The 134794-nt window shown below is 48.8% G+C and overlaps 2 protein-coding genes and 1 pseudogene across 3 annotated transcripts in view; 2 read left to right on the top strand and 1 right to left on the bottom strand.

The window, feature by feature from the left end:
- The window catches only part of Atg101 (autophagy-related protein 101), a gene marked incomplete in the record, with an annotated part of 19709 nt that extends 17823 nt beyond the window's left edge, over positions 1 to 1886 (bottom strand). The window contains 2 exon segments of the mRNA XM_077693283.1: positions 774 to 851; positions 1687 to 1886. Coding sequence (XP_077549409.1) covers positions 774 to 851; positions 1687 to 1716 — 108 coding nt within the window.
- Positions 1887 to 21430: 19544 nt separating this feature from the next.
- Positions 21431 to 23179, top strand: LOC144162655 (uncharacterized; annotated as a pseudogene). The gene is made up of 2 exons (XR_013320735.1): positions 21431 to 21682; positions 22120 to 23179. The product of XR_013320735.1 is annotated as an uncharacterized LOC144162655 (transcript).
- A 995-nt stretch (positions 23180 to 24174) lies between these two features.
- LOC144161613 (sperm-specific sodium:proton exchanger-like) lies at positions 24175 to 111352 on the top strand. Its single transcript, XM_077692250.1, has 21 exons — positions 24175 to 24307; positions 26437 to 26547; positions 31428 to 31689; positions 36210 to 36353; positions 37499 to 37664; positions 38668 to 38749; positions 40411 to 40709; positions 45507 to 45601; positions 48760 to 48820; positions 50563 to 50694; positions 57508 to 57693; positions 58477 to 58680; positions 62830 to 63015; positions 66656 to 66820; positions 69366 to 69491; positions 87464 to 87556; positions 92610 to 92798; positions 93459 to 93596; positions 99138 to 99335; positions 104679 to 104827; positions 111236 to 111352. Exons 1-21 carry the CDS (start codon positions 24175 to 24177, stop codon positions 111237 to 111239), a joined length of 3123 nt encoding a protein of 1040 aa, XP_077548376.1. The 3' UTR covers positions 111240 to 111352.
- The last annotated feature ends 23442 nt before the right edge of the window (positions 111353 to 134794 follow it).

The raw sequence follows: 134794 nt of genomic DNA, 5'->3' as shown, positions 1-134794 counted from the left end.
ACATGTGCCCTGATTATGCAAGCACACATCTTTTGAGTGGACACGCAACATGAGGCAAGCTTTGCACCCGTTCAGTTGAACACCAGAAACACAGACACTATGGTTCTGTCCCTCCTCTGATCCACGTTTGGTACGCCTTTCCACAAGCCACGCGTCCATAAGCCAGGAGCCCCACTCACGTAGGTGAAGTCGACAAAGTCGCACGAGATGTCCTCGAAGCCGACGGTGCCCACGGAGTAGCTTCCCTCGCGCTTGTAGTGGAACTGTGAGTGAGAGATGCAGAGCGACTTTGGGTGAAACGGAAACACAAAGCCCAGCACAACACTTCTCCCCACCGGAATGTTCAAAGCCTGCACCAACTGACTTGTGGTGTGTACACAGGGACCCCCACAGAAAAAAAGAGGAGGGCACAATGGACCCCACATAAATGTGGTCAAGCTTAATGTCAGCAAACGTACATTACTAATCCGATTCTGCTAAGCTCCCTCTGAATAGACATGTCTGAGCTTTCTTTGCATGGTTCATTCACTAGTTACTACAGCCAGACAACTTTACAGAGACTCACAAATAACTTGCTTTGCCTGCACTTGTCTTCTCCACACATTATGCTAGAAGAAACGTTATTAGCAGATTTGTGAGCTCAGGAGACTGATGGCTTCAAAATGAATTTCATTACTGCGCCCTGTTCACTACTTGATGCAGACTCGTTTAACCAACTCGGTGAAAAATGTGCACCGCGAGATGGCATCTTTCAAGGAGCGCATTGACCCTACCTTGCCCAAAGTGCGATGGAACAGCAGTGTGTGGAAGAGGCTCAGAACTGCCTCTTGAACCTGGCGGCCTTCCAGGAACTGCACGCAACAAGCAAGCAACGTTAGCACATGCGATGGCACACTTCGAAGTTCGAACTCGGATTTTGAGCCCCGAACCTACACTGCGCTGTGAAACGCGCGGCACAGGAGTATTGCGGCCCAATTTAGACCACCTAGAAAACTGCAACGCGCGACACAGTCGCGCAATCTGACACACGAACGCGTTTTAGTTTGACGTTTTTATCGCGCCCTTCAAGATGGAACGCTTCTCGCGTGACGCTAAGCTTTTGCGTTTTAAACCGCCCGTATTACATCATGGACCCACCGTTCCCACTTTTACTTTTCCCCTACACAAAACAGCGTCTCGTTGTTTTCTACAGCAACAGATCACAGCAAGCCAAACGCGTTTTTCGAAAACAGGCACACGCTTCGCGCATTGACTTTTAACGAAACGCCGTATCTATTATTTCATTGGATAGTTAAACAGCGCACAAGATACGAGAGACAGGCAGACCCAAGTCCCTTGTGCGTTTTTCGGTGTTGCTACTACTACGTAACAAGGCCAACAAACGACCGAACCTGCGCGAAAAGCGATCGCGATCTTTTATCTCGCACTTGGCGGTTAGAACTGGGACAAGTTGGACGAGCGGCATCCTTCAGTAAAAGCAACTTTGCGAGTCGAACAAGCACATCGGGCAGCGCGCCTCCGAGGTCAGTACACAGTACAACGCACAGGACCAGCGATCGCAGAAAAAAAAAGCCCACGCGCGGTGGGGGACGACGCGACGATACGCCGCGGCCAGAGCCCGAACGAAAAACAAAGAGCCCACTGAGAACAGCTGATCGCTCCGCTCGAACGCGGGCTGTTGCTTACCAGCTCGAACACTTCGGATCTGGCATTCATGCCTCAGACATAACACGACATTTGCCGAAAAGCTTGCAGCGTCGCACTCGGCCCAGATTTGGCGATTCTGTCCACAATCACCACAAAGAGTGTCGCTCGCACATCACCACAATGCAATAGCACACCGTGCTGCTGTTGCTGTGTTGTTGCCTTTTAAAGCCACGATGATGATAGCATCATCTTCCCACCAGCTCCACCAGGCCGTGATGCTTTCGAAACAAATAGAGGTCGCTTGTGATCCTTCTCTGATAGAGTTCCTCTGATAGAGTTCCTAATAGAGGAACTCTGTTCTCTGAGCCCCTGTTCTAACCGAGTAATCTAAAAGCAGGCAATAAGGCCATATTCCGAACAATTCTTTCTCTTTTCTAAGTCGTAGCTCTCCTTGAACCGGTCGAAATCTAGTTTCGTTTTGCGCCAGTGCGCCTCTGCCGTGACGTCGACGCGCAGCTTGCGTTGCGTTTGAACCTGCACGCGTTAATTTGCTTTAGCGGTCGCTGCGAAACGAGCGTAAAGGTTTAACTCGATATTTCCCCAGGGTGATTTTCGTGAATAGGCAGTACCTTTTACAACGCAGAAACTCATCAAATTGCCAATTTAGAAGTATGTGCTGGCGCAGGAAAGTCATCTACGGGGGTGTCATCTGCGCTAGATAAGACGAATGTAACACGCAGGCTGCGACGCAGATATGTCCCAGGCCTACGCACCGTTTTAAGGACAGCAGTCTTTACCCAAGAGAAAATGGTAGCTGGTCCAAGCTGGTTTATGGTTAAATTCCCAGCTGGCCATGGTCCCAGCTGGTCCCAGCTTCTCAGCTGGGAGCAGCTGCCATTTTCTCCTGGTTAACCGAAACGCCAAAATTTTCATCCGTCAGTGTAATGAGGTTTAAAGTGGAGTAAATACTGGTCAGCCTAAATTTAACTGAGGACACAGACAAAGACGATGAAAGACAAAGCACAAGCCTGTGCTTGAGTTTGTGTATAGTGCCTAGAATACACTGTGCTTGTCTGTCCTCAGTTAAATTTAGCCTGACCAGTATTCAATTAATCAACTATGATCCAACTAGCTGAGATTCTTCCTATTCTTAAAGTGGAGCTTTCTATATGCCTTACTGATGGCGTTTAATGTCGCGCCAAAACGCACTGTAGGACAGTCAACAAAACCACGGTGATGACAATTAGCAATGACGCCTCGAGAAAAAAACACTTCGAGTGGTCGGAATCGAACCTCGAGATCGTTATGAAGATGGCTCGCTTCAGTCATCTCCCCTTTCGCGCCCAGTTCGCTTCGAGTAGCCGCGGTTTCTTCAAATGTCACTTTACACTCATTGCCATTGGGCCCTAGGTTCCTCGCAAGCATTTGCACTCTCCTTTTCGTAGTACACATTTGAAGGACATATTAGTAGAAATTAAGAAGAAGAAAAGGACGTGGGCAGGGCATGTGATGCGAAGGCGAGATAACCGTTGGTCATTAACGGCAACAGAGGATCAGTAGAGAAGGCAAGCGTGGCAGGGGGCGGCAGAAAGTTAGATGGGCAGATGAGATCAAGATCTTAGTTTGCGGGGATGAATTGGTCGCAGTTAGCACAGGACCGGGGTAATTGCAGATTAATGGGAGAGGCCTTTGTCCTGCAGTAGGCTAGGTAGGCTGGTGATATGATGATGTATGCATGTATGTTCGTACGTACGTACGTACGTACGAGTAAAGTTTGGTTCGTTGTCGAAGGTTGTTGGTGTCGTCGTGGAGGGTGGTGAAGGACCCGATGACGAGACGAGGCCAGTAGGTGATGAAGAAAAGTCTATTTACACGTATTTACAAGAGACGACGAAACATAGTACAAGACAAGAAAAACTGGATTAAAATTAAAAGGCGCCGCAGCGCGCAAGGGGGTATCGCGGCACGATCCCTGGTAGGGGCCCGGAGGCAAAAAGTGTGCCGAACCGCCGCACGGTTGGCGAGAATTTCGTGGGGATCTGGCGCCCAGAAAACCGCCACGGGAGCAAGTCTTGGTGCGACCACTCTGGGCCGCAGCTCGGAACAAACTCGTCGAAGCGTGTGCGCGCAGGGCGCGAGCAATGCCGCCCCCCCACAGCAGCGCACATGCCAAAAAGGGTTTTGACCTCCGTTCCCCCCCGGCCGTCCCCGAAGGTCAAGATGAAAGGAAAGCCTCCCCCGACGCCGCACAAAAGCCGCCGGCGAGGCCCCACCAAGGGTGCGACTCGCTGGCGTCGGCGGAGGCCGCCCAACATTCCGACACCGGATGGGGAGACCAAGCAAGGCCACGAGAAGGGAGGGGGGTCATCGTCAAGACGGGGGTCCATCGGCGCTGCAATCATTACAGCTCCCCTATCAAAAGCCTGTGTCAGGACTGCTTGGACTTCTACAGGCTCCAAAACAAAGTGATTACAGCGCGGATAACCCAACAAACAACAAACAAACAAACAAAAAAAAAACTCCGCGAGGAATATCCCTTGAGGACCGTATGCATTTGCGGTCAAGGAAAATTTGCGCATACGAGCAAAGCACAAAGTGAACTGCTACACAAAGGGAAGGAACAAATAATGCATAACACTCCCGGGGAACATCATGCAAACCAGCAGAATACCGCGTGCTGAATATAACCCCAACGGCAAAGGCACAACAAAAGTGTACTCGCTCACGAGCACCAAGGGGAGCAAAGAAGGAAAACGGCAGGGACAAGAACAATGCAACTATGAAACAAAACGCAAGGTGAACGCTATCGCCCCCGCATGCTTATGGGGAAAAAAAAAGAGAACCACAGCAGCGAAAGAAAAAAAACCGTTCATGAGAGTTCAGTCAGTGCGCCACAGTTTTTCCTTCCGCCAGTAGCACTCGAATTAATCGGGTGCAGCATCGAGGTGAGAGTTCACCTGGATGTTGCACAAATCGCGATGTTCGGCTTTCGCCGCGGCGTCAGGTGATCCGCCTCTGCAGCCCGTGCGGGAAGTCCACAATGCCAGAGCCACACGCATGACCAGGAGCCGAAGTAAGACGCTTCCCAACTCATGCACGTGTTTGACACCGTCCCCTCCAGCGCATGCCAAGTTGTTTTCCGCTGCCCTTTTGTCGACCTTCGTTCTCATATAAAACCCACTGCATACCGCCGCCGCAGTGCCTGCCGTCTTTTTGCAACCGCGAATGTCCGAGGCAGCTACTGCCACCGGAAGCCTGTTTGAGCAGGCTCGGGCATGATTCGGCAAGGATATCCGAGCAGTGCGGCGGTCAACCATGTTCGACGCTGCTGAGCTTCGTCTACGCCTGGGGGGACCAAAGAAGTCTCCCGGTGCACGACGCAAGCCTCTCTTTCTCCTGTGCAATGGCTTGACAAAGCAAGGGAGCACCGGCGGGTATGCCGGGGCTCGCGCACAAGTTTGAGCAGACGGAAGCTGAATGGCGTGCAAGTCCGGGTCTCTCGACATGGCACCACCGTCCTGTCCCCGTACTCTGCCGTCAGCCGCAGTGCCTGCAGGAGTTTTGCCACCGCAGCCGTCCGCGGCAGCGTCTGTCCCAAGCAAACCCTTTGGGCAGGGCCGGTCGCGATACGGCAGAGGTTTTGAAGCACCCAAGTCGGCGTTGGCTGTCTGACCGACCGCCTCTATTCCTACCGCCGTGGATCTCAGAGGAGACGCCTCGGTATTGCCTGGCTCCTTTGCCTTGCCCGCACAATCGCTGACCAAGCCCGCCACCACTTTCCCGGCGCATGCCTTCGCAGCGAGCATGTCTGCCTGACCCGTGGCCTGAGCTGTCGACTCCGCTACTCTTGGCTGGGCAGCCGAAGTGCCGCCGACAATAGCCCTCGACGGGGGAAGAACCGCGGGGCTCGCGATCGCGCCTTCACGGGAAGCCAGTGAGACAGATTTCGCCGGCCCGGTCAGCTGATCAGGGGTGAAGATCCTTTTCAACACCGCAATTTCATTGACTCTGTCGAGCTTTAGCTTGAACGGCTTAGTGGGGACCCTCAGCCCCACCAGCCGGCTGCTCACCTTGCATGGCCGTCTTTTAGAGATCCCGGACGCCGCCGCAGTGACCAGACGCGGCCTTTCCCCTGCCTCGGAATCAGCTACCTCAACCCACCGTTCCCTCTGAGGGGGTGGGCTGGCTTCGCGATCGAGATAGCGGTAACGGCGGCAGTCAGCGGACGAGTGTGTTGTCTGACCGCAACTGCAGCACGGCCGCACAACGTTCTCGTTTCCCGGACGCGCTAGGAATTCCGCTTCAGCCAACCTTACCAGCCGCTCAAGCTCTCGCGTTTTTGCGCGTTCGGCTTCAAGTTCGTAATCTCTAGCCATGGCGGGCCCCGGCAATGAGGATGTCCCTTCAAAAAAACTAAAGGTGCAGAGACGGACCACTCACCGTAGATGACACGGCCGCTCCGCTGCACCACACACGTCAGTCCCACTCGTCTCACGCGGGGATCGGAAGGTCCTGAAGTGAAGTTTCCCCGGCAGGAAAACTAATCCATTCGTTGTCTCGTAGGCGGCTCGCAGCCGCCCTGTTTCGTCTTTGTCCCTTCGGGGTGTCGACTTCTCTCCTCTTCTACTCTCGAAGTCGCCTCTGGGTCACACTTCGTTCACGAGTTCGTCACTTGAAGCGACGAAGATGTCCACGATCCTGTCGGCTGCGCCAGTAAAGTTTGGTTCGTTGTCGAAGGTTGTTGGTGTCGTCGTGGAGGGTGGTGAAGGACCCGATGACGAGACGAGGCCAGTAGGTGATGAAGAAAAGTCTATTTACACGTATTTACAAGAGACGACGAAACATAGTACAAGACAAGAAAAACTGGATTAAAATTAAAAGGCGCCGCAGCGCGCAAGGGGGTATCGCGGCACGATCCCTGGTAGGGGCCCGGAGGCAAAAAGTGTGCCGAACCGCCGCACGGTTGGCGAGAATTTCGTGGGGATCTGGCGCCCAGAAAACCGCCACGGGAGCAAGCTTTGGTGCGACCGCTCTGGGCCGCAGCTCGGAACAAACTCGTCGAAGCGTGTGCGCGCAGGGCGCGAGCAATGCCGCCCCCCCACAGCAGCGCACATGCCAAAAAGGGTTTTGACCTCCGTTCCCCCCCGGCCGTCCCCGAAGGTCAAGATGAAAGGAAAGCCTCCCCCGACGCCGCACAAAAGCCGCCGGCGAGGCCCCACCAAGGGTGCGACTCGCTGGCGTCGGCGGAGGCCGCCCAACATTCCGACACCGGATGGGGAGACCCAGCAAGGCCACGAGAAGGGAGGGGGGTCATCGTCAAGACGGGGGTCCATCGGCGCTGCAATCATTACAGTACGTATGTATGGATATATGTATGTATGTATCTATGCACGTACGTACGTATGTACATACGTGTACGTAAGTATGTACGTATGTATGTATGTATGTATGTATGTATGTATGTATGTATGTATGTATGTATGTATGTATGTACGTATGTATGTATGCACGTACGTGTCGGGAACGGGACAGCGAGACGAGCTGAGACACGTCTGAACGCTATGCCGTGCACCTAAAACTGGGACCCGTTTAATTCCACACTCGTGGCGTTAGTGGCTGCTTGCGCACCGGGTGCGCGTGGCCCGCACTCATTCTATTTATTTTTTATTTGTTTATTTATTTATTTATTTATTTATATTGTAGCGGCCTCTTCGTCGTCAAAGCATGCGCCCACTATCATCATCATGTGCCGCTGTGCCAGCGTCAGCAGGCGGCGCATGTCCACGAGGCACGACGAGCCACGAGAACGAGAACACCCAGGCTTCTGCGCTTTTCGGCCGCATTCCACGGGCGCTCCCCGACTCGCGGACTCCTGGCACACGTCTACTTGTTTGCGATGTAGCTGACATTTGATGAGGGCGTTTCCCAAGGTTCCCAAGAATCCCAACTATGTCAGGTTGGGATTCTTGGGAACCTTGCCTCCGCTGAAGGCTACGATGAGTGTTGTCGACGTTCCGATGCGTTTAGCGCCCAGAACTAGCAGGTTCCGTTCGTTGACGATTCTTGCGTCTATGTTTCTCGACGTTTCGCTGAGCGGGATGCCTCTAATCACTCCTTAAACTCTGTCGTGCGGGGTCGCGCGATATGCACTCACCTCGAGTGGGTTTCCCCTGAGGACGATGCCTTGAACACTTTCATAGCGTCTTCCGTTCTCTTCTTTCGGCGTGCTGATGACGACGATGCTTTGTTGCGCGTTTATGCGCATCGTGTCTTCCTTTCCGGCCTCCTCGGTGATCCCGGCTGCCACGCGGCCATTACGTCAACTAGTCTCTTTATCGCCGAGTGTATTCCACCTTGTGGTCGGGCTACAATCTTGGTTTCCTCCCTTGGCATCGCCGGTATCCTCGCTGCTTTGATTGCCTGCTTTTCCGTTTTGCGTTTGTCGTCTCCTTCGTTGGTGGTTCCCGTCTTCTTCTGCCGACGCCTGGCGTATCGCTCGCCTCCGGTTCTCCATCCTGCTTCTTCGTTGAAATCTTCGGTGGGATTTCCTCTCCCTCCACTTGCACATATTTTCCATAACCCTGGTCTTGAGTGCAAGTTTCCATCTCTTGCTGTAATGACGGTCGCTCGGGCGTGCCCAGACTCGCTGCCAGCATGGCAGCCCGTCTGGTCGTTGCTCGTTAGGCTTAGCGCTGCGTCGTCCAGCACTGACACAAAAAATCTAATAAGTCCGCAAATTTTCACTTGCCTGTTGTGATTTTGGTATCCACTGATGCCGCTTAACTTTCCGAACACGCTGATATAGGTGGACGACCTTTGTGGCTAATTAGCACTGCATAATGAAACATCAATTGCTGAGCCGATGTGAGACACGTCCACTCACTTCGGCGATCGCAGCGCCCTCCCGGGCCCCAAAGTTTCCTAATTCGGCACTGGCAGTGTCTACCTCGCTAGTGCCCACGTGTAGCCCAGCAGCGACACTCCAGGCCCATGACCGCTGGTAAATTGTAATTTCAAATTTAATGCACACCCCTCTACGTACTGCCTGCACTACCCGGCTTATATACCCTCCTACTCGTCTCCTACCTTTGGAGTCTCTCCCGGCGCTGCCGCTGAGTAGTCGAACACTTGTTTAATATTGGGGGTGCTGCTGTTTGCCGTAACTAGCTGGCCGGGGTATCTGCGCACTTCCCCACAGCTTCCAATTGTTTTTTGTTTGTGTTTTTTCGGGATATTGCAAGATGCCTGGTCGTAGCAGACCAAGCAAGCCGCGTAAGCTTATTGTGTAGATTCGGACAGAAATAAAATTTCATGGGGTGGTCGTGAGGGCCGGGCGTGAAGGTTGGGGCGTTGGCTTAGCATGGCGAGTCGAACGCTACTTCATGAAAAGAAACCGTTTATTCGAATATCGTGCAACACGGCAATCCACGCCGGAGGCGGGGACAAGACAGGCACGAACGAGCCAGCGTGTCCCAGACCTCGCTTGGGCCTGGAGCGGCGTCGGCGTAATGGCACCGAAGGGGGGACTAGTGATATTAGCTAGGGATTGCGGCACATGCGGGCGCTCGCAGCTTACAACTCTTTTAGAATGTGAAGGCGAAAGCCCACGTTCTTCTGACCCGCCGTTGAACATTCTGTTGAACTTTGTGGCCGCGCCCACCACCGGGCCTGGACAGCAGCCTCCGAATCTCGTTCTGCGCGTTCGCCACCGCCAGAAGCCTCGTGTTCGCCCCCGTCGCTAGCTTCACGGTTCGTATCGGATGTGCGGAAGCGGCCTATTCTCCTGCGGCGCTGCTGTTTCCGTTTCATCACGCTCACTCCGACCGCACCTGCAATTCTTTTCTGCCCCCGATTTTCTTTACCTCACAACGCCCGTGTTTGAAGCATAGAGATGCCCAATCCCAGTCTAAAATCACCACAGGAATGACGCAAAAACCTAACAGGAATTCCTGTCGTACGACAGAAAAGTTTGTTGTGACAACAGAAGTCCTGTTGTTACGACAAACCCATCTGTTGTTACGACACACCTTTCTGCCGTAACGGCAAAAGTAAATTTTCTCAACGACAAACATTCCTGTAGTTACAGCATTTACGCTACTCTTCACAGTGTGCAATAACAATCAAAACATGTGCAACTACCGATGGAACATCAGCATCACGACAAGACACGAATTCGGCACGACGGACGATCAAAATCATGACAGGAAAATGAATCACGAGAGAACACCAGAGTCCCGACACGGAAGACTACGACAAGACGACAGTACAACACGCGAAAATACGACAAAACTACAGATTTTTTTTCCTGTCGTCTTTTTGGACTGGGAATTATAGATAGTCGTTACTTGGCAAGAGGCAGAGTCAGTGGCTTCGTCAGTTTGGGCACCGGCCCCCTTTGGCTTTGCCCTCACCCTCACCCTGAGTGTGAGCGGTGCTGTCTGTAGTGAAAGCGAAGGAGCGACCCCAACTGAATGAGGATGGCGATCATCATCATCCCTACATGCAAACTGCATCGTCCCAAGAACACTATCATCATCATCAACACCGGCATTCGGCACGAGGGCTACGTCCAGGTGCAAGCTCGTTCGAACGTCGGTGCGGCAACAGCCTCAGGCCCTTCATCCTGCGGTCGCCCTGTCGCACATCTCGTCAAAGTAAGTGTGGGCATACGTGCGCACGTGGTGAAGAGACGCGGCAGGGTATTGAAGTCCTTAAGCGTGCCTGTTATCACGTTGTTTCCCCGTTAAGGCCGACCTCCATGCAGCGAAGTTTCTCGGCGAACTTGACGCGGCGGACGCCGCGGTTTGACGCGCCGCTCAGTTTTCGTCCACCCCAACCTCCATGCAACCTGATGCGGCGAACGCCGTCGATGGAAGACAGGACAGGAAGTACAAGGAAGTGCAAGGCTGTGATTGGCTGCGGCCTCAAAATGCAGTTTGCCGCTTCCGGTCGCGTTCGCCGCCGCGCGTTCGACATCTAGCTCGCGTAGATCGCCGGCGAACAGCCGTATTTTCGACGCCGGCGGCAGAGCGGCCGCCGCCGGGCGACGTTCGCCGCCTTTTCGCCTACATTTCGCTGCATGGAGGTCGGCCTTTATGAGCACTCAAAGCGCCAATGCTTCTTGTTGCGCCGTCCCCGTGTTTCTTGGCCCCGTCTGCGTTCGTTTCCACTCAACAGTCTTGTTGTACGGGCTGGCTGCAGAGGAGGCGCTTCCACATGCAGTCAAGAAGCGGAGTGACCGTTAAGTTTGACGACAGTCGTAGGACACGCCCACGTTACGTGACGATTTCTGATCAAAGATGCGTTTAACCAGCACTGATTCATCAGTTTTCTCCACCTTGTTGCTACGACTGTTTCGCGAGGCCCTGATTACTACTGGCGGTGCCAACACCGCCCGTGAGTGGAGGCGTACGTTGAGGCCCGACTGTCAACTGGCGTCCGTCTCCATAGACAAAGTCCCCAAAGCATCCGTTTTCCCTTTCTTCCAGGCATCGAGGTCGGAACTGTGCAGCGGGTGCAGGCCAGAGAGCGGCCGGAGTGTTTACAGCATGGAGGCGAAGCGGGTGTCCAGCAACCCTACCTACGAGAACTACTCCGAGTCTGGCATCCTGCTCCTGCTCCTCGTCATCATCGCTTCCTGTGAGTACTCTTACAGCAGAAAAAAAGGCTCGTGCGATTTTGCAACCGTATGCGTGATACCATTTTACCCGTGCAATGCTGGAAGCACTGCGCGGACGCGAGCACTTTTCTTTCCTTAAGTAAGCCGGTGTTATTAAAATTGGCTTACATCCCGAATCCCGAATCACTCATGCATTCTATTCTTGCAGAAAAGCGCGCTATACAGGAACCCTGCACAACCTTTATATACGTAGTATAATATATTATACTACCGCGAACCATGCATTGGGTTTGTTTATGTTTTGGTTTTGCCGACCGACTGCGCCGGGCTGTGTTATCTGTGTCATCCGTGTGCCAAGTGAAGCCCGTGTTCCATTCTTTATTTTTATGCCGCACGCGTGTTCTCTCTTTTGAGAACGTTTCGAACTAACGTCAACAGCCTAGAATAACCTTCTTTGATCTACAATGTTCTGGATGAAATCGATGGTTCGAGAAACACTCGCGCCCAAAGATAAACATGGATAAATTCCCGCAGAACAGACGCCGCGGCATTGAACTCGCCGACGCCCGCCTGGGCTCGTCACTTTGTTGACTGCTGCGTCGCCGCCTCTGTATTCTTTGAGTGGTTATGGGAGCACAAGCTCGCTCCAATACTCTTGCTTTCCTTGAAGACAACTGCGTCGTCTTTGGCATCGTGACAATACGTAGTAGTGAAGCTGTTGCCACTCCAGGTCGGGATTTTAAAGACGATATTTTTTCTTGGGCTACTTAAACCTAGAAATGACTGCCTGCCTGTGCGTCTGTCTCTCGATTCATCCTCCCGGCCAAAGGTAAACGAATACTGTAACGCGAGGCTTATAAAGTCGAACCCCGCTACAACGAACGCCGCTTCAACGAAATTTCCGCTTCAACGAAATATTTCCAATTCCCCGTCAGCTAGCCATAGAAGTCAATGCAACGAAGTCCTCGCCACAACAAACCATTTGTCAGGCTTGCTTTCGCTTCAACGAAATTTTCGATGATTTGGGCTGGGTTTGAACAATTATTTTACAATAAAATAAGCATAGCGCCAGCTATCTGTAACTTTTTATACATTCAGGACGCTTAGTTTCACCGAAAATGCGCGTTGCGACCACACCGCCACCCAAAACAAAACAAAAAATAACTCATAGGCGCACGCCATTGCTTGATGGTGATAACGATGTGGCTGGCCGTCTTTACACGAGGCGCAGGCCCGCTTCGCCAAGGCGGAGCCCCAGATGCCAGAGCTACAGCCAATCCGTATCCAGTTGAAATTGCATGAATGTGCTCCGCTGCTGGCGCGGTGCCGTCATGTATGCGTTGTGAGCAGCTGTCCTTGCCGTTTTCCTTCTACCAATCTTCATAGCCAAGAGCGAAAATCATGTTTGCGCGTTTGGTCTTGAAGCCTAGTCATCCTATCTTAGTCGCGAGCGCACGGTCCTGTTAAATGCAAGCGCGCGCGTCTTGCCTGCCAAGGTCAGTAGCTGCCGTGCCCTGTCAGAGGATAAGATAACGGCACTGCTCCTGCCACAAGCGAGAGGGGGGCTTCCCACGGCCTAGCAGCTATCTGCAAGTAATCAGCTCGGTGGACACGCCTTGTTGTACAGCGATACGTTTTGCACCTGCATATCTTCACCCCCCTCCGTAATGCGTTCTTTGGGTGGTGAAAAAACAGATAACCATTGGTATGTTTGTTATCCGAATAAACATGAGTTATTGCGCGTCACTCCTTTTTCTAAACATTGTATTATGCTGCCAATGTTGCGGAAACGCACGGGGCTATTTTTCTGGCCTTTCCGTGGTGTGTCGGGGCAGATTTCGCCTCAACGAATTTTCGCTTCAACGAAATTTTTCGCACGTCCCGTCAATTTCGTTGTAGCGGGATTCGACTGGCAAAACTTTTCCAAACCACTAATTCTGGAAACCTATACTTCGCGCCCGTCAACATTGTTGATCAAAAAGAACACATTAGGCATATTTTATACAAAACATCAATGCGCAATTGCTCCTAGCAGTGTTATTTTAGTTACAAATAAATGTGTGCTTTATATTTGCGATAGAAAACAAAGAATGCGCGTTGAAAAAGGTATTTTGATTTAAAAATACAAAAAGACTTCGCGCTATCCTGAACAGTGTTCCCAAGTTCAACAGTACGAAAAGGTTGCAGTAGATGGCGCGAGCAGCGGAACGCGGGAAAATTGTGTTCACTTCAGCAGACCTCGTCCGTGTTAACCAAGGGGGCGCTTAAGCGGGATTCACACGAAGGAGAAACCCTGTCTTTTTGGCCCGCGGGACCCGCTCACGTGACCGGTTTTAGGCTCCGCCCCTCGGTGGGGATAGCCCGCGTTGGCTCCGCGAAAGAAAATGCCTCCGCATGTTTTCGCTCGACGGTGGTGGCCCTCGGCGGGGAATGGAACCTGTTCCTCGGCACTGTCGTCTGCTAGTCACTCCGCGTAGCTCCGCACGTGTGGATGCGCCGCCAGGCCGGATTATCTGGTCACGTGCTGTTGACGTCACATATCCGTCCGCCTCCGCGCGTCTGTTCCTCCGTCGTGTGAATCCCGCTTTACGCGGCGGTAGGGGCGGCGGAAGAGTGTCGCTTTTCCAAGACGCGTGCAGCGAAGTGAGGGAGGGCCGTAGGCGGCCATATTTTTTGGGACGTCTATGCATAAAGGAGGCGGAAGCGAGTCATAAGCCGCAGGTCACAAAAAAACAAACAAACAAAAACACGCCAATAATGATTAACGTGGTACGGCCCCTCAGACTAAACGAAGACGCCTCCCCGTTCGGAGATTTGAGACGAATCGGCCGGGGCTGCATTAAATAAAGACTACCTTACTTAGCGGTTCCAAGTCGGCGAAGAAACAGGTGGACCCTGTGCGCCCACCCCTTTTGGGAAATATGATAGCTTGTACGCTGGCACCAGATTTAGGGGAAATCCCCAAGGTGGAATGAGCTTTGAAGAAAAATTCCTAGAGCAGGACTAAATTTTATCAACTTCGAAGTTTCCAAGAAAGCTGCTTAGCTTTCCTTTGTAGCTGTACAGCCGCATTTCAGGTTGACGTCAAATTTTCCTTCGCCAAAACTTCACCTTGGGGATTTTTCCTAAATCGGGTTGACTGACACCTGTCCCGACTTGGAAGTTGTAGATCGATCCGCTATCGCGCTACGAACGGCTAGCCTCCTGGTTAGCTGTTGGTAAAGCGACTGCCCTAGACGGAAGGCGGTTCCGGGTTCCTATCCCGAACCAGGAGGAATTTTAGATGCAAAGCACCTCTTGCTCTCGGCTCCGTCGTCGGTCGTCCGTCCATCCGCCGACCCAGGAAGACACCGGCAACACTGCCGCTCCAGGAGCCCTTTAAGGGGGCGCGTGCTCGTCTCGTGCCGGCCCAGGAAGACACCGGCAACACTGTCGCTCCAGCATCTCATGGTCGGGGCTATGTCCCTCCCTTGTTGTGGCGCCATCCATACCCCCACTGCGCATGCTCGGCTCATCTCGGGCCGGCCCAGGAAGACACCGGTAACACTGTCGGTCCAGGAGCCATTAAAGGGTAAGACACCACTGGGCGTTAAGCAAGCCGAGCATGGGCAGTGGGGTGTGGACGGCGCAACAACGTCAAGGGAGGGACATAGCCCCGTCGCATCTAATAAAATTCCACCATCTTCCCGTAGGGGAACCCTGAGTAGTATGCGAAACAGCCATGGGCTCAACGCAATTTCCCATTTCGTAGTTCCGGTAAGTGAAAAGTGTGGTAGTTACCATGGAAACCAAACTGTACCTCAACCTAACGGAAACGACGAACTGAAAACTAATGGGCACTTGAATCGATCCCATGGCTGCTTTGAATGCTACTCAGGGTTCCCATACTACGGGAAGATGGTGTAATTTTTCTCCTGCAGTGCGAAGTTTCCAAGAAAGCCGTATAGCTTTTTCTTCGTAGCCTTACGGCTGCATTTCAGGTGCACGTCCAATTTTCCTTCGCATGGTCGCTTGCGTGGCGTCTGTCAAGCCCCGCTAGTGTTTGTGCTGTTGTGTTAAGTTGGCGGAAGTATACACAGCAAAGGCCTTCGGGAATGACGAGGCGACGAATGCACGAGTATAAAAGTGATCGAATGCTGGCGTTCCACCTGCCAGGTTGTTTGCGAACTCTTCGATCATTTCATTTATTTAAACAAACCATGTCTCGAAAGGAGAGTCAAAAAGCAGATTAACTCTGCCTGACGGCGGCCATCAACCCCGGACATGTAACATTGAAACATTGCACAGCAACGGTAGAAACAAAACATGACAACTAGCTATACAAAGGTGATGAAAAAACAAGATGATACATTTTTTAAAATAATATAGTAGAAATTACAATAGGCGCACAGCACAAGTAATTACAAACTACACAGCGTAACGCTACAGAATTCCACACTTAATTCCAATAAAAATACAGGAAAAGCCAAAATTGCACAGTGATCAAAAGTAATATAGCAGCAAGCACAACAGGCGCACAACAAAAAAATAGCACCAATCCACTATGTGAATATGGTTGGAAAGCAAAGCTGTAAACGGCACCCACAACGATTACCCATGCGACGTGAGGGTGGACGACAAAGAGCTGATATTTTTACGTGAGCACTGGAAGCCACTGGCCCATTGGCGTACTAGAAGTGAGATGCTGTGGGTTGGTGTGAGATTCTTTAATAGCTGGCGCGTGGCACTTAGCGAAAATGCAGTTGTTAAACACGTAGATGTGCTTGGTGAGTGCACCGCTTGTTTCCCCCGTCTCCGCGTGGGCTCGTAGCTAAATCGGTAAGACAACGGGCTCTGGCTTTCTTACTGTGTTAGTTCCAGGTTCGATTCCTGGCAGTGCCGTAAATTAATTTCGCGGGAGTTTTCTGATGAGACCAACGGTCGCGAAAGAACCCGTGGGGGGTAGAGGTATAAAGCTTTGCTTTAAAATTAACTCTTAGCGGAGCGACGTCTCTCCCTCTCTCTTTTCTCTTTCCCGGCCCGTGGCCGGCGGCAGCCGTGATGCGCATGATGAAGAGGCTGGTGAACATGCCGGTGGTGGCCATCACGGTGCTGTGGGGCTTCGTGTCGGGCTGGCTGGTGAGCCGGTACGGCAACAAGGAGGCCTTCCTGCCCGTCACCGAGGGCCACGTGAGCGAGCTGCTGCGCCTGTACATGCCCGTGCTCGTCTTCACCGTGGCCTTCAACGTGCGCTACCACCTCTTCTGGCGCTGCTTCTGGCAGTGCGTGCTGCTCGGCGGACTCGGGCTCGGTGCGTGCAGCCGACGCAGCGAGGGCGATTTTTAAAAAATGCACAATGCCAGCACGCGACGCAAATTTCAACTGGGAAGCGTTCTGGCACTTCCGGACGAATGTTCCTCATCTATCCGCGTGTCATTCCAGAGTGCCATGTTCATCGCAGACTCTCAACAGCATTATATTCATCGCGCATACAAATTCGAGCCGTGATGTTATAAAGGAGGAAATCATACTTCGGTTACTTAGAAGGCGGTAATAATTGCGACACACTTACTGCTCTGATCAACGCCCCACGGTAGTGATAAAAGTTTGGGAGGGTGCACGTTCGTATACTGATTTCCGGTTGATAATGTTTGTCGTATACAATTATAATAAAAATTTGTATGTTTGCAACGTTTACGCGACCTGTAGTGTATTCCACACCATTTGCACAAAATAAATTTGTTTTGAAAGGACCATAGTCAGAAAAAAACTTTTGGCAGGACCATAGTTAGAAACAACTTTGGAAACAGTTTTGTAAGAGGCAGTGCACACTAAAGGCTGGGCACGGAGAAAATCGCTTTTCCTCCAGGTCGTTCCGCTATGGGAGTATCATTAACTCCGCCAGAGCTAGGGAAGTATTTTTTTTTATGATGCGCTGAGGTGGGGAGGTTCTCCTGGCATTTAGAAGAGTATTTACGCTTACCATCATTACCCCGCTGCGGGGAAGATTTTTTCTGGGAGAATTTTACGCTCTCCTTAACTCTGCTTAGAAGGAAAGTTCCTGCGGTCGTTTAGCGGATCATTTTATGCTCTCTGTAATTTCCCCGAGAAAATAAATTTCTTCCCGCATTTAGCGGACTATTTTATGCAGTCGGTAACTCATCTAAGGGAGACAGATTAAGCGAATTATTTTCCGCTGTCGACGACTCCGCGGGAAAGGGACTTAATTCTTCCGGCCATTTACCGGAGTATATTATGTTATGCAGTACCAGCTGAGTAAATAGTTTTTTAACGCATCGCATGGCGCATTTTACGCCAGCAAGAATTACGCCGGGAAGGGCAGTTCTTTCGGGATTCAGACGAGTATTTCTTGTCATTCAAAACATCGCTAAAACTGAGGGGGAGTTTTTATAATCCCGTGTATATTTTCTTTTAGCCAAAACTTCTCAACAGAGGTAAGGGTTTTCAAGCGTCTAGCTGAGTGTTTTGTGTTTTTTAGAACTTCGCTGAGCACGGCAGTATCGAGTATTCACAAGCAGTTGCTAAAACTTGCACGGTACAAAATAATCGTAAATTAGACTGTCCCAGTTGTGGAATGAGAACCTGAAAAGTAAAAAAAAATCACATAAAACGTGGTGCAACAGATCGCACAGCATGTATAAAAACTAGATATTGTCAAAAATATCTCCACTCGAAAAATAAATCCCAACAAACTCGAACACATCCGCGAAGACTTAGGTAAATCTGATACAAATACCGTCTCATCAATAATTAAATCACATAAAACTCAATCATACTCACTGGAAGACAAGTGAAATAAGGTAGAAAACGCACGCAGTTGCTCGCGTTGTGACTGCCGGGCCCAAACATTCGGGTTCCATATTGGCTGTGACGGTCGCCTTTACGGAAAGCCAAAATTGTAGTCAGTATTTTGACAAAATGGAGAAAAAGTATTCATGGATGACGCGCACGGACGGCAATTCCCGCAAATCACCTAGAGATGAAGAATGTGCTTGATAGACGAGGCAGTTGGAAGTCACGGAGGCGATATTCAGTTCAGAGATACGTAGTGCAATCCCGGCGCCTCCGGTGCCGTGCAGAATGTTAATTAGGCGTAGCCATATGCCGCGCACCACCTGCAGGCCGCTTTAAAGATATCTAACCGCCGTTATTTAGAAAAATAATGCGCAGAACTGAACACTTTACAGGAAGAAGCTGACGGGTCTTGCAAAGGTTTCCGCACTGCTGGGGTTTCCGCACCCAGGTCGTAAGCGCCAAAACCCGTCGTAATAGCACCCTAAGGCTAGTGAGGCCGAAAAGCGGGGCTCTTGTAGCAGTTGCTCGGAACATGAGAACCATCCTTTCTGCCTCCTGTAACGCTGTTCTTTTACGCACCTTTTCACAGCAGGTCCCCCCGATAGTTTTTTTAACTACGAGACCTCGTTCTGTATTAGTATTCGTACGCACTTCTAAACATGTGAAATAAACTTAAAAGCGAGCCAGTAGACGGCGCTGGGTGCGCACAGGAAGTGGCGGGCCCGTACCCACGGGGAAGCGTAAATTCGCCTCGCGGAAACAGGTCGTGCAGCGCACAAACTTCAGACTTCCTATGTATAACTACCGTATTTACCCGATTCTAACGCGCACCTTTTTTCCGCAAAAATAGGCCGAAAAATCGCATGCGCGTTAGAATCGGATACGAAACCGGAACCGAAACAGCTGAAATTTCGTTCCACCCATCGCCATTGCCATTTCAAGATGGCGCCAAGCAGCTTTTAGTGCGTTTAGCAACAATATTTCGGAACTAGGCGCCTAGGCTTTTCTTTCGGCGTTCACACAAATTGTCAAATTATTCCACTTGCGTGCTTGATAACAGCAAAGACAGCAGCGGCAACGAAGGTGCGGCGCTTCCGCGGCTTACGAGCGGCACCCACGCGTTCACAACGAGCGGTTGGCTGAAGCGTATGCCTCTGGAGAAGCTCGCGGGATGGGCATGCGAGGCGTGGGCCACGATCCCATGGAACATGTTTGAACGTTCGTTCAGAAAGGTGGCATCGCGAACGCGCTTGACGGCACCAATGACGAGATGTTGTGGTCGGCGGTAGGCGACAAGGAGGTCTCGGAGAGCGACGATGAATGAGATTACTTCGGGGAATAAATCGCCCGTTTCTCTCGCATTCGTTTTTCTTGCTCACAAAGTTCCTTGCGTTGCGCGTTACAAACGGAGGTGCAAGTTTTTGTGGTTTTTTGCCTGGAAAATCGGGTGCGCGTTAGAATTGGGGGCGCGTTAGAATCGGGTAATTACGGTAATCAAGTGCATAATTAATACTCTTAAAGAAAGAAGGCTGTATCTGTCTTACCCTGCCTTCTTCGTCCACGTCCAGTTTGCACCACGTTTTATTCTTTCTTTAAGTATCTAACAACTAGCTCAGCAACAAGTTTTGTTAATACTCTGCTGTTAATAAAGACAAAAAAGTCTTCTCAACGCCTACAGGAAATGCAAAAAACTGAGATGCTATCGTGCAGCTTGGAGGAGGAGGACTTTATTGAAGCAATGAGATCACTCCGGGTGTTGATGTTTAGCTGGACCCTCCGTCGGGATCCCATTAGTTCTGTAGGCCTCATCGAAGGCCCTGATGGCCGTCTCCCAGGGGTCGGGATGGTCTCGCAGTCGCGCGGCGTCTTGAGGTGCCGGATGGTAGGTGTGCTACGGGCCTGTTGGCAGTTGGGACATGCGGGCGAGGAGTAGAGCGGGGGGTAGAGCAGGTTCATTCTGGCTTCATGCAGGAAGCTTGGAAACCTTGTAAGTGTTCGCCCTAGGGGAAATATTTCTTTTATCGGCGAACAAAGCATAAATAAAATCCGAAGCAAGTGTGCGAAATCTCGGGGCAGGGAACCTACGGGAATAACCGCGTGCCATCTGGGCGTCGCAGTGCTGAGCTGCTGCATGTTCGTGCTGTACATGACGTTCATGGTGCCCAGCGGTGGCAGCGGAGCGGGAGCCCGCGAGGCGACCGGAGGCCGCGCGGAGAGCACGGGCGAGAACGCGCTCACCTACATCTTCATGGGCTTCCTGGTCTGCGTGCCCGAGCCCATGTTCTTCACCGACATCGCCTTCCTCACCACTGGCAAGCGCTGGCCATACTCTGCCTCCTGGCATTTTACGCCGCCATTGGCACATTTGCGTTTGACACACGTGCGTCCGAGCAATCCGGTTTGCAACGCGCCGAGGCAACACATCGAGCAGGGTGGACGCGCGCGGGAGCGGCCAGTGCGGCATCCGGCAGCCAAACCAGCTCTGGGGGCGGATACGCTTGCGGGAACGCGCCCTTTTCCGCTCCTGTATTCGACCACGGCCTCCGCGATCGGCTGCCGGCGGCGCGCCGTCGGCAGCCGATCGCGGAGGCCGTGATTCGACCTTATACGCCTCGAGCGCTGCCTGTGGGGGCGCCACTGAAATCCCCCTAGCGGCCCCTTTTGAAAGCAGCCGCGGGAGACTCCAGCACGCTCCCCACTGTCACCGCTGCCTTTGCGGCACGTTCACGACGGAGAATTACCGTTTGTATGCGTTGGAAATACATATTTATGTGAAGCAGTCGCTCCGTTCGCGAATGGGGTGTATATTTACGAGAGTGTAAATGTTTCTGACGCGATCTTAGTGCGGTACATTCCGTCCGTAGATTCGCCAGGCGTGTGTCACGGGCTGACGTCGCGAAACCGGCACATGCGTGGAGCTGACTGTAATTGCACTGCCCTGAAATTTACTAACAATATCTCCGTAGCAGTGTTTTACAGATGGTCATGCTGCGGCTATACACTACGATGTAAACCGGTATTGCGTGCTTACATAATCTAGCTGAGCACTCATACCTGACAGCATGCCAGTTATGCCTGCCAATATCATGCCTCAGATATTGATCACTACCCTGGACAAGTCAATGTGGCATAAATTTTAAAAACATTCTACGAAATAAGTACGACGGATAACGCAGAATTCTACGGGGGAATCAGCACAAGAAAAAAAATTAATGCTGTGCCGCCTTGTCGCGATGTCAGCGCTCGCGATCGATCGTCACCCCCGGAAGTCTTTTCAGGCCTGCGCCCAGCAATCTGACGTCAGTTCCGCCCGGCCGACTCTCGGGGAAGCCGCAGCGGCAGCGAGCGCAGCGCGGGCGGCGCGGGTCAGTTCGGTGGCGTGGTGTTGACGGTGTTTCACGTTTGTTGCTTTCCGTTTGTGTTTCGCGGCAATTTCGTTTCCGTGCGTGATGCTGGAGTGATGCGACAATGCCGAATAAGTGTTGTGTACCGGGATGCACCGGCAACTACAAAACAGGAAAGAAGATACAAGTGTTTTCCTTCCCGAAAGACGCCGAGGCTCTCAAACAATGGCTACGCGCCATTCCTAGGAAGGACTTCGTGCCGACTTCGTGCACTAAGGTAAGGATTTGTGATGCTCCTCTTCTCAGCTTGTCGTTGCTTGTTCGGGTAGAAATCACCTATGATGGGAAATACTTGAGCGTGTGGCCGCCGGGCCTCGCGAAGCGCTGACGCCAGCAGTCGATGAAAATCGCCCAGAAAGCCACGTTCGCAGCAACGATGGTCAGCTTCGCTTTGTTCACAAACAGTGCCGCGGTGTCGTTCATTCTTGCAAGCTCTCTGTGGCAGCGCTTCGTGGAGCGCGGTGACGCCACGCTCCCGTGTTTCCTTTCATGTTGTTTGTACCGTTTAGCGCAGCGCTTTTATTTAGATGCTTCCGAAACGTAGGTAAACTTTGTTTTAGCTACACGGACTGTAAAAACGGTCATGCAAACGGGAGCGCATTTTTTTTTCTTTTGAGAAGTGGTGTCTCAGACGTTCATGAAACGTTTGTGCAGGTGTGCGCGGATCATTTCGACGCTTCATGCATCGAGAAGACGACATCGTACACGGATCCAAGGACAGGGAGAGTTATTGAAGTTGCACTCCCAGTACCACGGTTGCGTCCTGGATCTGTCCCAACGTTGTTTCCCGGCTGTCCATCCTACCTATCAGTACGAGACCAGAGCACGAGAGAAACCCCTGACGCTAAGAGGAGCCGACAAGAAGCCTCCCAACTCGCCCGTGCCGTGGAAGAGTCGCTGGCGTCATATGAAGCGGAGCAAGAACGAGACCGGTTTTCGTCCCTCGAAGAACTAAGGGCTCGCCTGCAAGGGTTTTCAGTGTCTCCGAAGTGGACTGTGATTCATAAAGAAGAGTGCTCGATGTTTTTGAACATTATCGACTATCGTGAACCTATGTTGAATGCGTCAGTGACAGTGTTTGCAAACCTTAAAGTCTTTGCCTGCTATCAAGGCTCACCAATCAAGAACCTTGGTAGTGCTGTTGTTCCGGACTCAGTTCAAAAAGTAAGTTCCTTGTTGGAAATTTTGAACAACCTGTGCATGCTGTCTGAGGAGCGCTGCACTTCTCGCCACCTGGCGCAAGCAATACATTCCCTTCTGGACAAATTGGAAGGCAGCATTGATGAAGGCAAGAAAGAGACGGTGAACTTTATGAAGGAGCAGCTACTACTGCTTTCTGCAGAGCGCATTCAGTATAGCGCACAGGTGATGGTGTTTGCATGCATCTTGCGTACAATATCACCGCATGCCTACAAGTTCCTGAGAAGCACAGGTACACTAACTTTGCCCCATCCAAGCACTATTAGAAATGTGTGCTCGTCTATTCAAATGTGCCCACAAGTTGATTCTTCTGACGCCACTTTCCTTCAGTATGTGTCTCAGAGATTCAAACATCTGCAGCCACATGAACACACTGTGACGCTGATGCTTGACGAGATTCATATCAAGCCTTGCTTAGATTACAAAGGTGGGAACATATGTGGTGCAGCAGTTAACTCCAACGAAGCGGCCACATCGGTGCACGTATTTATGATACAAAGTTTGCTGAGCGCATTCAAAGAGGTGGCGCACATTCTTCCGGTAAAAACCTTACAGGGTGAAGATCTTCATGCCATGCTGAAGAAGGTGATCTTGGGCTTAGAAGAAATTGGATACAGGGTCATAGCCGTTGTCTGTGACAATAACTCGCTGAACAGGAAGGCAATGAAGATGTTTCTGCCAGAACCGAAGCTTAGCCCTGTTTACCCGCACCCGGCAGACCCAGATCGGCCGTTATTTTACGTGGTGGATGCTGTACATCTATTTAAATGCATAAGAAATAACTGGCTGAACCAAAAAAATGCTGGAACTTGCTTTTTCTACCCACGCTTCGAGCTTTCGAACAATGACGTTCATCCCGAATGCAAGATGACTGCCTCATTTAAGCATTTGAGAGATTTGCATAAAGAGGAGTCACCCCTGCTTCTAAAGTCTGGGTATGGCTTGACATCAAAAGCTCTAAATCCAAGCAGCTTTGAACGACAGGACGTCAAACTCGTACTGCAGGTTTTTAATCCGCACGTAGCCGAAGCCCTGGCCGCTCGCAAGGGTGATGCCGATTTTCAACATGCGACAGCAACCGCTGAGTTCATCAAAATAATTCTTCGTTGGTGGAGCATTGTCAATGTAAAGACACCTAGTAAGGGCTTCCATCACCGTAACGTTTACGAAGAGCCCATGTCAAACCACACAGATGACCCAAAGGCAAGCTTTCTAAGTGCTTTTATCACATGGCTCGATGTGTGGGAATTTTACAGGCACGACACCGGAGTACTTACCCAGGAGACATTGAGTGCCCTGAGGCTCTCTGCTCAATCCCTTTTGGCATTGGTAAAGTACTGCGTTAGTGAGCTTCACTTTAAGTACATCCTGCTAGGGAAAGTCCAGACGGATCCCCTCGAGAGTCGTTTTGGACAGTACAGGCAGATGGCTGGTGGGCAGTATCACATATCTGTTCGACAGCTTTGCGAAACCGAGGGAAGGATTCGCCTTCAAAATGCCCTTCCAAGGATGAGCAATGATGATCTCAGAGGCATCGAAGAGATGGACAGTGTCAGGGATGCGGGCACCTCTTTTAGTGTTCATGTTAGCGATGCTGACCTTGATGAGCTCAGAGCACAAATGCCGGTAATTGGCTATGTTGGTGGGTATTGTGCACATGCTGCAATGAAAGTTCTCAAGTGTGAAAGCTGCCAGCGGCAGTTGGTCGTTACCGCAAATACGGCCGAAACAGGAGAGGACACCCATTCTTTAATCGCACAACTGGATCGTGGTGGCCTCAAATTTCCCTCTGCTCTTGTAATTGCAGTAGTTATGTACACGGAGGTTGTAGTTAGAAAGCTCATGACGAAAAGTACCTCCACCCAGTTTCTCCATGGGCCGAACCAAAGGAATGTCGTTCGGCAACTTACACTGGACTCTCTGCCAAGGCTTGAGGACATAGATACGTGTGAAAACGGGCACACCTACGAGCTCCTCATCACATTGGTTGCAAACTGTGCAGCAAATATAATGCTCAACAACTTGTGCAAGCAAAGGAACGATCTTTTACGCATTGAAAAAGATCACAAGGCTAAAAATAGGAAAGCCCGAATTTTTCTTGGAAAGTAATTTTCCAAGCGTCTTTCTCTCCACATTTATTCTTCTGAAATTGCGCTGAGGGTATTTGATTGCACAGTCACGACTTGATTTCCTTGGCATACTTCTGCCTAATGTAAAATGAGCCTTGTTTCCGGTTTTGTATGTTTGAATAGCAATACATAGTTTTTTTAATCTCTTTTTACAAGTTGTTGGCTTTTAAAAGTGCTGTACTTTTTTTTTTTTACTCGAACTGCCTCGGTGCCTACTGTAGCAGTTGGACGGCCGGTTTTGGTACCTGAACTGTGTACACTTTCCTTGTGCACTCCTTGTACAGACGTCTTGTTGTGCACTGTGATTTATGTTTTCTTGGATTTTTGTTTGTGATTTTTTTCCCTAGGACATATCTACCTGTAGCAGTGCAACAATTATTTTCTTTCTGTCATTTATCATGTCGTGGTCCACAATTTAGTCACCAGTGTTCTTATGTATTGTATTTTTTGGCAAGTGTTTGAACCTGCAGTGTGATATCTTCTGTTGCTACTGCTACTATGATAAACGAATGGTATGTTTTCCTCTAACCTACAATTGAAATGAAAGTGTGCTTTTTATGTTCCAAAGCCCGGGAATGTTTTTAGCGTTACAATGTGTTTTGTTTTGTTTTCTGAGCTTTATGTCGCAAGATATTGTGTTCTGTACTTTTGGCATATTTTCAGCATTAAGTGCAACATCTTGTGTTGGCTGTCGTCTATCTGGACCGAGAACAATGCGCACTGTGATATTTATACAGACGGCGTCTGGCTGCGATAAATAAATATGCATTATTCCATTCACGATATTCATTATTTCTTGATACCTTGATAAATCCCCGCCGCTGTGGCTCAGTGGCTAAGGCGTTGCGCTGCTGAGCACGAGGTCGCGGTTTCGATACCCGGCTGCGGCGGCCGCTTTTCTGATGGAGGCGAAAAGCAAAAACGCCCGTGTGTACGAGGTTTCGGCGCACGATGAAGATCCCCAGGTAGTCAAAATTAATCCTGAGCCCTCCCCTACGGCGCGCCTCATCGGCTGCGTTGCGTCGGCGCGTTAAACCCTACAATCAATCGATACCATGATAAATCGTGCGGACATAATGTCGAGGAACCTCGCCTGAGTCGGTAGGCGTGAAGGGCGCGCGCGGCAAGCGCTCGCGGCTGGCGCAGCCACCCAGCGAAGGGCGGCCGGCGCGATGTGACGTCGTCGACGTCACGTCACGTGACGCGCAGGCCTGAAAAGATTCCGGGGGTGACGGATCGATCATCTGCTGATATGCTCCGTCCCCGGAAAGACGTGTTTCGGGCATCCTAAGTGCGCCTAAACCAGTGATGCCTAATTTCCTAAACAGCTTCATGCGGCTCTACTGTGTACTACTCTCGCACCGTTACTCCTTTGTTACTCCTTTGTTACTCCTTTGTGTTCATCCGCACTTATTTCCTGGCAAGCGTTCATGAAGCAGTTCTGTCAACAGCTATTTCGACCACTCTGGTCGTGCTGATGTCGTGATTATCAGTGATATCACCTCCCAGCTCGACCCCTGAAAGGTGTTTGTAGCGCAGCGTACGAGCCGTCATTGCTTCTCCCTCGGTTCGATGTGACGTACTCGTTACTTCTATTTGCAACGTGCCCATTTTAACTAACCCAGCTTCTCCCGCCCCACAGCAAAGTCGCACATCCTGGAGACGCTGGTCATGGGAGAGGCCATGATTGGCATTGCCTTCTTCTGGTTCGTCTACAACACCATCACCATTGCCAAGCAGTTCAACTTCTATGGTAATAACAACTGCGTACAACTATATTCCGCCGTTGAGTGCTTATACTGCCAGGTTTCCCTACTGGTGCACCTAAAATTGAAAAAAAAAAAAAAAACAAGAGTAGTGTAAAACTGTATGCAGAAAACGTAGACAGGAAGTTGCGTAATGTAAGGAGATGACACAACGATACAAACGAAGCTGCAATGACAGAAAAAGGCGCGGAAAAAAATTGACAGACACAGGAGTGCGCCGCGAGGGGGAAAAAAAATTCGAGTAACGTTTCTGCGCGTATTACATGCACACGGAGCTATCCCGGGACTGCGAACGCAGTGTCACGGGTATGCCCCATTCCCACGGTTTCAAGTGCAACGAACAAACACGGATGGAAAGAGAACGCAAAGTCAGTATAAAGCCGGTGCTGTCTATTTTGTCTTCGCCGTTCGTGTTTTTTTTTTTTTCGTAGCGCTTCAAACTATACGGGAACTGCTCACAAGTCGCCCATGATGATGTTCTACTACGCTAATCTCCTAGATTTATGTAAGCACTCCACAATGACACTTTTCGTGCAGTGACCTTATCTCCGAAGTCAAGCTAACTGCACAAAACCGGTTTAACCAGAAACGTTATCGACGACAGCGGCAGCCCAGCGCGTTCTTTTGATTAGCTGCCGCGCACCTTCAGGTGGTTCTTCCCATGCCTAGGCGTTTCCTAGGAAAACATGCACGCCCTTTTTGAAGTCTTGAAGTCTTTCTTGGGCTACTTAAACACAGAAATTTTGATCTGTCTGTATGTCTGTCCGTCTGTCTGCCTTTGACTCCGTTCAGTCACCCGGCCAATGTGAAAAGGAAGCCTGCGCAATAATCTAAATGTCTAAGTCCGGTTCATACTTGTCAACATTGTTGAACAAGAACAAGACATTAGGTAAATATAAGACAGAAAGTTAATGCACAAGGGATATTTACAGTGTGCCTTTATAGAAGAATCATAGATGCTTCATTTTTTCGAAATGAAATATTGCATCTACTGGTGAAAAAAATTAACTCCGCCGTCGACTGTTGTCGCCCGCGCCACTATAGCTCCTGGCGGCATTTTAAGAAGTCAAACGGCAAAGGTAACGAAAGGCTCCACTAGATAGGTTCCACGTTCTGCTTGGAACACACGTGGACTAGGGCAACGCGGTTTTTAAAACTTTGAAGTAGGGCGCCTCGACTCACGCGCGTCTCCGCCGTACGGCAGCGCTGGCATCGAGGCACCAGGCCTGGACCAGTGGAACGCGGTAAATTTAAACTGACTTGAGCAAAGCTTTAGCTTGCTTACCTTGGGAGGAGCGCGACGGAAGAGGAACAGCATGAGAGGTGAGCGGGAAAGAGAAGGGAGACATTCACTTGGCAAATGTCCACAAAGGTTATTGTATTTTGTCGACATTTGCAACGAAAGAAGAAGATATGCGGCCAATTTTTTTCTGTCTGCTTTTTAGACGAAGCGCCTGTTTGATGGTGCGTTTCTATGACCATTTCACCTTTAAAAAATTCAGCCCGAGCACACGGCGTAGTGAGAGGAAATAAATTTAGCCGCTCATCCTTCTGGGGAAAAGACTGCGAGATGGAAAGGGGGGGGGGGGGGGGGGCTTTGGAAAGACGTCTGTAAATTCGGAATAGAAAACCCAGATCCAATGCAGTCGAAATATTGGACAAAAATGCCAGCAACAATGTTGGGGCAGGAATCGGCTGCATTTTCTGGTGGTTGTTGCGACCGGGCGGGGGCACCCGATCCGATCTCCGTGGCCTCCGACATACGAGTGGTAGCGTGTATGATGCGAGCGGCCAGCCGCTGTTGCAGCCGTGAAGAAGTCCAGAAGCCGTAGGCTAACGTAACTGTTTACTTCATAGCGAGAGGTGAGCCGAAGCCAAAGAACAATGCCCCGACGGGCGAGGTTACAATACAGGACTCGAGCAGAGCGACAACATCGATTCGCTGCTCTAACAGGAATGAGTTACAACGCTTGGGCAGCTCTATTTATACCCAAAAGCGGTAACGGTCAAACGCAACAAGTGGGAACACGCACAACACTCTTTCCAGAGTTCGTAAGCCGTTCATAGCCTCGGGCACGTTGAGTCCGAGAGAGGGGAGAGAGGAGGACTCCGTTGCGATCGACGGGGCCTCTGTGTCCTTGAAGAGCGTGGAGACGAGCCACGCAGGCAGCCGCCGAAGTTGTGAAATGCGCGAGAGCAAAGCGTCTGACGCGGCTTTGTCGCAACTTGCCACCGACATGATGGCGCCTGTTTTCGAAGGCGCACGAGTGGCTTCGCCGCACAGCCTAGGAGTGATGCGGGGAAGTACTGCGGCGCTGGCCCATTCGTAACATGGTCCACTGTGGCAAATTTTCGAAAAAGAAGAGGACGTGCAAGAAATGGTGGCATCAATTTAAATGTAGGGCCTGGTCAATCTTGTCTCCATCTATAAAACATGAATACATCTGTGCTTCAGAAGAATGTGGAGATCGCCGCGTGCCCTTGAGTGATGTGTGAATAGAAATTCCAGTTTTCGCCGGACATTCCCAGTAACACCGCAGTTAAACCCACACACACAGCGGTATATGCCAAGTGTCAAAACTGGCTCTATGGTATGGAAAGTATATAACCGTTTATAGAGAAACGGACTTCAGGCGTTGTTGTACATACGCGTGGTCTGAAACAGCTTTGTAGACGCGTGAGGATGAGGTACAGGAAAGTTAGCACCATCCTTATTAGAGTAAGGAGAGCCGGGATGACCATCCACATGAGGAATGGTTATATTCAAGTTCCCCTCAACCTCAAACGGACTTCAACGTCACAATACAACATGAGGTTGAGGGGAATTCAGGGAGCGTGTGTCGCTGACGCAGGGATCCAGAGAGTTATGTGACAAGTAATTAGTAAAGGTAAGGTTAGAACTGAGCTGAAATTGGGGTACAAGATTCAAAGCAGTTAGTATTCGTGGATATTTTTCGGTGCGGAAATATCTATTACATAAAACGTTTAGCGGTACAGGGTAAATACAAAGAGAGTATGCAGACAACCGCACTTACAAGCTTTCCATTTCGCGATGTGCACTATGCCCGGGAAAACTAACCTGCATCTTAAAAAGATGCCTCTTCTAATATAAGTGCAAATTGTTTGCAAAAGCAGCGCACAAAATTTTAAATTATCCATTTCTAACTGGTATGTTTGGTCCCCGAGCGCCATACATTTATATTTTTTTGTCCACCACTGCAGTACTCCTCATTTCGCAAGTCATTTTTGCGATTGAAAAATTCCGTTAAAACTTTAAACGTTGACGATGACGAGTAAAGGGTTTCTGAAATTGTTTTGGCGATACATTCACAGATCCCTCGAATTTTTACTGCTAAATTTTATAGCACGTAACGTTAACTAGGCAGGAGGTCATTCCACATGCATTAAGTGTACACGATGTCATCGGACCAGATTTAGAATGGCAAATTATTTATATGCCGGTGCTATCCGACAAGCATCCGTGAAAAAACCAGGTTTATGAGGAGTAAACAATCAGGGGAGAGAGTTTGGCTGGGTTTATCTATCTATGGCGGCAGAGCGCGCGCAGACTTCTTGAAGAACACATCGAGCGATAACGGCGGGCCGCGGCCGCGGTGGGGCTGCGGGCGTTGAAGCGTCAACGTGGCAATGGCAAACACCGGCTGCATGCTACTGGGAAATGCCACGCGTCATACGTGCTTCCAAAGCGCAGACAGCTTAGGTAAGAGACGCCGCGCGCAGGAACGGGAGTTAAAAAAAAAAAAAAAAACACCACAAACGCGCAAAGTACAACGAGAAAGATTTTAATGACGAGTAGCGCGCGGTAAACATTTGCCGACGCACGTTACTACTTAACCGTCTGCACGGAGCGCATGGGCATGCATCTCGTCCTTAGACCTCACAAGCTTGAAGCTCGGCCCGACGCGCATGCCTTGCTTGGGTTTGCTGTTTTGCCGCCCTTCCCCGGTTACTCACTTCGTTCCAGAGCGCGCAGAGGCGGTGGCGGTGGCGGGAGTCACGGGACCTGTAGAGAGGGCGCACAGGCAGGTGTCGCGCCGCGCTTTGACTTGACGTTACCCTGGCAACGTAGACACCGTTGCGAAGGCAGCTCTCTGTCCATGTACTGTCTTCAGTCTCTCACTCTGTGCTCTTTATCGCTCGCACTGCTGGTAGATCAACGCGGCTTGGTGGAGAGACGCGAAAAATTGGCCACATGCGCCATCTATTGCTCACGGAGTAAAACAGGCACGTTCGTGCTAGCATTTACGGTGACAATTGGCGGAGTTATAGAAACAGTATTTTCACCTACGCGCGCGCGGCAAAAATACAAAAGCAGCGAAGGTGCTTTTACGAAAGCCCTCTCGGTGCCGCCCTGCGGTTGCTAGAGAGATTCCCCCGTTGACCTTGGCAGTGAACACATCCCACAGTGAGTGAACACAGTGAACACATCCCTCAGAATTTTAGAACAACCTGCAATGTGCACGCTGAAGGGCGCCGTGAAATCTGCCAGCCTCTCTCTTCCGAACACGAGGTTACGTGGGAATGAGTCTCAAAAGGCGGGGATGAAAAAGAAAACCGCGTAAAGTCCACGAGCAATCATGGCGCAGGCTGCTCGGTCAACCAGTATAGTCTGGTTGTACAGGCGTGGGCTGGGAAACACGCACTCGTTTTTTGTTTTCCAACGCTTCGCGCTATAGAACGCCTCTCGGTTCAAAGACACGTGGAGGCTCGGGTGTTTTCCTTGACGGGCAATAAGAATACACGAAACCAACAGCCATGTAAGCTTCGCTTAAAAAGAAATTAGTGCGGCGAATCCTTACGTGCCACAGGTGCCCTGCTAAGTATGCCCGTACCCTTGTGCGTGCAGGCTTCGCGCTGTCGGTGCTGACGACGGTGGTGCTGGGCCCGCTGTTCGGCAAGCTGATGGGCCACCTGCTGGCGTACCTGCTGATCGCGCTGTCGCAGGACGTGTCCATCTCCTACCTGGTCTCCATCTGCGCCGTCTTCCTCACCTTCCTGCTCGCGGAGCACGCGTTCGTCGGCAGCGGCATCACCTCCATCATCGCGCTGGCGCTCACCGCCAGCGCCCACAGCGCCTCGACCATCATGGACCCGCTGGTGCTGAGGAAGTGAGCGAGCACATCCCGCGAGGAAGACGAGCTTTGCGCTGCGTCGAGTTCATCACGACTGCTAATTGAAACTAGAGCGCTAATGACACTTCGGTGTACGCAATTAAGGCCAGGACTCCTTTGGATACTTTGAAGCTCCAGGGAGGAAACGGACGAGGCCACCAACTCCGATTGCAACTAAAGAACCAACTCCGATAGAAGTTAAAAAAAAGAACACCTGTATTCATATTTCTGTCACGGATGACGCACTACGCTTAGGCAACTTTAGCTTTTGGTTTATCGTCGCCGTTAAAGCTTGATTAATTGTAGGGGATTCAACGCGCCGACGCAACGCAGGTGATGAGGCGCGCCGTAGTGGAGGGCTCCAGATTAATTTTGACCACCTGGGGATCTTTAACGTGCACCGAATTCTCGAACACACGGGCGTTTTTGCTTTTCACCTACAATCAATCAAACTTTCACGGCGACGATAAACCAAAAATATAAACAACCCGAAGGTCCAGTTAAGTTCGATCACACCGTGTAGGAATTTTTTTTATTTTCACTTGGGTCTTTTTATAGTTCATCTTTTTAATTGATTTAACAGTGAAGCTTTTAAACCAATACTTAAATTTCGCCTCTCCATCTTCTTGGCGAACTGATGGAGACGAAATAGTGATGTTCTTTTGATGCGCGAGCCGAGAGGACGATCTCGACTCGCTCCGATGACCGACGACCGATGCTTGGAGCGGGTGAGGGATGAGGACTGCCTTCCTTGCTGGATATTAGGTTTATTTACACTATTTACATTACTCCAAGTTTACATCAGGTCAGAGTGCCGGTTACATTGTCACTCTGACAGCAGCAGCCTGTTCGGCCGAGATCTATACTGAACTAGATCCCCTCTCGACCGACCCTCGAGAAAACCCAACACTCCGGTTTTGATAACAAAAAGAAAGATAAAAACCCTTTAAACAATTAATAGAAACCCATTGATTGGCCACAGGAACCAACCAATCACACATGTGTCCCCACCTGCGGTCACGTGACCCAACCCTCTCTCTTATGCACTCATAGTGCGTTTCCCACGCACGCTGTTGCACCCGACCAGCAAATACAGGACATCTGCGGCCTAAAGTGGACCCATCATTACGTTCAGCTCAAAAGCCAAGCCGACGGCTTGGAGTGGTCTTCGCGCGGCTAACCTCTTCCCGCGTCCTCGTCCGCGCGCGCGCCGGGACAAAGAGGGAGTCGTTGCTAATCCCCTCCCAGGGCGCCGCCGCCCACCTGAACAGCCCACGGGAAGAGACGCTGCCAGCCCAGGCGACCATCGTCGAGGCGAACGACCCGTCGACGAAGAGCGCGCGGCGCCGGATTCGCAAATTCTCAAAAACTTACACCGCGCGCCCATTCGACACTAAGATACGCACCATCATTCAGCTTCCCGTCAGCTTGCCATGCCGAATGACCCAGCCACCTTCAACGCGACAGAGGTACTCAGGCTAATCACCCCCGTCTTTTGACACACAAAAGGACGGGCACAAAACACGCTCTCCGCGGCTCCGAACTTGGCGTCCGTGCGGATACATGAAAGGGACACAGGATCGTAGCTACCAGCGGAGGCGACGCCAATGCATGGGCCACCGGCGGCCTTCATTAATTACATGCGGAGCCCGAACTTAACACCAATCGTTATTTTTCGTTTCCGCAGTTAAAAATATCAAGAGAATGCTGAGCGCCCATTAGCGCTCGCACGTGAGCGCGTTCCTCATGGCGACCGCCCGGCAGTAAAAAAAATAAAATAAAATAGCGAGCGCTCGTGTGTGCGCGCTTCGCGGCGACCACCCAGCGTCCCCGCCGCACGTTTGTCAAGCCAAGCGTACCCACTAAGGAAGATTGGTCAAGATTGGCAAAAAGAAAAAAAAACTAGCGTTTGCCATGACAACGCGATCGGAACGAGGAAGATTCCAGCGTTCACTGTAATCATACTTAACACTTGCTCGGAACGAGACACACCCGTCATAGCCTACACCCCTCCAAGGTGATGTGCAATGATTATAACTTCAAAAAAAAAAAAATGAAGCTCACACTTGTAACAACAATTATAGAGCAAAGGTCGTTGCGGCAGAGAAGAAGAAGCAAATCAGCTGCAATCTTACGTACAGCTTCGCTACACGTACAGCTTCGCTACAGAGACGATTTTAATCCAATCCAATTCAATCCCGTCCACTCCTGTACAATCCAGTCCAGTCCGGTAAAGTCCAGTCCAGTTACTGCTCCTCGCGCATGCGCAGCACGGCTCTCCAGGAGCAACGCGAAACGGCTATCAAGTGGCTACGGCGCATCGTCAGACTGGGCTGCTGCGCAACGGAGGCGCACAGCTGGGCACGTGCCGGCGCCAGTGCATCTGCCGCGGCTATAACGTCCCTCCTGTGGAATGCGCAGACCGGAGAATCATCGTCATCATCATCACCAACCTATCTACGCCCACTGCAGGGCAAAGGCCTCTCCCATTAATCTTCAATTACCCCGGTCCTCAGTTAACTGCGATTAATTTATCCCTGCAAACTTCTTGATCTCATCTGCCCATCTAACTTCATGCCGCCCCCTTCAACGCTTGCCTTTTCCAGGGATTTCTTCTCCAGGGCTTGCCTTCTCCAGGACCTCCCGATTGTTTTGATCATTTTTGCTTTTCTTCAGGGCATTGCAGATTCCCTGATCGTCGCTGGGATAGAAGACATCAGTTACATATTGTGGGTTGAGGAACACAACGTTTATTTTAAACAGGCCACATTCCTGACCGGCAAACACCAACTGACTACATGCGTATGAAAACAACTCTAAAACACTTCATAGCCGCCAGGTGGAGCGGCCACACGTCACATGTTTGTAGCTGTCTTTCCTGTGCCGCCAAACATAGCGGCCACGTTTTCACATGTCCTATATATTGTTAACATACAGCTGAGGAGGCAGCCAGTACTCTGGTGTATGGGCTCCTGCCTTTCGGCTGCCTCCGGCTCTCAGCTGTATGGAAGTTATGCCAATAAACTCCTATTGATCCTATTGATCCTATTCACAATACACAACACCACGCACGCTCATTGCTTAGCTTGCGAGCAAAAATGAATTATAAAGTATGTATATCAGTATACTCTGTATTTGGTGATAGGCAGAGTTGGTGGCCCTGGCCCTTTCCACTCACAAACCTCCCGATCGTAAAATTATTTTTGGGAAGGGGGAGGGGGAGATTCATTTTGTAAAACCGGGTTAAGCGGGTTTTATTGTACGTGTAAAGGGAATGCAAACTCTTTTCGAAACAGCTGCTCCACTCTAAAGATCCTGTTTTGTGTATGTCGTCCTACGGATGTCGACGTGATTGGGTCGCATCTACTTGCGGTTGCCATTTCCTTCTACTCATGCCGTATGCTTACTAAAACGTTCTGGATTCGGTTTTCAACGACTTATTATTGTTCGGTATCAAAAGTTGGAAAATGATCACGGAAAATGTGCTATAAAAATGGCGCAGCTATCGACGATTTTGACGACGTTGAAACTGGCTGCCAACCGTCACTGAGCACCGAAGCTTGTTTTGTTGTTCCGACGCTACGCCAGATGCTGCACATAAAAACAGCGGCGGCAGTTATTAAGGTTCTCGCTTAGCTGGTTCATGAGTTCCCTGTATCGACGAAGACAAGCAGAAGAAGTCTGTTTTCGATACTGACAGCCCTCGCGCCGAGAAGGATGACGGGGGTAGTTGGGGGTTAAATTAGCTTCCTGGCTAATCTCTGGCGACGGCATGCATTGACACCTGTTCTGTGTGCACTAGCCGACCCACTAAACTAATCTATGTGAACGCATCTAATACGTTCACCATGGTCATAGTGGTCTTATTAGCGTCGCATCATGGCGACCGTCCTGCATGGGCGCAGTCCTGTTGATTTTAGCCAATTGATTGATTGATTGTGGGGTTTAACGCGCCGACGCAACGCAGGCGATGAGGCGCGCCGTAGTGGAGGGCTCCGGATTAATTTTGACCACCTGGGGATCTTTAACGTGCGCCGAAATCTCGCACACACGGGCGTTTTTGCTTTTCGCCTCCATCAGAAAAGCGGCCGCCGCGGCCGGGAAACGAACCCGCGACTTCGTGCTCAGCAGCGCAACGCCTTAGCCACTGAGCCACTGATTTTAGCCAACCGGTCAAACCGCCTCCGCTGACTGACTAGCCAGAGTCACTATTGTTAACAGTGACTCGGTCTAGTCAGGACGGCCGCCACGATGCGACGTTATTAAGACCGTTACCGGTGTATACTCTAGTGCAAGCACAGCAGACATCATATTGTTGCAAGAAGGATTTATTTACAGCCTATCGGCGTCCGCGGGTGATGGTGCCAAGCGTCCTTCTCTTCGACCGTCCAGCCTGTTCAGACGCCTGTCCGCTAAGATGACACAGACGCATTGGTGGAATACATGGCGCCTAATGTTTGCACCATATTGTGATAAAAACAGAGGTAACACGGTGGCACATCGCTTACTACGGGCAGGTTCTGGACGCTGATCCGATACACGTACAACACGGTGATCGTGTTCCTGGCCGCCTTCAAAGTTGGTCGCGACGCCGTCGAGTACCTCGCCCCGGACGACCTCATCCTCTTAGGCCACACGTACGCGGCCAAGATCATCGTCAGGTCAGTCTCCCTGCTCTTGGCGTCCGCTACGTCCGTGTATACCCAAGGCGTTTTAGATGAGTGTTAAGTAAGAGAGAAGTTTTTATAAGAGGAAAACATCTGAATTACATGTTTCATATCTCACTGTACGGCCGTTTTTAACATCCGCGAATAATAGTGGCCTATGGTGGATCGCTAATTCGTCTGTAATGGTGAACTGTACAAAAGGAGTGTGATTTGGGCGAGTTGAACTAGTTGTGAGTGCAGCGCTGTATTGTCTACTTCTCGTCCTTTTGTTGTGATGTTTTTTTCCGCGCTGATTTTCAATCATCAACTGTAGGTGCTCTCGCTTTGTACAATTTACTGCTTGCTAGCAAAACTTCCTTTACATACCCGGCGACCAATTTTAAAGCACGTCATATCAGTGTACCATGTATACTATAACATCTCACTTACCGTATCTGCGACAAAAAAAAAGAGAATGGCTGGTTCATTTTTCGTTTCGATTTATTTGCTAAAACGATATTTCAACTCGCTAAAAATTTAGTTCGTTAGTAGTTTCGTAATACAGCTAGCAGTTGTTGCAAGTCCAGGAGCTCTGTAAACAGTAAAAAAAACAGTGAAAAAAAAAACCCAGAAAAAGGCACGTACACACCACTGGAAGTTTCTTCATAATACGAAGAACTGAACACTTGCAGAAATTTTCTTGTTTAATATTTTTTGCGCGTGTAACGTACAGCGGCAAAAATTGTGGGAAACGCTATAGCTCATGCGAATGGCTGGGCACTGGCAAATAATGGTAAAACATCCAACTATGTCGACAGGTGAGCGCAAAGCATTTCCCATGGCAACTTTTCATCCACACCGGCATTTGATCCCACCCATTAAAAGTTACTGTTGGTTAGTGCTGATGGTTAGCTGCATTGTGAACAAGAGCTTATTTTGACTAAGCTTCATTTTGGAATCATTAGATTTCTTTCGATCGAGGCTCGCATGTAGGAGCTGTTTTGCTTCTTTGGTCGATACCTTCGCATTTCTTAAAAAAAAAGCCTCCTATCTCAAGACGTTTACTGATACTAAATGCCACAGCAGCGTGTCCTCTTGCGTACGGCAATGCGACAAGCGTCAAGGCTCGTGCGCCTTTTTCCTCCCCTCCTTTATTCCAGGGGCCTGATGGTGGTGGTGCTTTATCCGATACTGTGCTCGACGGGCTACGAGCTCAACTGGCGCCAGTGTGCGGTTATCATTTGGGTCAACTTCAAGAGCGCCGTCATCATGGGCTTCTCTCTCTCCTCGTGGATCTCCAGCATCAACGTCAGCGTAGCGCTCAGGGTATACACTGCACAGCATGCTGAAAGCCAAGCCAAGCCAAAATTCCAATGCTGTTCAGACTCGCCCTCCGATGTGGGGAGTGGGGGGGGGGGGGGGGGGGGGCTATGAGGTAAAGCTCACTGAAGTGCCACAGAATGATCTAGGCAAGCCGACGCTTTTTAACAGGAGGCGAAACCACATGAAGACGGGTTTTCCTTTTGTTCCTCGACTCTAGCAGAGAAAACAGCACCCACTGCAGATATGTGAACTCGCGACTTTGCACTCAGCAGTACGATTTTGCCACAAAGTCGTTAGGGTGGCTGCATGCATGGAGTTATAGCCTCAAAAGAAATTCGCGAACTGGACACTGATGGCGCTAACACACAACACTTCGGCTCGGGAAGTAACAAAATAGCGCGCTTGTCTCGGTCATGCTGATATACTCAGGGACGCATCCTCAGGTTCTGCGAATAACCCAAATGCATTTCGGCTTTGAATGTACAAGCTCTAATTTGAAACGATTTTTTTTTACCATTCGTATTACTTTGCGAGGCTTGTTCAGATACAATATCACTGCAGAAATTTTTAACAGGCGGCAGTGACTATAATAGCCGGCAAGACAATTACCAAAAAAGGGCTTCAGCAATTTCACGTTTTCCGGAAGTTCTTTCATTTCACCAGCCCTCACTTCGCCTAGTGTGCTGCTAACAAAAAGCTGAATTACTTACTTTTCGGCAAGTGTTCAATGGGTCTCACAGTATTAAAAGAGCAAGACGGCACGTGATCTATTATGCTGGCATCCAACACACTGAGATCCTTGTGTTGAAAAGTCAAACCTGCTGACCTGAGGACACATGAAAGAAAATAGACAACACCCTTGCATATGTGGATATTTGCTGCGCTTTTCAATGCTGCAATCGTGTGAATGACTGTCTCAGATGGCCAATGATGCACTGACGCCCTCCCTCCAGATAAAACAAGGACGCGTCTCGATGGCGTTAATCGTTTCCATTAACCCTTGCAGGAAGACGCCATTCGGCTGGGCCTGGTGTTCTTGTTGCAGTCCATTAATACGCTTTCGCTGCCGAGGGTTATGAGGGCACTCGGTAAGTGGGATCCTGCCACGCTGCACGTGAAAAAAGTGACGGATTTTATTTAATAAAATCGATCAGGTCCTCATTGAAGTTATAAATTAGCCAATATGCCTGTTTTCTATTTAAAAAAGTGGCACTTTACAAAACATTTACCTTGCTGCCAGCATTGCCAACAATTGTTTGCCCTAATAAAGAGTAAACTTCGGCTTGTAAGCTTTGCGCAAGTAGCGTTCCAGTCCAGCTAGCATGCACTTGAATTGTGCTCGTTTTGTGCAAGGGTCACACGCGTTAGGCCTTTTTGCACAGCTTCGGCATCGTGCGAGATCGAAGTGAATAGCAGACACCATCAGCAAAGTATTCCAGGTGCTGAATTTTCGCGCACTAACGAGCCCTCCCACAGTTAAAGAAGAAATGAAGACAAAATACAGGTTCGGTTCATTAAAAAGGGCAATTTATTCTGCTGATGGTGATGATGATTCCTATTGGTTTACCCTTTGAAGCGGGGTGATGACATGTCATCTTACCAAAAAGGACTAATATAATTATGTTTTACACTCTTCGTTTAATACTAGCGCTGCTTAGGGCAGGCACTAAAGCTTATTAGGCCCGAAATACTTTCTTTTGCCTGTTACAGGTGGTAACTGTCCTAGGCAATATTCCCCTCTCAGCTTTTCGTCCACCAGCATTCTAAACTTCTTTTCGTCCCCTCGACAGCCTTGAAGTTAACTTCCTCTCTGATACCCTTAAATCCTAGGGCTTCTGAAAGCCCAATATTCCCTTCATGCAGATTTGGATGGATACCCTCACATTCCAACACTATGTGCCGCATAGTTTCTGTTTCTTTTCCGCAGACCACACATACCCCATCATTTTGTGAATACTTCCTCACAAAACTCTTAGTTCGCAGGCAACCTGCTCTAGCCTCAAAAAGCAAAGCACTGCCCTGGAAATTATTGTAGAAATTTTCCTTTCTGATGTTCACCTTCTCAGCCCTGTACATCTCTAACGACGTTTTAGCTTCCATTTTTTCCTCCATTTATTCATTTCAATCTGCCTTGCCTCTTTTTTGGTTACCTTGGCTGTTTTGGATTCCCCACTGTTCTTTCCGTATTTCATCGTTAGCCTTCTAGTCTTTCTTAACCACTGCGTGTCCACGCTTTTCAAGTATAGGTACCTAAAAACCTTAGCTGCCCACCTTCGTTGATCCATTGCCCTCAACCTCATCTCAAAGCATATTTTACTCTGAGCTTCTCTAACTTCAAACGAAGCCCAGCCCATATCTCCCTGAACTGCTTCGTTAGTTGTTTTTCCATGCGCGCCTAAGGCCAAACGTCCTACCGTTCTGATAATAACGATATCAATTTTATCGCAAACGTCGAAAATTTAATCGATATGTTTAAACACGTGAAGCATTGGCCACTCCGCAGCCACCTCGTGGCCATTCCTCTCTGACGTCACAGAGTCGATTGGCGGCGGCCGACCTGCAGAGCCAGCGCCAAGAAACATCGCTGGGCGGTTGCAATCGATCGTGTCACGAGAATGCTAACCCGCAGTTAACACAAATTTGAAAGTTTTTCAATACTTCCTGCGTTTTTTCGGTTGCGACGATGGCTGTAATATGGGGATCAGTGATCTACCACAGGCGGCCACTTCCTGAACCCTGTCGATCGCAGGCCTGGTGCAGATGTCCGAGGCGGAGAAGGCCAACATGAACATGGTGGTCACGGCGCTGCGCAAGACGGCCAAGGAGTCGACCAGCACGCAGCGGCGCGAGAAGAACTTCAGCGGCGCCGACTGGAAGTGGGTGCAGGTGCACACGTACATCGAGAACCCGTACGCCGAGATCGCCGCCTCGGAAGCCGCCGCCGACCGCACCACGGCGCTCATGCCGCGATTCTCGCTGCAGCGCCGGGACGACACCGCGGCCGACGCCAAGCACAACGCCAACAAGAACATATTGCGCCTGCAGAAGGTGCGTGTGCGGGCAGCTGCAGCATTGTCGACACGTTGTGCTACTAGTGCGCTATCTGGCACAAATCGACTGAAGTTCCCCCGATGGAGGAAACATCGACGCCCGAAGGGAGGGGGGCGAGGGGGAACAGGAGTAGATATGCAAGTTTACTTCCAGCGACAATGAATAACGACGCAAAAGAGGTGGACGTAAAAAGAATTTACACATGGCGCCCGCCCAATTTTTAGATGCGAACGCATCTCATTCACTCGCCTTGTCCCTGCATCCATCCAGTGTTGTCGGCATTGTCGGCGTCCGCCCCTTCCCCATTCTCCTCGCCGCGCCAGCTGCGCTCTCCGCCGCTCACCCCCTCTCCTCTGCGATAGCGAACACTCTCTCGCGAGGGGCATTTGATTGGATTCGATTGGCTTGGCATGGCTTGGCTTGGCTTGGATTGGATTAAAGTGGATTATATTGGATTGTGTTGCATCATAGCCGCGGCAGACGCGCTGGCGCCGGCGCGTCCCTTCACCGTTATGCGCGCTATAAAACGCGGTGCCTGCGCCGCTCCGCTCCATCGTTCCAGCGCGGTTCCTCAGCTGTCCAACGCTGCAACGTGAACCCCCTATGCGTCGCATCTACACAGGGGTTCCCGCGAGGGTAGGTGGGAGTTTTCTTCTTTTTGTGTCCGCCTCTTTTGCGCCGTTATTCATTGCCGTAATGTGCCAACTAGCACCAGATTTTATTCTGCGTAAGTTCGCACTTCACATCTGTGTGAGCGCAAGGTGAATTACCGTATTGTTCAGAAATTCCATGATATTATTCCATCATTGTCAGTTTCTTATTTTTCTTTTTTCGAATACAACAGTTTCGCATCAGGTTTGCAACTCATCCCCTGTTCAACCCAACACTCCCGAAAACGACATCGTGGTAACCCACGCTAACGGGCCTAATGGACACCTCAAGAGATCAGTTCACCTGCAACAAGTCATGTAGGGGCTTGTTGCAAGAAGGCATGCAGGCTTGTAGAGCCTTTCGGAGCTACGGAAGGTCCACGGGTGGATATATATTTACTTCCACACGCATGTGGAGCAAGTATTTTGTGCGTGGTGCAGCAATGGGTGGGAACTAGATAGTAGTGCATCTATAAAGTCCACGCAGTTTGTGAACAACTTCTAGGGAACTTGTAGGTGCCTCGATCTCAAGGGAGTTGGAGAAGTACCAGTGCACCCTGGCTGTCCACGGCTAAAGTAACTTATGGCGTATTCGGTTGGGCGTTTACGAGCGCTTTAGAGTGCTCTGAAACGCGGCCGCGCCTTCGGTTGGTAGAATTAGAGCGCTCGAACTACCTTCGGTTGGTTCTTTCGGAGCGTCAGCCTCCGACTCGGAGTGCTCCTGACCGCTCTGACTTCGGAGTGAAAGCGTGGCGCGATCTGGCAGGGTGGACGGGTCACGTGACACGAAACGCCGTGGTTTACCCGCGGCTTCCCGCGCTATCTGCACGGTGGCGCTACAGGCGCGCTGCTCCCTTAGCTGCTCCGAGGTCGCCGATGCATTCGGTTGGTACGCTGCCTCTCGCGATATGATAGCGAGCAGCCTTGGAGTCTGGAAACTCAGAGCCAGAGGACCGGAGCGGCCAACCGAATACGCCATTAGAAACCCGGGCCAGCTGGTACAATTGTTCATCTCCACCGCGCAAAAATAACGGGACAAAGACGGCGAAAAAAAGAAGGAAGTTCACACTTACCCGTAAGACTTGAAGGTAGCGAAGCTGTACGCAACCTTCACGATCATCGCGAAGGTTTAAGTTTACGATTGCAGCCGATTTGCTCCTCCTCCGCTGCCGCAACGACCTTTACTCCATCATTTTACTCCGACCTTTACTCCAAATGGGAGCTGCTTCCATTTTTTTTGGAAGTGATAGTCATTGGATAATCATTGGATACACCTTGGAAGTACGTACGCTATGATGTATATTTCTCGTTCCGAGCAAGTGTTGCCGCGATTACGGCGAACGCTGGAGTGTTTTGGCCAATCTTGTCGAATCTCCCTAAGTGGATATGCTTGGCTTGTCAACCGTGGGCAGGGAACGCTGGGCGGTCGTCGCGAGGCCCGCGCTGACATGCGCGCGCTCGGAAATTTCTTGGTATTTTTAACTGCGGATACGAAAAATTACAATTTGCCAAACAGTTTCGCTGATAAAACACAAAACAAGCGCTTGTTTAGCGCTTGTCCTGTGTTTTTATCCTGTCTTTGTTCCGTTATTTTTCGTGGTGGGAATCTAACCCGGGCCTCTCCCGTTATGAAACCGGCTTTTGTGCGATCGCCTCCGGGGCGTGATCTCTCGCACGCTGTTCTTTTCGCCAGTTCACGTGCATTCGCGCCTTTAGTGGGGAGCGCAGACGCCGAGTTCGCGCTATAGAGGCTGAGATCGCGAAGAAGAAAACGGAACACATTTATTTCTGAGCACAGTCAGTTGACGATGGTGGCCGCCGTCTTGGCAGCGACCGCGGCCGCGCGGGCGACCATTAAAGCTTGAGCCTCTTGTTCTGGGAAGCGCAACGCCTCCTCCGACTGCTCACTCGTGGTTATTTCTGGATAGGGGTCTCTCGGGCATCCCCACATAAGGTGCTGACGGGTGCCGAGGCAGGGAGTACAGTGAGGTGAAAGGTATACGGCTGGCTGAATTAGGTGTAATTTAGCGGGATTGGGAAATGCGTTTGTTTGCAAAAGACCCCATGTGTGTTCTTGATGGATGGTGAGTTTTGTGTGTGCCGGGGGGTAGACACGGCGAGAGAGGCGGTAATGGGTGGTAATTTCATTGTATCATCCGGTCTCTAGCGGATCTGGCGCCATGGTAGGGGAACCAGCTGGGCCCGGCTTGGATGGTGAGTTCTCGAGCCATACTGTGGGCAACTTCATTCCCCTCCAGGCCAGCCTGCGCCAGAGCCTAGATCTACAGGGGACGTTGGGGGTGCTTGTTGGAGAATTTTAAGTGCCTGAGGCGAAATAAAGCCGCAGGCGAAATTTTGAACCGCCGTTTTAGAATCGGGGATGGTTGTGGAGGGGGTCAGCTTTTGCGTTAGCGCTAATGCTACCGCCGCCTCTTCCGCTGTGGCTGGGTTGGTGGTGCGGATGGTCGGGAAGTTGCGCTGTACCTGATTGGAAGGGCAATTGGAGACGATTGAGAAGGCACCATGCCGCCGATATTCGGCTGCGTCGACATAATGGACGTCATGTTTGTCGCGGTAATTTTTATGTGATGCTTAACCGGTTGCCGCGGCTTCTATAGCTAGCACGTGCCACCACGGTCCACTTTGGGGAGATGTGAAAGGCTGCGGACAAAGCGACTCGGGCATGCCAGTCATGGAGAACTTTCAGTGGCAAGTTCAGAAATACATGTGCGGTGCAACAGCGGGGTCTCCGACGATGGGAGAGAGTCCACAAGCTCTGCTGTTTCTCCAACCTTGCACCACTAGTGTTAGCTGCATGCGCCATTTTTTACTGCGTCTTAGTCGCACCGTTCCTGTCTAATAGGGCTTTTTTATTATTTTATCAATCTCTTCGTCTCCCTCTCACAAGCAATGAACGTTAAGTTCGAGGAGTCTGTTTAGTACATGCAATAGGGCCTTATAGAGGCGGCGTACGACCAGCAAGGGGTGTACAGTGCACTCAATAGCGTTCATCACATGCGGGAATTTTGTATATTCCACTTCTAGTGCTTGGAGGGGTGAAGGCGGCGGGGTATGCAGGATACCACCCATGTGATGCTACCGACGAGGTAGTTTCGACGTATAATTGGGGCGCGTTTTACAACTGTTGTGCAGTACATCTCAGACCTCAGCTCACCTTTGAGACACCCGCTTTTTTGAAAGAAAATTGCAAGTACTAGGGTCAAAACACCAATCGTACCACACAAAACTAATAACGGCTCACACGATTTTTTTTTCTTTAATTACGAACAGCATAAACTGATTGGCAACGCCATCACTTAGTGATGTCTACCTTGTAGCCCACCCATCCGTTGACTGTCAAATTGCGGAGTAGTGAAAGGGTACACTCCTCCCTGCACCTTACTCACAGCTCCTCAATTAACAGACATGAAAGAAAAGCAGGTTTTGCTAAACTGCAAGCCTGGCTGCCCCCATGAACTTGTATGGCGCTGAACGGACAGTCGCACACCCACAGAAGTGAGAACCATACAGCGTATGACGCCCTAAAACAGGCTTTTTAACTTGCTATAGCCTCGATATCTGTGTCATAAAAATGTCTTAGCAGGATGTTAAATTTCTACCGTGTTTTTACGTGTTGCACAAGTGGCGCTCCTACGTAAAGTGGCGGCACGCAATGATTCTGCCGCTCTCATCGACCTACCGTACCTCTGCCCGCACTGCAAGGATACCACAGAAAAGCAGGATATTTGAAACCTCCTGTGGGACTGTGGGGGCCTCCGTCAACTACGAGCCCCGACACGCTCAACATGTGGCGTCATATGAAGAGTTGGCGACGCCGATGCATCCCATCATGCCAAAGAGGCGGTATACTCTCCCCGTGAAAGTTCGCAAAAGAATGAGGCGTAGCCCGAAGAATTCAGGGCTTAGAGGAGCGAGCTCTGCACCCTTTCCCAAACAACCCCCGCTTTTCTTGGGGCACTGGTCACCCCTTTTACCCAACAGAGACTTACACATACACTCCAGCACCACTTTCGAATCATGTGCAAGTCCGTAAAAATGCCCGCGAACGGGCAACTTCCCGTAAGCCTCATTTTGCAACGCGATGTGGGGCAAAAAGTGAGCGTCCAATCTGGTGTTTTGACAGGTGTGCTACAACAAGCAGTACGAAGATGGCATGATCCACAAACGGACCAAGACCACCATATTGGCCGCTCTTCAGTACCCACTTGAGAGAGAACTGTAAGTCGCTTATTGAGCTCACCCGTGTCTCATCAAACCTGTGATTTGACCCTTTACTGAACAGCATCGCAGGAGGCTTTTAAGTCTTCCTCAGGTGGCATCAGATTGGTCCCACATTCGTCCTGTCAAGAGGAAAATCTTAAATTACAAATTACATTTTCAGGAGCAGAGGTGATACCTTCTTTGTCACCGTTTCCTTGGGAGTAGCCACAGTTACGTTTAACCGTGGTTACTAAAATTTAACCGCGGTTATCGCAAACTGCGGTTTTGGCTGTGACACGCGAAATTCCGAATGTGGTGACACCAGTCACGTTGTTGTGAGTGCAACAAAATTAAATTAACAAATTTTTAACCTCACGATAAAAAACCAAAGAGAAGCAGCATAAACAAAAGGAAACAAATATTTCTACCTCTTCTCCAGACTCCCGGGAGACTTCACGCTGCCCCTTGTTTAAAATTTAGCAGTGGCTTAGCTCGGGTATGCCAGGATATACGTAGCTGGTTATTCTTGGTTTTCCTGGTTGACCAGGCTTAGCTTATCATGCTTACTGCTGCTTCAATGACACACTCACGGCATACGCATTATGTGACACATGTATATTTATTAAGCGGCTCCGGCGCAGCGCCACCAACCGCCCCAGGACTAAGCTAGTTACACACGCGCACGCCGGTGTTGCTGCGACGCACGAGCCATCGGTTCCACACCCGGCCACTCCTCGCATGATCAACAATTGGACCGGGACGCCACGTGCGAAACGGAGGTTGGCGAAGACGCTGGGCGCTTGGGGTGTGTGAGAGACGCCGTGCAGCGAGCAGCGTTCTGTGCGCCGTGTGACGTCAGTGCTCCTCGCGCGTGCGCAGCACGGCTCTGCCGGAGCCACGCGAAATTGCTCAACCTCGGTCAGTGTAGCTCATGCTACAAAAAAAAAAAAATGGCTCCAATCGACGCTGTGAAGACGGTTGGAAAGCAGCTGGAAACGACACCCACAACAATTGCCAATTCTACGTCACTTGAATTCATACACGTGACCCTACAAAGAGTGAAACCAGAGATTCTGAGTGCCGTTACGTAGAATTCGCAGGGGTGGCGTCCCGAAAGTAGAAGCGTCGGCCACGGCCGGGCCAGAGCGGCGGCCGCCGCCGCTGTAGCCCGGACGTGCGTCGGCAGAAAGAAAACGTCAAGGAGCGTCATTCGAAGGGTGAGACAGCGGAACCAGGCCATCCTGATGTGCTAGCTAGGGGCTATACCACCACGCGACACAAGCGCGGACACCGAAACAATTCGGCATGTGAGCTGAGTAATTCCCATTTATACCGATTTAAAGTAGTTTTTTAGTAAGTTTGAGAATTGCGCGAAAGCTGAGGGAACTCTTATAATCACTATTCGTCAGAACCAATTGGTCCTTTCGCCTTTTGTAATACCTGTTAAAACACAACCGAATTGCAATTCCCCAATTTAGAAAACGGAGTCCCATAGGTGGCAAGCAGTGCGCAAAAGGTAGTGTTTGTCTAGCGGCCAGATGCCTGTATTTGGTCTCTACATTTTGTCCCCCCGCCCTCCCCCTGCAAACCAGTCTTTAACGTACTTTTGCAGTATGACGACCTAATTCCGTCGTGTCCGGGTTCGCTTGTGTCCGGGTTACCCAGGAAAGGCTTTCGAGCAAGTTAATCAAGCCGTGCGAAGGAAGCCATTCACGCCATTCACGCGAAGCTGCGCCAAAACAAGCCCAAAACAACCGTCGCTAAAAAGACAACAAAGCCGGGTCGTGCCGATGCGTCCGCCGGCGTGAGCGCCCGGGGAACGCTGGGTTAGGGACCTTACGCTGGGTAAATTCGCCGCGCCGTCTACACTGTGCTCCGTGAGTGAAAACCGCCCTTCCCTCCGCAGCCGCGTTGGGCCTCCTTTAAAAGGTCAAACGGTAATAGCAACGAAAGTTTTCACTAGATGGGATTCGCGTTCCGCTTGGAACGCTCGTGGAGTAGGGCATCGTGATTCTATAAATGTTGTAGTAGGGTGCCTCCATTCACGCGCGTCTCGGCGGTACGACAGCGCTGAAATCGAGGCACCCGGGCCGGAGCAGTGGAACGCGGTAAATTAAAATTGACTTGAGCAATCCTCTAGCCTGTTAACTTGGGAGGAACGAGACGGGAAAGAACAGCATGAGAGGTGAGCGGGGAAGAGAAGAGAGCAGAAGCGCCAGTCGACTATCGTCTTTCGGCGACATTTGCAACGTAAGGAGCAGATACGCGGCCTTTTTTTTTTTTTTTCGCCTCGCTGGTGCGCCGCCACTTGCGTCCGAACCGACTCGTGCAATTTTAAACACTGCATCTGCGGCGACTGCGGTTAGCGTGACCGAACTGAGGTGGCCAAGCTCGGTTTGCGTTAACCACGGTTAGCGGGATAACTGCAGTTTCGTCTGTCGTGTAACGCAGCAAACTGCGGTTTTATCTAACCGCGGTTTGCTTAACCATGGTGAAGTGTGCCCGTGTAACTAGGGTATTACTCGCAGATGTAATCTGGCAGACCTTTCGAATTTACTTGTCAGCCAGTAGCGAGCAAAAAATTAGCTTCAACCTATTAAAGCACACTGTATGCTTACTTCGAGTCGGTGTGCTGGTTGGAATGCAGTGTAATTTTCAGTTCGTTTGCGGCTGATGGGGGACTGGATAGCACGCATTACGTCCTGCTCTCGATCACAACTTGGTATTTTTAATAAGACAAACGTGTATAGTTTAGCACTGTTTCAAACAGAATACAGGGTTTTGAACATAAATATGCCCCTGAAGTGCACTGGCATTTCCCTTTAAGGTAGCCCTTAAGTCCTCCTTTACTGCGTTTGCTGTCTCAGGAAAGTCCAAACGCAATGCTTCGCAAGCATGGGATGTTAGAAGCGTTAACCCTCAGTGGGGAAATAATTTGTGATTGTTCCAGCCTTGGTAAGGCACCGTGAAGTAATTTTCACTATATACACATTTTCTGGATCCGCGTATACCAGCCATTTGACGTGTTGTGGACTAAAGATGCCACGCACAGCCTCAAGCGGATTATATTGAAGTCTTGCGCTATCCCTGATGGCATTAACACTGCACCACACTCTTGCGAGGCATTTTCCAATCGGTGATCCTCATCTAGCCCGCTCTGCTTGACTTTCTTTCAGGTACCTGAACATCGACATGATGACGCCGTACATAACCGTTCCTGCTTGGATCTACTCGGTGGTAAGCATGACCGGTGGTCATTTTTGTTTGCAATCTGCTTAAAAGCAAATGCAGGGCTTGCATCTGTTTCTCACCGGTCTCAGCGGGACTGACTAGGTTTTTTTTTAACTAAAAACTTTGACTATCCGCTGGGCGTTGCAGTGGTGCCACTATTCCACACCACTCTCAGTGGCCTACCATTTGCTCATATAATATTTAGTACGTAACCACGACTTTTAAACTACCACCTGTGATGTAGCTGATGTAATTATAGTGAACTCCCGTTAAGACGACCTCGAATGGACCATGATAATTTGTTCGTCTTACAGAAGTTGGTCTTATCAGAGGCCCTCCCAAAAAAGGATCGGCAACAGTCCCATGTGCTTGCAAACATATCTTGCTTTAAGATGGTGAATAAAGCAGACTTACAATGGACAAAAAGACAAAAAGATCATTTATCTCAGTGCGCCACTTGATAGAAGAATGTCTTCAAGTGGTCTTGTCTGGGTTTATCCTGTCCAAGCGGCGACAGAGAGCGTACACCCGCTACCACCTCAAGCAACAGCGCAGCAGAGACAGACAACGCAGAAGAGAAACTCCTCGCTTTCTCGGCGGTGGCGCGGTGCGGCTCGTGACGCGAACCGATGCGAACACTCAATAGAGAGTTTTCCGTCCGTTCTGTCGCGTATGTAGCTAGCGTGTTGACCGGGACCCGTCTGGGCACTTGGGCATTCGTCACGGTAGGGGGATTAGTTCCGCGGGCCTGCCTTCGCCATGTCCGCGCCTCCTCGCCCTTCCGCGCGCTCAGGCGCACACCGGTCCCGGTAAACCCGGTAACAACGTACGCGACGGAACGGACGGACTGCTAAAACTCTATTATCCCGCTGAGAAACGGCATTGGTCAGGAGGGCTGCTACGTTCGCGAACAGGAAGTCTCCGTCATCACTTCTTTTTTTACATTTTTCATCCTCCTAGTTCTGCGCCTCTGTCCTCCAGAGCAGAGCAGCCACAAAATTCGCCCTAGCTCTTTATTTTTCTTTCCTTTGCCGCTGGCTGCGCGGGTTGAAGGGCGGAGGAAGTGGTAGCTTTATCCGCGTGTCTCCTTTTTTATCGCTACCTTCCCTCCACCGCGGCGCGAATTCGCTTCGCACAGCGGTTTCCTTTAACTTTTCTTTCCCTCTGGTCGCGTGAATGCCTCGCCGCACCCCGCCGAGACTGCCATGTTCGCTACCCAGAATCGCCAGCAGCGGTATTCACCCCGAAAGTTGTTCGCCTTAACCGAAGAGTACGTGCAAGGCTGCTCGTATTAAGCGGATTTCTTTTGCATTGTGTTAAGGGAAATTTACCAAACAACCTTTCCTGCGTTGTTCGGCATAGGCGAGAATTCCTCTTAACCGAGTTCGTCTTAACGGGAGTTCACTCTACTGTAAGTGCCGAATACTTTGACGGCCACGAATGCGATCAATGTTGGCAATGAGCAGCAATACTGTGAAAAATAAAAGTGAGGCGGCTTGACCAGGGATTTCAAACGTTTCGCCAACTTACTTTGTCAGTTACATTCAAAGCCGTTACGACAATCACCAGAACGATCGGCAACTGATCGCTAAGTTCAAAACAACGGGCCGCGTAATCACTGACGTTTGTCACATTCCACATTACTCTAACGGCCACTAGTGTCTGCTGTGTTCTATCAAGACAAGTGTGCTTCCGCACCAAAAGAACTTCAATTTTTATGCGTTATTTTCTTGTTTTTTTTTCTTCAGAAAAATATCCTGCAGAAGTTTGCGGGCAGCGAGGTGATAGAGCGTCGCAGCTCTGGCCGCGTTAGCACCCGCCTGGACGAGACCGAAACTTCTATGGTAGAGCTGGACCTGCTCTCGAACTCCATCTCGCAGGCAAGCCTGACTCACGGTGTTCTTAAAATTTGTACAAATGTGTCGCTGATTTCGCAGGCACACATCTAGATATTTCCCTTCAAAATAAACTGGGTGACATGATTCATCGTATCCATGTTATCATTCGATGATAGGGAAAAAAATCCCCGGCCATCTCCACTAACGTGAAACCTTGGGACGGGCGAAGCATGCAGTGTAAAAGTGTATTCTCGGCGCACTGGCGTTTTTGCCCAGGGAGATGAAACCGTTGGGGAGTATAGACGTATGCAGCTTTGCTTGAAGCACGAAGCGTTCTTGCACGAGGCGTTGGAAAACGAGTGTGACGATGTGTTCTTTTAGTACGCGTTACGTTCTAGCGAGAGGCGTCAACGAGTGTCCCGGTATTTTAGTCCGTGACTACATGAGACGACGATATGAGACGACGACATGCGGCGCCGACATCCCAAGCACCTGTGGGGCTTGGCCCCTAAAACGTGCACGCAGTATGCCAATCCGTAACAAGAAATGTTGATGCAACCAAAAGTAATTATCAGTGTCACCGAAATTTCCCAGGTAACAAATGGGCTAGTACCGCTGTGTCAAAGCCCTATTGAAAAGGCACGACCCCTAAGAGGGCAGCTCTGATAACTTTACGTGGTTAATTTCAACAATAAAATAGTGCACGCCCCTCTTCCTGCACTTTTCGTTTATGTCCAAGGGCAAAATGGGGATAAATTGTTTCCTCTGCAAATTAATGTTAATTTGCGGCAATGCCCAATCCGTATTGTTTGTCCGAAAAGGCGATCAGGTGCACGTAATGAACAGTTTACACGCACAAGTGTCGGAGTCATTTTGTGTATTGCGATCACCGCCAAGCCAAATGATTTCTTTTTTCATTTGTGCAAAAAATACAGTTTTAGCAAGGGTCAATATATTTGTATTTTGAAAAAAAAAATGCAGGGTCTTGGGTGCCGAAGCTGCCGCTGTGATATAAAGTGCACGTAGTAGATGGCCTAAGATCATAAATGTGTGCCCAACTTTCGAAACATTGGCAGATTTGTTTATTCCCTCCAGAAAGAAACTGTTGGTTGGTTCGTTGGTTGGACCCTTGAATGACGAAGAAACAGTTGTCAAGGCCAAGATCAAAACCGCCATCGTCGTTCTGAGCAGCTCTACATCTCAGGGACCGCAACTGTGTTTGTAATTAACTACTTCTTTTGTGAGCGAAGTTGTTTGGTTAACTTTTCGATGCGTCGCAAGGCACAGTTTTGCCATTCGAAGAACAGATGATGAGGTGTCTATCTTGCAGGATAAGTGTGATTTGTTCTCAGTGTCATCATCGTCACCGTCATCATCATCATCATCATAATCATAATCATCATCATACTCCTATTAAGGTTCACTGCAGGACGAAGGCCTCCCCTACTGGCCTCCATCCTGCTCCTGCCATTTGCTGGTCGAGTCCATTCCTTGCCTCCGAATTCCCTTATTTCGTCCCTCCATCTATTTGTAATGGCCTTCCCGTTCATCTCGCCCCGTCTCTCGGCATCCACCCTGTAACCTGTTGTTCCACCGGCCTAACAATGTTGCCAGCCCAAGTCCATTTCTTCTGCTTATTTTGAACTCTAATATCATCTACTCGAGTTTCCTCCTTGATCCAGGAGGCTCGTTTCCGGTCTCTGAGCGTTACACCTATCATCCTTCGCCTCCTGGGCCGACTTAAGTTCGCTTTCCAGTTTATTAGTAAGGTGCCCAGTTTTTCCGTTTCACACGTCATTATCGGCAGCACGCATTGGTTGTTTACTATTATTTTCAGTGACAGAGGTAGTTTAATTTTCATTACCTGGCAGTGCTTGCCGATTGCCCCTCAACCCAAACCTTTTCTGCGCCGGTACGCTTCAACTAGTTTCGGCGTTGCGTTGCCTAAGCTGAAGAGGGCGCTTTCAGCATGCTTATTAACAACAGAGCTGTCCGCCGTATAGCGTTACAAAAAAAAATACCAAGAAAAAAGAGCGCACGTGAGCATGCGCGCAGCGTCGAGCAGGCTTGCGCGTGGGTTTGCGCCATTGGAAGCTCGCAAAAAAATCTACCGAGCGTACGTGAGCGTGCACCTCGGGAGGAGCGCCCGGCGTCGGCCAGTGCAGTCACGGCAAGTCACGGCAAAGATGCTACGTTTTCTGCAAAACGCCCGACGGCGAGGACCATCAGGAAGCGGTCCCCTCATAGCAACTGAGATAATGAAAGCTGAACGATATACTGGACGCGGCACGTCCAGCTGGAGTTATTCAGCACTGGAGTACGCGCACTGTCAGTCGGTCATACCGTTCCTTCGACATCAGCGGTGCTTTGACTTTCACCCTTCATGGATGACGAAGTTCTGCTCCGCGTAGGAGGCCGATTACACAAATTGAATCCGAGCATAGACGTCAAGCACCCGATTCTGCTACCTGCGCGGCACAAGTTTACCTAACTGATCGTTTTGGCAGCCCATCACCGCACTCTTCATGGTGGAGTCGAAGCCACGCTGACGGAAACGCGAGAACAGTTCTGGATTGTGAAGGGACGGCAAACCGTCAAAAGGGTGCTGGCCCAATGTCTGACGTGCAGACGCCGGAGGCTGACTGCCCAAACCGCACCGTTTGCTCCATTGCCAAGCGACAGAATCATGGCAGCACACCCGTTCTCTCTGGTCGGCCTGGATTTCTGTGGACCACTCTACGTTGAGGAAAAGCTCCTCCGGCAAAAGCCTACATTTTATTATTTTCATGTGGTGTCACTCGTGCCATACATTTGGAGCTGACTTTGGATATGACACCGACTACCACGCTACTGGCGTTCCGTCGGTTTGTGTCAAGACGCGGCATACCGAACACTGTTACTCTGACAACGCTCAGTCGTTTCATAGTTGCGCTCGAGCATTTAAGGCCGCTGCGTCAGCCCTCCAAGAATATGCGACTGGGCTCAATGTGCAGTGGAAATTCATTGCTGAGCGAGCCCCTTGGTGGGGTGGCTGGTGGGAGAGTCTCATTCGCTCCACCAAGGACGTTCTCAAGCGTTCAGGGCGCAGTAGCCTTACTACCGAAGCTCTGTCCACCAGCCTTTGCGAAGTGGCAGCTGTTAATAGCCGACCTCTAACATACGTAGAAGACCACCCCAATGAAGGAGCGCCACTTACGCCTTCCCACTTCCTGACAAGTAGGCGTGCGCTTTGCATGCCGCAAGAGTTAGCGGTGACCAAGACGTCGTCAACCCCAGCTGACCTACGGCGACGAGCACGCTACCATCAAAGGCTGACGGCTGAGTTGTGGCGCAGATGGAGGAACGCATACTTGCTGTTACTGCGTTCGGCTCACAGCTGTCCCCAGGCTACTTCACCTCAGCTGAAGGTGGGCGACGTCGTAATAGTGCATGACGACAACGCTCCGCCAATGCAGTGGAACTTGGGACGAGTGACAATGCTGCTCCACGGCGTCGACGGCGTCGCTAGAGCGTGCTCGGTGCGGATAGCAACGGGTCACGTGATAAACCGTCCAGTGCAAAAACTTTACCTGTTAGAATCAGCCGTTTAAACATCTTGGGCCCGCGGGAGGATGTAGAAAAGAAGTCCCGTGCGTGAGCACGCGCCACGATCGTCATCGGTGTTTGTTCGAGGACAGCGAATAAAGAATCACGTATCGCTCCGTCTAGGGCTCTGGGCCTTGTGTCGCGATAGCTTCCACGACAGCCAGCTCGACCTTCGAGAACACTCTGCCCAGCGTTCGTGGCGCAATCTCTCGCGTGTTCTTCTACTCGCCAGTTCACGTGCGTTCGTGCCTGAAGTGGGGAGCAGATGCCGAGTTCGCGCAGCCGGTTGCCGCGGGTTCTAGCGCGTGCTAACGCGGCCCACTTTGGGAAAGGTGTGAAAGCCTGCGGACAAAACGGTGCGGGCCTTTCAGTCATAGAGAACTTTCAGAGGCGAAAGTTCGGAAATCCATGTGAGGGGAAACAGCCGGGTCTCTGACGAAGGAAGAGGGGCACCAGCTCTGTTGTGCCTCCAGCCTTGCACCACTAGGACCAACTGCGCAAATTTTTTACCATTACTTTAGATTTACTCATATTTATTTGTAGCACCACGGCCAAGCTTTTTGGCGGTAGTTCATCGAGCATTTTTTTGCAGATGCTCTGCCGACTCACTAAGCAAGTCTATGTCGTCTGCAAACCTCAAATGGCTAAATTATTCCCGTTAATCCGCAGCCCTGCGTTGCTTCAGTCGAGCTTCCTAAATACCTCCTCCAGACACGCTGTGTACAGTTTTGGCGAGATGGCATTTCCCTGCCGTACTCCCTTTCCGATCGGGAGCTTCTCGCTTTACTTTTGAATGGTCATCCTGCCATACATCTTTCACAGTATATATGTCGTCTAGAAATCCTATGTGGGTGTTATCTAGTCCCTAGTCTTTCGATGCTTCTAGCACTGCTTCCTTGCTTAGTGAATCAAAAGTAGTGTTTTTGTAGATTATAAATGCAATGTAAAGGGAATTATTATACTCCGCGGATCTTTCGTTGATGACATGGATGTGATCTGTTGTAGAGTATCCGCTTCCAAACTCAGCCCGTTTCCGGGGTTGTCAGAAATCTAGGCTGTCGCATATGCGGTTAACTAGTTCTTGGAGTCTGCTATTACCTTAAACAGGTCGTACACAACTGGGCCCGTAATTCTTGAGATCTTTGGTATCTCTATTCTTGTAAATCACAATTATGGCCGCATTTTCCTAGGCTTTGTGCACCTTTAAAACTTTTAAGCATTTGAAAAAATAGGTCGCCAAGTTTTTTTTAAGATCCACGGTTATGATGTCGTCACCTGCAGCCTTTCCTCTCCTCGTGCTCTTGAGAGCCCTTTCTACAAGCTTCCTCTTAGCTTACTAGTGGGAACGCTAGCTAATCTTGTAGGGTCAGTATATAGTTTCCTCTAGTCTACCGTCGCTGGCGTAAAGTTAGGTGTTCGTCCCGCTACTTTTGTTACCTCGTCAATGTCGTGTGTAATGTTACCCTGCTCATCTCTGAGTGCGTACAATCTGTGTTTTCCAATAGCTAGCCTCTTCTCAGTTGCTTTTGACTTCCTCCTGTCTCCAGAGTTTCCTAAATCACTGTGATGTTGTAGGCACGCATTTCGTTCGTTTTACTTCTGTTAAGCAGTTTAGACGCCCTTACCAATTCAACTTGATCCTCCGTACGCGACAATTGTATTCTCTCGGTTCCTTTGTTTTACGAGTTAGCTTGGCAGTCTCTTTCTTGAATGCTGCTTGTCCTACAGTTGCTGCTGACTCTGTAATTAGCGTTGCTAGGATCTCCTTTAGCATGTCCACACTGTTCTCGTCCACACCGGTTAAAAGCGCAATTCGTTGGTAGGATTATTGTAAACCGGTGCACCAATTCTCTGACTGACTCAATGTTAGGTTTGCTACTTTTCGCTAGTTTTCCCTCTTTTCCTCTTTAGGTAAAACTTCATTTTGCACCTAATCATTCTATAATCGCTGCTTGGAACGTTGTCTAGCACCTCCACACCCGGCACAATACCTCTGTTGTCACATATAATGAAGTCAATTTCGTTTTTTGTTGTTTTACCGTTGGGACCTTTCCATGTCCATTTCCTATTCTTCATTTATATGTTTATCAACCTCAAGTTATTTCTCTTCGCAGATCCCACCAGTGTATCTCCTCGACTGTGGCAACTGCCTATTCCAAAGTTTCCCATTTGTTTGTCAGCTACTTTTGCGTTAAAGTCTCCCATCGAAATTGTGAACTGTGTTATCTTCTTCATTGCCGGTTCGGCGTCCTTTTAAAAACTACGTCCTCATCATCGTCACTAGCTCTTGGTGCATAGGCTTGTACCACCTTTAACCTGTGTCGCTTGTTTAGATTGATCACGACTACGACCATTTCGTTAATACCAAAGAATTCCTCTACGTCCCGTGCTAGCTACCTGCTGATCAAAAGTCCCTCCCCGTGCTTTCTTTTCCGGTTCCTCGGTAGCATTGAATATACCCGGTACTCAACTCCATTAAGCCGTGACCTCACTTAGCCATATGATATCGCATTTAATGTCCGAGAATTCCTCTAATAGCCCAGCTAACCCAGTTCCCATCGAGCGGCCGTGTCTGGCTTGACCGCCGCCGATGTCAGGTGCTCTGCAGCTGGTGGGGACTGAGGGCCGAGAATTGGGTTGCCAAAGTGCATGGTTACTTTTACATTGATAGGTATACGTAAATGGTGGCTGCTCCATGAAGTGAGCGCACTACATATAGCGACTACTCTACGTAAAAATTACTGTGGGCACTAAGGTCTTCTCACCTGGTTTGAATGCGAAAGCATTGTGTCAAAGAAAATTGATGAAGTGGCCATGACCCTCTGGTGGCAGCCGCCACCTTCACTGGCCAATGCCCCTGAGTGGGTATGTATGCGAATTAGCCCTGACCTTTGACGTCACCTGCCATCACAATTGGCCAATCTGCGTGTGTGAAATTCAAAGGTCATTTGGAACTCCGCACTGAAGAGCTGCGAATTTGCATTACGGTACGTTCATGCGACCGACATGAAGCCGCAGAATATCGCCGGCAAGCCATAATTCTTCCGCATTCTAAGCTCGTGTTTCATGTGGCGTAGCGTGTGCCTGGGTTCGATTTCTGTTCCCGTCAAGTGTTTTCTTCAGTTGAAGGCACTTAAGGTTTCGGGGCCGTGCACTGCTCGCAACGCCGGGTTTTTCACCTCACGCGGCATATAATGCGTCCCCATACTCAGTGCAAGGTGGCTGTTCTATTGAGGGAGTGCGCAGTTAGGAATATTCTGCATGCCGTAGCGAAGAACGTGGTACCTGCAGGGCTGGTACCACGTGCTGGTCGGTCTGGTGGCGGTGGGCTTCGTGCTGCTGCTCGGAGGCCTGGCCTTCTTCTCTCAGTACAAGATGAACGACGTCATCATGTCCGTGGTGGTGAGCGTGCAGGGCGTCTACGTCCTCCTCTACGCCCTCGAGATACTCGTCGTGGTGAGCTGTTTGCATTTTGTTCCGACTCCGAATTGAGGGGGGGACAGAGAAGTGTAAGTGCGAAGGATACTCTAGCGTAGCCGGTCACAAGTTTTGGCTGTTTGGTTTTTTGTCCGCCATCTCGCAACTCTTGAGTCAGTTTGAGCCCCAACTACAGCCATGTGTTTTAGATTATTTTCTCCTAATTCACTGAGTTTCTGTTCGAATTCCTGTTAGAAGCATATACTGATGAACCCCGCAAATTTCTGGGCGCCGGTTTTTATACCGTCGATTTATATAGACTGCAAGCAATCGTGGCATGGCGTATACATGCGAACGTTGCTGGAGCAACATGACCCCTTTCGGGCGGTGGTTCGGCCAAGCGGGCCAGGTCTTCCTTGCATTTGGAAGTTTGGGTCACGCCGTGCCTCCCAGTGCTCCTCACTGGTGATGAAAAGCGGGGTGGGATGGGATCGGAGCCCGGGCAGTGGGATGCTATCACCTGCAGTCCCATGTGATGTGGTGCGTGAGGGGCAGAACAATGCGGACATGCGTCCAGTATGTCAGGAAAAATCGTGGACATGATGGCAGGGGTGGGATGGCCAGAAAGAAAAGACACATTGACAGCGCTGTGCAATGTGTCTTTCTCTGTGACCGTGCCGTTTTTGAGCGCATTTGCTGGTAATCCCGCCGGACCACCCATCCCCTGACATCCCACCGGTGAACCAAGCCTTGGGCCGCAAGTGTAAACTAAGCTTTGAGCGACTTTAGTGCAAACGGCGCACTGTCTCCCCCTGGCGGCAGGTGTACTCGATGGGCATGTTCAAGATGGGCCGTGACGTGTGGCGCCAGCTGGACCTGATCATCTTCTGCCTGGTGGTGTGCGAGTTTGTGCTGACCAGCTTCGTGACGGTCAACATCGAGAACAAGGTGTACGCGCTGTTCCTGCAGATAAGCTTCATCCTCCTGGTCGCCTGCCGCACCATCAAGACGCTCCAGAAGCGAGTGGTGCGTGTTGCACGCCGGAAATCACAATTCAGAGTTGTTAGTCTCTGCAGCGGGCGGGGAAAGGAGTTTAAAAGGGACAGACAACCGATTCTTGTGCAGTATGTGCTCCCTATCCCAAATGAAAGGGCATCGCTTGAAACACCCTGAACCGAACCGGTTTCCAAGGTGAGCTTCTACAACGTTTGGAAACAGAATTTTTGCATCTACTAGCCCTAAGTATGCTGCAACAAGAAATAAAGAATGCTGACAGCCATGACAGTTGCGCGGCAACAAGCGCTTGACTCTACGTGAGATAAAAAAGATGAAAAGAGGTGTTTGAAAAATCGTGGGAGCTGTTTTTACACGTGCGGTAGTTCCAGGTTCAAACATTACATGACGCTACTTTTGAGATTTTCGAAAATTTACGGCCAAATTGAATTTATTGCCGCCAAATATTTCTCCAATTCCTCGTGGTTATTCCACTATATAAAACGTTGGCTTCCATGAACTAGAGGATAATGCGCTTCACAAAAATTGCTTGGCTGTCCCGTTAAACAAGTGGAGGGAACTGGGCGCACAAAACCCCCACAGTTAGGAAACCGCTCCCATTGCTTGCGTTTGGATTCTCGGTGTCGTCTTCCATCGCGCTGTACAAAGTGTCGTTTTATGTTCACCTCGTTATTTTCTGTTCTCAGTGTATATATATATATATATATATATATATATATATATATATATATATATATATATATATATATATATATATATATATATATATATATATATATATATATATATATATATAATGTTACGTAGCGGCAAAGCAAATGACTCGAACCATGTTGAAGATGAAGCGATGTATTAAAAGGTAGAATGATCTTTGTACAGTATTTACATAGCTTCCATTCCAGAGCCCGCGCCAGCAACTTCGTTGTCGTCGTCATCCTCGTAGTCCTAATTCCCTCTGGGGCATTGTCTGCCTATATGTGAGTACCGTGACATGACCCCCCGGTCAAGGGAGACCGTCCCGGTCGAAGCCGCGGCAGGATGAACTTGTGACGCAGATGAGGAATGCGATGAGAATGTGCAAGTAATAATCGCTTGCCGCCACGGATGCCAATGATGTTCTTGGGGATGCTGGCCCCGCAGCAGCGATGTCTTCATGCGTGACAGCGTCGGCGGTTGTAGGAACCACGCTGGACGGAAGGGCTGGGGATACGACATTTGCGGCTTGTCTCGTCACGGCGGTCCCCTGCAGGTCTTCGTCGGCGTCTCACGGGCTGGGGTACGGGGCGGAGGACATGGTCGAGTTGTGGTCACGGCGGGGCTGGGGCTGCCCGGCGCGGCTCCCTTAACGTTGACGGCTGGGTCCACGCAGATGGCATGCAAAGCTGGGGCCAGTAGGGCATGTACCCCGCACGCTCCACCAAATGTTACGTAGCGGCAGAGCAAATGACTCGAACCATGTTGAAGATGAAGCGATGTATTAAAAGGTAGAATGATCTTGGTACAGTATTTACAGAGCTTCCATTAGAGAGCCCGCGCCAGCAACTTCGTTGTCGTCGTCATCGTCGTAGTCATAATTGGGTCATGACCTGTGGGTTATGACGCCCCTTTCCATAGGGACGATTTCCCGTGCAAGCCGGGTGGACTTCCCAAGCACTGTAGTCCCACACAAGGGCCGAGCGCCAGGCAGAGGAGTCGCTTGTGCCTATTTTACCGGTAGGTGCCCGGCGCCACCAAGGCACACGAATGCACATGGTGCCCTCCACAGCCACGGTGGACGCTCAACTTGCAACCGCCTGTGGCCGGACATGCCGCCAGACTTTTTCACCCCCGGCAATGGCGCAACGCGGCATAATGGCCGGGGGTCCCGCCAGATGGACAAGGTTGAGGGGCCCCTCACTAGGGTAAAGGCAGCTTTCCAGACGTGAAATCCCCTTTCAAGGGTCCGCACTCGACCAGGGACGCCTGTACCCGTTAAAGAAGCCGGTGGGTGCTGGGCGGTACCAGAATTCGAGCGCAGTACCTTCCGCATACGGGGCGAGTGCTGTACCTCTGAGCTATCGCTACAGCATCGCTACCCTACAGCATGAATTCGCAAAACTGCGGTGGGGCAGGCATCAGACTAAATTTAGAGTAACAAAATGCACTAAAAAATTAATCGTATACACCCAGTGTGAAATCTGCTCAACAGCGTAGCGCCGGTTCTCTTCAGTCGGCTCAAACGTTAACAACGAGAGAGAGAGAGAGAGAGAGAGAGAGAGAGAGAGAGAGAGAGAGAGAGAGAGAGAGAGAGAGAGAGAGAGAGAGAGAAACACTTTATTAAAACCGGGCCCTGTTAGGCGGGGCGGGTGCCCAGCAGCCGCAGCTGCTCAGCGACCTTGGCTGCTCTGTCTGTCCGTCACAGCTTGTTGCGTCGTCAGGTCAGAGCAGCCCAGCGCTGCCTCCCAGAGCTCCGGGGTGGTGATTGGGGGTAGGGGATCGTCGGGACAGGCCCACACGTGGTGCTGCACGGTGCCCTTCGCGCCGCATGATGTGCAGTTGGGAGAGGAGAATAGGGAGGGGTGAATACGGTGAAGGAGAGCTCTGTTGGGTAAAGGTTCTGTTTGTAGGAGTCTCCAGAGTCGTTCTTCCGAGTAGCTGAGAGAAGGGTGGGCGGGGGGTATCGGAGGCGAGACAGGCGGTAATACGTGGTGATGTCGTGGTAGCCCAAGAGGCTGTCGCGAGCTGACCTGGCTCCGTGGGAAGCAATGGGGCTGGGGGTATGCCCGGGAGGTGAGCGCTCGGGCCGTTGCGTGAGCCGCCTCATCGCCTCCAAGCCCAGTGTGGGCAGGAGTCCAGATCAGTTCTACTTGGGTGGTGGGTGGATTTTGCATAAGAAGTTTTAGGGCCTGGGGTGAGATGGCACCCGCAGTAAAATTTCGAATGGCCGTTTACGAATCGGATAATATGAATTCAGGTGTTGGCCGGTGCGACAGGGCTAGTGCGATTGCCGCCTCTTCCGCCGCCGCAAGTTCCGAGGTACGAATAGTGAGGGAGTTGATTGGGGAGGCGTTGGGGGCATTAATGATCGCCAGGCCGAAAGAGGTCTTGTGCCGGTACTCGGTGGCATCTACGTACACCGTGGCGGGTCGTATGGGGTAGCGTTCTGCTAAGGCTCTAGCTCGTTGCTCTCTGCGGCGCTGGTGAATATGAGGAAGCATATTGCGGGGTAGGGGACGTACTTTGAGGCAGGAGTGGGTTTCAATGGGTATGGGGAGTTTTGGATCTCTAATAATAGGCGCATTTAGCTGTAGGCGTTGAAGGAGGTGTTTGCCGGGGTTAGTTTTGGCTAGGCGGCTTAGTTGGCTCATCCGGTGCGCCTCTATCAGCTCTTGGACCGTGTTGTACGCCCCTGTTCCTTCTAGTCTGGCAGTGGAGGTGCCGGGTGGGAGTTGCAGAGAAGCTTTGTATATTGTGCGGATAAGGCAATTGATTTTGGCCAGTTCTGAATTAGAGGGGAGGAGGTACGGGAGAGCATAGGTGATCCGGCTTACAACGAACGCTCGAACGAAGCGGAGCTTATCTGCTTCCTTAAGCCGAGCAACGGCAGTGCTGTCGCCGCGCGAATTCTACTGTTTGCGCAAAGAATTTGTTAGCGAGCGGCGCGAGACCGCTAGAGGGAAACGAACCAATGCACTGCGAGACCACTGTGCCCATGCTCTATCGGTGGGTATGTGAACCGCCAGCGAGGTGGCTCCCAGACCCAACGATAAAGGCCGCCGGCGGGTCTGGGAACCTGCTCCTATACTATATAGCTGCGTAACGCGCGGCCCGTCGTAGACGGACGAAAAGTTATACAACAGCCCTGCTGCTAAAAATGAAATTCAGGCACTACAAATAATGCACTACACGACAAAATACGAGTAACTGAACACAAATTTAACCATGTACCCTGGGTTAGCGGACGACACCTTAATTAGCGCCGCATCCGCAAATGTATACGCACTCCTTCCATTTTATTTGGGAACTTGTACTGCAGAGTCTACACAACCCAGTTGTTTAAGCTTAGGGAACAGGCCCAGCTTCATTCGACAGAGAACGAACTGGTTTAAAAAATCGTGTTCGGCGCTGCAGGAATGCTCTACAAGTGGCGCAGCGTTTCCCAGTCACCGGGTTGCATTGCAGGTACTGTTCGTGTGGCTGTGGGACCTGCTGGACGGTGTGCTGAACCGCAAGCTGTTTTACGCGTACGACGTGAGCTGGGCTTACATCACCGCCGAGGATGAGGCCATGGCCAAGTCCGGCCGCTTCGTCAAGAACGCGCAGCTCGCCGCACGCATTAGGGACACGTGTGGACGCAACAAGCTTCAGGCAAGTGGATTAAAAATTACGCCCACCTCCCCTCGAGGGAACCCTGGTGTGATGCGACGCTGAAGTGGGTTCCATTGTGCGTTTCCGTTGGGTCGATTACTCGAATTGCGTGAGCAATCGTCGGGTAATGCAAGAGAGAGAGAGAGAGAGAGAGAGAGAGAGAGAGAGAGAGAGAGAGAGAGAGAGAGAGAGAGCAAGCGTAGCGCGGACGACCGTCGACTGAGAGACCGTCCGGAGCGCGGCAGAGTGCAGCGCGCTGCCGAGTGCAGCGCACTCGGGCGCGCAGCGGAGTGCAGCGCGCCCGAAGGAGAGGAGACCGCGGAGAGAGAGGGCGCTGCACATGCGCACAGCGCGCTTGCGCCGCGCGCAGTTGTTGGGAGAGAGTGTTCGCTATCGGCGCTATCGGAGAGAGCAGAGGAGGCGAGCGGCGGAGAGACGCGGCTGTGCGGACGCGGACGACAACGACACAGGAAGGACAGGGCCGCCGGCAAGAGATGCTCCTCTCAGCGTAGCATCTAATATCCTATCTTCGTTAAAGTTCTTGCCCCGTTTCTTTATTTTAACAGTGGAGCTGTTGTAGCTGGCCATAATGTGGGGCACGTACCGCATTAAAATACCAACAAAATGCCGAGTGCTCGTGAGAGTGTGCTTCGCGGCGAAAACCCCGAGGAGCGCTTCGCGTTGCCTAGCAACCAACAACACAGCTGGCGCAACACCTGCTCCACCGCCGCGCAAGCGTCGTCCACATACGCGCCGCCGCTGCGCTCCAGCTGTCGCCAAGCGCTACCGCGCATGTAATGCTTGGCACGAGGAACACGACGATATCGATGCATATAGCGATGACTACTGCTAGCACCTTCCAAAGCGGCGACGAAACATGTAAATAAACAATTTCAAACTTGTACAAATGAGTGGTGATGTGTCCTTCAGAGTTCACGTAGAAAGAAATCCTACAGCTTCGCTATGGTTCAAGCATTGCGCGACTTAGTGCAAGCTTCGCCAGTTTTTATCTGTCTTCCGCTTGGGAATGTCACCCGCAAAATCAACATCAAAACTTGCATTCTACTTCTAAAAATCAGAGACCTACCATATTTCCCAGTATAAGACGCCCCAATTGGTTTCAACGAAAAAGACGGTATACAAGACCCGCTCTCCTGTGATGTGTGCCTCGCTTTTCCCATTTATGTCAAAGGAGACTTGACTCTGTATGGTTATGCGAACACAGCGAATGCTCCATGATAAGAAAAACGTGATAAAAAAAGGCTTGTCGCTGAAAAAACTCTCGCATAGGCACAGCAGCAACACTTTTGTTTTTACTCAAAGCTATCAACGGCTTTGTGTTCCAATGCGCTATTTAAAAGTTTGCTGACTCATTTTTCAAAAAGTACGCCGGAGCATTTCACCACTCGAGAAAAAAACGATAAAGACTGTTTAGAAAGCGAACTGTTTTATTGAACACATTGGCAAGATTTTGAACAAAGAAAGTATACACTGAAAAATACGATAATCTTGCCAAGAGAGACATGTCTGCTGAAACTATGCGCTTTCAGCAAGCTTTCGCCGACTTGTAGAAATGGCATCGATGTGGCAGAGGCAACTGACATTTCTTCGTGTAGCCAGCTCAATTGGGCTACTACTCATTGTTGCTGCTTCGATTCCGCTTATATTTGTGTCATAACCTATACAAGTAAAATTATTTGCGGATGATTGCATATTATACAATGAAATCAAAACTTCCAGCGACCAAATGACTTTAAACTCCTCATTAAACCAAATACAGGAATGCTGCTTAACGTGGCAAATGACAATAAATTTTGAGAGATCGGTTGCAATGACTAGCTCGCAAAAAACATCCGCTCATATTCCAATACCATGTCAATAATCGATGAATAAAGGCAGTAACTACATACAAATACTTAGGCGTAGTCTTTACCTCTGACTTCCGCTGGAACGACCACAAAACACACTTTGTGAATAAGGCAATTAAAAAACTTGGATACCTTAAAAGAACCCTCGGAAAATCAACGCGCTAAATTCAGCTATTAGCATACAAAACATATATCAGGCCTGTGTTTGAATATGCAGCAGCAGTTTGGGATCGCTACACACAATCTAATATTGATAAGACAGAAAATGTGCAGAGGAAAGCTGTTAGGTTTATTTTTAACACTTATAACTGGCGCACATCTCCATCGAGCCTTTTACAGTCAGAAAACTTGGAAAAATTGCAGGCCCGACATTACCCGGATAGGTTAAAGCTATTCTATCTCATATCTTATGATAAACTCGGCATACCCTAAACTAAGTACATTGAACCGATCCAATCGCGCTCAACCCGTTCATACCACTCAAAAAAGGTCAAGGAATTTTCATGTCGTACAGATGCTTTCAAACAGTCCTTTTTCCCGCGCACAGCAGCTGATTGGAATGCTTTACCGTTTAACATGGTTTACTCCAACTCTTTACCTGCGTTCCTAAATGAACTGCCATAATTGTGTTTTACAGTTTGTATTGCTGTAAAAATGTTGCAGTCTGTTTCTCTGTTGTTTTACTTTGCAGCGAGGACGAACTTGTGACCCTACCTATTACATTGTTTCCATAAGTTTGTCATTACCATTCCTTGTAACTAGCTCTTCTGTGCATACAAGTGTGTGTGTGTATAACTATGTTGATATTGTATAGTATTGTCCGTTGTATAATCACGCTACCTTTCTTTCTCTCGCTGTTAGTTTGGTGAATGTTCTTGTACTACCTTCCCCCACTCCTGCTTAAAGCCTGGCAATCAGGCTAGCAGTACGTAAATAAATAAATAAATAAATAAATAAATAAATAAATAAATAAATAAATAAATAAATAAATAAATAAATAAATAAATAAATAAATAAATAAATAAATAAATAAATAAATAAATAAATAAAAGTTTTCAATTCACACTTGATGGGCTCGGCTACACCAAAGTCTGGTTATATGACATGTAGCCCCATATCGCGCGCTAAAGCGCGCTAGATGATATGCCTGATCCGGCACCGACTGTAGAATCTGGGTGATTTGTCATGAAAAATTTTAGAAAGACACAGTTTTAATGTACCCGGCAGTGCCAGTTAACAATGAGAAAACCGAAGAGAAAACGCCATAACAAAATGAAGAGGTCCATTGCGGAACTCGAAAGATTTCAAATACATAATGGCGCTTATTTCCATGTTGCAGGAAGGCCACAGAGTAAAAGGTGTCGTATCGAGTAGGAAAATGACTGGGGTGGAACAAAGAAATCGGGAGCGAGAACACGTCGAATGTCACAAGCGTTGTTGGGCAGCTGCGCATTTGACGGTAGGGGCAGTGCTGTGATTATGACCAGTGCGTGGGTCCGCACCACTGAAAAAAAGTGGAAAAAAACTAGAATTCCCACAAAACTTTGTCTCCTCAAAAGCACAATATTGCAAACTCTACTGGCCAGAACGAGACTATATAATAAATACGGGAGCAACTTTTGATGACACCTGGCTGCCTGCTCTCGGAAATGGCGAAAGGAAAGCACGCGCTTACGGACAGATGTTCATATCGGCCAGATGGGGCACGTGCAAATGCTGCGCACCCGGCCCTTGCGTTGACAAACAAACAAAACTTGCAACTTTTCTTGCAGACGCTGAAGAACGTGATCGACATCCAGCAGAAGTACCCGAACATTGAAGTGGCGACGAAAACGCGTCAGGCAGCGCGCAAGACGCTCAACAAAGCCCTGGATGCACTGCACGAGCTTCACGATGGAGGACTGCTGGACGACAAACAGTTCGCGATGCTCTACGAAGTAAGCTTAATCCCTTCAGACCATCCTAGCAATTGTTGTGTACACCACCACTCTGCGTTCACTCCTATTGGTAAAAGCGGTGTGGTGGCATCAGCTGGCGATGTCAAGGTGGAGTCATAATATACAGCCACTGCACGCTATTTCAGTCCGCTCTGAAAATTAAGGTTTTCCCCTTCTTTCTCACCTTCGTTTTTATTTTAAGCGTTATACCAACCGCTATTGACATAGAGCGTTTTCTGGCTACTCGTGGAGCCATTCATATTTGTTTGGGTTTTTGATCACCATCAATCAGTGCCACTTAATTTAGAACGAGCATGGAAATTTCCCTGTATTTAGGCATCCATCCTAATTAGTGACATCAATTAGTTGAGCAATGAAATATGCAGTGACTTGTTTGGTGACCTCGGCGTACTCATCAGTTTGGGCAAAACCTACCTCCTCCCCAAAACATAGACTAACTCTTGGTTGTAAAGCAAGTACCCGCCGCGGTGGCTCAGTAGCTAAGGCGTTGCGCAGCTGAGCACGAGGTCGCGGGCTCGATTCCCGGCCGCGGCGGCCGCTTTTCTCATGGAGGCCAAAAGCAAAAACGTCTGTGTAAACGAGATTTCGGCGCACGTTAAAGATGCCCAGGTGGTCAAAATTAACCCGGAGCCCTTCCCTACGGCGCGCCTCATCGCCTGCGTTGCGTCGGCGCGCTAATAAACCCTACAATCAATCGATTGTAAAGCAAGTATGCTACTACTGTTCCACAGAAGTAGGGTGTTTTCAGTATGCAGAGATTCAGAGATGAGCGCTGCATTGCTGTCAATAGCACGGTTGGTAGACTGCACTGTTGTCGGGGATGAGCACAAAAGTTGTTTGGATAAGATTGGACTGGACTGGACTTGAGTAGCGCATGAGTCCCACACAAGCAACGATCGCACAGTTAATGTTTCGGCGCAACAAATGTTGTGAAAAGTGTTAACCGAATGATGTTATGAAATATGCAGCAATTTGCCATTATTTTTTTGTTCCTTTTGCCGTGCCCAGGCTGGCTGCTAAATTTCCGCCGTTCATCATGCAACTTGTCTCCTTTGTGTTGGATGAAGTCATACTTTGGCTACACTGAACTAGAATATTTCGCTGTACTTTGAAATTCCAAGGCAACGTTTTCGAAACTTAATTGTTGTATTCGTTTTGCTTGGTGGCGGCCAGCGAAACCAGCTGAGCGCACTCCCATTGCGTTTTGGTCCCGTGCGCGCTCGGGTTCATGCTTATATGGAAGAGCTACCTGTACATGCAGTGAAGGCAGTGGGTAAATCGGTCAGCTTAAAAATTACAATTCAATTGAAGGTCCGAGTACCTTTGTTTGCTTTTGTTTTTGTTACATCTAGAGGTGTCCTTGCGTTTTTTTTCGAACTAATTAGGTCACCTGCGAGTCAGCTACACCAAGGCACTGGGGACAAGTTTGATGCTCGTTTTTTTCATCCCGTCACTCCATGCTAACAGGGAGCCATTGGACTGCTTCCTGCTTGCTTAACAGGAGAGACAACTGATTTTTGTGGAATATATGCTCTTTAAAGGAAGATTAGAGCGCGACCAAGACAACGACAAATACGGAGGCGACGGGACAAGCGCTCACTCGCAACTGGTTTCTATGCTCTCTTTCCCAAATGAAAGGGCATCGCTCCAAACACCTTGAACCGAAACAGTTTTCCTGATAGGACCCTGGAATATTTGAATGTGGTACTTTGAGATCCACCAGCCTTAAGTATGCTGCCAAAAGTAATGCTTCTAATCGTAACAGTGATCCGTGCAGCGACATACTTCTAAGTGTACGTGAGATGAAAAGAGGTGTGTAAAAACTTGTCCCGAGCTAAAGCAATATAATACAACGCAGTCTTTCCTACTTCTTTATGCGCTTTTTAAATCACGCATTGAAACCGACGCCGCTAGCCGCTTGTACACGTACTGTAGTGTCACGTTTAGAGACGACACCTGTCAGTTTTCGGAAAGTGCAGTGCCAAATTAAAATTACTCACACCAATTAGTTTGAAACTCCTTGTGGTTGCCCCACTGTTTTATAAAACGCTGGCTTTCACATGAGCTAGACAAGGTGAAGGTTTGGGCGAGTTGATATATCATACTTGAATATTCAAAGCGCAAACGACACGAGGACGAGGAAAGAGGACGAGACAATGCGCAAATTTGCAACTAACTTTATCAGGAAGAAACACGTTTTTATACAACAAATAATCACATCACCTTGCACAATCTGCTACACGACACTACTGGGGAACGTTCTAAGACTGATCATTGATTACACAGCAACACCTTGACTTAAAAAATGCAAGGTTATGTGCAAGGTGATGTGATTATTTGGTGTATAAAAACGCGTTTCTTCCTAATAATGTTAGCCGCAAGTTTGGGTCTCGTCCTCTTTCTTCGTCCTCGTGTCATTTGCGCTTTGAATATTCAAATATGAGCTGGAGCACATGCACTCCACAAGAAGTCAGTTCAGCTCTGTCCCTTTAAAGTGGCTGAAATAAACGGTGGATGCTTGCAGGACATGACGTGGATGATCCACCGCGTGGACGGCATGCCATCTAACATCATGGTTGGGGACACAGCCCACTGCATCCTCCTTAGTATCAGCTGGCTGCCCAGGGAAGAGGTCTCCAAGCTTCTCAAGGTACGGACACGTCTTGACGTTTCGCCAAACGCGGGGTGAGTTCATTACCGTGGCAGACCGTCTTCATCCTTGACCGCACGTGACTCGCTGCCAGGCTCAGAGAGAGAGAGAGAGAGGGAGGGAAGGGGGCTACTGCCCTTCCTTGAAATTTTGTACCTCTTTTTAGTTCGACCATGCACTGCTAGAAAGCTGTTCAATTTGCAAAGACCCTGAAATCAGGAGCAGACAACGCGAAATCGTCGCGAATGGAAGCTTTCAGTCCCGTTCTTTCAAACCGTGTTTCGTTTCCAATATTAGAACACAACCCTGATCGTTTTTTTTTCTCTCCCTGTGTTGAACGACATTAATTGTCAGAGCCTTCCGTCGGCGAGAACTAAAGCCTTGACAGCTGTTTTCAGATTTCCAGACGCGTGCATGAGTACTAACGAACGATTGCGCATACGGGTTTGCGCGAGCGCAGTATTTTCTTTATTTTACTTAACCTAGCGCCCGCGTGGCCTGAGGTACCGTGAGACGACCCGCGCGACCGTGTTTTTTTTTTTTCTCATTCGCGTGTGAGCTCACTTTCCCGAGACTTCGAACTCCTGTGCGCAACGTGTGCGTATTTTTTTTTATTTACCCGCCACGGTGGGTCAGCGGCTAAGTCACTAAGCTGCTCAGCCCAACGACGTAGGTTATATTCCGGCCACGGTGGCTGCTTTTGTGATGGAGGAGAAAAGGGAAACGCCCGTCACGCGTCCAGATTTCGGCGCACGTTAAAGGGACACTGAAGTGATATGTAAACATTGCGGTATTACTTGCGCAAATTGTAGTCCGGAGTCCCCAGACCACGTTTCGACCACCCTGGGCGCGTTTACGCGATTTTATTTAGTAGAAAAATTAATTCGAAAATGCTGTCCTCCTCTCTTTACGCTCGCCCATTTTCTGCGGCGTTTTCGTGTGACGTCAGAAGGAGGCAAACTCGCAATTGGCTCCCCGGCCTTCAGACAGCGTCAGTCGGCCCAGCGTTTCGTCCGCCGGCGGCCGACGGGTCGTCGCAATTCGTTCGCTCAGTTGAAGCGAAGCCAGGACACGTTTGTGAATGGAAGAATCTGCCTTTCTTTACTTGGTTAGTTTGTACACTGTATCTAGCTCCAAGTCAAGCTCGCTTCACACAAGCGCTGCACAAGCGCACATGCGACGCTTCGCTGACTGGTACGCCAGTAGGAAAATATAAGGCCTCTTGAAGGCGGGAGAAGAGTCAGCGAAGAAATATAGGTACTAAGGAAATAAAATCAACTGATATTTTTACCGTACAGCGTAAAACTAGGGTGCGGGAAGCACTTTTTTACGCTGGGCGAACAAGCACAGCGGTCAGCAGCACGACTACGCATCTGCGAACGCTTTTCCGTCTACGAAATGCAATTGCTAGACGTGAGCTATTGTGGAAACTCGGGCGACGCTTACTGCACGAGCGCAATACAACAAATAGTCACATAAGCTGCTTTAAATGCCAAAACTAAATAAAAATGTAAACTGATTGTACAATATATACCCTATATTACCAAGGCCAGCGTCGCCTGCTCTGTGGCCGAGTGGTTTGGGGCGCCAGGTATGCCACCGCGAGTGTTTTGCAAGTCAGGAGTTCAAATCCCCGCGGGTGCGTGCTTTTTTTTTTTTTTCTGTAAGTAAACTTTTTCGTTTTCCGCCGATGTTTTCTATGTTGAGTTCACCTTTTTTTGGGCCGCAACGTTCATGGCTCCACGAACTAGTTCACAAAACGCGCGCAGGCTGGCACTGGCGCGCTAACGAGTTCTCGTTGGCGTGCTGTTGCCATAAGCACCGACTGCTTGCAGGCAGTGGGCACAGGCCAGAATGAACAGACCCTTGGCCTGGTGCGAACACGCTTTTTACGATAAAGGCATGAGGGAGGCAAGCTCCAAATATGGGGGAAAAGCGCATGACATTTGGGCGTCTGCGGGTACGCGGAGGGCGTTCATGCACTGCGTAGGTTTCGGCTAGTGAATGCTACGATTCCAAGCCGTCCTAGGAGGCTTACCTTATGCATTTTTACAGCTGACAACATCGCAGAAGCGCGGTACGATGATTACTGAGTTATTGAGAATGCCCATCCAACAACGCCAACGGTTGTGTTTTACAGAACCGAAACCGAAACCTAAACTTGTTTGGTTGCTCACCTTGGGCGCCCATCTTCCAATCACGGTGCCGGCTCCTCCTAACGTCACAGCTGTAGATGGTGCGGCCGCCGCAAACCGCGCATGGTAGTTTTTCTTGTTTCGCGCCTTGTAAAATAATTACCGATTTGTCAATCGTAAAAACGATGAAAAGTATGCTAATTTGAGCCAGTCTACGCAGTGCAAGCAAAAACGGGATCTTGACAAATTCACTTCAGTGTCCCTTTAAAGGTATCCCGAAGTGGTCGAAACTAATCACGAGCTCCGGCCGCATGAAACGCCACAATCAATCGATGTTTTTATTTGCATTTTGACTGAACTTAATGTTTTGTTCGATACAAAATCCAGTGTCTGTTTTCAAGACTGGCAGTAACTTGCGGTTCTAATATTTGTGGGGACCAGGGTTCTTACGGCAGCCTAGCTCGATCCTCGAGATTCGGCCACAAGGCTAGCTCCGCTGAACACCGCCACGGATCGCCAACTTGGTGTAGCGGCAGCGAACAGCAAGGAACACAGGACACAGAATTCGCCCACTCCGACGTTTATTGCAATGCAATAAGGGGACGTCGGGCGCGTCGCTCTCCACCGCCAAGACCACCTTAGCCAGGGCGCGAGAAACAGGCGCGAGGGCGGACAAAGGGAGGCCAAAGGAGCAAGTCGTACTTACGGCCGCTCCCGACGATGTTTCGTATCCAAAGAGACCCTTCCTCCGTCGGCCGCCTCGGACCAGGCCGCCGGAACTTCCGGGCAAACCTGTCACGTGAGGGGTTCGGCCGCGCCCCCTCGCTCCCACGGGCATCCTCCCGGAGGGGGAAGCGCGCCGCCGCGAAGAGAGAAGTACCACCCTTCTCGCCTCCGCGGCGGGCCGAGAGAGGTAGGAAAGATGGCGGAGCTCCGCAATCCCCACATATTTTATCCTAAAAATTTAGATCGCCAATGGTGTATCTTCAGTGGTTGCTCCCCCTTGGACCTGTCCCCCCTCCCGAGGTCCTAAGCACCCCCCCCCCACCCCCCTCTTATCCCTCAGAAAAAGTGCGACGCCCCCGTGCACTCTGCACTTCTGCCAGCCAGCGATGATGATGGTATAGCTGTTCTGCCGACGTAATGATGGCTGCAGCTGATAAAATGATGCCTTAGCTTGGACAGAACAAAGCATATAATAAAACCGTTGTCTGAGCAATAAAAAAACCGCGAACCTCAGCAATATGGCCCAAATGTCTGTGGTCAAATCACGAGTGAATACCGCAAACATTGTGCAGAACATCTGCGCGTTTACATCCTCATATACGCAAATTAAGTGTCCTTCGCAATTTAAAAAGAAATCTCGGCTGAAAGTGTGCGTAAACACGGACGCAAACAAAACTTTTCAAGGCGCATTCAACCTAAATTGGCTGACCATAATTATCAAGGCGAAAAAAGGCATCGACGTAATAGCAAAAGGGGAAGGAAACTGACAGAGAGAAAAGTTTGGCTTCAAGTTGGCTGTGTAACTGCTGCTTAAATGTCAGCATGTAAATCAACAACTGCGGTGATGTAAAAATATTCATTGCGCAAATGTGCAGTCGCGCTGAATTCAGCAGTGTTTAAATTCAGTAAGGTCATAAATTGTTCTCAAGTGTGTTTTGACCATGAAAACTTTATAGTGGGTGCATTGCATATGTATACCGCCACCTTGCAAAGGCTGGACGAACCCCTTAATTCGTTTCTATAGTTTTCGTGAAGCGGCACTGCCTGACGGAAAGGCAAGCGAACGGGAGACTGGGAAAGGGAGCCTGTATAACATTGCCCATTGCGTCAGCGATGGGCAATTATATACAGGCGGTGTTGCCCAGAGTAAACCTCTGTACAAGTAGTCACGGTGAAAACAGCATGTCTGTATTTCCTCCCGAAATCGTTTCGTTTAAATTTTAACATCAACATACAGTGAAAGCTCGTCAATTTGAGCTTCAATAATTCGAATTTATGGCTAATATTGACCGTAAGGTTTGGTCCGGCCAAGCTCCAGAGGAGACTATGTATATACGCCTCGAGCGCGGCCTGTAGGGGCGCCACTGAAATCCCCCTAGCGGCCCGTTTCGAAAGCAGGCGCGGGAGTCCACTGCCCGTTCCGCCCTGTCGCCGTTGCTTTTTGGCTCGTTCAAGACAGCGATTTACGGTTTGTCCGCGTTCGAAATACCGGATAACGCGGAGCAGGCACTCTGTTTGCAAGCGTGGTGTGTTCACGAGAGTGTAAACGTTTATGACGCGATCTTGGTGAGATCTATATGAGCGCCGGGCGTGTGTCACAGGCCGGCGTCCCGAAGCCAGCATTTGCATGCAGCTGATTACAATTCCGCTGCCCTGAAATTTAGTGGCAGTGTCTCCGTATGCGGCCATACACACTATGATGTAAATCGACTTTTTGCACTTACAAAATCCAGCGGAGCACTCATACCTGACAGCACGTAAGTTACGCCTGCCGATATCACATATCAGATATTGATCAGTACCATGAACAAGCCAATGCGGCATAAATTTCACAAACATTGTACCAAAGAAGTACGATGGATAATGCAAAATTACACTCCGGAGTCAGCACACGACGACAAATTTAATGATGGGTCGTCGGGTCGTCTTGTCCCGAGGTGAGCGCTCGCAAAGATTCATCTGTTACATTAATCCTCCATGAGAAGCGCGAAGATGGGCTTATAGAGTAACCCGCGTCCGTGACCAAACTCTTCTTCGAAACATCGTCATATGACACAGGGAGACTGCAGAATCTAGCATAAACAGAAATCAGAGACCCTTATCAGATACGACACTCTTCCAACGAGCCCGTGTGTACGAGATTTCGGCGCACGTTAAGGATCTCCAGGTGGTCAAAATTAATCCGGAGCCCTCCACTACGACGTGCCTCATCGTCTCCGTTGCGTCAGCGCATTAAACCCTGCAATCAATCAATCAACTCTTCCAACGACACCTCGTATCGCTTGTGAACTGCCTACCCTGTATTCTACAAAAAATGCGTTCGCCGAGTGATCAGCCGTTCGTTGAAGGTGAAAAACAAACGAAAAGTGAGCACGCAGCTTGTGTGTGTGATTACTAAAACGTTCAGTCGTTGATTTCACTCCGCATTTGTAAAGAAGGATAGTCGAGCGTCCTCCTCCTCACCCCCCCCCCCCCCCCCCCCCCCCCCCCCCGATGTCTAGCGAAATATCAGTGCATTTCGCATCTAGTTGGTCTGGTGAATACTACCTTGCTTAAGCAAACGTCTTTAGCATTTCAGAAGCTGCACTCGGTTTTTTTTCCATTCCCGTACGACTAGTCTATTTATTCCTGACTTGCAGACCATTCATTTTCCCGTGGTTTCATTAACATATACCTTGGTTCTTACTATAAGGCATGAGTGGGCACATATCTGACAATACACAGCCTTTGAGTGTACTTAACATTTTCGCGTGGCTTATATTCCCATTAATGGCACAAGTTTTTGTCAGCTGTTGGGTTACCACATCCCCGAAACATATTTTTCTACGACGTACATATTTGAAGCTAAGCCGCATTTGTTGTCTGCGCTGCAAAACGAACCAACCTCTTACAGTGCCAATATCAGGACTAAACGAGGCGACAATAAATAGAATTCACTTGTGCTGACGTGTTCGAAGGTGACAGCGGTGATATGCTGCTGCCGTCGCCGACGCCCGCAAGAGCGGCCAAGACGCGCGCAGAACCGCCTCCCCGGGTACCTCTTGTTGGCGTTAGAGCGCTCTACCAAGACGCAGCTGTTTTTTTTTAAGTGCCCTAAACATGCAGTTAGCTTACAGACGTCACCATAACAAGTTGTTTAGTGTGCGGAAAGGCAAAGAGAAGCGAAAGAGAACCAAAACACTGCATGACCACCTATCAGCCACGCAGCGCTAATCCCGCTAACGCCGCGGAGAAGCGGCGGCAGGCGGCGCAGCGATCGCGAATCTCGAGGCGTATAACAAAGCCAGGTAATTTGGAAGAGAAAAGGTTCCGCCATGAATATTCTGAACTACGGGCCACTGCGCCGAAGCCTGACACACGGTAAGAAAAACGTATCTGCTGGCCACATAGGGAACTCGAGAAGAACGGAGATGACAGTGCGAAATTGAGCAAAACGGAGTTAAGACCCGGATTGCGAACGTTACGGAAGGCGTATTCTTTGCCATGTACATCAATGTGGATGCAAGTTCTTATGGTGTGGGCATAGCTCGGCAAAACTGGGTGCCATTCACTCACACTCACTCCAAAAATATATTTATCCTCGCACTGCTGCTCGCCACTCCGCCCTCACCACTCGCCTTCACTCGCACTCATGCTCGCCTATCCATCCTCACTACTCGCACTGACTCGCGCTCACTACTCGTCCCCACCACTCGCACTGACTCGCGCTCACAATCACCACTCCGCTCTCACCGCTCGCACTCACTCGCACTCACGCTCGCCACTCCGCCATCACCACTCGCCTTCACTTGCACTCATGATCGCCTATCCATCCTCACTACTCGCACTGACTCGCGCTCGCTACTAGTGCCCACCACTCGCACTGACTCGCGCTCACGCTCACCACTCCGCGGTCACCACTCGTACTCACTCGCACTCACGCTCGCCACTCCGCCCTCACCACTCGCGCTCACGCACACCACACGTCGTCACCACTCGCACTCAGTCCACCTCACGCTCATCACTCGCACTCACCACTTACACTCCCTCGCACTCACCACTTGCCATGGCCACTCACAATCACTCCCGATCACCACTCGCTTCCACCACTCACACTCACTCGCCACTCCCATCTCCCACTCACGCTCACTCACAACCACCAGTAATTCACAACCGAAATCACTTAGTTTCTTCACAGCATGGGAGTTTTAACTTCGCTGTGTTTGCAAACCACTTGAATCGTTCAATTTCGTGGAGATTTTCAATGCGGCCCTATTGACACCGACACTACAATGATACCGTTACGTGAAGCGAGAAAAAAAATGGGTGTTTTAATAGAGAACCTTCCACACTGGCTATAGGGCATGCCCCAAAACAGATCCGACTGACAAAAAAAAAAAAAAAAAACTCTATTCAAGAATTAAAACGCCAAGCTTTTTCCCGAGCAACCTGAGTCAAAGTCACAGTTTAAAGTCCAAACTGATTCAACAGTGTCGGAGTGGCGCAATCGGATAGACGTCGGCTTATAAAGAACATGAAATAAAAATTCTATTCTATTCTATTCTATTCTTTTCTATTCTATTCTATTCATATCGTGGGAAACCCAGGTTCAATTGCAACCACGGGAAAGGTTGTTTTCTTCAGGCGCTTGATGTGCCTTCGCTCATCATCATCATCGTTTTGGGAAACCCGCTGTGTAAAGTTGGTTTTCCAGCAGTGATTTTTACACAGACGCCGACGCCATCAGTGAGGAATAGAAAGCTTCACATAAAAAATGGCAAAACTTGCACTAAGTCGCGCAAGGCTTGAACCACAATGAAGCTGGATGATTTCTGTTTGTGTAAGCACTTTCTTTATATGTAAGCACCACCGCGCGTTGCATTAGGTTTGAAATTGTTTATTTACATGTTGTACTTTGGAAACTGGGCGTCTGTACCGCGAGCTGTCTTGTGCTACCTGCTGAGGCGCGGATGCACATGTTAGATGCGAAGGCATCTCATTCACTCGCCTTGTCCCTGCATCCGGCGTCGTCGTCGGCGTCCGCCCCTCCCCCATTCTCCTTGCCGCGCCAGCTGCGCTCTCCGCCGCTCACACCCTCTCCTCTCAGATAGCGAACACTCTCTCGCGAGGGGCATTCGATTGGATTGGCTTGGATTGGCTTGGATTGGATTGGATTTGGATTGGATTGGATTAAAGTGGATTGTGTTGGATTGTGTTGCGTCACAGCCGCGGCAGACGCACTGGCGCCGGCGCGTCCCCTCACCGTTATGCGCGCTATAAAACGCGGTGCCTGCGCCGCTCCGCTCCATCGTTCCAGCGCCGTTCCTCCGATGTCCAACGCTACAACGTGAACCCCCTATGCGTCCCATGTACACAGGGGTTCCCGCGAGGGGAGGTGGGAGTTTTTTCTTGGTATTTTTTGAGAGCGCCTCGCGCTATACTGGACGACGCCGAGCGCTCCTCGTGAAGCGCGTGCTCATATGCGGGAAAAATGGCGGGAGTAACTATTACGTAGATTTTTGATGACAACGCACACCGCACACATTATGGCCAGCAACACAAGCTTCACTATTAAAAGCACACTCTGAAAATAAGTAATGGGTAACCTACCAAAGTGGCAGTGCGGCTGCTAAGCGCAACAGCTCGGAAAATATTTCTCTGGGGCGACAGCCTTTCAGCTTAAACGCTAGACTCCAGGCAGTGGCGTCTGCTGCTCTGCTAGGCCGATTATTGGGCCCTCTATACATAAAAATGAATTTCACCTCCGTTTTGTAGAGTGCGCTGTTGGTTACATGGTACAAAATAAGGACACACGAAGTGGACAGTGCGAGCGCAACTGTAAATTGATTTATTACAAATGCAATATTTCCTTGGAGACCAAACACGCCGGAAGTATTGCAAGATACAAATAAAAAAAGGGGGGGGGGGAAGTGTGGGAAAACAAGTTTTCACTAAACTCACAGGTGAGAGGAGGCAAATCATCGTAAGCTGGTAAAAGGCACTTTTCCTTTGTTTATTTTTGAGTGACGCTTTCGATTTAATATATGGTTTAACACGCCGAAACTATACAAATTATGAGGCGCACCGTAGTGGAGGGCTGCGGATTAATTTTGACCACTTCGGGATCTTTAACGTGAGCCTGAAAAAAAAAGGCGTTTTTACATTCCGCCTACACCAGAAAAGCGGCCGTCGCAGCCGGGATTCGAACCCGCGTACTTGGAGCTTTTGCCTTGCTTTTGTCGACTCTGTAAGCTGCTTTTTATTAAGTCTATTGCAGGCGCGGTCAGCATAACTGAGTATGAGCTCACGCACGCTTGATATGTGAAAGACTTCAGAAATTTCGCGTGTGGCTGATCCGTTATTTTGCCAAAACTGAAGTATTTTCAAACACTGGGCTGCACTCTCAATAATGCAGTGCAGTAACAGATTTACCGAGGGGGCTGTTTGCTGGCATGTGTAGCGGTGTTCTTGAAGCTTCTTATTGAGGCATCCTGCCTGCTGCCCCTCATGATGCCCATGCAAATATTGTACAAGTAATAAATAAGCACATAGCTTCGTTTGTGCTTTCCCTTTGGTTCGTGAGTTCTCTCTAATTTTGTGTACCGTTTAACCTAAAACGCAGCCCACAGTAGTGGTAACCCAACTAGTCTTCAACTACTCGCCACTGCTGACAATGCTTTCACAACTGTTATTCCTCTCGCCACCACCCATTCTTCTTTCACAAGCTGTGCAATCGGTTCATAACGGCGGTAGCGCCCTTATCAAGCGTTACCAGAGCAACGTGCCGGCTTTGAACGCCGACGTGAGCCGATAGTTTTTCAGCATAAAAGGCAAAACACCGTGACGAAAGGATAGAACACGCCAAGCAAGGTGGAGGAAGGCTACTGAGGGCTTGGCCTTGAGCGCTTGGCAGAGACTAGGCGAGGGAAAGAGGCGGCGCCGTGCGGTCGCTCCAGCACTGACTTGCCTGACATTAGCGCCGGCGTCCTCATGGAGACGAGATGGCTCACACCCGCCTCCATCCCCCTTCCCCCCGTGCCCCTCCGTAAACGGCACCAGCCTGCCACAGAGCAACGCCGCAGCTTGATCCTAAACTGCACCGTCATGCGCCCGCACGGGGCAGCGAGACGCGTTCACGTCGAAAGTGCATATATGAAACAACGGGGAGGATGGGGGTCATCTGACACAGACACGCACGCACACAAGCACGCGCAAGCACGCACACAAACACGTGTACACAAGCACGAACACGCACGCAACGCACACTATCTCGCACTCGCACGCACGCACGCAAACGCACATGCACGCACACACACGCACGCATGCAGATGCACACAGTGAACACGCACGCACGCACTCGTTCACTCACTTACCCACTCACTCACAAATTACTCTATCTGACTGCGAAGAAAGCGTACTATTCGTCACACCACACAGTGGCCACAGTTACTCTCCACTAGTCTGTACGCCATCGGCATGCGCACGACGATCTACATACGGGTCCAAAACATGAACACTGGACTATATGCGAAGCCCTTTTCAGTGAATCAGCGCAGCAAGCATTACGGGGACCACAGTGATCAGGGTAACCACAACGCGAAATACGAAAATTAAGCACCAGAAGCAATTTCGCCTTCATAACTAGCTGGTTGGCGACCGTTAACGGACAGAAGGAAAAAAAGCAAACTGCAGGAGCTGACGTTCTAATTTCAAGTTGGGCAGGCAAATTCACAAGCGCAATGGTAAATTACCGTCGCTGACAACAAGGCAGCGCGAGCAGTGCGTATTTTACCTTTCGCGATCTGAAGATGTGAAATATATATTTCACAAACTGCGCGCAACAGTAACGATTCGAACTCTGCGATTCGATAAGGCGAAAAAGGAATCAGACATAACGTACGATTATTGTAAATCTGTACGAACAGATACGCAAACATTATAATGCGGAATAAACGTGGTTTCATTCATTCATTCAAACTTCAGCGGGAGACAGGGAACTAAACGAAGGGGTGCAAGCGGTCGGCGAGTCATAATGACGAATACTATACCAGGACTTTGTGAAGGCGAGCTACTTCGTTTGCTGCACGTTGCGAAGTGTACGCACATCGACGCACATGAATCAATGCAACATTCACGCAACATAACGAAACGTAAAAAAATTGTGAATTTTGCAATAAAACAGCAGCAGTGAAGTTTTCCGGTGTGCCAAACGGGGACACCAGGAAATCACATGTCTCAAGGCAAGCACCGTAGCTGCCGTAGAAGCATGTGTGACGCCAGGTCCGCGTGAAAGCGAAGTATCGTAACACAGTATGTTTAATACGCCAAGGCCTCGAAACTGAGCTACTTCTTCCACAACACGCAATCCGCCTATCCTAAGCGTTACGCCATCCTGTTGCGCGAATCCGTGAAAATCTGTGCACCTTTTCATACGAGTATGGGCATTCAGAATTTGCGCTTCAAAAAAGTGACAGCTGTAGCAAGCAGTACAATTATGTACACCAAGCACTATATACCACGGTGCTTCCTAATACTTTCATCGCAGCGCTCAGCGGTAGTCAAGTGCATTCGCTTTCTTGCGACGACGTTACCGACACCAATTCCAACACAAAACGCTGCGAGCCTTCTAGAAACATCATTCGGTGAGAGTGCGCGCAACAGCCCCTCAAAGAGCCTTGACAATGAAAAGTATCAGTGCATTATGGCGTCAGACGTCCATCTAAATCGTATTCCTAAATCAACACGTCACTGGAGAGTTAATTCCACGGTGACCCATAACGAGGGGAGTACCGGCATATTCCCGAAGCTAAATGCAATCGCTTCATTAACTAGTGGCTGTGCGTACGAGTGGATATCGCCAGGAGCAATTACCAGATCAAGCGGCTCCTGCGACGAATGCCAACAGCGAGTGATGCTCACCGCGGTAACCCGCGCACATTTTCTCAAGAAGCGCCCCTTGCCTTCTCGAACATCTTCAGACAAAGAAAACGTCGATTCTAAAAATTCCCAAAGGTACGCCTTCTTCGCCGAATTATCGGACATTTGCTACCACCGCCGTTCGAGGGGCCGCTAAGCCTCGGCGTGTTTTACGAGCGCTAGGCCTCGTCGCCGTCGCACCTGCCGCGGCTCGCCGCCTCGGCGGCCGCCGTTCAGCCCCGAGATGGAGGATACTTCCCCTCGGGCAACGATCTCCGACTCCCAAATGTGCGTGGAAGTTCAAGGCGAAGACATTTCACCCGAGGAATTCCACAGCGACGCCGGCTGGACGCTCGCGGGGGAACGCATGTCGAGACTCCGTCAACGAGACCTTGTCGCGAAGCTCGCCGGCTCCAATAACCATGTCAACAAGAAAGCGAAAGACAACAAGAACATTCGAGCCTCGGTCATCAAGGCAGCGAGAATGCCAGCCATGCCACTGGAGGAAAGCAAGATCGTGATATCAGACCACGAGGAGGACTTGACATCGTCAAGAGTGGCACCACGACCGTCGCCACGGCCATTCTTGCCGCGGCAAAGATTACGACTGAAGAGAGCGCATCGGATACCATCTGCCCGAACGCGCAACAAAACATAATGGTAGTCAGCACGCCCAAGGAGGAAAACGCCGTCCGCTACGCAAGTCTGCAAACGATCAACATTCAAGACAAGACCTTTGAAGTCAGCGCGTACCGCACGGCGCCGTACGACAGCGTGAAGGGCGTAATCCATGGAATCCCTGTCGACGCGAGCGCCGAAGAACTGGACCGAAACATCGTCAACCACAGAAACCCACTCGCCGTAGGCGCTAAACGAATCGGCAACACGACCACGATCATCGTAGCCTTCGGAGGACCCAAGGTACCGAACTTTGTCCGATACGGCGTCACGCTGATACCATGCCACCTGTACAGAAAGCAAATTGACGTCTGCCACCAGTGCGGCAGGATCGGGCACCGCAAGGACGTGTGCCCGACGCCAACCAGCAGGATCTGCATGGGCTGCGGCGAAGCAAACCCCAAAGAAGACCACAACTGCACCCCCAAATGCAAACTATGCGGTGGCGCTCACCCGACCGCCGCGAGAGATTGTAAAGCCAAATTCAAGGTACCCTACGTCGTCCGCAGGCGGCAGTGAGAGCGCCGAAAGGTCAGCAGCCAGCTCCCGTCGGAGAGCGACTTCCCGCCACTAGACCAGCCAGCTGCGCGCAAGTCAAGGACGCCATCGAGAAACCGCGCACCGTCGAGAGATCGCAGTTTCAGGAGCCAGAGCAGGGACGCGCGAAAAATGGGAACCCAAAGATCACCGTCGCGCGAAAGAGTCAGTTGGGCCGACACTGCGCGAGGTGTCATGAAAACCAGTCCGAGCGACAACACCAAGAAAGATGACAAAGCTTCAACCAAGGAACGAGATATCAACGAGGCCCTAAGACAGGAGAACGCGGCCCTGAGAGCCACCATCAACAACCTCACCAAGGAAATCGCGGAGATCCGCAACGGTCTCCGCAACGTCGAACAGCTAAGATTGAACCCGAGCGGCAGCAACAAGGGCGAAGAAACTACGGCCGCTGAAGACAAGGAACCGGCACCGAAGAAGAGGGCCGTTGAATTGCGCAAGACCAAGAGCAACGTGAGCGACTGCAGCCCCGGCAGCAGCAACAACAACATCGAGGCCAAACTCAACAGCCTGGAGGGTATGATCAAGTCGATGAAGGACGCCATAGACGGCTTTCAAACGGAGAACGTCACCAGACTCAACAATCTGGAAAGAAGCGTGCAACTAATACTAAGCCACCCAACGTTCGCGCCCCTACAGCAGCCAGTCAACCAAGTGCCGCAACCCGGAGAATTCCGACTAGGACAATCATGGCCACCAACTCCACAGGCATAACAGTGTGGCAGTGGAACTGCCGCGGCTTCGTCAAGAAGAGGGCAGTGGTCCAGAAACACATTGTGCACGCCGCGCGCAAGCCCGACGTGCTTCTACTTCAAGAAACGCTAACGGACAAGCCGTCCCTTCCAGGCTACAGGGTGCACGCGGGCCCGCCCGATGGCAGAGGCCTGTGCACCCTGGTCAGGAAGGGACTCACCTTCGTTGAACACCGGCTAAGCAACGTGAAGATCGAACACACGCTCACCGAACTCATACCGACCAAGCAAAGAAGAAACAGCATCTTCATTTTGAACATCTACAGTAATCCTTCGCAGAGACTGCAGAAGTTCAAATCCATTCTTCACAAGGCAAGCACGACGGCCGGCCAGAACACGCTGATTGCGTGCGGTGACTTTAACGCGATGGATACGGCGTGGGGCTACGTCAAAAGCAATGCGAAAGGCAGAAATCTATCCCAAGACGCGGCGGAACTTGGCTATGCCCTCATAACCGACCCGGCTCACCCAACGAGACTTGGTAACTCCGTTTCCCGAGATACCACCCCCGACCTAACGTTCGTCAAGAACAATGAACCGATCACGATCACGTGGAGGAACACGGGGGTGGACCTCGGCAGCGACCATATGATCGTGGAAATCATCGTGCTGGAGCAGAACAGTAATAACGTCAGGAAACATACGTGGATCGATTGGACCGCTTTCAGAGACACCAGAAATCAGGAGGAGGAAGAAAACACAGAAATCGACGAGATCGAAATGTGGACCAACAAGGTTCTACAAGACGTTCGGAACTCAACCAAGAGCATAGAAACAGACCTTGAAACGAACAGAATGGACAGCCGGCTGGCCCACCTCATCGAGGCCAAGCAGTCCATTCTCAACAGATGGAAAAAGCAACGCCTCAATCGGAGGCTACGGAAAAAAGTCGCACAACTCAACAAAGCAATCGAGGAACACTGTCGCACGCTATGCGCGCAGCAGTGGAACGAGATATGCAACGCCGCCGATGGCCAGATGCACAATGGGAAAACATGGAACTTGCTTAAGCATCTGCTCGACGAAACTAAGACTAAGTCGCACCAGAGGGACCGACTGGCGAAACTCATCCATCGGGAAGTCATGAAACACTGAGCCGACACGATGATGAACCGCATCAGCGACAGATACCTGCCGACTACGTCCACGGAGCACCACGGGCCGTACGGGGGACTACCCAACGAGCGCCTCGACAGAGACATCGACGTAGAAGAGGTTCGCACAGCGCTACAGGACCTCAACAGTAGGTCGGCGGCCGGACCGGACCGCATCACCAACAAGGCACTCAAGAACCTTGACGACAAATCCGTCGAAAGCCTAACGGGCTACTACAACAAATGCTGGAAAACGGGGACGCTGCCGCAGCATTGGAAGAAGGCCAAGACCATCCTGATCCCAAGCCGGGCAAGCCACCCGGCACGGACAACCTCCGGCCCATTTCGCTAACGTCTTGCGTGCGCAAGGTGCTGGAGCACGTTTTGATGAACCGGTGGCAGGACTACGTGGAGAGGGAAGGACTGTACCCCGCCACGATGATTGGCTTCAGACAGCGCCTGAGCACACAAGACGCGATGCTGCAGCTCAAGAACGAAATCGTGGACGACATCGGCATCTCGCGAGACAACAAGACCATCCTGGGGCTCGACCTGCAGAGCGCTTTTGATAAAGTGAAACACTCGGCGATTCTGTCCCAAGTCTCCAAGCTCAACATGGGCGAAAGGAGTTACAGTTACATCAAGGACTTCCTGACGGACAGGACCGCCGAGCTTCGGGCTGGCGACATACAACTGCAAGACAAGAAGCTCGGGAGCACCGGCACACCGCAAGGGTCCGTGATCTCGCCGCTACTGTTCAACTTGGTAATGATAGGAGTGGCCGACAGGCTCGCGAAAGTGGGGGTCCGGCACACCATCTACGCCGACGACATAACGATATGGACGACTGGCGGCAGCGACTCCCAGATCGAGGCCAAGCTGCAGGAGGCCGTCAACGCCATCGGAGACCATCTCGATGGCTCCGGCCTCGTCTGCTCGCCAAGCAAATCGGAGCTCCTGATAATACCACCACGAAGAGGTAACACCAAAAACAGTCAGCGGCGAGAGCACGAGAAGACCAAGATCGTAACGCGGTCCGGGCAGACGATCCCCGAGGTCAGCAAGATCAGAGTCCTGGGCATGGTCATCGAGAAGCACAGAAGAAACGGTGAGACCGTCGCCCGTCTCACCGCCAAGGCGGCCGACGCGATGCGTCTCGTCAGGAGAATCACGTCCCGCAAAGCCGGCATGAAGGAGGACAGCCTGATCAGGCTCGTCCAGTCCTTCGTCGTCAGCCACATTGCGTACGTAGCGGCCTACCACAACTGGCTGCAACACGAACGGAACAACATCAACGCCATCATCCGAAAAGCATACAAGCCGGCGCTCGGCTTGTTTGAGTCCACGAGCACGCCCCTATTCTTGAAGCTAGGGGTACACAATACGCTTGAAGAAATTGTGGAGGCGCAACGAACGGCTCAGCTCGAGCGCCTGTCAACAACCAAGGCCGGGAGGAAGATACTCGAAGACCTGGGTCTCGGACGTCAGGACGGGGAGAATGCCAAACTCTCCATCCCCGACGAGATCCGGAGCAAGATCAGGGTAGACCCCTTACCGAGAAACATGAACCCGGAATACAACAAGGGAAGAAGGAATGCAAGAGCCAAGGCCCTCATCGACCTACACGCCAAAGACGGACACGCGCAGTACGTGGACGCGGCCGAATATCAACGAGAGGCTTTCGCCGCAGCTGTCATCGAAGCGTCCACGGGTGCCGTGAGGACGGCGGCGAGCGTCAGATGCACCAAGGCTGAATGCGCGGAGGAGGTCGCCATCGCCCTGGCCATCGCCGACACAGACTGCCGCACGGTGCTGAGCGATTCGAGAACGGCGGTGCGCAACTACGCCAAGGGACGCATCTGTGAAGAGGCCGCGCGCGTGCTGCGTGGAGTCAAATTGGAAGAAAAAAGAGTGAGGATCAAGTGGTTCCCGGCGCATGCGTGCGAGTGCGCGTCGGCGAGAAACGCAAACCACAACGAGACGGCACACGTGGCGGCACGAGCTCTAACCAACCGCGCCCCCGCGACCGACCGTCCCGCGTGGTTCGGAGCCAAAGACCGCATGACGGACTACGGCGAGATCACGAAGGCCTACCGCCTGGCTCGCAGAGTTCTCCCACCCCCGCACCCGGGGCTGAGCCGGGCGGAGGCCGTACTTCTAAGACAGCTACAGACCGGGTCGCTACCAACCCCGGCCTTGATGCATCGTATGTACCCTGAAGCGTACCCGACCGACAGGTGCAAGGTGTGCCGTAGGGAGACGGCCGACCAGTACCATATCCTGTGGGACTGCTCAAAACAACCGGAGGAAGCGGCATCGAGAAAAATCCCGCCGCGGCTGGAAGAAGCCGCGAAGAGCTACGACCGCGAACATCAACTCTGGGCCGTCCAACAGGTCCTGAGGGCGCTCGAAAGGCACGAGACTCGCGAGCCGTCAACGGTGAGCGGATGGCTCGGGCCGAGTAACGGCTAACCCCTAGGACGACGCTGGGCCCGCGTCACGGCGCACAAAAACGCCGATCTGCAGGCACAAATAAAGTTTACGCCAATCCAATCCAATCAAGAAGCGCGAGTGGAACTCGTGCTCGCGAGTGGTGAGCGGGGCTCGCCGCGACTCTTACTCGCGAGTGGTGAGTGGGGCTCGCCGCGAGTGGCGCTCGCACTCACTCGCACTCGCACTCACCAGGCCAAAACGATGTTGAGGCTCACTCACCACTCACTCATGAGTAGCGAGTGGAGGGTGTGTGAGTGCACTCATAAGTGAGCCTGCCGACCGATGGGTGTGGGGTGCGTTGACAAATGAGGGTCAGAAGCGCCAGTGACTTGTGCGGCCGCGACTCGTAAGTCATGGGCGGATGGAATGCCGCCCGCCTCTTCTTCAGTATTGAACAAGGCGAGAAAGAGGCCTTCCCCTGCGTTCACACATTAGAGCAAAAAGTGTTGTCTGTCGCCTTCAAGGAAAAATGGCAGGCTGGAGTCATGTACGTTTTCCACTTTCGAGTTGTTGACATGCCCTACTGTTTCCCATGCACCCTGAACAGCTTCCGCTTGCGGTTCAAATTAACCAGCCTTTACTGTACTACGTGCGTTGAATACAGTTTTTGTGAAATGGCCTGCGTTTCTGCGACACTGCAGGCGTTCTTTGTGACCCAGAAGAAGGGCAGCGTGCTGACATTCGTAGGCCACGAGCACGACCGGGTCGCCATCATCTGCTCGGGAATCGTCAAGGTCAGTGTCATTTCTTTGTCAACGAAGCTTCTTCCTAGCTGGCTACGCTTCAAAATGTTTTTTCCTGAACTTTAATCACGCTGGAATGCCCACGGTCTGGACGAATAAGTGGTACAGAGATGTCGGGTGCAAGTGGGCAGAGGCAAAAAAAAAAAAAAAAACTGTTACCACTTCATGACCTGAATTGCTCCACCGAGACTATATGCGCTGGACACGGTGGAGCCTTTACATGAGTAATGGCTTCTCATAATTCCTACACTGCTAAAAAATGCGCCTACCCACGATGGTTTTCCCTATACATGCAGTTGCTTGTAAAGGGAAAAATAGACAACATACATGCTCTTGCTGGCATGACCACAAAGCTGGAGTGTCACTAACACAGTCGTCATTATATGAAACATCATGGGATGAATTCCGTATGTATACGTGTACGTTTAGGGCTGCGTGAAAAAAGACCTCGCATAGCATCAGCAAGACCCCAGCAACACTTCAGGCATACTTGGTTTACCGAAGACACCACTAATTTTCTTAATTTAGACGCGATCTGATTTTCTTAGTGTAGCCAGAACTATAATTCTGGGAGGATTATTCATAGAGTGTTGGAGATTATGAAGGGTGACGCTTTGTCTGCCGCTTTTAGTGCGAGAGTGCTAGATGCACCATGAGCGCGACACTTTAGTCTGTGAAGCCTCCGGTACGAACAGATGCTCATAAATAGGGGATTTCCATTAATAGGCAATGCAAAGGGGCGTAGGTGTGCAAAAAAATCCACAGCATATCCACGGGGTGAATGATGATGAGTGGGCGAAGCTCCTGAGGGGAAATCATCGGTAAAACCGTGACTCTTCAGTGAAAGTTCGCCCACTACATCTGTGTCCGAACGTAACGTCTAGAAAGTCTCGCTTAAACCGCGCGTCGGCACCTTGGGGCTGAGCTCGCCTGATGCGTTTTGCAGACGCCTCACGAGCTCTCACTGCATCGGGGTCTGCCTGCCGATACGCGCGCTTTCTCGCCGCTTCCCGTTCTCTGACGTTTTGGAGATCCTCTTCGCGCCGCAGCCGTGCCGCTTCGCGTACGGCAGGGTCCTCGCGCCGTTGCCGTGACGCTTGGGCCTCTCGTTCTCGAACGCTGGGATCTTGGCGGCGTCGTCGCGCAGCCAGATAACACGCTTCGGCCTCCCGCTCTCGTACGGCAGGATCTTGGCGGCGGCGTCGCGCAGCTTCACGGAGCGCTTCTGCCTCGCGGGCTCGCACATCTGCAGCCTTATCCATCGGGCGACTCCGAGCGCGCGCCAACAGCGAACGGATTTTATTACAACGCTCCCCGCCATCTAGTAAACAATCCAAGAACTAAACTAGAGGTAGCCACGCCATCTAGTAAACAATCCAAGCGCATCTTTTCATCATATACAAGTACCGCCATCTAGTAAACAATCAAAGAACTAAACTAGAGGTAGCTACATAGATACGTCGAGGATGGACAGACCCACGCCTTAAGGAGCTTCGCCCCTAAAAATTGACGACTCCCATGCATTTAGGTGAAAATCGATGTGAAGTGAAGCTTCAATTGCAGGTCGTCCCGAGTTCGTCCCTTAAGAAGGGCGCAGGAAAACGAGACGCGTTGCTCTCGCAAAGCCACGAGACGCTTCCCTTGGCGCTGCAAACCGGTTTGGTCAATGGAAGAACTGTAGTCGGCGGTGTTTCTTTTGTCGGCGCCGCGAAACAGCACTGAGCTTGATAGCCAGAGGAACGCTACCAGGTGTGTGCATGGTTTGTGCCTACAGTGATAAGCTTCGCTTAAAAGCGGCTCGTCTGGTGAGTGGAGCAAAGCACAGCCAACAAGGAGGCGGAGGAGGGCATGTCTCTTTTGTTGGCAGGGGCATTTGATACTGTGTCGCTATGTTCAGCGGTCTCTGCTCGCAGCTGTATCTGTAGTGTGTAGTGGTGTTTGTGTGTGCATGAGTGATGGAAGACCATCAGTTCCTTGTGCAGCGAAATGGCGCGCGAAGAAAGTAGAACAGCAGCGACCGGTCTGTGCCTGTTGCTGTATGAGTGTGTGTGTCTCAACCTTGAATGAATTGTGTGCTGTGTCAGTGCCATTTCTAACTCATTCATGCAGTACCACCTTTAACACAACCAAGCACCTTAATCGACCAAAAATAAGCAAGAAACAGCAGGTTCTAGAGCCAATTTCGAATTCAGCACGTGAAACCCGCTAAATTTTTGGCCTCAGAACGATTGATGCTTTCATGATTCACAAAAATCGGCACCCGGAGAAATTTTTCTAACAATGGGGGGTGTATAGAAAGGTATAAGAAATATCCAGGAAAGGAGTAAATGAACCTATTGTCTATGGAAAATAAAACAAAAATAAACCAAGAGGAAACCTTAAACAATTGTATTTAGGGCATTTGTAGACGTTAACAGTAAATCAATCAATATCAGCACAATCTCAAGTCGTTTCCGTTTGTTGTGAATAATGTTAGGAGTAACACTCAGGGACAGGAAATGAGCTACCTGGATCAGAGAACAAACTTGAGCAGAAGATACCATAGTTCAAATAAAGAAACAGAAAGGTACTTGGGCTGGCCATGTAGTGAGACGAACTGACAAGACAACCGCTGGACAATTAGGGTAACCGAGTGAATACCAAGAGACGGGTCAAGAAAAAGGGGAAGGTCACTAATCCGATGGAGGGATGAAGTAGAGAAATTTGGGGGTGAACTGTGGACTCGAGCAGCGCAGGTCAGGAGAAATTGAAGGTAAATGGGAGATGACTTAGTCCTGCAGTGGACACGAGTAGGCTGATGAACTCATATCCCATTTCGCTGACTTCTTCTTATACCGCGTGGCGCAAAATGAGGCGCTTGAACAAGCTTTCAGCAAGAGCTTTTGGAAATGACACACAATAGCAACACAAAGCATTTTTCCGACATGCCAGCAGCTAGGGAACCCCAGAAGAAGAGGCGGTGAGCCGCTGCATAGTTCACTTTTCAGCCGCTTAATTAACTGTGTCATTCCATTACTTCCAGATGCCCTGACAACGAAAATCACACGTTGTGTACAATTTCCCCTAATTGTTGCAACTAAACTAGAAGCTCAGTCAAATTTCACTGCGTGCACGGCGCGTGCCGGAGACGCACTGCAGCAAAGCTAGTCCCCAGAAAATCCAGCAATGTCCACTTATGCTATTCCAGGTTCCATAATCGACGTTCCCCACAGAGTACCACAATAGGACGCATCAAGGCCAACGTAAAGACGCTGCCGTGTCACTGGTTTTAGGTTTGTTATAGACAAATGGTGAAATGCGGTGTAGTGCTCGCTCGATGCGGCGGCACGGGAGTCAGCAGCGATGTTATCGAGGGATGACATGGTCAGCGGTGCAGCTTCCGTAATTTTAAAGCGAAGCTTTGCTGTTCTCACTGATGGCATCTGTAATGCGAAAACGTCCAAGTGAAATAAAAAAAACGGCTCCCGTGGCCTGAACCGAACCTGGGTCGCTCGCGTTATGAAGCCGGCGTCTGTCCGATCGCTCCTTTTCCACGTGGTCGAAGCAGTCTGGAAAACTCAAACAGCAACCAAAGAATCCATCAAGAGTCAAAGAATCCGTCGCGTTCAACCATCGTCGTCGTTTGATGGATGGGTGCGTGATTTTCTTAAAATTCGGGCGTACCTTTAAAAGGTTTCATCCACGTAGATTGAGGATGGAAGTACGCCGAATATTTGTGATACCTGTTCTTTTTTTTCGGAAGGGGGCTGTTCAAAACAAGAAAGAAAATAAAGAAAAAAAAATAGAAGGTTTTGCCGCGAAGTGAATCCGTATGGTATTTCATGTAAGCATAGTTTGTCTGATATCTGCAATCATCATCATTTATTCTGATTATTCTCTAGTTTATTTCTGTTATTTTTTAGCCCAGCTGAAGGCAGGACAACTACTTAGACCCATCACTGTTGTGTGACAGCTGTGCCGCAGCCTTATTTTTGGCACAGCGCCAACTTTTATCGCTGAGATAATCCATTGGTCTCTTCAATTTGTCATTCCCGACTCCCCAAGAATTGTTTGAGAGGAACTTTGTATTCATTTCTTGCCTACACGTTCCAATGGCAAAGGCGTAGTCCTTGTACTGCCTTTGGGTGGTTCTTAATTAAGCAGTCCGCACCCAAAAATCAGAGATACCACAGATTAATGCAAAGGTCGGCGCTGTGGCGGAACTGCATTAGCGGCATGAGCTTGCATCAGATGCTTCGGTATCTTCATATCACCAGAAACTATAAAATGCAAAAATTGACTCTTCTGCATGCTTTTCATTGGTATTAATGCATACCTGGTGTCACGCACGAATGTCTTCTCAATTATGCCAGGACAGACTTATTTCCACTGCCTCTGAACCTCGGCAGGTGAGTTCCACGAACCGAGGTACATGCTGTTTACCTGAAAGGAAGAGGAGACTACTGCGAATATCAATGGCAGATGCGAAAACACAGAATCGACAGCTGGGCTAGTTGGTATCCGTCCATCCTAAACAGCGCTTAACAAAACAACGACGAGAAGAAGGGACACAAGACGGCGCTGACTCTAAACTAAAACTTTAATCGGAAGAAAACACGCACATATATACGGTCATACACCACGCGTGTCTGTAAACGTCATCACTGCTTATCGTGGCCTACTTCCCCCAGTGCTGCGCAGTGATGACGTTTACAGACACGCGTGGTGTATGACCGTATATATGTGCGTGTTTTCTTCCGATTAAAGTTTTAGTTGAGAGTCAGCGCCGTCTTGTGTCCCTTCTTCTCGTCGTTGTTTTGTTAAGTGCTGTTTAGGATGGATGCCAAAACACAACCGGAAGTGGCGCATTACCGCAAGTAGCGCCCCATGACGTACAATTACGGTACCATGCAATAACGAAACAGGCTTCGTATATATCAAAATGGGCGAGGAAAAATCAGAGAAGGCGTGGTAAAATTTTCCGGTAGTTTAATGTATTTAGTGTAGAACTGGGCTGGTGAAAGAGAACCCGGGAACCCCGGTAGTCACGTAGGCGGCCTTGCAGGTCTACGGCAAGGGCACCCACCAGACGACCGACGTGGAGGGCCGGCTGCAGAACTCGGATACGAACCAATTCTACTTCAGCGACGGAGACTTCAAGGACTACCTCGTGTCGCCCGACTGCATCGGCATCATCGGCTTTCTCACCGCACAGCCGTCCGTCTGCCAGGCCGTCTGCGAGACCGATGTCGAGGTTCTAAGAACGATCGCTCTTTCGCATAGCGTTTTCTCTTCTGCCGCCGATTACGGGTGAACGAAGGCTCTACGTTTCTATCAACTGAACGGAAATATTGATAATATGGACCACGCAGACAAGATCTTATGTTTGTTTCACTAAAAAGACTGCTTTGTCCGGAGGACAATTACAAGCAATTTTTTCGCAAACTTCACACAAATAATCGAGGTATTAAGTAAACGGCCACTTTTCTAGATCCCATAATCGTATTTGTGCGATTGACGGCTGCCGACACAAGCCACTGCCGAAGAACACGACTGGGCGATTAACTGCAGTAGTTTTGTTTGATCGTATCACTTCCATGCTAACACGCTGATAACTGTTTTTAGTGCTGGCTCCTATGACGTCACTCCTGTCCACAAAATTTGAAAGTATTAAAATGATTTTTGTTAAAGCACCTTGTGTGGCTGGAATCGAGATGCGTTACCAAAAGAAATCTTTTTCACATCGAATTAATTTGTCATTTGTCTTCATGGGTCCGTTATGCAACGCAAGATTTCCTTTTGGAGACCCCTTAATTATGGGCACGCTTGTTTTGTTTCTAATCTCTGAATCTTCACCCCTGCATTTTCCTGATATGGACGTAATTGGGGATCAACACGGCGCTCGTTGCCACAGTTGTGCAGCATCCCGATGGAGGTGATGGAGCGCATTGCCGAGCTCCATCCGGACCCGCCCACGGTCATCTATCGCATGTGGTTCTCCGTGGCCGTGCGCATCGCTCTTGGCGTGCTCATCAACCACAAGCGATATCAGGTACTGTGTAGTGTATTGCTGTCGTTAATGTTACCTGGTTGCTGCTCTCGTCAACCGTGCACGCACGGCAACAGGTACAGTCGGGCACAAATGAAACGTGAACACAAAAATAGGAACCAGAACACACAAATAGCACGATTTTTTTCCATTCAAGTCAAAATGACGCGTTGCTTATTAAGAAAAACAAAGCTGGGAAATTTGATTGATTGATTGTGGATTTTAACGCGCCGACGCAACGCAGGCGATGAGTCGCGCCGTAATGGAGGGCTCCGGATTAATTTTGACCACTTGGGATCTTTAGTTAACGTGCGCCGAAATCTCTTACACACGGGCGTTTTTGCTTTTCGCCTCCATCAGAAAAGGGGCCGCCGCGGCCGGGAATCGAACCCGCGACATCGTGCTCAGCAGCGCAACGCCTTAGCCGCTGAGCCACCGCGGCGGGTTAAAGCTGTAAAATTTGGCTTTCCGGATATACCAGTTGCGCAGAATTATTGGACCTCCGCAAACAGTATTTCTTTTTAATTTTGCGTGTCCCGGTTCATATTTTAGTGTTCGCATCTCCTTTGCCTCTAACTGTACACGCCGATAGACTCTTGTGGATGGTTACCTATTGTTATCAGTTATGTAGTAGTGTGCTACCCTCTTCAAACACACGCGATAGGAGGTACACCCCAATATTGTTATCCATTGTTACCATTAGTATTATTATTGTTATGTTACTGCGTAGCTTTTGTCCTACAACGGTGCGCCCTGACTAGTGGTTGAGACGGCCACTGGCAGATGTGAGCAGAACAATGCAGGAAAGGTGGCACAAGGGGGAGTGACGAAGCACTTCGAAGAGTGCACCGGGGGGAAACCAAAGGATCTTTCAAGCGAGCTGTAAAAATAGTAAAACAGAAGACAGCCATTGAAAATTGGCTGCAAAGGTTAGCAGCACCTGGGGCCTTGATGGAATATGCATGTTGGAATGTTTGGGGCGGCCATTTTAACACGAAAGTGTTTTACTCCCGAATACACGAAGATTTCGCTGACGTCATATCCGTCACGGAAATAACGCCTGTACAAAGAAGCAAGCGGCCTGTAAAGGGTGCACTCCTGTACACAGGGTCTTCTTGCGTGGAAGCAACCTTTAGTACTAAAAACTACGTTATACTTCACGAAAGTGTTTTATACCGCAATACCCTAAGATTTCACTGACATCATATCCGTCACGGAAATGACGCCAGTGCACCTTTGCCCAAGCGACCCACAAGCAGGACGTCGCGCGCCAAGCACAATCACAAGACAGCCCGCGACCCAGAAATTATGCTCAGCTGCATATTTCACGGCACATTTCACTTTCGTCTTTTACTGATTCCTATGACAAAGGAATCAACCACAGTTTTTTCTGGTGGCGGGGAAACAGAGCCTGCGGTGTGCCGAAATTTCGGGTCACAATGAGTATCCCCAGGTGGTTGAAATTATAGCAGCATCATTTTCACCACCGCAATGTCTATCATTAGCGCCTGCACGCCATCATCATCATTAGCCACCACGCTGGTCTCTTGTAAGGCTAAACCGCGCACGCAGAACGAATAAGGCTTCCATTGCGGAAGACGCCTGGCGCCGTCTCTCCCTTGCCTGGAGTGCGTTCGACAAAATCATTCCTCATAACCGCAGCACGAAGCCCATCGAACCTCGTAGCCAAGGCAAGGGCTAGGCACTGTCCCGTTAACAGCAACTGTGATCGCGGCATTGCCCTTTGCAATGTGTTGCCACGTGCTTCACGCGGCAGAGCTAAAATCAAAATGCTATACGTAATAACTAGACGCGATTTTAGGCAAATTCCGATTCTGTTCCTTGCGCGCTTATCGGGGCATCTTGATATATCAGCATGAATTACAGGCTAATAAGTGCTTTGCAGTGTTTAATAGTTCCTATAAATGCCCATTTTCGAGCCTATTTGCAATACTGGCGCTATATGAACACTACGTAGCCTAAAGTTTCGCTTTCGGGGGCAACTTGAGATTGTTAGGTTACCGGTCAGCATTGATTATTCAGAACCAATAGCGTTCAACCTAGCCCTCTGGTTCAACCTAATGCCGGTAAACAAGCGCTCACACCAGTAGAGTGGGACGCTCGTTCACCGCGACAAGAGGCACAATTTTACTATGAATGGAGGCGGTGGTAGTTGTTTGCACAATTTTCACAGTGATTCTTAGAGTACGTGCCGCGTGTTCTAGATGCCAACAGGTTTCTTCAAACATGAGTGGTCGGATCCTCGTTTCTGGAGGCATGCTCTGATCCAACTCTCAAAACAACGGTTGCACAACACAAGAGTCGAGCATCCAACCGTTAGCAGATCACTCCCATCTTTAAGAGCCAAGGCGAACTTGAAAAGCCAACGCGAAACATGAGTGCGTAGCTGCATGCTGCCGATGGGCTCTAAAACATGCTTTTCAATCAAAAATCGGTTCGATTGCTAAAACCATTTAAAAAACGCCCTTCAGATGTTTGGTAATGTATTTGGTAGTGTTGGTACGTCTTGATTGTTCAGGTGGGGTATCATCGCATATGAGAAAACTGCAAGCTGCTGGTGCACTGTATTGCAAATTTTATGGTTACATTTCTAGAAGACAATAATCTTTTAACTCCGTTTCAACACGGCTTTCGTAAAGGCTTCTCGACCACCACCCAACTCATTTCTACCGTTCATACACTCGCGTCAACTCTCGATAAATCTGGTCAAACGGATATAATATTTATGGACTTCAGCAAAGCATTTGATCGGGTTTCTCATTCTGGTCTGATATTGAAACTTAACCGATTACACTTCCCTTCCAACCTAGTTAAATGGATATCGTCCTACTTAAACACGCGCCGTCAGTTCGTCGATGTAGATGGCCACTACTCTGACTTCCTTCCCGTTAATTCTGGCGTCTCGCAAGGAAGCGTCCTAGGCCCCTTGCTTTTTTTTATTTTCATAAATGATCTAACAGCCTGTATTGATGAGAGCGTTACTATTAGATTATTTGCCTACGATTGCTTAGTTTACAAGGAAATTAAAAATAACAATGACCAGGTTGTTTTAAATGGTAGTAAAGGGCTATTTCTGACTGGTGCGATAAGTGGCACATGAAACTTAACCTCGAGAAAACAGTGTTCATGTGTATTACCAACAAAAAATGTCCCGCTGAATTCCAATACCGCATTAATGACGTTGTAATTGCTCAAACTGAAAGGTTTAAGTACCTGGGCGTAACACTCACTAGTAACCTAACATGGTGCAAACATATCGATGCTGTCTGCTCATCTGCTCGTCGCAAACTTGATCTCGTTAGACACAGGCTCAAATACTCGCCCCCGCATGTTAAACTGTTGGCTTACAACTCGGTAAATAGGTCTAGACTAGAATATGCATGCATTGTTTGGGACCCCTTTATAAGAAAGATATTAACAAACTTGAACAGATTAACAGACTTGCAGTTCGTCTTACGTGTAATCGTTATAAAAGGTCTGATTCTCCTACCGAAGTAATGAACGCAAATGGAATTAGCGCCTTAGAATCTCGGAGAAAGCTTGCTAACCTAAAATTTCTTTTTCATCTCTGGCATCAGGACTTAAAGCTCGACTCCTATATCTACCTTCAGCCTTCAACCACTAGACCCACACGACATCACCATTCCTGTAGGTTAACTCCCATTTTTGCACGTACAGAGAAGTTTAAACATTCCTTCTTTCCAAGAACCATAATAGATTGGAATGCCCTCCCCAGCCACATATTTCTTTCAAACGATGTACCCCGATCAATTGAAAATTTCCTTAACATGTAAAATTTCAGCTGTCTTGTGTTCTCCCCATTTCAGTTGCTTGTTGTATGGCGTTATAAATGGTCTTTTTTTCCAGTTCTTCATGTTCTTCATGCATGCCTTGTATGCCAAACCTCGGCTTTACTATACCCTTGCTTTTTTCCCTTGCGCTGCTTTTATTAGTTATTCTTTAGTTTTTGCTTGCAATGTTAATGTGTATCAGAATGTTGTATCTGTACCCCACTCCTGCTTTGGCCTCAAAAAGGCCTGCAGTATTTTGTAAATAAATAAATAAAACTGCTGGAGTTTTACCTAACAGTCTTCGTATAAAAGCTGATTAATTTCTTGGTAAATCGCAGTATCTCTTGAGTTTATTATTTCCGTCTGTTTCTGTTGCGTCCCAATTTAACTGCGCCGCGCAGTCGTCAGCTGTACAGCTTAATTTAAGAACGACAACGGAAGTTTCCAATCCGCCTTATCACTGCATGCGGCCCGGCACGCCTTACTGCGAGTATTTTGAAAAAGACGTGAGTCCTTTGAGTGACTTCTGGGTGATTTTTCTGCGCATAATTTACTGCAGCGACGACAGAGCAACTACGCGAGAAAAACTCGCCGATTTCACGCATTAAGCGCAATCTCCTTTCAAAACGCGCGCCTGCACTGACATCCGGGGCCGTCGCTTCGGCGGAGTGATCCGTAATCCCACGTCTCAATTACTGTTTTTCCTGCCTGTTACGCTATACGCAACGCTCGAGCAAGCGAGGTGGTCATTGAACATGAATGTGAGCACTTCGCTTGTTGAACTAAGCCAATGGATCGCCACTTGTTTAGCACTTTTATGGGACAATTGAACGGCCATGTTCAAGTGATGGCGCCTTTTTGCCACCATAAACAACAACAACGATATTGGTTTTCCTGTAGTAGATAAAGGTCGCGCACGTCTTTGTCTGAAATGATTTGCATTTAAGTCAAAAATTATAGTGCCTATATCTCCGACGTTGGAAGCCTGAAACGTTGTTTCGACTGCCTGTTCTAGGCGCCTAAAACGCGGTTTTTTAGTGCCTAAAAGATTTGCACCAATCCACGCTGGGACGGTGGTTGGAAATCAAAGCTGTGAATGACACCCACAACTACTGCCGATGCGACGTCACTTGAATTCACACACGTGGCTCTAGAAAGAGCTAAATCAGAGATTCTGCCAGCCGTCACCTGGGATTCGCGCCAAAAAAGCGCCCTCCCCTTCCCCAGCCGCTGAATCAAAAGCAGCGCCTGTCTCCCCTGTCGCCACGTGTGGGCGCAGCTTAGTCGCTAAGACGAGGGGCTCTCGCTCCCCTTCTTTTCGGGCCCAGGATCGATCCCTGGAGGTACTAGTTGTTTTATTTAGCCTGGTTGGATGTTTCTTGTGGGGCACACGACAAAACCGTTGGATGGAAGAGGTAGAAAGCTTTGCTTCCAAATCCGGCCTCTAGAATAACACCAGCTGCGTTTCACTCTCTTCAGTTCCACGACAGTAACATTCACGTTTGAGCCCAAGGAGGCGGGTTCGATACCGGCCGCGGTGGTTGCTTTTTTCGACGGAGGCAAAAAAGTGAAAACGTTCTCCGCGTGTCGATATTTCAGCACATGTTAAAGATCCCCCTGTGGTCTGAAATAATCCGGCGCCATCCACTATGTAGCGACTCATAGTCTACGTGTAGCTTCAGCGTGTTAAACACCGAAATTTGAAAATAATTTTACATTTCGCGATGTGCAGGAATGGACCCACGACAAGCTGAAGCAGTTCCTGGAGACGGGCACACTACCGAACCTGTACGGCGCCACCGAGTTCTCACTGGATGACGCTGCTCAGGACGTCATCCTGGTACAGGGCTGTGTGGAGTCGTTAGACGGCGAGCAGCGCTACTACGCGCCCAGCTACCTACCGCAGTCCGTGTGGCAGATGAAGCTGCCCGTAAGTGTACCGACGGAGTTGGCTCATGAGTCACTCATGAGTCGCTCCTCGTATGACCTTTGCAAAGCATTGCGTGTTTGGGAGTTTCATTTGATACGACTCTGATCTGACTCCCGTACAGAATCGTCTCTGGTTTCAACATGTTCATATCATCACAATGCACCGCAAAGGCACGGGGTTCCTGTTATTTAATGTGCCGCCCCTCCAAGGAGTGACGAATATCTCTGTCGCGGTGAGGTTGCAATATTATCGGGAAAATTCGCGTATGAAAGAGTGATGAAGTGAAGAAAGGCCTGCCGGACACACACACTCCTTTCATCCTGAGCGACAGCTCCTCAACAAAATATCAGAACAGCTTTCGGCAGCGCAGAAGTTGACGCAGCACAGTTCCTACAGCGGAACCCCGATAATACGATTTTCAAGGGACCGCGAGAAAGCGTCGTATGTCCGGGGTGTCGTACGACCGGGGTGCGGATAAATACGGTAGACGGTCTCGCGTGACAGGTGGGCTAAGAACTTATTTAAACCACTATTTTTAGCGCGTTCTCGCGTTATTTGCGAACCTTTAGCTGAAATTTCAAGTTAAAAAAATGCAATGCCTATGTTTTGTCCCCTCCCCTTGATGGCGTCGACCTAGCCCGCCAGCCAAGCGCCGCGCGCGGCGCGATACAAGGCCGATGTGGTCGAGCAAATTGAGAAAAAAAAGGCGAGTGTGAAACTGCCAAGTCCAAGTGAAACGAGCGATAGTACAAGGCGGAGATGCACAAAAAACAGCATTGCCGTACATTGTGGAGACATCCTTTGAACAGTCCCGTGCCATCGCTTTTGGGTCATATATTGTTTTCGTTTCTCATAGTGTTTTCGTTTTCGAAACACATAGCTGTTTTCGTTTCTCACAAGACCCAGCAACGCGAAATAGATAATTCAACCTTCGCGAGTAAACCGTGTTGCGGCGAAAATTATAGCGCGGACTTGCTACAGTGACTTTCCGCGGCGGCCAATGAGGGACCCAAAATGGCGATGCCAACGGGTGCGTGACTTTCCCCATCGCCTCCTGCATTTTTCTCCACCCTTGGAGCGGACGCGCGTTAGTTGAGGCACTCTAGAAAGGAAAAGGGCGAAGTGGCATCGCGGCTTTTGATAGGCAGAGAGCAGAGATATAGGGAGAAAGATCGTTGTGAAAGGAAGAAACTTGGATCGAGCTGGCGGGGAAGTGGCTGTTCGATCATCGTCGTGGGCCTGCGTCGTATGTGTTTCCGGGCTCAACGGGAGCTTCAAATTCACGCTCCACCTGCAACCGGAGCTTTGACTTCTCGTGTTTGGCGCGTTGGCGCACTGCTTCCGCGTGGGGCTGTCGCATGTTAACTCCCGCTCACGAGTACCCGCCTGCGGACCTTTGCACATCAAGCAGCGTCAAACGGTAGTTAAGAATAATGAAGGTCAGAACGGGCGGCGAAGCGGTGTAAAATATGATAAAAGCGCCAGTTTGTCTGTGCCAGGGTCCGTCGTATGAAGCTGACCGTACGCACCCGAGCGTCATATTATAGGGGTTTTTAATGCATTGTTTCTATAGGGAATTGGCCGGGATCGCCACGGTCCGTCGTAAGAAGCGGGTCGTCGTAAGACTGGGGGACGTATCAGCGGGGTTCTACTGTAAATATACACCAGTTTCGAAGCTCTCAATAGGCTTCCCATGTATTGTTATGATCGGGTTGCGGACCCGGCACACCCAAGCTCGGACGTCGGCGCCAATTACCGCGTTTTCGTAGCCAGTCCCATCATCGCCATCGGCTTCGGGGTTATCGGCTCGTGCCACGCACGACTCCTCATTGAAGATAGGGGTTCATCAACCCTGCGCCATCTGCACACCTTCAACTCTCTGAATGACGACAGCAGCGTAACAAAGAGTGCGGACCACGTGCGGTCACTCACTAAAGACTTCGTCAATTCCTCGTCATGCCCGCACCTGCAGCTCTGATTGAATGAAGACAGCACCGTGAAAAAGGAGGCGACTTCGGCAACGCGGACCGTGAAAGCGGTAATTCGGGGAGCGTCGTGACTCAGGCACTCAGATGAGCATCGCGCTTGGACGAAAGATCCCCCGTCTCAGCGGCGCCAACGCATTCTCTCCTTCGTGGTCACGTGGGCAAGAAACCAGAATGGCTTCGAGCGTGGGCGGGGCCTATGTGTTTCGATTTGTGGGTCCGTGACTGGAGCAGACTTTTGGGAGTTGAATTCCCTAGGAGAACTCTAGAGACTTTTGCTTGAACAAAAAGGCGGTGTCGCGAGCCGCCGAGTGTTGCTGGCTGTGCGATTCGATCGAGGTACACATTCAAACTTGTATGTATCGTGAATCAACGTCTCGGGATCAACACCAGCCACGGTACCAAGATGGACTCCCGAACCAGGATACACAGCAACTCAAAAACAGTTCTGCAGTCGGCCCCTAGTGCTGGGGGCAAACAGGTAAGAAGAAGAAGAAGAAGAAGAAGAAGAAGAAGAAGAAGAAGAGAAAAAAGAAGAAGAAGAAGAAGAAAAAGAAGAAGGAAAAGAAAAAGAAAAAGAAGAAAAAGAAGAAGAAAAAGAAGAAAAAGAAGAAGAAGAAGAATGCTATTGGTTTCCCCTTTGTAGCGGGGTGATGACGTGCCTTCGTACCAAACGGGGCCAATATACCTATGTTCCATACTCCTGGCTTAACACTAGCTGTGCCCAGGGCAGGCACAAAAAAACTTATTAGGCACAGGCACTAAATACCTTTTTTTCGTGTTACAGGCGGCAACTGTGCATAGTTTGTTTCCCAGGCAACATTCCCCTCTCTGCCCCTCGTCCACCAGCATTTCAATCTTCTTTTCGTCGCCTCGACAGCCTCGAAGTTAACTTCCTCTGTGCTACCATTAAATCCTAGGGCTTCTGGAAGCCGAATAATTCCCTCATGTAGGTTTGAAAGGATACCCTCGCATTCTAACACTATGTGCCGCATAGTTTCTGTTTGCTTTCCGCAGACGACGCATACCCAATCATTTCGTGAATACTTCCCCACAAAGCTCTTAGTTCGCAAGTAACCTGATCTAGCCTCAAAAAACAAAGCACTGCCTTTGAAATTATCATAGGAATTTTCCTTTATGATGCCCAATTTCTCAGCCCTGTACATGTATAACGACGTTATAGCTTCCATTCTTTCTCTCTATTTATCCGTTTCTATCTGCCTTGCCTCTTTTTTGGTTACCTTGGCTGTTTTGGATTCTCCACTGTTCTTTCCGTATTTCATCGTTAGCCTTCTAGTCTTCCTTAACCACTGCGTGTCCACGCTTTTCAAGTATAGGTACTTAAAAACTTTAGCTGCCTACCTTCGTTGGTCCATTGCTCTCAACCTCATCTCAAAACATATTTACTCTGTGCTTCTCGAACTTCAAACGACGCCCAGCCCATATCTCCCTGTGCTGCTTCGTTGTTTTTCCATGCGCGCCTAAGGCCAAATGGCCTACTGTTCTCTGGTTCACTTCAAGGCCTGATAGAACGCCTGATTTTAAGCAGAGTACAGCAGTCGCAAATGTGAGACCCGCAAACATTACTCCTTTCCACATTCCTCTCAGTACTTCATATTTCTTATACCCCCACCGAGCTCCATGCTTCATTACAGCTGCGTTTCGCTTTCCCTTACCCTTAAGTTGCTCCTCGTGAGTTCTTAAGTATAGTTGTCATCCGCACTCCCAAATAGTTATATTCTTTCATTCTGGGTACTTCGCCATGCTGGATAGGCACTGCGTCCCTGATAGTGCCATTGTAAACTATTATATTTTCGATTTTTCTGCGCTAAAATTTAAACTGAGGTCGGTGGCTACCTCGCCGCTAATATTTAAGAGCCGTTGCATGTCGGCCTGGTTATCAGCTAAAAGAACAATGTCGTGTGCGTATAACGTTCCCGGTACACGCTGCTGTACCACTTCGCCTTGCAGCAAATACGTTAGGTTGAACCCTATTTGACTTCCTTCCAGTTTCTTTTCTAACCTTGCCATGTAAAACAAACAGTATTGGGCTCAAATGGCATCCTTCTTTCAGTCCCCTATGGGTGTTGACCTACTGAGCGCATTTCTGTCCTTCCCATGCAAGGTGCACTCTATTATCTTTATAGACTGCTATGAGGAACTGTATTAACTCATCTAATCCCTGGAGTCCGGGAGGCAAGTTCACTACCTGAAATCTGTCGACAGAAGGTTGAAGTATTGCTGAAGTGCTTCGCCTGAGGCTGCTGCTGTACTTGATAGAGAAACCGCGGAAGCATAAGTAAACGACACCTAATTTACGGTTTCCTTATGTGAAAAGTCAACTTTTTTAATAAAGTTGACTGATTACGTAACTGTTAAGAAATATTCACTTTTTGTCCCCTAGGAACTGTGCCAATACACTTAAGTGCGAGCTAGTGGGCGGCAAGTCCGTGCCGCCCGGATTTTGAAGCAGAGTTTCGAAACTGGTGTACATTGAAGAACTTTGGACCAGAGTTTCATACTAAGAGTTTCATACCAGAGTTTCATACTAGAGGGGAAATCTGGAGCACTGTTAGCAACCATAGCACTGTCTAGGGGAGGCACGCTTCAGCGAGCGTTGCTTCATGTACCGAGCAGGCACGTTCCACTTGTCCTTGGCATGGCTCATGAACAAGCTGAAAAGTTGCCTCTGGTTGCAAAAAAAGCAACATTACTGGAAAAGACAATTCAAATTTGTTTTGTTATTATAAAATCGAAGCTCCAAAATTGCTTAGCTCACAGTGATTATTTAGAAATTTCATGCAAGATGAACAATAAAAATAAACCTTACCCTTTTTTGTTGATTTTGGCTTCGAGACAAAATAGAAACCATATGGCTAGCCAAGCCAAGTAGGCGCGGAACGTCGCTATTTGCAACTGCGGCGCCGACGACGGCCCGAGATCGCAGCGCGAGATTTTTCTCTAGTATATATTATATACGGGAGTATAAAATCGCAGTCACTGACACAGTTGGGAGTCATATTTGAATATGACTCCAAAATATGACCCATGACCAGGTGAAGTTCCGTCGAACGCTTCACTACAAATATATTATATGCAGTATAGTATAGTATCTGGTCACGGCCGGGCAGGAGCGGCGGCTGCGCGCGTGAGCCTCCGCTCTAGCTCGGTTGTGGCTCTGGACCAACACCAACTACCAAGTCGGTCCCGCTTGGGATTCAGCGTAGGTGGCGCCATGCTGCATCCGTGTTTTCCCTGCACTTCAATGTCTCCCTCTGCCCCCGTAGCATGTCAGCAGCCTTAGATACTTCTTCACTGAACGAAGTGTCGCACACAGAGCCCCTTTGTACGATCGCAGGGCGCCGTGGCGACCAGGCCGAGGCCCGTGCTTCTGATCACGACACTGGCACGGTACTACCTGCCCAACGACCTTGACTGGTTCCACCAGCCACTGCACCACTACGACTACATGCCACGTGCGAGGACCGACGAGGAGTACACCCACTGGTAGGAGAGTATTTGATGAAAGTAAGAAAATGTCGCTTTGTGGAGAAGTGAGAGGTGAGAGAGAGGTGAAGGAGCAGAGGTGCATCATTAAAGGGGCCATGAAGACAAAACACAACCTTCGTTCAATAAAAGCACTCTCTTGCCCGATAACAATGATGCCGATTTTATCATAAGCTTTAAACAAAAAGTCATGCATCCTCCCATCTAACGACGACGGTGGTTGAACGAGAAGCTTTCTCGTGAGGGACCCGTTGATTGCCATCTTAGTTGGGACTTTGACTCGTTTAGCTTTGACTTGGACGGTCTTGCAGTTTGGAGTTTTGATTGCAGCGGCTTTGAATGGTCAAAACCATCCACCATTGTATCTCGCAAGAGGAAAGCTTTGCGTTCAATTATTGCTGTCGTTAGACGGAGGGGTGCGATTTTTTGTGTAATTTTGCTCATCCGTGCGCACCTCTCCAAATCCAAAGTAGCCTCGACCGTGTGGTGTGGCGGAATCGTATAAACATCAACTTCATAACGTGAGGGATTTAGGTTTGATTCCTACCATGAAAATCGTTTTTTTTTCTCACTTCCACCATTAACATTTTTTCTCACTTCCGCCATTAACATCATCATTGTCACAGAAAGTTAGCTTTCCTGCAGTGTGTTTTCAGCGCTACATATGTCATCAGTCAGACATACAAAGCCTCGCATTAATAATAGATGCTATTAAGAAAAACATGAAGCAGTGGCTACCCCCGTTCTACTTTACGGCCACCTTTTTTTGCGACTGGAGATCGCCAAACTATAGCCACAGCCGAGAAAGAAGACTGGGTGATTGTAGTCTAGTGACTACCTCGCCCACACCCACCTTACCACCTCGCCCACAAGCGTCGAGCCCCTCAAACTCGCCTTCCTCCGCCCGGTTCCGAGAACACCAATTTCAATCAAGACGAGGCTGTGGATTTCATACCCAATAGCCTGATGTCTTTCGCCGAAATCATTCAGCATTTTTGGTCCAGGTGGCGATGGCTGCCACATCCCCATCCAAACCTCACCAAGCCACAACAGACAATGCTAAGGCGACTGCAGACAAACACGTTCATATGCCCAGTCAGACTCCACCAGTTTTACCCAACGAAGTTCACCAACCCTCAGTGCAAGCTCTGTGGAGGCGACGGAACCGTGGAGCACATGGTGTGGCTTTGCAGTCACACCCCGGGCCTCCTGCCCGCCCCTCTTCCGGTTCCTCGGATCGGCACTCCTCCTCCCTTGCTTTCGGGACAGGCACCCCAACAAGCCAGCAGTAACACAGCATCCCTTTTCCATCCCGTCATGCTCCTAGGCCTCGGAGGCTTATCCTGGACAGCCCCTCCCTCGAGGACCAGCTCCTACTGGCCGGCAGAGCAGAGGCCGCGTCCATGGCAGTCGGATTCGCCTGAGCCGGAGTCTGAGCCTCCTTTCCCCAACCCCCTTTTCTTCTATAGGCCAATAAATTGCTTTCCACCACTACCGCAGTCTACTCTGGCTTGATCGTATCACTTAAGCTGATGCGCTGTTAACACACTAATAACTGCGTGTTTAGTGTGGGCCCAGATGACGTCACTCCAGCCCATACCATGTCACTGTAGAGTAAAACGTGAAAGTTTTTCAGTATTTCTTCTGTTTTTCTTTCGGTTAAAGAGCATTTTTCGTGGCTGGAATAGCACCAAAGGCTAGTCCTTTGATATGAAACAAAGTTGTATTTGGTCTTCATGGCCTTTTTATGCCACTTGGGGATTCCAGGGGGAGGGACAAGCTGGCGATGTTAAAGGGGCCATGAAGACAAAGTACAAGTTTGGTTCCTTAGAAAGACCGCTTTCTACCGATAACCATGATACCAATTTTATCGCAAACTTCGAACAAATAATGGACATATGAAAGAAAACATGCGAAGCAGTGGCGACTCTCCAGCCACCTTTCTACGACGTGAGAGTGTTGTTTTGCGATTGTCGGCCAGTGAATTAACCCATCACTAAAACACGACTGGGCGATTGTAGTCGGGCCTCTAGCTCCGTTCTATCGCGTCACTGGAAAACCAATGTGCAGTTAACGATGATAGCGGTGGCCCATATGACGCCACTCCTGGCCATAACACGTCACTGTAGCGCGAAGTTTAAAGTTTCTCATGTAAGGAGACGGAAAACCTCGCACAAGTCGGCAGGTGTTTCAGTGCTCTTGGTTTAATTAGCGCGTCGGTGACTCAACAGAGCAAGTCACCCGTGATGATGATCATGCACAGACGGTGCTTATAATGGGTATGTACAGATGAGAGATTTGCCCCACCAACTGATGGCGATTGGCCACAGCGTATGAGTATCCTACGGCGCAACAATTGCCCAGTAATGTTGACTGCGCTCAGTCACGCTCACAGATTATACTTCTTGCGTTTCTTCATTCAGAAAAGCTTTTTAGTGACTGGACTGAAGCTGAGTGACGTACTTATACCAAGTTATGGGCCCTTCAAACAGCCCAACCCTCAAGCATCTTCAAAACTAACGCGTTCCCGAACAAGATCATGACAAACATGGACTACGCCTCCATAGAAGCACTCACCAAATTCTTCAATCAAGTTTGGAATGACGACAAACTCCCGGAAAAATGGAAGACAGCCAACATAGTAATGATTCCCAAACATGGAAAAAAGTTACATCTTAACAATCTTAGACCAATCTCGCTCACATCATGCTTCGGAAAGCTCCTCGAGCACATAATCCTTAACAGACTCAACAAAAACATGGAGTCAAATGGCCTTTACCCAGACACGATGATTGGCTTTAGAGCGAACCTATCGACGCAGGACATACTCCAACAACTAAAACAAGTAATCATAGACGGAGAAGAAACTCGAGAGCCCTTTTAGGACTTTAGGACACGACAGCCCTTTAGGACACGAGAGCCCTTTTAGGACTCGACATCACCAAAACTATCGACAGGGTTAGCCATGAGGCGATACTAAATTCCATTGATAAACTGGGACTCCGAGAAAAGGCCTTCTACATAGCAAATTTTCTCAAGAACAGAACTGCCAAGATAAAGATTTGAGAAATCGAATCGAAGGAATTGGACATGATTAATAAAGGAACACCGCAAGGCTCGGTGTTATCACCTTTTCTTTTCAACATGGCGATGATAGGCCTCCCTGAGAAACTTAATATAATTAAAAACCTCAGCCACACTATATATGCAGATGATCTCACAGTATGGATGACAGGAGGCAGCGATAGGAACATCCAGAGAACATTACAATAAGCCATAAACAAGGTTGTGGAGTTCTTATTTTCGAGAGGCCTGGAATGCCCGCCCAAGAAATCAGAACTACTTGCTAAAAGTGCCCAAAATCAACCAAAGAAACGCCAAGGGAACGTGAGATAATCACGCTCACCCTACAGAACAGACCCATTCCGAAGGTGAACGCTATCAAAATATTAGGCCTCAGAATACAACAAAACGGTTTAAACGCCGAAGCGGTCAACATCCTCAAGAGAAAAGTAAACCAGACCATCAGGCTCATATCCAGGGTAGTCAATTGACACCACGGCCTCAGAAGGCAATATAACAAGACTCACACAAGCATACGTAATATCAGAGTCCTTGAATGCTTTAAAGCATTGAAGGACCCTGGTAATATCAAGTATTGCGTACATGACTCCCTTCCTCAAACTGAAAACAGAAGAAAAGACCAAGGTAAACAACCTGATTAAAAGAGCGTACAAAAGGGCATAGGAATACCGATCAGCACCTCAAATGAGAAGTTGGAGGCCCTTGGACTACGCACGTATGCACGTTTGTGTCGTATTGCTATAGTATACGCTTGTTGTGGGAATATGCAATCCGTATTGTTCTGTTATTGTATAGAAATGCACATTCTCTTGTATTTTACCACTCCTCTCTGTTATGTTCCACAGCAGGGGTCGGCAACCAGCGGCCTGCAGGGAAGTATTATGGGGCCCCGGCACGATGTCAGAACCCCCCTCGTCTTGTCACTTTCCATGTGAAGGCTGACATGGCAAGTTTAACTTCAAATGGGGTTAGGCAGGAACAAAGCAAGATCGCTTCTAGATGGCATTGCCCTTATCGTCACACTTACCCAGATAACGTCTTCACTTTCTTCCTTTCCAAAAAAAGCCTCCCCCCTCCCTATTTGCCATCCGACCCTTGCAGTGTCGGCTTCATGCAACTCGACCCCCACCTCGAAAGGTTACCGACCTCTGCTGTACGGGCCTTGAAAGTATCTGCGATAAATATTAAGCACTTGGGGACAGAGCTGAAATAAGGGCACACCTTGCATGGGAAGAAGCGTTTGTGCTTTCCTTGCACAACGTCCCCTATGTACTTGGAAGGTCGAAGTAACAACGCCATAAAATGAAAGACATTGCATGGGCACACTGCCTGGCGATTTAGCGAGAAATTTCTTGCCTAAGTGAATACCAATTAAGAAAGTCAGTCGGGATTCTGCTCTTTCTGAGGCTAGTGCCTGGTCACTGTTCCCTTTTTTTCACTAGAGCCAAACATTGCAGACGCACTGAGCATACAGCCTTTCGTAGATAAAAAGCGTGTCCCAGGAAGATTACTACGTTTCTACTGAATGCCTGCTGAAAAATGTTGACCATAAGGTGAAGTAAAACAGAGGAAGAAGGTGAGCTTAGATTCCCCGCTTTAGGCTTGGGAAGGGAAGGTACGGAAGGTAAACCACTTCAGGCCGCTTATCAGTTTTTTTATGCGCATTCGTCCTAGGCTTACCCTTCACTTTTTGAAGGAGGTCTTCCGCCACAGTATTTACGACCGAATTGCCTGGCTTCCGCATTTACTGGCTTTTCTTTTTCGATCGTAAATGCAATGGCGGAAACCCTCCTTCAAACAGGTGGGTTTCCACAGGACGAATGCGCATCAAAAAACTGACAGGCGGCCTGAAGTGGTTCCGTACCTTCAAGGTTTCGCACAACCTGAAACAGGTTGCGACGAGGTACGGTGTACTTGTCTTTTCAGCCCCAAGTAAGCTCGGCCAACTTTGCTCTCGTTTTTTTTTTTTTTTTTTGAAATAGCAAAAAGAGGGCCTGTGCAAAACGATATGAGAAGCCGTTCGATGATTGCGTGGTGGAAGTGGTTTATGAAATCCCCCTCACCCGTGGAAAGTCCTACACCCGGCAAACTGGAAGATGTCAGAATGACCGCCTCAGTGAGGATGCGCAAAATTTAAAATCTAACAATGGCGCGCATTTGACAACGCATTGTCTTTCTTGCACAAAGTGTGAGCCACGATTTTCAAACACCAAAATACTGGGAAAAAGCAAAAATCGAAAGGCACGTGAACTTCTGGAGGCACATGGTATAAGATTGAAAAGGACTGAATGCCTTAGTGATCCTTCGGTGATGCTGTTCAATGCTGAGGTGCGGTTTTTAGATAAATTCTCTCGATAACAATTGTTGGCACGCCTCTTGCGCGTGTGTGGAGTTAGCTATAAATGTACGATGCTATCTTCGCTAATAAACAGTTGGAAGTGTAGCGCCTGTCCTGTGTCCTCTTTCTTGTGTGTGTTTCTTTGCGGTACACAGTGTGTTCTCTTAACCTGTACCATTCGTTTAGCTTGGTCACAACTACTTCTACTGTTTTGGTAATGCTGAAGGATTCCTCCACGTTCCCCGCTATTTCGGTGTGGGTTAACAAGCCCACCAATCTCCGTGACTGCTTTGAGATTGACGATAAATTTGGTATCGCTGTTATTGGGACAAATGCGTCTTTTCAATGTGCCCAACTTGCATTCTGTATTCATGGCCCCTTTAAAGACATGATGCTGTGTATTTCCTGGATCATGGAATGTTGTTACCTAGGCCTGTGGCCAGAAGGAGCGTGTTTTTACAGCAATTGTGTGCTATAGTCTGCATCAATGGCTGGTGGGAATGATTGATACCAGCCATAATTATACAGAAAGTAAAGAGTACTGTCACATGAAAATAAAAAGGTAAAAAATACAGGCATAAAAATTCACTGGAACAGACAAACGAAAAAAAAAACGAAATGCGCAATAACCGCAGGTGGTCGTGGTGGATGCAATACATAACTAGGCGTTCTACAGGCTCCAGTGAACTTTTGTTTTCAAATATCCATTTCTGCACTGGCCAAAAAAGTGGCAAAAACTTGTCAGCTTTGCCGGCTGAAAATGGTGACAACGATACCTCCAATGTGGCTAAATCTTTATCTCTTTTTATGTATCATTTCGATTCCCCTGGCACCATAACTAACGTTTTTTTGCTTGCAGTTGTGTAGTAGATGCCATCAGAACCTAAACGCCAGGTGTGGCTCAACAACGGCTGTACATTTTGATCTTATCACATCACGCAAAGAATGCTGGACAGGCCGCCTCAGAACACGCTTTATATTTTCAGGTAAGGGGACCAACGAAGAGGCGAAACACACGGGGCCCCGTTCGCCAATGTGCCAAGGTACCGGTGTTGTCCCAACCATCGGCTTGAGTGTTCTCTGCACCAGAATGGCGTTTGGACAATTGTGATATAAATGTTTCTCTCACAAACTGGACATGACTGTGTTAGTCTCATACTAGTCTCATACTCATTGCCAACACAGGCACTAGGTTATAATGCAGAATGAATTTTTGAATGCTGCAAGCTTGCACCGAATTTCCCGCCCTTATGGCTTTGATGCAAGCCAAAAGGGTTAAATACAATGCAGTCCAGTGTCTGCTACGCACTGCTCAGACAAGTCAAAACCAAGTTGTACTCTGTTGTTTTCATGACTGGTAACAAAGCATGTTCATGAAAATATTAATGTTTAGTTAACGAAAGTATGCATTGGTGGCATGGCTATCTTTGTAGTGGTATGGTGCCTATTTGAGGGTGCCACTTAAAGCGCCCATGCCCAATTTTCTTCCCGTTAACCAAAGCTATAATAATGATTATTAGAGAGAAATGTGTCACATCTGACTAGCCCTTCATTACTTTCTACACCACTAATGCATGAGTACAATGACATCGCAGTAGCATTTAGGTTTCAGCAGAGTGTGAAAGATGAAAATGTAGAAAAGGCATGGAGTACCCCGGATACACTGGGGTTCCAATGTAATTTAAACTAAATGTCATTTTACTCAAATGGGATGCTTCGAATGACATTCAGAATCCGCCGTGCTCCACTACAATTTCGATAGCATTTGAAAGCTTTAACAATCGCTCGCCGTGCTGCACGGCGCTGCTGCTGACGAGTTCTGTTTTTACACAATAATGCAACAATCAAATTTAGCGGTAGTCTTTGTCATTAAAATGATATAGAATTATCCACAACGTAAGCCTTGACACGGTTTTTGCTCAATTCTGAATCGCAATCAAAGTTTTCGAGGCTATCGAGCTGATAAGGTTGTCGAGGATCGAGGCTGTCTGGTCACACTGGTTTGTCGTTTGCTCGCACTGGCGCTGAGAGTACGGAATTATTGCATCCTGATATCACGATTTAAGTGAATGACAAGGTCACATGGACAGAAAGTGACCGACAGAGGAACACTGACCAACACACCTGGTGGGGACCGAAGTAACGCTTCAGAAGCTTCTCCGACAGCCCTCGACGTCTTATTGGGGTCCACACCCATACATGGTCGCCAGGATCGAAAGCGGCATGCCTGTGGCGGGCGTTGTAGTGGAGAAAATCCTGCAGCTGTGTTTTGTGATTCCATGGTACGCTAGCTGCCGCGCTTCTTCGGCTTTCTGGATGAACCTCTGGACGTTCTCCTCGCCGTCGCCGTCCTTGTGAAGCAGCATTGCATCAAGCATGGTTTCTGCCTCGAGTCTATGGACAAGTTCAAACGGTGTCATGCGCGTTGTTTCTTGCCGGGCGGTAATCAGCAAATGGCACATAGGGAAACATTTCGTCCCGGCATTTGTGCTCCACATCAATGTACATGCTCAGCATGTCAGCAACGGTTTTCTTCAACGCTCGGTCAGGCCGTTTGTCTGCGGGTGGTAAGCGGCTGATTTTCGGTGGAAAGTACCTTTGAGGTTCGTTATGGTGCGTACATTTTCGGCATTAAACGCGGTTCCCCTGTCTGTAAAAGAATCGCCGGAGCGCCATGCCGAAGAAAGATCTTTTCAATGAAAAACTGGGCCACCGCGAGTGATGTGCAGCGCTGAAGCGCTTTCGTGTCTGCGTACCGCGTTAAATAGTCGGTGGCGACAATTATCCACTTGTTGCCGGCGTGAGAGGTTAAAAAGGGTGCCAAGAAATCCATGCCTATCTGCTCAAACGGCCTTATCGGTACTTGCACCGGTTGCAGTAATCTAGCTGGTTGGCCCTGCGGAGCCTTGCGTCGCTGGCATTCACGGCACGTCCGTATGTACTGCTTCACGGTGGCGGTAAGGTTCGGCCAGTAATCAAACTAATCATTCTGTTTTATCGTGGACTTCGCCCGATCGTAACCCAGGTGGCCAGCCGCTGGGTCGTCGTGGCACGGTCGTAGTACTTCGCTTTGGACACGCGGGGACAGTTAGGAGGTAGTCCCTTCCGCAAGGAGCAAAGTTTCGCTTGTGCAGGATGCTGTTGCGCAAGCAGAAGAACTTCAACCCGTGTGCGAAGGGCCTCGGAGTGTTGGCGTTCCGGCCTTGTAAAAAGTCTAAAAGAGGCCGCAACTCCTCGTCCTCAATCTTTTGCTGGGACAAGATGGTAGCGTCCAGCTCAACGAGGAAGGCCGTGTCGTCATCATCTTCATTGTTGGCGTGCTCGACTGGCGCTCGTGAAAGGCAGTCAGCGTCAGAGTGCTGCTTTACCGACTTATAAATCACCGTGATGTCGAACTCCTGAGGTCGGAGGCACCAGCGAACTAAACGTCCCGTTGGGTTTTTTTAAATTGGCAATCGTTTGAAGTTCGTTTGAATAACAACCTGTATGAACTCACGGACTGGTGCGGACGTAATGGAATGTTAATTAACTTCTCTAAACAGTCTCTAAATAACAAGGATGAAAAATCCGCTGATTCATTGCTATCAAATCGGAACGTGGTACATCTGTATCTTCTGTTAAGTATTTGGGCCTAACTATTACAAATAACCTTAACTTACGCACCTTACGACATTTGCAACAGAGCTTTTAAAATGTTCTGCTTTTGACGGAGAAAGCTGAGACGGTCACCCCAAAGAGTTATAGTGGCTTACCGCACATTAGTCCGACCAGTCTTCGAGTATGGATCCATTGTATGGTCAGTAAAGCATGTAATTGGGCTAGTTGGTTCATCATATTCATACTTAAAACTGCGCATTCGGACTGAACAAAGAAAAAGAAGAGTCATACGGACACCATTGCATGGTGTCCACACTACACAAAACATATTGATAAAATAGAGCGGATCCGAGGGCTCGCTGCACGGTTTATTGTTTCTGATTACAGACTCCGATCAGCCGTTACTAATACGTTCAAACAGCTAGAGTTAGAGCCACTCCAGAAGCGTCGGTAGATTGCCAAGCTGAAGTTTTTGTATCTGCTTTATCACAAAAAAATTGGCTTGAACAGTTATACATATCTACTCCTTGCCCCACGCACTCCAGCCAGACTGAACCACTTAAAAACGATACGACCGTTCTTCGCCCATACTAAAATATTTCAAAAATCCTTTTTTTCTTGTACAATTGAGCACTGGAATACTTTGCGAATAATCTTGTGGAGTGCTCTGATGCAAATTCTTTTGAACGCTTGTTATCTTTTCTGTAACATTCCGTGCGTGGGTAGCAATGCTGTCCGCAGTACCTGAAAATACATAAATAAAATAAATTCAAAACAAGGAGTGGTGGTCTCTTATTACTTGCAAAGGGCGGCCGTAGAGGTAAGGGAGAAATTTCAAGACCGCCCATACAACGGCCAGACATTCCTTTTCTGTTGCCGAATAGTTGGTCTCCGCCCGAGAAAGGGTTCGGCTTGCATAAGCGACGACTCTGTCAGCACTGTCTTACGACTGTACAAGTACAGCGCCCAGACCGACGTTACTAGCGTCTTGGTCTCACCTTCATCGTCAAAGTGGGCGAGTACCGGCGGCATTTGTAACCAAAACCTGAGTTCTCGAAAGCAGCCTGGTGCTCCCCAGTCCAATGGAAGGTGACACCTAGAGTCACTAAATAAGGTTTTATTTATTGACACTAGTGACACCATTACGGGTGAGGGCGGTTAGCGGGGCCGCGATGTTTGAAAAGTTTTGTATAAACCTCCGGTAGTAGGAACAAAGGCCTAGGAATCGTCGAACAGCCTTTTTGTCGGCAGGGGTCGGGAATTTGGCCAACGCTGCTATCTTGTCAGGATCGGGCTTGTCGCCGGCGGGGCTTATATGTCCCAAGAAAAGTATCTCCTGGTATCCAAAATGACATTTTTCCGCTTTGAGCGTGGGACCGGCCGATCGAATGGCATGAAGAAAGGAAGACATCCGTCGCAAATGTTCCTCAAATGTGGGCGCAAACACTGTGACATCGTCGAGATAAACCAATTCTTGTAGGCAAAGAGCGAGGCAGACACAGGACGAGAGAAGAGATGGGACGAAGACGAGCGCTAACTGTGTCCTGTCCTGTGTCTGCCTGCCTCGCGCTTTGCCTACAAGAATGCATCACCAACAAGCCCAACTTTACACTCTCGTGAGATAAACCAAGCACGTCTGCCACTTCGAGTAAGATAGAACAGGGTCCATCATCCCTTGAAATGTGGCAGGTGCGGAACACAGCCCAAAATGGAGGACCATAAACCCATCTGGTGTTATGAAGGCGGTCTTCTCGCGGTCGCGCTCATCAACCTCGATTTGTCAATAACCCACTTTTCAAATTCATCGATGAAAAGTAACGGGCATGACGAAGCCTGTCGAGGGAGTCGTCGATCCGCGGCAGCGGGTACACGTCCTTTTTTATGACTTGGTTCAACTTCCTGTAATCTACGCAGAATCGCAATGTCCCGTCCTTCTTTCTTACCAAAACCACGGGGGACGCCCACGGACTCCGAGATGGCCGGATCACGTCGTCTTGCAACATCTGTTCTACTTGGCTTCAGATGGCGTCGCGCTCCTTGGTAGAGACACGATAGGGGTTTTGGCGAATATGTCTCACAGCGTCGGCAGTAATGATGCGATGCTTCGTTAGTAAATATTCACTAGCATTTAGGCTTTATTTTGTTCTTTCGAAATCGTAGCACGCTTCAAATACTGGTGGCGGCGGGAAGAAAAGTTTAAAAAGCGTATTTCTTTGCGGTTTTCATCCGTGGAGAATGCGACGCCATATTTGATGGTGTAAACATACGCGCTAAAAATTAGATATGCGTCCTGCAGACATACTACATGCCCAATTGGCGGTGAGCGCGACCACTGGCGGCGCTGCGAAGCGCGCCTCCGTGACGTCGGATTAGGGATTCGTGTATTTGTCGTCTGCTTCACTCGGCCTTGCTCTCCCTGGTGTTTCTTTGCGCTCGGTTGACGCCTGATGCTTGTGCGCACCAGATTTTGCGTGTTCGTAACTTTTTATCATAATAATAGACTTAAAATCGGATCCACTAGATCAAGGCGTGAGTTAAAGCATAGTTCTGGATACCGCTACGAAAGACAGACTGCCGGCGTCGCCCCGTTCCTTGGAAAACCGGTCCTGTGCGAAGCGTAAAGAGACGGAGCTAGGCGTCAGCTTCTGTAGTAAGCAATCTTTTGAACAAAGGAAACAGCCAGCTGCTAGTAACCGACAACAGCGAAAATACAAGACCAAAACAAAGTCAAGGCCTTTGGGGCTGTCAAGCACAACAAATCAACAATCAAGTGTTCTCTCATCGCGCGCTCTGTGCGGTAAATTACTGCCCATTCAATACTGCGCATTCAGTCCCGCAAGCTTTCCCTTTGAAGAGGTGGAAAGCAGCTAGAACTTGACGAATACAGACAGAAAGGAAAACGGGACACGCCGCGGACTGTATTTCGCGTACTCTCTTGGCATGCATTCTTCCACTCCGTTGGCCTGCGATCGACCGCGCTCTTTCGTTCCTGTGCTTCAAAGCGCCGCGACTTTGTGTGTGTGTGTGTGTCAATAAAGGTTTTACATTGAGCTAAAGCCACAGTTCACTTCACTTCGTTTGAAAAGCCTTGAGCGACTCGCAAAATGTCACAGAATGGCAAATAAAGCGGCACAGCGCAAGATCATACGGAGATTCATTTTTCTGTGCGCCCAGTACGGATCAACTGACTCCTTGGCGTCCTCGCGCATGCGATCAGTCGCATTCGAGCTTGCGCGCAAGTGTTGTGTGAGCGTTGCCACATCTTGCTCAAATAGTCTCAGTACATATAAGACACACGTACGCTAAACCGAAAACACGTCGGTTACCTACCAACAGGAGATATACGCAATGCTGTCGACGCCGCCTACACAACATCCGCCTGTCCAGCGGTCCGCCATGTTACAATTAATCCCGGCATGCTTCGCTAGCCGGACGCGGAAACGCCACAGTAGTACGTTGCCAGATTACAACCCATCGCTTTCGCCGTTTTTAGTAAGCAAAAACTCAGCTGGCAACCTTCAAATCGTTGTATCATGTCTGCCACTATGTGTCGTACGGTTCCAATGCATTGGCTCAGCGGCGCGCTTTCCCTCTAGAGTCAGTATATTATCTCTATGCGTGCGAGTGCGCCGTCACTCGTTACGTCGGGCTCCGCGGGATGGCGGTACTTGTCCATGCTAAGCATGACTGTGAAACACACGACTGTTTCACGTTACAAACTCTACTTCTTCTTCGCAAAGTATTACCTCCAGTTCAATGTGAGTGAGATTAATAACATCTCTGTTGGCGCCACCGTTTAGAATCGAATTAGCACGGAGCAGATGACGCACGCTGGTGTTTTTTTTTTCTTCGGCGTGCGGCCGCAGTGGCTCAAGCCGCGACGTGTCTGGCGCATCGGCCATGTCTGTGGCCGTTTCCAACGTTGCCAAGCGAAGAAACTGACCGCTAAACTTTTCAACGAATACCGCCTATAGGAGCGTGCTGGGCTTATACCAGACTTATAACCAGTATGGAGGTTTATTGAGCAAAACGAGTCACGTCTACGGTAAAGATGCAGTAACACTGTTTCCTCCGATCTGGAGGGATATTTCGGTACATTTTCCACAGCCATATCTTCAAAATATTCAGATATGCGTTGAAGGAAAACTGCACTCAAAACTAGGAGGAGGAGGAGGAGGAGGACGTGGGGAGGAGACAACTTTAACAGTGAAATCTAGCTGATTAGTGGGTGGGGTCCTCAGTCCAGGACAAGAGAGTAAAAGTAGTTTTCTTCAATTCATAGAACGCCATATAGAAGGCCAGTATTTGTTATTTGCGCCTGGAAGGGTTGAAAAACAATGAAGAGCTGCTTGGAAATATTCATCGTTTTTTATTCTTGTAATATATGCACGTATACTATCTATTGCCTTCGTTAGCGAGTATATCAAGCCTTCAACACCGTAATCATGTCATAATTGTTCGGGTTGAGCATCAGTTCGGTATGATAACGATGGTTACGATAAAAATTTGGAGCACGAAAGCCGCCTTTGAGTACTATGTGCAACGTTGTCTGGGGCGCGACCGCGGTGGCGTAGCCCAAACCTTCTCACTGCATTTGCATGTGAATAAACAACGCACGCTGCGGATAAGCACCTTCTTGCACGCAACCATAACGAAAGCTAATTTTTGAAGCAGGGGATGTCTGCCACAGAACCTGAAGAAATTGTCCACACAAAATTTGTGAGCCTCCCAAACATTCCGAAGTCTCCTAACAAAACGTTCGTGACGGCAAAGCAAAATTAAAGCGTTGTGCACAGAAACAATCATCTGATGCAAGTCAACAACAACGAAATAAATAGAGGACAGCTGCTTTATTTCCTGCTGTGCGATGCGCGTGTAGGGGCCGCTGCTTGGTACGTAGCTTTAGACTGTCCAGTCTTCATAAGAGCATCTCAAAAATGCTGTAGGGAAGCCTACGCATTTTGAATACTTATCAAGGAGCTCTGAGCGCTGAACCTCGCTAATAAGCTAGAAAGGACGAGTTACGCACGATCTTCTGACCGATGCTTTGAAGAAAGTTGTTCTCTCTGTCCTCGTGGGCTGCAAACTTGTAGTGGATACAGCTTGATATAATTCAGATATGTCATAAACTGGCGAAAATAAGTCAATTACCAGAAATACGCTTTTTAATGCACTAAAGCATCAAATCGGCGATTTCTAGCTCAGGCACTGCTGCCCCTCACAAGCGGAGTGTAGCAGACGACAGCGGCGCGAGTCCCTAAGCCGACGTCAGAGCCAAGGGGCGCCACTCAAACATCTCACCGCCAATAGTTATTAGCAGCAAAAAAAAAAAAAAAAAAAAAAAAAAAACCTGACGTTCTTTTCTTTTTTTCTGTGAAATACGAGGACATAGGTCGAAATAGCGGCTGTAGCAACGGCCTCAATATAGTACAACTCTCCCCCGCGCCGATCGCTGGCGCCACTGGCATTTCCGCATCAGCAATTATCCGCGGTCGCTGGAGCAAGTAACGTCCTTAAAATTACCTTAGGAGCAAGCTCTTTCCGTGTCCCTCTTTACTGCTGCCACTGCTGCTGAGGTAAGTCAACGTTACTAGATTTTCTGTATCTAGTAACGTTGGAGGTAAGATTCCCATTCATTTTCAATTAAAAATAACCGCACATATTATAATACACGGAGGCGAAGGCTGTGGAAGCTGAGGTGGTTCCGGAGCGTTATATTTTCTGCGGATTGGTTACTATTGCGTTGTAACCCGATTGAGCCTTACGATGTTTTCTTTTTGTTTCTTTACAACAAAACCACGTTTAGCACCTGTTTAGAGAGATAAATTTTATACATCATGAGACTCAAGAGGAGATCGAGCTTAGTTTACCTCATTGACAGGTATTAAGTGTTTGACGTCTGCTTGGTTTTTGTTCTTGACTTGTCTTAGATTTACCGGGTTCACGTTTTCTGGCATTTGTTGGTGTCACATTTAGCCCGTTCTACATGGTGCGGATGTCGCCAGCGAATTCACAACTGCGGCGCCGCTCGTGCAGCAAAACGACCTATTTTCATATTTTCAGTGCTGCGACGATTTTCCAAATGCCAAGCGGCCTCCACGGTAGAAGTTTGACTGTTTCAAACATTTGGCAATTTGCCAAAACAATGAGAATAGACCGTTTTGTCGCACGAACGGCGCCGCAGTTGTGAATTCGCTGGCGAAATTCGCACCATGTATAGAAAGGCTTTTGGCGCCAACTATTTGTTAATTGGCAAAGGCTGCTGCACCCCGGGGATCCTTTCCCCCGGGGTGCTCCAGCATCGCCCGATCGCTGACGGCTGGAGCGCCCCACGGAAGTGACGTCACCTGTTTTTTTGTTATTACTTGGATTTGGTCGTCCTTGTTGATCGCTGAAATTAGTACCATGCCGGCCATGCCCGTATACTTGTGCACTGTAGTACGCGCCGCTGAACACCAGCGTATAGGGCAAAAACGCTGGTGTTCAGCGGCGCGTACTACAGTGCACAAGAGCCACTAAATAAGCTTATTCAGTGGAAGATCCAGTGGGCACCAGTAATGAGAACGTCTAGGCCCAAGAGAACTCTTGTCAAATGAGGGCCTTTAAAGTATTCCTTCCGCCTATTCTCCCCACGAAAGCCACAGATTCTATGATCTAAATGGGAGCGCAGGCAGCAGTCAGGCGAACACGTGGCGCAAGCAGCCTTCGTGCAACACTATTTATACCTTTGCCGGCAGCCCCTTCAGCCAGTGCCCACGTTTGAGGACACAGACCCATTCTTCCCTATTGAGCCACAGCATATCAAACCTAATGGCGTGAAATGGCGCGCGCACACACCTTCCAAAATAAAAAGATAGAAAGAAGTGCGGTTACAAAAGCCGGCGAACTTAAACGTGCAACACAATCCTCCGAATCGTCCACTCGGAGTGGTTCTGCCTTGCCCGCAGGTGCGCCGTAGATAACACAACACTGAACGACAGCCGATGTACCAAGGAGGAGAGTTATCAGCCTGCGCTTACGGCGCGTAAACAATGAAAAGCACAGCCGACCTAAACATGAGTTCCGGCACGGCCACTTTGCACGGCCGGCATGGTACTAAACTGCTGCGCCAAAACTATAGTTTTGGCGCAGCAGCCTGAAATATTTTGCAACCTCACCGTACTTTCTCGGCATAAAAAGACCAGCAGGTGCCTTATTTTGGGGAGTGAAATCAGCACAGCTGGGACAAAAGAGGCCTAAATTAAAGTTTGTTGGATGTGACAAAACTATGTTAATGCCTCTTTTCGTCGTGCCTACAACTCTATATTTGGTCATGTTGTACCAACTTTTCCGAGCTTTCAAAGTTGTAAGGGATACACTGCAGTGCTACAAGTACTGATCACAAAGTGTCAAAAAATTTGGCTTCTGGCACAAGCACAACGTTGGCACCCTTGTTAGTGATGGCCTGGAAAGAATCACGCCGAAGCAGGAAGCACCGAACAATCCAGGAGATACACTGAACTTCGTTTCACCAACTTCAAGCACCGTTGTAAGAATTGTGCTGGTAATCAATAAACAGCGAGAGCACAGCGCTGTACCACACACTGGTAAGAGTGGCAAATGTAGCACCAACAATGGACTCCCACATAAACCGTGCCCACAGCTCCTGTCAACACCAAATTGAGCGTTGTTGCACATAATTGCAAACGTCATGTAAGTAGTGCTGCTTCTGGTCATAGCAGCAGCTGTCCAACAGCCTACCACTGCAAGTGATGAAGAACCTGCCAACCATGTGACGTTTGTTGTCCAAAAAGAAAGCACTCGGGCCTTCGTTTCCTTTGCAAGTCACTGCTTTTGCTTTCATCATTAAGAATCGGGTGATGCGACTTGAAAATGGGCATTACTGACTGCGCCCAGTCTATGAACAATTTTCTTTACTGTGAGTCAAATAAATTAAATGTCTTGCACCTTTGATTTATAGTTCTGAAATTGCAGGTCTCACAAATGTCAGTGCACGTGCCATTACATTATTTCAAATTGATAACTTGTTTATTCAGTCTGCTCTTTGGGCCTCATTGTGCAAAGCCCACCTGTTAAAAAGGCCATGCAGACAAAATATGTGTGTTTCATTCAAACGATTTCGTGTTTTATGGTGCCCCCAGCACTCGTCCGGCAGCAAATGATGCTTTATTTTCTGAAAACATACAATTTAGGACAAATATTGATTCTCCAGCTAAGTCGTGTGTTTCGTGACGTCTGTAATCACGTATCTGGACCAGGTAATAGCGCCCTCAATAAGCACACACCGGCGTTGCCCAAAAACCAGCGCTGTGAACAGTGCCCCACGACGGTGCGCACCGGCACGAAGCGTTGATCGAGGAAAGAAAGAGTGATTCTGCACCATCTATGGTTTGTAGCAATCTTTTGGGCTACGAGAGCAACTCGTGAAAGTATTGATGTGCCAATAAAGCAGCTCAGTATGACACACGTACAGCACTGCTACAAACTGATATTTATTGAAAGCAACTACACAACCTATATCCCGCACACATTTATTTATTTATTTATTTATTTATTTCAGGTACCCTCATGGCCCAGAGGGCATTAATGAGGGGAGTGGTACATCTGGGTGGTCGAATTGTACATACATTGTAAACAAATGAAACAATATACACAAACACTAAACCAATAAGTATGCAGTAGTGCGCAGGTATATACAAAGTCTTTACACAAATATACACAGGTATTGCCTCTAGCATAGAAAACTAACAAAACTAACATTGAATATTGCATGCCAACAAAAATACCAAATTGAAAGAAAAATAAACTGTGGCAAAAAAGGCCACAAACTAGACAGAAGTGAAGTCATCAGACAGTTTTTTTCTAAACTGGTCAATGTTGTCAGTAAGCATTAGCGCTGGTGGCAAGCGATTCCACTCCGCTGTAGTTCTAGGAATAAACGAATTTGAATACGATACAGTGCGGCATTTCGGGATACCAACTTTGCAAGAATGATCTATGCGCAACGAAACATGAGTGGGGGGTGAGATAAGAGCATTTTTAAGGGTGGCGTTTAGTTTATAGATTTTAAAGAAGAGGCACATGCGCGATACCTTTCTGCGCAGTGCGAGTGGTTCGAGAGATAGAGTTGTTTTCATTTGCGTTACGCTTGATAAACGGCCGTAGTCATGAAGGATGAAACGCGATGCACGGTTCTGGATTGCTTCAAGAGCATTTATTAATGATTTATTGCATGGATCCCACACTGAAGACGCGTATTCGAGTTTTGACCGAACAAGTGACTTATACAATAGTAGTTTAACCGAAGCGGGGGCTAAGAAAAAATGTCGCCTAATAAAACCAAGCATTCGGTTAGCATTCAAGATAATAGAAGAGACGTGCATATTCCAACTAAGGTCTGCTGTTAAGATAACCCCGAGGTATTTATAAGACGACACTGGTAGCAATGGGGAGCTGCTTATACTGTAAGAGGAAGGGTGTAAGTTACGTTGGCGTGAGAACCGCATTACTTTACATTTATTAATATTAAGTGTCATATGCCAAGTCGAGCACCAATTATCGATAGCATCAAGATCCTGTTGAAGCAAAGAAACATCGTTAGTATTTTTTATTTCGCGGTAAATAACGCAGTCACCGGCAAAAAGTTTTACTGAAGAGGTCAGATTGTTGGGCAGATCATTAATATATATAAGAAAAAGCAACGGTCCCAAAACTGAACCTTGTGGAACGCCTGAAGTGACAGGAAGAGCGGAAGAGTTAAATCCATTAACATGAACAAATTGAGAGCGATCTGTTAGAAAACCTTTAATCCACTTAACAACATTAGGGTCTATATTCAGCTGGCTCAGTTTGTGAAGAAGCAGGCTGTGGGGCACTTTATCGAACGCCTTACAAAAATCTATGAATATGCAATCAGTCACGGAACCGTTAACAAGTACAGAATGAAGGTCGTTTGTGAAGGCTACCAACTGCGTTTCACACGAAAATAATTTTCTAAAGCCGTGTTGCTCAGGTGTAAAAAATGAGAATGATTCAAGAAAACTTGCCAAGTGAGAAGCGATGACGTGTTCAATTATTTTACAAGGGATACTTGTTAACGATATGGGGCGATAGTTCGAAGCGGAATGTTTGTCACCAGATTTATGGAGTGGAATCACTTTTCCTATTCTCCAGTCATCTGGAATCTCCCCAGATTGAAGAGACTGATTAAATATTTTGGACAATATAATGGCGGAATAAACTGAGGTGTTTTTAAGCACTTTTGCATTAATATCATCAGGACCACAACTGGAAGACAATTTGAGGCTCTCAATTATGCGTACAATGCCATCAAAATCAAAATTAATAGGATCCATGGGGAAATCAATGTGAGTGTGACAAGCAGGCAGTGACGGGTTAGTACAACTCGAAAATGTTTTTGCAAACGTGTCATTCAGAACGACGGCGCAATCAGCGTTGCTGATTCGGTTTGACTGCAAATCAACAAGAGAAATTGTTGAATCCTCGGTGTCGTTAATCGTACTCCAGAATTTTTTAGGGTTTTTGGAAAACAGTTCAGGTAGCGTAACATTCATAAACTTGTGTTTTGATTCCTTTAGAGCTTTCTTATAAGTACGTACGACATCCTTTAGTGCTGACCAGTGCTCCAATTTACCAGACCGCTTTGCTCTGATGAAGAAACGTCTTTTTTTGTTAGCAAGGCGTTTTAATGCACGGCTGAACCATGGAAACTGGCGGCTAGTGGTAATGATCTTTTGTGGAATATGTTGTTTAATTAAATTGTGAATGGTACTTTTAAACATGTGCCAATTTTCAGTGACCGATCGCTCGTCAAAACCAACAAGAAATTCATCCAGAAAAGTCTTCAGACCATCATTAATGGCGGAAAAGTTAGCCTTTCTGTAATCGTGAATAACCTTAGAATTATTACGGGACAAGCGAGTTGGAAAATTCAAGAACATGTGTATTACGGAGTGATCGCTTATTTTCGGTAAGTAGCTGATGTTGGTGATAAGATCGGGAGCTGTTGTTAACAATAAATCAAGTATGTTAGACGTGGAATCCGTTATTCTTGTTGGCTGATCGATAACCTGAGTTAAGCAAAAGGTTGAGCAGAGTGCCACAAAATTTGATGATTCGCATGTTTCTTCACTTGAGATAGCGGGTGACTCCCAGTTAACATCGGGAAAATTAAAGTCACCAAAAAGAAATATCTGCTGATCAGGAAACTTTGTGTGAATGGTGTTAAGGGTGTCGTGAAGATCATTACAAAAACCTAGTGGCGTAGACGGCGGGCGATAACATACACAGATTATAAACTTGGTAAAGTTAACAGATACCTGAACGCAAGTGAATTCAAGATTTGTAGCGATATTAACTCGTGAACATTCTAAATTGTGGTTCACAGCAACTAAGACACCACCGCCACGCTTCGAGGAGCGATCGCATCGGAATAGATTGTAGCACGTTTGAGTAGAAAAAATTTCACTGTCACGTACAGATTCATTCAACCAAGTCTCAGTTAATACAATAATGTCAGCGGCAGTAGTGTCAGCAGCACAAGAAATAGAATCGTGATTACGAACTACACTTCGTATGTTAGTGAAAAGAACTGAAATGTTACTTGGCGTCCGCGGCGAGTTATGTGGACGGACGGCGAGCTATTCTGGGGAAGCATGTGGAAAAAGCGTTGAATGCTCAGCTTCGGGGGCACTACGATATCTAATTTTTTCCTTTACTTCACCGGCTACTTCGCAATACTCGTAACACTTATCGTTTAAGATAAGCTTATTATAGCGGAGCTTGAACTTTTCATCTGGCGCTGAGCGTTTCGCAAAATCGACTAGCATTTTACGCGCATGTCGGGTAGCTGGCGAGAAGTCTTCACTGATTGCGATGTCTGATTCTTTAAGTTTGGTTTTCGCGCACAGAACCTTTTCTTTTGTTTTGTAGTTTGCAAACTTCACTATGATTGGTCGTGCTTGGTCGCGATGCGGTGTGCCAACCCTGTGAGCACGAGCGATATCGTTATCGACAAGATTAATCGACATTTGGTTAAGGACAATCTTCTTGACTTTTTTCTCTGAGTCCGCCCATGTTTCCGATGGGTGATCAGGCACATTAAAAAATACAAGGTTGTCCCTTCTAGCTCTATCCTCTAGATCTGACAAACGTGCTTTTAACAAAAAGTTTTCGTTTTGAAGGCTACTAATTGTTTCTTGTACTGTTGTCAGGTCTTCAGCATGCGCTTCCAGAACTTCCAACCTGCTTTTCATGGAGCCTAACTTCTCAGATATGCTAGTGACCGTCGCGTTCAGTTCGGCGTGCTTCGACGTTAAGCTTCCGATGGAATCAAGTATGCGCACCTGACCCTCCTCAATCAACGTTGAACGGGCTGTGAGGTCGCGCAGCATTGTTATAACAACATCGTTCGTTGGCTCAGGTGGTGCTTCTGATGCCTGCCCCGCGCCCTGGCGAGTTTTGTTAGGCCCCGGGTTAAGCTCCACGTCCCCCGACAGTAACAGTTTCAACACATCAAAGCACTCATTTACATGTTGTAAGAGCACTTGTGGGCATGGGAATACAACAAGAAATGCGTTATTGGAGCGTTTAGAAGGCGCTTCACTAACCTGTAACAGGCAGAGACGAAAAACATTTGTGAGCCGCATCGTAGCGTTGCTCCCATGCCCACTGAAGTGGCACGGCTGGCGCGATGTGCTTATATCGGGCGGCGTTGCTGACGTAATTGAAGATGTCCAGGGTGATCCAGAGGGAGCCACAGGGACTTGCGTCAGCGTGGTCTCCCATGGCATGTCGGAGCACAAGTCATGTAGCGCAGGCTCGGGGACGATCGGCGTTGCAGGAGAAGCGTCACCGGAAAGACACTCGGTCAAACCGACAGCGCATGCGTTGAAAACGGACGGCAACTGTAACAGGCAGAGACGAAAAACATTTGTGAGCCGCATCGTAGCGTTGCTCCCATGCCCACTGAAGTGGCACGGCTGGCGCGATGTGCTTATATCGGGCGGCGTTGCTGACGTAATTGAAGATGTCCAGGGTGATCCAGAGGGAGCCACAGGGACTTGCGTCAGCGTGGTCTCCCATGGCATGTCGGAGCACAAGTCATGTAGCGCAGGCTCGGGGACGATCGGCGTTGCAGGAGAAGCGTCACCGGAAAGACACTCGGTCAAACCGACAGCGCATGCGTTGAAAACGGACGGCAACTGTAACAGGCAGAGACGAAAAACATTTGTGAGCCGCATCGTAGCGTTGCTCCCATGCGCGACAACGTACTCATAATGAACAGCCACCTACAAGCCGCTTCTCGTCATCTGACAGCCACATCAACGCGACTGCCTGCAGTCACGGACATCCCTCGAGCTATGGCAAAATATGTAAGCCCTTCACGGTCTAGGCACTCTAGCGACTGTGGGTGACACCCCATTCGAGTAAAACGAATGCAAAGCTATAATGTTTACTCCTACTGGCTGGCGCGTGCAGACTTCTTTGCAGTAAGCGAAATTCCCACATAATACATAATGTTTGTACACTCATATAAATTCTCTGGCCGTTATTAGCACCCGGTCTGATGAATTCGCAAGCAACTGGTCCTTGTAAATAATGATATACAGCCATTTTTCATCTTTACACGAGTGCATCACCATGCTGTCGCTGCAGCAGACGGTCATGCAGATGGCGGAGAAAACTGCTTCACCAACGCCGTTCGTGATGCATCTCGGGATTGTACCACTGTGCAATGTTGACTCTTGCGGTGCACGACGGTGCAACCAAAAATTGCCCCGCGACAGTGCACCCCAGATGGTGCGCACCGGTGCAGTTTATTGAAGGTGAAAAGGCGCACTGGTGTGCCCCGGTGCACTGCAGTACGGTTTATCGAGGATGCCATAAGTGTTCAAGTGGATGTTAGTGCGCTGTTTAGTCTAAAACTAAAACGCTTTGTTTACCATCAGTCCTTCTAGATGGTGCCACCATACCGTCAAGACCTCTGTCTGAATTCGCTTTGTTTATGACCGTATTTGCACCTGGCTTGTTTTTGCTATGGTTTGTAGTGATTGTGTCGTGAAACATTGGGTATGCTCGACAAACAGGGTCATGTGAGACAATGTCGCTTACACCAATCGGCCAGCATTGTGTGAGACAACCCCAAAGCGTCGGACTGCTGTGCAGCTATAACAAGCATAGTGCGCACAGTGCCAACAGCAGTATGCACTGGTGCTTCTATGCTTATGTGTACTTTCGTAACTTCTATTGTTAACCCCACCATTCTTACTGCTACAAAACGAATATGCTTTAAATTTAAATGCAAATAGCTCATTCTGCAAGCCCTGCCTAAGTGGCATTTGCTTTTGTTGGCCTCAGCCAATCGCACAGCTGGGCATAATACGTCCTAGGTTATAATGTGGGAAAGTGGGTCGCACGGACATTTTCCTTTTTCCTAATAATATAGCCTGACTGAGTGCAGTTTATGTTAAAAATGGTGTTGGTGTTATTCGAATGAGGCAATCTTTCAAGTCAAACAAACTTGCATTTTGTCTGCATGGCCTCTTTAATTACGCTGCATTAAATAACAAACTCTGCATCATTACAATCTGATGCAAAGTTTGTGGTAGCATTAGCAATGCTCCATAATCGAGACTCTTTCTGACAAATGAGCATTTTTTCTTGATATATAATTCTTGCGTAGTCATGTAGGTAGCAAATTCTTTATTGAAAATGGTACCAGAAATGAAGAAAGAAAGGTCCCTAAAATATTTCTGGATAGATTTGCACCCAGTATGCAAAAATTTATTCTGATTATATTTCTTAGAATTTGCATACAAGGGTTCATTGGACTGCTTATGCATGTTGATACTAACATATGTTCTTACAGGCTGCAGGAGGTGTACTAATGGAGGATCCAGGCCACCATGCTAATGACATGTTGCTGTGAAGCATTCCTTCTTATTTGTTTACTTATGTGTTTTCTTTTCGGCGTCTGGCCATGCCCGGCTGTGTTATCCGTGTTCAAAGTGGAGCGTGTGTTACCATCCTTTTTGTATGCTGGGCAAGCTATTTTATTTGATAGAAAGAGTCAGCACTAGGCTAGAATGTTCTTCATTGGTCACCAGTATTCTCAACCTCATCGGACAGTTCCAAATGAATTGCATGGAAAAATAAATGCTCGCATGGCAAATGCCATGGCATTCGATTTGCCAACACTTACCTGTCAAGTCACTTTGTTGACTGCTCCTTCACTGCTTGCGTGTTCTTTGAGTTGTTTGCTCCAATAAACGTTGCTCCAATAAACTTTGTTTTTTGAGGAAACCTGCATCGTCTTAGGCTACATGACAATATTCACGCAGCACTGCGCGCAGTACTGTAAGACGTGGCTATAATAAAAATGAAATACAAACAATTGCAATCAGTTTCTGTCGGCAGATTTCGCTTGTGCGAGGTAAGACCATGTCTCAGTAATTGTTCATTCATCCGATAAAGCTCTTGGATCAAAGCTTTATTTGTGGTACCCTGAATTTACTAACGTTTCACCGCATAATGTTTCTCTCTTTCTGGATCATTAATGTTGAGATCTAATAATTTTGCTTAACAGTAATTGCTTTTCGCATGTAAGTTTTATGATCCTGAAATGACAATGGTAGTTTGAATGTTTGGTGATAACAGATATCAATAAACTTGCTTTGAAATGGTGGGGAGTATTCATTGATATGTCGAGTTGAAATTGAAAATCTGGTTTGTGCTATGATCTCAGAAAGTTTTATATGCAGTTCCGGATTTAGAAAGCTTCTGCTTAAATTAGCTTGGTCTATGCTAGTGTATTATAAAAAATGCCCCTCAATTTTAGCTACATAGGAGTAGATCTTTCTTGCAATGAGTACTGGCTTTATGTATACCTCGCATTGAAATATTCATAATACGGTCTTGTATTATGAAAATTTCTGGTCTGGGAACCACCATTGCAGTCTGCAAGCCACAAGCCCATTTCGGGACAGTACAAAAATTTTTCATTTAGGGTGTACAACTGTAAGTGACTAAAGCCAGGTAATTGAGTTTGCTTAGCAACTTGAGCATACATGTTGCGTGTGAAATGTAAACCTGCATTGTATTGCCAGAAATCTTAAAATGTACTTCTTCCACATGGTACACTAATAACCACTCAGTCAGTTGCAGTTTTGCTTGTTTACCTGTCGCTATGAAGTAAGGAAGACAAATCACTTGTACAAATCTTAGCGCGTAGAGAAAAAAACTATCAGAACTTGAAACCTGCTGTAAAAGAAAAGGTGAGACATAAGCGAACGTCGACAATAAGCTGTTTTGAAATGCCACTTTGTTACCCCAGTGGGAATAGAGTGGCTACTGAGAGGTGGTTTTAAAGGGGCCGAGAGAAGACCAATGACTAGATGAGGGTAAGAAATAATTTGGTGGCAGAGAACGGACTCTGACAATGCAGAATAGGAGCAGTTAGAACTCGATGGAAGAGGCCATCATTCTGCAATAGACATGAAGTGGTCTAATGGACAATGGTGAAATGTGATAGCACTGTTTTCATACAAAGAATGTGAGGTGCCTGGTGAGGATGTAAACTTGCATTAAATGCGATACTGGCCTTCCTCGATTATCATATTTAAACTTGATCCCCATGGACTCTCTGAGATGCTGTTCGGTATGATACGCACCTGTATTAGGCCTATGGGGCTTCCTGCCGAAAAAGTGCCAGCAGTCTATCGGACATCTAAATTGAGTAGGCCTAGAATGGGCAAAACTGGTAGAAAAGCTCTCATGTTATAGAATGTAATTCGTATCAGGAGAAGGTAGATTATTCTATGTACAGATGCAGTTATATTCGCAGCTGGGGTAGACTGCTCTCAACGTTGTGGAAAATTGGGTGTGTGAGGAAGTACACAAGAATGAGTATTCACTGTGATAGTATTTACAATTTACAACATTAGTGAACTGCTTCATAACTACAGATGTGCTAATAACAAATTTAGGTCTGCTAATGAAATACAAATATTAAAAACTAATTGTGAATCAAATATTTTCAACCACAAATATCTTTGCTTTGTGAGTATAGAACTAAAACAAAGCTAAAAAAATATCTTAAACAGTCAGGACTAAACACATTTGAATATCGAGTTGAATGGTACGACTACAAGATGGCAACACGGTGAAACAAAAATCTGACATCATTGCAATGAAAAGACGCGGGTTTGTTCCACAACTGGCTGTGAATAGAGGCTTCAGTACCTCCAGTAATTGAAAAAGGGACCCTTGTTATGCATGTTAGTGGCTGCAGTCACCGGACTGCGAGCCAACGAGTAATTCTTGATTTTTCAATTCTCCTACCACATCAACAGTGAAATTCTGCGTATAAATTTTACCCAACTACTGTTACACCTCCGCAAACATGCACCAGCGTTAGCATGCTCATTTTTTGTTCAGGGCTAACCATGTTCAGCCTTTTTGCTCGGCTTCAACGTCCCGCAAACAAGCCAACCCACGGGGGCAGGTCGTGCAGTGAAGCTTTAAAATTTGTATGTCGTGCGGCAGAGCCAACTTTAACTGCTCTAATATTGGTTCATCTTTGTGGAAAGTAAGATGATTACGCATTTGTGACCTGCGGTAAGGAAACAGAAACATTCAGAACATTCTGTTGGAATATATTGCATCTATCTAAATCCGAAAAACAAAATATTCGCCTTCCCGGAGCGCTGGAGTTTTACACACAGAAGGCAAAAAGAAAGGAAGGAACAGTATGAGAAAGGCAGGGAGATTTAGCAGGGAACAGTACGGTTGATTACCCTACATGTACACCGCCAAATTGCACGTGGAAACCGGTTGGCAAGACACAGCCATTTCGTACGTTTCTTTGGACTGTGCCGTGGTCAATCATGTTTTCTTTCGTGAATGTGTGCAACCCAATGAAGCTGAAACAGATTGAAACACTGAAACACTGCAGCTGATCTGCCTCTATAAAAATTATGCAGCCTACCAATTTTAACGGTGATGTTGTTTAAGTTGGTGGTTAATTAGGCTGGTGAACGTTTGCAGAAAAACCCCGCCGAGCAATACCGTTATCGCGCGTGCCGGTGCCGCTCTTTGTAAACTACATCCAATGGTAACAAGCGATGAGCGAGACCCTGCGACGCATTATTTACCGGTGAAGGCGCGATGGACGAAGATTTGCCCTGTGAAATTGTGCTATCAGATGACGATGACGAAATGACTCGATCGTACTGAAAAACACACATCGACCGTACTGAAAAAAAAAACACATTACAGTCAAAACGAAACCCGCTTTCAGAATTTTTTCGATCTACCGAAGAAATTCAGGTTCCCGTGCAGGTGCCCATACGGCTCAATGCTTTTATAAACTCGGGGTAACGAAAAATATTCAGCACCATTCAAGATTTAGCGAAGTATTCCCAGAAACAGACACATGAAAAATGCAATTTCGAATGCATTTCGTCCCAATGCCACGGATATTATTGCAGCACGCCAGGGAAAAAAACGAGGCGTAGCTATATATATAGTTTCGTTTTAACGGAGCTCTACGAGATAAGCTAGCTCAACGCAGTCGCTGCAATTACGATGTCATGGTAGCTTCTGTGATGCGCCTTCTTTCAGACGTCTATAGAATCAACTGCTTGTAAAACCACAGTCCCGATATTACAAAGTTCTCTATTTAACAAAATGCTGCCCGGGGAATTCGTTACATCGGGCTTTAACTGTACGGTAATGGCCGAGTGCTAGTTGCCCTTTGTTGGTCTAACAACGAAACAACGACACCACACAGAAAACTCAGCCGAGCTAGCCTCCAGGCATAACCACGCGTGAACCTAGCCGAACCAAGAATAAGCTAGGTGGGGCCGCGAGTTTCGCTGTTCACCCAGTCTTGGCGACACTAGTGAGAAGCTGTCCCCCTAGTGCAAACGTGCCCCCGGCAACTTACTGTGCTTTGTATTTTGGTGGCAGCACAATGACGAAATATGCGAAGCAGTATTTCCATTGCGTCGTTGCCTGGCTGTCGAGGTTTCCATATACAAATCAAGCTCTTGCTGTCAAACTTACTGGACTACTGGCGCGAAATTTTCGTGATATATGTATTTTTTTCGCTGCTATGGGTGCCTACCGGCCCACTAACCATGGAGTGGCATATTAGGTAGTCGATCACAGCGTAAATAATTGTTTGCAACCTCATTGGAAAGCATTGAACACAGTTCTGGGTAGTCGCCGCTATAACAATGTTCCTAAAACTCTTACCGTCAAGTCCCAACAATTAGAAGCGCAAGAGCTTGCTGAATATTTGAATATATTATTTGGCAAATAGCATTTCCCCGTGCGATAACTCCTTAGAAACAACGAGTACTAGGTTATGTTGCTCTCCAAATGGTATTTTCTTTAAACCGACTGATGAACGAGAGGTTTACAGCATAATTATGCCATTGAAAACTAGCCGACGTTAGACATTGATAACTTGCAAATAAAACCTGTAAAATATGAATTGCCTTCCATTGTTCCGGCATTGAATCACATCTACAATTTGGCAATGGGGTCCGGTGTGTTTCCTGATTGTATGAAAACAGCAAGGGTATCATTAATTTATAAAAGCGGAGATCGTAACGTGCCTTCAAATTATAGACCTATAGGTCTATAATTATATGGATATGGATATGGAGAGTATGGATATATATATCCATACTCTCCAATAAATAATTATTTCTCTCTCTCTCTCTCCAGCCTTCCTGTGTTGTCTAAGGGTATGTGTTGTCTCTAAGGAGAAAGTAATTTCCGCTTGAATAACAAAACTTTATCAGAAATACAAACTTATAAGCGACTCGCAATTTGGATTCACTGCTGGTCGGTCAACTGAAACAGCTCTTCTCTCCTTAAAAAAAAGCATTCTGCAGAAAATTGAAAAAAACTTACACAGGCATATTTCTCGATTTCTCGAAGGCCTTCGATTACCTAAATTATGATATTCTTTCCAATAAGCTGCAGTGGTACGGTATTCGTGTGAAGCCATTGAATTTGCTCGAATCTTATTTAAATGGCAGAGAACAGTCCGTATATATTAATAATCACAGATCCACCAGACTGCCAATTAGGTGTGGTGTACGTCAAGGTAGTGAATTAGGGCTCTTTTATTTATTACACATATTAACGACATTGTGCAGGTTGACTCTTCTGTTACATTTATAATATATGCTGACGATAGCACACTGCTTTTAGCTGGTTCTGATTCAGATGAGCTAATAACAAGATCCAATACAGTGCTAGCTAAGCTGTCACAATGGTTAAAATTAAATAGTATTAAAGTTAATCCCAAGAAAACCAAAGCACTTTTATTCTGCGCCAAAAATAAAAATACATTCCCCATCACATGCTACGTTTCGAACATCAGCAAATAGAATTCGTTCCAGAGCACAAAATTTTAGGGGTGTATTTTTCGTTTAACTTGAGCTGGGATGCTCATGTTGAATACCTCTGTCAAAAGCTATGTGCAGTTACAGCTGTCTTATCCGCTTGTAGTTCCATACTCCCAGTATCAGCTAAACTACAAGTGCATTACGCTTTATTCCTGTCACAACTAAATTATTGTCACCTTGTGTGGGCGACAACTAAAATGAACACGAATAGACTCCTAGTAAGCCAAAAACGAATGGTACGGAGCATTGGGTATCTCGAATGCATGTCCACCACAAAAAAATGCCTTTTAACAAATATTGTTCGTGTTAACCATATGTATGAATTCCGTTTGTTGGGCACAGTTTATTTCTCCTCTGTTGCTGTAGTAAATTTTGTAAAATCTCTTGCATGCTTGCAGCCCAAACCAGCTGATGCACGCACCCGAAACACTGACGTATGGACGGTGCCGCATTTCCGCACAAATTATAAAATGCTGTCTTTAAGACATAACCTCCCAGTAACAT

The sequence above is a fragment of the Haemaphysalis longicornis genome, unplaced genomic scaffold (genome assembly GCF_048455015.1).
Source record: "Haemaphysalis longicornis isolate Haplotype H1 unplaced genomic scaffold, Haemaphysalis longicornis Haplotype H1 scaffold_12, whole genome shotgun sequence".
Classification (NCBI taxonomy): domain Eukaryota; kingdom Metazoa; phylum Arthropoda; class Arachnida; order Ixodida; family Ixodidae; genus Haemaphysalis; species Haemaphysalis longicornis.
Note: the sequence above shows the minus strand (reverse complement) of the source record. Positions and strands in the feature narration are given on the sequence as shown.

Coding starts and splice junctions, on each gene's coding strand:
- LOC144161613 (XM_077692250.1), top strand. CDS start 24,175: ATGAGCAATGATGATCTCAGAGGCATCGAAGAGATGGACAGTGTCAGG. Junction 38,750..40,410: donor GAGGGTTATGAGGGCACTCG/GTAAGTGGGATC, acceptor TGTCGATCGCAG/GCCTGGTGCAGATGTCCGAG. Junction 69,492..87,463: donor AGGTCTCCAAGCTTCTCAAG/GTACGGACACGT, acceptor GCGACACTGCAG/GCGTTCTTTGTGACCCAGAA.